At 40.0% G+C, this 127,844-nt stretch overlaps 3 protein-coding genes and 1 long non-coding RNA gene across 5 annotated transcripts; 2 read left to right on the top strand and 2 right to left on the bottom strand.

Annotated features, from left to right (window-relative positions):
• Positions 1–22,032: 22,032 nt before the first annotated feature.
• Positions 22,033–37,100, bottom strand: LOC109420973 (dnaJ homolog shv). Its single transcript, XM_029858879.2, has 4 exons — positions 36,710–37,100; positions 30,075–30,732; positions 22,289–22,499; positions 22,033–22,219 (listed from the first exon to the last, which is right to left on the bottom strand). The coding sequence occupies exons 1-4, from the start codon at positions 36,853–36,855 to the stop codon at positions 22,155–22,157; spliced, it is 1,080 nt and encodes a 359-aa protein (XP_029714739.1). The 5' UTR covers positions 36,856–37,100; the 3' UTR covers positions 22,033–22,154.
• A 15,967-nt stretch (positions 37,101–53,067) lies between these two features.
• LOC109428471 (uncharacterized) lies at positions 53,068–119,406 on the top strand. 2 transcript variants are annotated; one of them, XM_029858773.2, is made up of 6 exons: positions 53,070–53,420; positions 112,494–113,008; positions 113,076–113,233; positions 113,285–113,753; positions 113,946–114,362; positions 118,089–119,406. In XM_029858773.2, the coding sequence occupies exons 1-6, from the start codon at positions 53,394–53,396 to the stop codon at positions 118,114–118,116; spliced, it is 1,614 nt and encodes a 537-aa protein (XP_029714633.2). In that variant the 5' UTR covers positions 53,070–53,393; the 3' UTR covers positions 118,117–119,406. The 2 variants fall into 2 exon arrangements, with proteins under 2 accessions (XP_019559816.3, XP_029714633.2); XM_019704271.3 differs by lacking the exon at positions 118,089–119,406 and having other exon boundaries at positions 53,068–53,420; positions 113,946–114,886.
• LOC134289098 (uncharacterized) lies at positions 77,625–78,105 on the bottom strand. The gene is made up of 2 exons (XR_009998271.1): positions 77,868–78,105; positions 77,625–77,809 (listed from the first exon to the last, which is right to left on the bottom strand). It is a non-coding gene; the product is annotated as an uncharacterized LOC134289098 (long non-coding RNA).
• On the top strand, positions 109,525–111,009 carry LOC115257735 (probable ATP-dependent RNA helicase DDX53). The gene has a single exon (XM_062850606.1). The coding sequence runs from the start codon at positions 110,436–110,438 to the stop codon at positions 110,814–110,816; it is 381 nt and encodes a 126-aa protein (XP_062706590.1). The 5' UTR covers positions 109,525–110,435; the 3' UTR covers positions 110,817–111,009.
• Positions 119,407–127,844: the final 8,438 nt, after the last annotated feature.

The raw sequence follows: 127,844 nt of genomic DNA, 5'->3' as shown, positions 1-127,844 counted from the left end.
GTGTTATTCTTCTATCCAGAGTTTTTCCAAAGTTGTATTCATCGAAAACAATATCAAAATTTCACTTTGTGAAAAAATAATCAATTTATTTTTTGTGACACACATCCTATTGAACTAATTAAATGCTTAAAGAGTTTCATCCAACTAAGACTAAGAAATCCTATCAAATATTTCTCCAGAATTCCCAGTAGATATGTTTCGCTAAATTTTACAAAAACGCCTATTAGAACATCCAAGAAGCTCCAATCATTATTTCAGAAATGTTACCATGTATTTATCCAAAGGATTTTCAGTGCTCTTTCTTTACACTAATATCACGCCGGACTCTTTAACTCTACCAAAAATTGATATCTGAAATGAAACGAAATTAATTCAAGAGTTTGACCAAAAAATTCAGCAGGAAATCGCTCAATCACTTAACTTAGTAAGAATAATTCCTAAAGTTTCGCCAAAAATTCCTTTTTGCCTTTCTCGTACACTAAGTGTACTGGAAAGGCTATATGTTCACTCCAAAAATGACTTTTTGATAGAAGGCCCGGAGGGTCAAATCACATATACCAATCGACTCAGCTCGACGAATTGAGGTGATGTCTGTTTGTGTGTATGTGTGTGTGTATGTGTGTGCGTGTGTGTGTGTGTCTGTATGTGTGTGTACAAAAAAACTCACATCACTTTTTGGCAGTAAACCTCATCCGATTTCAATGACCGACGGTTCATTCGACGCGGAATCTGGTCCCATTGTTTCCTATTGAAAATGGTTCGGATCGGTTCAGCCGTTCCGGAGATATGGCCATTTAGGTGTTCCGGAACGGTACCCCAGGAAGGGACCAGATATGAAAATGCATCAAACCTATGCATGCGACACATCCAACCACGGCATTTTCGATAACCTGATGAGCGGTAAGCAGAAAAATAGTCTAAGACCATATCTGAACCGGTAGCGTTCCGGAACCGATTCCGGGTGTCCCGCCGGAAGTGGCAAATATCAAAGTGAACCAAACCCATGCATGAGACACATCAAACCACGGCATTTTCGATAACCTGATGAGCGGTAAGCAGGAAAATAGTCTCAGACTATATCTGAACCGGTAGTGTTCCGGAACCGGTTCTAGTCGCCCCACTGGAAGTGGCCAAATACACAATTGAACCAAACCCATGCATGCGGCACATCAAACCACGGCATTTTCGATGACCTGATGGATAATGAGCAGGAAAATCATCTCAGACCATATCTGAACCGGTAGTGTTCCGGAACCGGTTCTAGGCGTCCCGCTGGAAGTGGCCAAATATATAATTGAACCAAACCCATACATGCGACACATCAAACCACGGCATTTTCGATGACCTGATGGACAATGAGCAGGAAAACCATCTCAGACCATATCTGAACCAGTAGTGTTCTGGAACCCGTTCCGGGGTTCCCGCCGAAGTGGTTAAATCTGAAAGAGAAATAAACCCGTACATGCGTCACATCAAATAGCGGCTTTTTAGATTACCTAATGAACGGCCAGCAAGTGTTTCGGAATCGGTTTTGAGTGGCCAGAAGAGGCCAAATGTAAAAGTAAACCAAATCCAGGCATGTGACACATCAAATCGTGGCTTGTGCGATAACCTGATGAACAGTTAGCTAGAAAGTAGCCTTTACGTCACACTAAAGACAACTAGTAGTGTTCCGGAATTGGTCCCGAGAGTCCCGTCTAATTGTCAAACCCTGCATTCAATTTGCAGCGTTTTTGGTTTACCGATGAGCAGTTAACAGGACAATAATGTTAGACCATATTTGGTTCAGCCGGTAGTTACCCGAAATCAGATCCGGGTAGTAAAATGTAAAATTTAACCAAACCCATGGATGCGGTACATCAAATCACGACCAGTCTTGTAAACATTCGACACTTTTTACTATCTTCATTTCGTTGCCGCAGTCGGGTGTCAGTCGGCTTTGTTACATTCGTGCGCTATCGTTACCTCTTACCTACACACAACACGAGCAGTAGAACGAAGATCAATAAACATAAGAAAGGGTCAAATCAATGTCATCTGATACGATGACATGTGTCTAATTCTAGCTTTACGCATAGATTTTCAGCCAATTCCGATTATGAATGTTAATATTGGTTTATTATTGCATGTTGCATTGAATACGACACACAGATGGGCAACATAGCAACAGGAATAACAAAAGCCGAACCGTCTCCCAAAGCCGCTATCGTGGTGAAGTGCATTCGTTTGACATTTTTGTTTCGAACAGTAGTTTGATTGCTTGTGTTGCGAATGTCGGAGACAAAGGAGGCCCAATATCGACGAAAAGGTTCAAATGACTGTGCTCTCTAACAAGACTGATCACGACTTATCGACAACCTGATGGAAAAAAGGGTCAGACCACATTAGATTCCCGGTAGTGTTGCGGGTTCAGCTGTGGCTTCGAAAGTGGTTAGAAGTAAAAGTGAAGCAAACCCATTCATGCGATATATCAAATCGCAGTGATTAGGTAAAGGTGAATAAATAGCAATAAAATATTCTCAGACCATAATTGGGACAACCGGTAGTGTCATGGTCCATGACTCATGGAATCAGATCCGGCTATCCCACCGGAAATTACCAAATATAAAAATGAACCAAACCCATACATACGACACATCAGATCGCAGATTTTTTTGATTATCTAATGAACGGTTAGCAACAAAATAGCCTTAGATCACATTAGAGACTAGCTGTTGTGTAGCAGAACCAACGTTCATGTGAAAAATTAAATCGTGGCTTTGTTTAATGGCCTGATAAACATTAGGTATGAACAACAGTGACGAATAGGTCTAAGTTCTCATGTATGAGAACAAAATATAGACAAAACTAAAGCGATCTCATCAAATCGTACCATTTCAGATTCCTAAGGTGTAAATTTATAGCAGGATGGGTCAACGTTGAATGGAAAAATAAGAATTTGATCGCGTCAACAGAAGATGGTAACTGTTTTAAGGAATTTTGAGCTCTAAAACTATGTAAAATAAGTGTACTTGGTATGGGAAATATGTTCGGTGTCCACCAGAGTATCCAAGATAGCGGTTCAAAGTCCAAGATAATGGCCCAGTATACAAGTTAGAGCCTATTTTATAGGATTTTTAATTCTTGCATAATGAGCATATTTTGTATGAAAATATGTCCAGAATTCAAAATTTGTAATCAGAAAACCCAAGCTGTGCGCTGTTTCACAAGGTCTGCAATATGACTATAGTTTGAATGGGGAAGAATGCCGGTCTTCGTCCAAAACTGGTAACCAAAAATCATAAACGACATGCCAAAATTCTATACGGCGACTATTTTATGTAATTTTAGGTGCAGAGTCCAAAAATGAATACCAGAACATCCAAGATGGTGTCTCAATGTTCAAGATGGCGGTTAGTTTAGTTGGGGTAGATATCCGGAGTCATAAAATGATGACCGGAAAATCTCAAATGACGTTTCAAAATTTTGCGGCTTCATGACACTTGTTTGGTTTGAGTTTTGGATCGTTGTCTTATATTTTCCGAATATTGGATGTTACGCTAATATAAAATGTATCCATATTGAGTAGATTTAGCAAGCAGTTTTCATTTTGTATTTATGTCAATGTCATTAACATGTCGCTCGAGTTTTGTTGAACGGATACTTTAAAGCACGAGAAAGGCACCATCATCGCTAGGTGGATTAATTAGGGTTTTTTTAATCTTGTTTCACTTAGAAATTATTTATAAACTTTACAAACTCATCTATCAGATTCATAAGATTACTGAAAATGCTTCTGGAAATCCCTTGGAAATGCCTCCAACATTTTCTCTCCGATTCTTTGAAACTCCAAAGATCCTTGAAATGTTCCAGGAATTTTAAATTTCGCTGCTCGATTTTATTGCCAAAAAATTCTGCAAGAAATGCACCAACATTTTTCCAGCAATTTGAACCAGAATTTAACCAGATACTCATGAGATATTTAGTAGACAATCGATGGAGCTTTAGAGCAGCCATGAAAGACAGAGTTATTTCAGATAATTTTGATCACAGAACAGACTCGGTTCAAAGGTTAATAAATGTCACTGCCGTTCTACGCATATTTTTCCATGTACATACAGAGCCCCATACAGCATGGGACAATTATGCGTAGAATGACAGATTAGTATATAATCGTAAAGTAAAGTAATAACATATTTTCTATGCAGTGAAGAATTAGCCTAAGTTGAAATTCACGATAAAAAGAAAAAAATCTATGGTATATGAAGAGTAACAAGTTATTTATAAATAATTCAGTTAATGAATATGACAGACGTGATTCTCATTATTTACAAATTGATAGATTAGTGCAACTAGTTAGTGTAATTTGATAATGTACTTCATTGTTTCTGGTCATGTTCAGTTCAATGTCTAAATTTTTAATGTTAGGGCACTTGAAAACCATTTCCGCAAAATCCGCACCGTTGACTAGTAAAAACGCGCGAAATCCGCGCGAAACGCAAAAACCGCGAAAAACGCAAAACCCGCGCCAGTTGTAACAGCCCTGGAGTTGGTAAACACTGCGACGCTATTGAAGATCTACCATCAAACAGCTTCGATTCTGGGTTAGTAATAACACTAGTTTACAAAATAAAACAAAAGTCGTGAACTTCTGTCAGCGACCAAAATTTTTTAAGCATAATTTAGCACTGATTTCGAAACCGTGCTTCAAAAAATTTTAAGTAGAGCAGTTTTTGAGTTTTTGCTCAATATCGAGTTTTACAACTTTTAAAAATATGGAATTTACTAAAATTCAAATATCTTGCGTTTTGTTCAACCAATTTCAAATATTTTTCCATGAATTAAAAGCTGAATACAATACCATTCGATCATCTGAATGCAGGTTTTGCGTCATATTGATGAAATTCAAGATATTGACGAGTTTTAGGGACGATCTTCTTAAATTTTAGCCAAATTCCCAAAAAAAAAGAAGAAATGAGGGGGTTAGAAGCAAAGGGGTGTAAGTGACAAAAACCCACTTTCGAGTAAATGAGGTTTAAAGTTTTTGACCAATTTTTCTACCCATACAAAATGTATGGGATTTCAAAATCAACCCAATTTTCCCTGTTTTATTGTAATTTTTCCAATCATCATAGAAACAATCTTAAAAAATTTCCTGAAAGCTTGAAAACTGAAGAATTTTATGATATGCTCAGCTAAAAATCGACAAAATGGTCACTTACACCCCTTTGATTCTGGGCCCCTCAAATGTATTTTTTTCAATAAGAAAAAAACAATCTAAAAATTCTTTCACAACGTTTACTTGACATATCATATGTAGGCGAGTTACAGTAAAAAATTCAGCTCAATCGAAGCATTGATTACGGAGAATGAGATGTGTGAAGTGAGCGACGTTGCTTAAAAATAGAACAAAAATCGATTTCAAATCATCAACCTTGTATGGAAAGTCGAAAAAATTTCCGCTCTACTGTATTTTTTTCATTCGCGTTTTCGAACTCAGGGCATGATTCTACACCAAAAATGATCATCAGCTTACCGAGTTCAAAAATGCTGTAAACTAGTGTAATCGATTATTCACGAGTTGAATAATACAGACTGTTTCAGAAATTATAAATACACTTTGTTTACTAAATTAAATGAACTGTTCTAATGAATTTTCCCAACTTCCTTCAGAGTATAGCGTATTATACTCCATATTTTTATTTTTCCTCACAATTTTCTCGATATTTTAAACAACAGTCGAGTTCTCTAACAAATAACTTAGTTTTTCAAATTTGCATTTGCACAAAGGTGTTTTTTAATGATTTCAACATTATTTATCACTAAATACCAAAAATTATCTAAAATGTTATCACAATCGCTTTCTCAACAAGTTGTCTAAGGAATGCCTTGATCAAAATTTGGGAAAAATTGATAAAGGCATTTCCGCAACATTTTTTCAGAGATCAAGTTTCTTATTTTTTAAGCTTTTCTACGAACCATAAGAACTACCACACAGTTTCCTAGCTTTCCTGAACGCATTTAATCTAAACAAACTTATTTTTTCAGCTCATTTGATCCTTCAGATGGCAAAGCTTGTCATAGCATAAAAACGAATGCGGCAAGTAATTAAGACATTCGTTTGCTTAACGTTTGTTGCTACTGGTGTTGTTGAGAAATTCGAAACAAAAAATGTTGTATTGAGAAGGCCCGTAATGGTGGTTCTTGATCAAATATTTCTGTTGAGTTGGGGATGTTTCTTTGCCACGGACGATCACCTATTGAGAGCAGCTTCCCTAGTAGCACACAAGTTGTATACAAGTTTATGTAACTCCTATATGACCGAAATTGGTCATATAAGAGTTGCATAGACTTATGTAGAACATGTGTGCTACTCGGGTTTTGTGGAGCAGCTTCAATGCTGTTAAATAAGTTTATTAATAATAAAATAATAATTCAATTTACATACAATAACTTACATTATAGTGCACACATCCGTGCGTTCGCAAAGGATCCGATTTTTCAACTAACTGGCCTTTCTTCTAAATTTTCTCATCTATTCTGTCTCTATTCAGTGTTGCCAGTTTCACAGTATTTATGAAAGCTTTCGCAACAATTCCAGTAAAAATTACTCTAACCAATCGAGAAATATCTTTTCTTATCGATACAGCAATTTTTATTATTATTATTACATATTTATTTAACTCAAAATTTGGAAAGAGGGAAAAGCCCCTTTGAGTGGTTTCCTCAATTCCGAAATCTTTCTCAAAAAGGCACAAAACCTCTTTTTTCTTTTCAAAAAACATTATAATAATAACTTAAAACTAAAGGCTCACACGGCAGTGAGCCATAGCAGAGCCGAAATCTTGATGGAGGACAACAAGCCAAATCGTTTAACGAGTACATATCCAGAAATCCAAGGGAGAATCATGTGCAAGGAGGGTCATCCGAAGTGAATCTTCACAGCTGAAAAAATAAATACCAAAACAAAAAGAACAGTATCATACAAAATAAGAAATCGCATTAAGGAATTAAAATAAACGTTTTAGCAAAAAATCATTCTTTAGGGCCAAAATATCCCGTATAGATACAGGAATAGAAAAACCTGCAGCGACCAAACTGTCAAATAATATCTTTCTCGGTGCAATAAACCGAGAACAATTGATTATAATATGATCAATGTCTTCATACGATACACCACATTCACATAAACTTGAATCTTTAATGTTGATGCGATATAAATGACTATTGCAAATATAATGGTTGGACATCAATCTGGAAAAAGTACAGATGAAATTTCTACTCCCAGATAAATTTTTAAACTAAGGGAAATGATTCACTTTAGGACATATGGAATGGCACCATCGTCCCTTGTCATTAGAATTCCAATTCAATTGCCAACTATTAAGGGAATGATTTTTTATTTCGGGAAAATATTCAGAAGGAAATATGTCACGATTGAAAATTACACCACGGGTAACACCTAATTTTGCTAATGAATCCGCTTGTTCATTACCATGTATATTACAATGTGCAGGAACCCAAACAAATTTTATGATATATCCTTTTGAATGTAAATCAAACAAAACTTTTTTCAACATCAACACAAGGTGATGTGATTTGAAATTCAAATTGATGGTATTTAAAGCATGAAGGCTACTAAAACTATCAGAACATATAATATACAAATTTGGAGGACAATTTTTAATCATGCTACAAGCAAAGTACAAAGCAGTTAATTCTGCTATGAAAATAGAACATGGAGACTGTAATTTATAAAAAATGAGCTGAGAAATAATTGTATACTCCAAAACCTGCGATACTATCAATTAATGAGCCATCTGTGAAATAAAATTGCGCCGGGTTAATTCCATAAAATTTTCGCTCAAATAAAAATTTTGCAAAATTAGAATGCTCAAATTTCGGTATTTGTTTTAATTCATGGAATAAAGACAAATCAATTAATGGCACATATGTGTGGATATTTAATTTATAGTCATAAAAATCATTTGAATGTAGACGCAACATGTTAAGATTTGAGCAATGAACAAAAGAATCCAAGATTTTGCTTGTAGGATTAATTTGAAATAATGATTCCAAAATGTTTATGATTTGGTGATTATTTGCATAACAATTTACTAAAAATTTACAGTTTAATTCTTGAAAACGAATTTTGAGAGGAATAACACCAGCAAGAACTTCAATGGATTGCGTGTTAATTGAATTCATTAATTTTAAACAGATCCGCAAACAACGATATTGTATTTTTTCAAGTTTGCTAAAGTAAGTTTGTACAGCACTACCAAAAGTAAAACAACCATATTCCATTACTGAACGGATAGTTGTCTTATAAAGCGTTATTAAATCAGAAGGATTTGCGCCCCACCAAGAACCTGTTTTTGTTCGAAGAAAATTAATTCTCTTCGAACAAACTTTTTGGATGTATATGATATGAGTGTTCCAATTTAATTTATTATCAAACCATATTCCAAGATATTTATATTCATCAATTTGCTCAATTTCTAAACCATTTAAATACAAATTAATACTTGTGGAAGAATGTTTTCTTGAAAAAATAATAGATTTAGTTTTTTGGACGGAAAATGAAAAACCATTTTCATATGCCCATGTATCTAAATTATCCAAAGCAGATTGCATAAAATGTCTAATAATTTCTCTATTTTTTCCACAAACTGAAATTACATTATCATCAGCAAATTGAAGCAAATAACAACCATTAGGAATAATTGAAGCAATGTCACTAGTGAATAAATTGAACAAAAATGGGCTCAAGCACGATCCCTGTGGAAGGCCAAAATAACTATGTCGAATGGTTTTAAAGGAATCATTGTAAAAAAATGCATAATTTTGAAGAAGAATAAATTACATAAGAAATTTGAAATTAAATTTGGAATTTTCAAATTATTCATTTTATTATACAACAAATCAATAAGGACAGAATCATAGGCTCCAGAAACATCCAAAAAAGTAGAAACAACATCTTGCTTTTGATTGAATGCAAGTTGAATTTGCGATGATAAAAGTGCAACACAATCACGGGTACCACGACCTCTTCTAAATCCATATTGTGAAGAAGAAAAAAACTTTGTTATCTTCAGCCCACAGTTCAAGGCGATTCAAAATCATTCGTTCGAAAAGTTTACGCAAACATGATAACAAACTGATAGGCCTTCTGATATCAGCTAATGAAGGATCTCTTCCAGGTTTAAGTAAACTAGTTACTTTAATAAAACGCCATTCAGAAGGAATGACATTTTGAAATAAGAAGCTACATATTATATATCGAAAGTAAATGAAGTTTTCCTTCTTCAGGTAAATTTTTCAAAACAATAAATTTTATAATATCAATTACAGGAGCAGTGCTGCAAAACGGTGAGTCGATAAGGAGAGCGTCCAATATAGCTCTGGTCCTCACAAGTTCCTACCTCATGCTTCCACGGGTCAAACGATGACAAAGACCGCCAGCTAAGAGTTGTGTGCTTAGCTGGTAGCGCAGCCTGGGCACTGTTGTCCTTCTGACTTCAGCTAGATTGAGGAGGTACGATCCGAGTGTCTGTTCACCAAGGAGGTGCGGCTCAAACAGCGTCTGTTCTGGCATCCAGCGGCTGAGTAAGAAACGCTGCACCACGCCCAGCTAGATCCAAGGTGGTAGCCCCATCAGCGTGGTCGTCCCAGTGTTGGTTGGGACGTTAAACAGAACTGGCACGATGGCCCTCCGGCGAGACAGGAGTGTTGGCGTAGGCCCAATAAGCCACCCGTAAAAATCCCCATTGCGAATAACATAGGAGAAAATACGACTCGATACAATCGGCAAAGACCCACGCGACGAAATAAGGACTACGATTGGAAACTTGGAACATGGAATTGCAAGTCACTAGGTTTCGCAGGATGTGACAGGATAATCTACGACGAACTACATCCCCGCAACTTCGACATCGTGGCGTTGCAGGAACTTTGTTGGACTGGACAGAAAGTGTGGAAAAGCGGGCATCGAGCGGCTACCTTCTACCAAAGCTGTGGCACCACCAATGAACTGGGAACAGGATTTATAGTGTTGGGCAAGATGCGACAACGTGTGATCGGGTGGCAGCCGATCAACGCAAGGATGTGCATGTTGAGAGTTAAGGGCCGTTTCTTCAACTACAGCATCATCAACGTCCACTGCCCACACGAAGGGAGACCCGATGACGAGAAAGAAGCGTTCTACGCGCAGTTAGAGCAAACATACGATGGTTGCTCGCCGCGTGACGTGAAAATCGTTGTCGGCGACATGAACGCGCAGGTAGGAAGGGAGGAAATGTACAGACCGGTAATCGGGCGAAACAGCCTGCACGCCGTATCGAATGATAACGGCCAGCGATGCGTAAACTTTGCAGCCTCCCGTGGTATGGTAGTCCGAAGCACCTTCTTTCCCCGCAAAGATATCCACAAAGCCACCTGGAGATCACCCGACCACCAAACAGAAAACCAAATCGACCACGTTCTAATCGACGGTAAATTCTTCTCGGATATAACCAACGTCCGCACATACCGCAGTGCGAATATAGATTCGGATCACTACTTAGTCGCTGTATGCATGCGCTCAAAACTTTCGACAGTTATCACCACGCGTCGAAGTCGAACGCCGCGGCTCAACATCGAGCAACTTCGTAACGTAGAAGTGGCTCAAGACTACGCGCAGCAGTTAGCAGTGGCCCTACCAACGGAAGAGCAGCTTGGCGCAGCTACACTTGAAGATGGCTGGAGGGACATCCGATCCGCCATAGGCAGTACCTCGGCTACAGCACTAGGCTTCGCGACTCCGAATCACAGAAACGACTGGTACGACGGCGAATGTGAACAGTTGAAAAACGAGAAGAATGCAGCATGGGCGAGAATGCTGCAACACCGTACGAGAGCGAATGAGGCACGGTACAAACAGGCACGGAACAGGCAGAACTCAGTCTTCCGGATGAAGAAGCGCCAGCAGGAAGAACGAGATCGCGAAGCGATGGAAGAGCTGTACCGCGCTAAGGACACACGAAAGTTCTACGAGAAGCTGAACCGCTCGCGCAGAGGCTTTGTGCCACAAGCCGACATGTGCCGAGATAATCACGGGAATATTCTCACGAGCGAGCGTGAGGTGGTCGAGAGGTGGCGGCAGCATTACGATGAGCACCTCAATGGCGACGTTGCAAGTACCGAAGGTGGCGTGGTAACAGATCTAGGAGTATGTGCACAGGACGAAAGACTTCCGGCCCCTGACCTTCAAGAGATTGAGGAGGAGGTTAGCCGGTTGAAAAACAACAAAGCCGCTGGAGCAGATCAACTACCAAGCGAGCTTTTAAAATACGGTGGAGAAGCACTGGTGAGAGCACTACACTGGGTCATTACCAAGATTTGGGAGGAGGAAGTATTACCGGAGGAATGGATGGAAGGTATCGTGTGTCCCATCTACAAAAAGGGCGACAAGTTGGATTGCGGAAACTACCGCGCGATCACACTACTGAGCGCTGCCTACAAGATACTCTCCCAAATTTTATGCCGCCGTCTATCACCGATTGCAAGAGAGTTCGTGGGGCAATATCAGGCTGGATTCATGGGTGAACGCGCTACAACGGACCAGATGTTCGCCATCCGCCAGGTGTTGCAGAAATGCCGCGAATACAACGTGCCCACACATCACTTGTTCATCGATTTCAAATCGGCGTATGATACAATCGATCGAGAACAGCTATGGCAGATTATGCACGAATACGGATTCCCGGATAAACTGATACGGTTGATCAAGGCGACGATGGATCGAGTGATGTGCGTAGTTCGAGTATCAGGGACACTCTCGAGTCCCTTCGAATCTCGCAGAGGGTTACGGCAAGGTGATGGTCTTTCGTGCTTGCTGTTCAACATTGCTTTGGAGGGTGTAATAAGAAGAGCGGGGATAAACACGAGTGGGACGATTTTCACGAAGTCCGTTCAGCTGCTTGGTTTCGCCGATGATATTGATATTATTGCTCGTAAATTTGAGACGATGGCGGAAACGTACATCCGACTAAAGAGGGAAGCCAGGCGAATCGGAATAGTCATTAATGTGTCGAAGACAAAGTACATGATGGCAAAGGGCTCCAGGGAGGAATCACCGCGCCCGCCACCCCGAATTCATATCGACGGTGATGAAATCGAGGCGGTTGAAGAATTCGTGTACTTGGGCTCACTGGTGACCGACGACAACGACACCAGCAGAGAAATTCAGAGGCGCATTGTGGCAGGAAATCGTGCCTACTTTGGACTCCGCAGAACTCTACGATCGAATAAAGTTCGCCGTAACACGAAGTTAACCATCTACAAAACGTTGATTAGACCGGTCGTCCTCTATGGGCACGAAACATGGACCCTACGTGCAGAGGACCAACGCGCCCTTGGAGTTTTCGAACGGAAGGTGTTGCGTACCATCTACGGCGGAGTGCAGATGGAAGACGGGACTTGGAGAAGGCGAATGAACCACGAGCTGCATCAGCTGCTGGGAGAACCAACCATCGTCCATACCGCGAAAATCGGGAGGCTACGGTGGGCGGGTCACGTCATCAGGATGTCGGATAGCAACCCGACTAAAATGGTTCTCGAGAGTCATCCGACCGGTACAAGAAGACGTGGAGCGCAGTCGACCAAGTGGAGGACGATCTGCGGACCCTACGCAGAATGCGGAACTGGAGACAAACAGCCATGGACCGAGTGGAATGGAGGCGACTACTATGTACAGCAGAGGCCACCCCGGCCTTAGCCTGACCGATACGATACGATACAGGAGCAGTATTCTTTGTAAGAGATAAAGCCAAATTAATTTCAGCTAAAGAGAATGGACTACAAAGTTCCGGAAAATAATTATGGGATTTACTTTTGAAATTGATGGGAGGAGCTACAAAGTCTGGACATATTTTTGAAGCAAATTGATCAATCCAATTTTCCGAATAATCCAAAACAACCGGAGAAGAAGAATCATAATTCCTTAAATTGCGCGCTACAGACCACAAAGTAGATAATGATGTTTCTTTATCAAGATTTTCCACAAAATTTTTCCAATAATTTCTTTTTTTGAATTTGGTAATTCTAGTGAACTGTGCTTCAGCTTTACAATATAAAAAATAATCATTTCTAGAGCCCGAATTACGAAACCTTTTAAAAGTGTCAGATTTATTTTTCAATGCTTTAGAACACTCATCATCCCACCAAAAAGAAGGGCGTAATGATCACTACCATTTGGATCAGCAATAGTTTTCCAAGTGGATAACATTGATAAATTATTTGAACAAAGAGATAAATCTATGCAAGAATGTTTATTAGGAGGTACAGCAATCCTAGTAAATGAACCGTCATTTAAAATATTTAAGTTTAAATCATCAATCAAATCCATAATTAAAGAACCCCTACTATCAATTTTATCACTGCCCCAAGCAAAATTGTGTGCATTGAAATCAGCTAATATGTAGAAAGGAGGGGGAACTTCATTAAGAATATATTTAATTTGTGACAAAGTAAAACTTGAATTTGGGGGAATATAAAAACAAATAATAGAAAATGTATGGTTTTCTGTTTTGATGGAAACTGCAATGTATTCCATTTGATTTCCAGGTTGCACCGACAAATCTAAATATTTGAACTCAATTTTATCACGAATACCAATTAAAACCCCCCCAAATGATAGATCCCTATCTTTACGTATTATATTAAAGTGCGGAATTCTAAAAAAAATTGAAGCCACCAACCAAGTTTCATTCAAACAAAACAAATCTATGTTATAATTAGTAAGTAATGCTTTCAATCGATCTAATTTCGGAATTATGCTACGACAGTTCCATTGTAAAATGTTTATCTCGTCATTTTTTATTGAAGCCATTAGGATGAGAAGAAAGAAGAAATGAGGGGACCAAATGTGTTTAGAGATGCCAAAAATGGTAAAATCAATTTAATATTTTTTTTTCCAAAAATCACTCAAGCCCAAACAATTAATAATCTCTTCCAAAATGTTTAAAATTGGATTACTACTAGTATCATCCGAACTTTTATCATTATTGTTCGGAGTATCATCGGAATCTATCTTTTGAAATCCTGGGATATTTTTTGTTGAAGTAGAAGCACTAAGAGGAGGAAAATGCTTGTCAAAAGAAGTAGATGGTTGGGGTTCTGAAATATACGTTTCTGAAAAGTACGTTTCCTTTTGTTTGGAGGTTTATAAACATAACCGTTTGAGTTTTGATTTGATTTATCACCATCATCATCCGGTAAGATTTCAAAAACATTGGGAGCAGAAACATCATCCGTATTTTTAATAACTTGAGCATATGATAAAAGGTTTTTGTTTCTAATTTTTTGATTGAATTTAGTTTGATTTTCCATATAAACGGTACATTCTTTCAAAGAACTGTGCTTTTGTTTACAATAAATGCACAAATCAGATTTAATGCCACAATCAGAGGACGAATGAAATTCTCCACATTTGGAACATTTTTGTTTATTGGAGCAAAAACTAGAAGTATGTCCAAATAAAAGGCAACGATCGCAATGCATGAGCTTCGGATAAAATAGTCTCACACTGAAGATAACTTCATCAATTTTTACGTAATCCGGAAGAACAGAACCGGAGAAAGTTATTTTAATGCAATCTGAATGTGTGTATTTTGTATTATTGCCAACAAAAGTTAATTTTGACAAACGGACACAATCCAAAACCTGGACAGAAGAAATGGATTTGTTTTTGAAAAATCGTACACCGCGAGCAACAACATCCTGACAGTCCAAAGATTCATTGTATATTATACCATTTATCTCGCATGATTCGCATGGAGCGTACACACGATAAGAATTGATAAAAAGTTTGGATTCCAAAAGAGCGTTCGCTTCTTCTCGAGATCCAAAAATTACCCGCAATTTATCTCAAGAAACTTTCTTAATTTCCTTAACAGATTTGTATTTTTTATAAATCTCCGAGGAAATTAATAAAACATTGATAGGTTTCTCTTTTTTACGAAAATATATTACAAACGGGCCAGAAAAACTAGATGGATAAATCTTCACGCGTAATGGTTTGTTCAATGATGAGGTTTCAACTAATTCAACATTTTCTTTTGAACCCCCTTCACACCCTCATCAGTTTCCATTATGGAAACTTAAAAGTAAGGTCCACGAAAACTATAAACTGAACTGAATAAGGAAATAAATGATAAATTATACTCAAGTGTCTTGAATTGGAACAGCAACGAAAAATTGAACAGCAACTCTTGAAAAATTTCTTAAAAGGAAATTCGCCACGCAAATCCACCCAAAAACGTCGAACGGGAAACGGGAAACAACAACTTGAAACGGGAGCTTGAACAACAACGAGAAACGTGAACTTGAGCAACAACGGGAACTGTTCCAACAGCAACTTCACAGGAACAACGAAACACAGCTAACAAAACGTCACACAACAAGCCAAGCAACGGAAACTTGAATTCTCCACCAAAGAAATCCACCACGTAAATCCGCCAAATCGCAAAATCCTCGGAAAATTTTCGTCTCTGGAAAAGAAAAAAAATGACAAGTAGAAAAACCGTCTAACCTGGTCAAGGCCTACTTACCGAGTATGATACAGCAATTTTTATTGTTTTTGGAAATTAAATATTTTATCTGTGAGATTTTTTTCTTTTCTACTATGCTACATTTTTTGACCACTTTGTGCAACTTCCAATTTTAATCATCTAGTTTACAGAGCCCTATTTTTTAACTTTTACCAGAAACATCAACAAAGTTGGTATTATTTGCTTCGTTAGCATGATTACTATAAGAGCTAGAAAAAGCTTTTTTGAATATTGTGCTCAAATTGAAATGGCAGTTAATAGTTAGTGTATTTATAATTTCTGAAACAGTCTATACGCAACAAATTCAGATTCCGTTTTGTCTTCAACCAATATTTTCGAGATCATGTCATTATCTGTTATCAGTTGGGATATAGAGTAATCGCCGCGCCTTCTTTGTTGCTTGTTTTGAGCCTCTTTTGTCTAACATTCTCTTCTTGAGAAAGGGAAAATACATATATAGTTCAGCCTATTTTGTGTTATGTTTGTGAATTTTAAACGTATTTTTGCTCCAAAAACAGTTTAAATTTATCGACTAATTACGGGCAAATCTCCTATTCACCCCCGTTCAAATAGAGCTCCACGCAGTATCCTGCAGAGAGAATGGAAAACTCAATGAGCAACAGCCGCAGCTTTTCCAGATTTGGAGTCTGCGCTCAGCCACATGTATCGCGCGCTCGAACAGTACGAACTCTCGTAGGTATTCTCCATGCATCCGTGAAACTACATTACTCTCTCGGCATTGCCGTCACATTGCTATGGAAACGCGGTGTGGTAAAGCTCTCGCTTATCAATCACTCCCCAGCATCCACAGCAGTCGAGAATCGTAAAAGCGCGCGGTGGTTTTGGGGGTTTCGGTGAACAACATAACCGCGCTGGCGGTGTTCCTATCGCTTCATGCATTTTTGTACACTGCATCGGGACAGTTCGCGAATTAATAAGAGCATCAACAACAACCACTGCACGCTAAAAATGAAACCAAAAGATTGCGTATATTTCATTTAATAAGCATTATCCAGGACGTTTCACAAGCTAATCAAATCCCAATCTGAAAAAGTAAAATTTTTACTGGCTATGAGCAATTGAGCATAGCCCATAGCCATACACTTCGCACTCTGCAGACCCGAAGAAGAAGAAGACGAATCCACCGGTAGGAGTACAGGACGTCAAGCCAAGACGTAGGAGGGCAGGTGCCAGGCGCGAGAAAGGCGACGCGCTTGACATCAAGACGAAACAGTCCAAGTACTCGGACGTCTTGAAGGCGATGCGAAGCGACGCCAAGCTTGAGGGTCTTGGAGCCGACGTACGCAGTATTAGACGTACTCGTACGGGAGAAGTGATCCTGGGGCTGAAGCGCGTGAAGGATCCTATGGGCGCCGCCTATAAGAGGCTGGCAGAAGAGGTCCTTGGTGACGGTGTGCAGGTGAGGGCTCTGACACATGAGGCGACTCTGAAGGTCAAGGACATTGACGAGATCACCGAAGTGGAAGAGCTCGTCACGGCACTGCGGTAACAGTGCGATGTGCAGGTGGCCGCCGCAGCCGTTAAGCTACGGAGAGGGCCAGCAGGGACACATATAGCTTTGGTTCAGCTACCGTGGCGGATGTGAAAAAGTCCGTTAAAGTAGGGAATATAAAGGTGGGTTGGTGTGTATGTCACCTGACATTCCACGAGCCACCAGAGGTTTGCTTCAGGTGTCTGGAACCAGGACACAAGTCGTGGGACTGCAAAGGCCCCGACAGGCGCAAACTGTGTAGGCGATGCGGCGCTGATGGTCATAAGGCCCAAAGCTGCACGAGTCCGCCCATCTGCATGATCTGTACCGGGAAATCCTCGAAAAACAGACATCCGATGGGTGGTCCAGGGTGCCCGGCCTTCAAGAAATCCGCAGTGAACAACAAATCACAGTTCAGGTAACGCAGCTGAACCTGAACCACTGTAATGCGGCTCAGCAACTGCTTTGTCAGGCGGTTTCTGAGTGGGAGACGGATATCGCCATCATATCGGACCCATACCGAGTACCCGCCGGCAACGGCAACTGGGTCTCGGATGGGACCAGATAAATGGCGGCGATATGGACGACGGGTAAATACTCCGTGCAGGAGTTGTTGTCTACTACCTATGAGGGCTTCGTGGTCGCCAAAGTAAACGGGGTCTTCTTCTGTAGCTGTTATGCGCCTCCGCGGTGGCCGATTGAGCAGTTCACGCAAATGCTGGACCGCATAACGACCATGCTAACAGGGCGAAGGCCGGTGGTAATAGCGGTTAACTTTACTGCCTGGGCCGTAGAATGGGGAAGCAGTTTCACGAACCAGCGGGATCAGATCCTGCTAGAGACACTGGCCATCTTAGATGTCGACTTGGCTAATGTCGGTACCAAGAGTACCTATAGTCGAAACGAAATGGAGTCAATTATTGACGTGAACTTTTGTAGTCCTGGCCTAACATGTAGTTCGAACTGGAGAGTAGACGATAGCTACACTCTCAGCGACCACCTGGCGACCTGGCGGTTCGCTACAGTATCGACTACAACAACAGCAGGCAGCGAGTAGAAGAAGAGGTGGCTAGACCAAGGTCAAGCCCTCGCAGGTGGGAGGCATCATACTTCGACGAAGGGGTATTTAGAGAGGCGCTCCGCCGTGAGGGAAACTTATTTGGCTTAGACGGCGACGAGCTGGTAGCGGTGCTCTAACGTGCGTGTGATGCGACCATGCCTAGGCGAGTCCACCCCAGAAATGGGAGGCCATCGGCTTACTGATGGATCGACGCGATTGCGGACCTGCGCCGCGCCTGCCTACGGGTGCAGCGAGCACGATCAGAGGAAGAGCGAAACGAACGGCAGGTGGTGTTCGCCGCTGCAAAAGCCGCGCTGAAGACCAAGATAAGAGCAAGAAAAAAGGCCTGCTTTGAGGGTCTCTGTCAGAGTGCCAATGCGAACCCAAGGAGTGGCGCCTACAGGATCGTCATGGCCAAGACGAGAGGTGTAATGGCTCCTACAGAGCAAGCTCCAGAGATGTTGGAGGGGATCATCGATGGGCATTTTCCGCATCATGATCCTAGTCCTCCGGACGGAGTTCCAAACCTGGCCTTAAAAGTAGCTATTGCAGAGGCTCCCAAGATGTTCTGCTATGCAGAAATGCCTGGACGAGTGAGTTTTCCTAGAAGCTTGGAAGAGGCAGAGCCTGGTTCTTTTGCCAAAGGCGGGGAAACCACCCGGAGACCCGTCGGCATATAGACCAATATGCGTGATAGACACGGCGGGGAAGGTGTTCGAAAAGATCATCCTCAAAAGAATGTTGAGGGTCACCGAGGGCGAAAATGGTCTTTCGAGTAACCAGTACGCCTTCCGGAAGGGGAGGCCCACCGTAGACGCTATCTTGTCGGTTACAAAAACCGCCGAGAAAGCACTCGAGCCTAAGAGGAGGGGAATTCGTTTCTGTGCGGTAGTGACTCTGGATGTAAGGAATGCGCCAGCTGATCTGCTGTTGCCGATGCACTCTTCTCGAAAGCTACTTTCAGAATCGAGTACTAGTTTACGACACGGAGATAGGTCAGAAGTGCTTTCACATAACCTCAAGAGTCCCGCAAGGTTCCATCCTGGGTCCGGTGTTATGGAATGTCATGTACGACGAGGTGTTGAGGTTAGAGTACCCAGTGGGAATGGAGATGATCGGATTTGCCGACGACATTACGCTCGAAGTTTACGGTGAAACGATCGAGGAGGTGAAGTTGACTACCGACCACTGGATCAAGGTTGTGGAGGCGTGGATGCGGTCCAGGAACTGGAGCTGGCTCACCACAAGACAGAGGTGACGGTTGTTAATAACCGGAAGTCGGAGCAGCAGGCGGAGATCAGTATAGGTGAGGGCACTATCCTGTCAAAGCGCTCCGTCAAACACTTGGGTGTGATGATCGACGATAAGCTTACCTTCAGTAGCCACGTTGATTATGCATGTAAAAGAGCCTCCACAGCTATTGCGGCACTGTCCCGGATGATATCCAATAGCTCTGCGGTGTACACCAGTAAGCGCAAGCTTCTGGCTAGTGTTGCTACGTCCATACTTAGGTATGGCGGCCCGGCGCGTGGGATACTGCGCTAAGTACTGAATGCTACCGACGGAAGCTTGAAAGTACTTACAGGCTTATGTGCCTGAGGGCTGCGAGTGCGTACCGTACCGTGTTAAAGGGATACTTTCGAGGTGGTAGAAGAATTCGTCTACCTTGGTTCCTTGCTAACGGCTGACAATAACGTGAGCCGTGAAATACTAAGGCACATCATCAGTGGAAGTCGTGCCTACTATGGGCTCCAGAAGAAACTGCGGTCAAAAAAGATTCACCCCCGCACCAAATGCACCATGTACAAAACGTTAATAAGACCGGTGGTTCTCTACGGACACGAGACATGGACGATGCTCGAGGAGGATCTTCAAGCACTCGGAGTTTTCGAGCGACGCGTGCTAAGGACGATCTTCGGCGGTGTGCAGGAGAGAACGGTGTGAGGCGAAGAAGGATGAACCACGAGCTCGCTGCACTTTACGGCGAACCCAGCATCCAGAAGGTGGCCAAAGCCGGAAGGATACGGTGGGCAGGGCATGTTGCAAGAATGCCGGACAACAGCCCTGCAAAGTTGGTGTTTGCTAACCATCCGGTTGGTACAAGAAGGCGTGGAGCACAGAGAGCACGATGGGCGGATTAGGTGGAGCGTGATCTGGCGAGTGTTGGGCGTGACCGACGTTGGAGAGCTGCAACTGCAAATCGAGTATTATGGGCATTATGTGTGTGTGTGTGTACTCCATCTAACACCCACTGTCCGGCAGTGATATTATGGAAGAAAGCAGCCTGCAATACCGTTTTGATGTCGCAAATTGCTTTAGTCCGGGAGTTAGACAGTGATAGCTCTATTGCAGATCCGGTGACCCATTTCAGAATGGTTGGAGAGGCACTCCATTCAAAAGTCACTTTCACTTACAATAAGCCCCGCATGTGTGCACTACCGTTATCAAATGGATAATGATAATACAAACACACTTCCTGTTTTAAAGAAAATGTCTTTAAAACTGGCACGTATTTAGTGAATTTTAATAGCATCAATTATAATCAGAACAATCTCACCAAATATGATGTGGAGTGCCGGTGCAATCATAATTGAACCGTCTATTTCAATTTCCTCCGGTTTTCTTCGCTGCATCTTGATCAAGCGCATAATTGGTCATCATTAGGCCACATATTCGCTCCATACACTTTTAAATTTTTCACTCACAACATTGAAGTATATCACATAATATGAACATTGCACTATTTAAAATAACATAACATCATAAAGAACAAGATCAGAGCGCGCCGATATTTTTTTTCAATTTGTACTCAATGTGCATCGAAATTATGCAACACACCCTTGAACACACCTCACTTCACTTCCCGTTCCTTGATAGTGATTTTTCTGCACTACACACGTTTGTCATGCGACTTAAATAACGCGCGACAAAGAACTGTCGCCCCACCAGCGAGCAGTTTGTTGCTGGAGGACAGACACTCATGCAACCAAAACTTCCACGCGACACGAAAATCTGCCGCGTTCATCACGCACACACTGCCGTACATGCATACGCAATCACGGTGCTGGAAGAGAAAACGCAAGAGCACACACATACCACCATCACTAACACGCGAGCCAAGTTGAAAAAATACACGCCGTGGATCCCCGATAATGGAAGCCGAAAAAGTTTCGCGAAAAAGCTAGTTAATTCACTTTTTTAGAGCCACAGACAGTTGAAAATACTGTGTTTGCAATCATCGCGATTTCTTCTATTCGGGAAAACACTATTTGGATACAATAATGCTTCTTTACACTCGAAAAACACGGTTTATTTTACCAGCACATTGCGAGCGCGACCGACCGAACGTCACTTCCAACTCTCTTCCGAGTATTATGGGCATTATGGCGGCAAATTGTTGATTCAGTATTATCATGAATTTGATGTTATAACTAAATAAATGAATGAATATCACCGACCAAATCCTTACAATCCTCGTGAATTTAATTTGTTGGTTCCAGCATCTTCCAAGAATTTCGGATAAGAATAACCAGCTGTTTTCAAATTTGATCACTTTATATTTTCGTTTATCAATTCATTTCCTCTACGGCACATATGTACACAAAAACTCTCATACATCACAAATAAACATATCTTGAACTCAAATGGAATTCACAAAACTCAGTATCGGGTCCACAAAAATGAACAAATAAACACGGCTACTTCGAGTAGTTTGATTTATAGCATTCCGCCCGTTGCTGAATGCTCTGTCGCTATTGTGTAAGGTTGGACATTTGCCACCAACAAATGCCATTTGTGTTTGATTCATAAATTCAGTAACAAATTTTAAAAACGACGTATAATCAATGGTGTAGCATTGATTATACGTCGTTTTCAAAATTTGTTACTGAATTAAAGAATAGAGTGTAGAATAAGTGTTAGCTTTTTTTTTATTTTACTAGGACGATCAACTTGTTGCATTTAATGTCAATTTATTCTAACGCTTCTGAAGTCTTGTCGGTTGCGACTTATGCGCGCGCGCTCTTGCGTGGAGTTACGAAAAACGCAGCCCATTGTACACCCGGTTGACGGAGGCCTGATTCAGGAGATTTTTGATGTCTGCAAGTTAAAAATAAATATAAGAGGGTTTGAAATCATCATGACATTAAAATGGCAGTATGTATGTACCTTCTTTCTCGGTGTCGCTGAGCTGCTTCTTGGGGAAGGCCACATCGAACGTAATGTACATGGTGCCCCGAAGGTTATTGTTGTCGTAGTTTGGCATACCTTCGCCATTCTTGCGAAGTCTGGATCCTGGCGATGTGATGGTTTCCCGCGTGATGGTCACTTTGTGACCGTCCAAATGATCGATTTCCATGGTGAAGCCGACCAAGGCGTCCTGAGAAATTGAAACAAGATAATGATGGTCAACAAACTTCGATTTTTACTTTCAGTAGCTTCCTAGAGTCAGTTTGGTTACGATATTGTGTATCATGAAGATCATTGAATATTAGAAACTGCTCATTGGGATGGTATAGTATAGTTTGAGTAAATCATTTTGGTTTGTATGACGTAGGATATCCGCGATATAAAAAATCATCTGATTTCATGACATTTCAGAGCTATGAGTATTATAGAGCATGAGGAAATAATAGTTGTGTTAAATTATATGATATGGCTAATATTTCGGATAGTTCGTGATTGTGATAAAAGTGATTCCCAGAAAAATAGTTAGAGAAACCCTCTAAAGACATTCTTGAGCAATCTTTGGAAGAATTAAAGAAATTTGTGAATAAACTCCTGGAAGAGTTTTTTTTTTGTAAAAATGCTAGTAAAAATTCATGGAAGAATATCTTGAAGATTTCATGAAAACAATAGAAGAATTCTTGGAGATTTTTTTGGTGTTGTTCCTGGAGAAAACTGAAAAAACTGTGTTGGAATCTTTGAAAGATTTCTATAGAATTATTTGGGAAAGCTCAAAAAGAATTCTAGAAAAAAAAATGTTGAGTTTATGGGAAAATCCTTAGAAAAAAAAATCATGGAGGAGTCCCTAGAAGATTTTCTGTAAGAAGATTTGGAAGAATTCTTCAGGCTTTTCTTGTTTGAGTTCCTGGAGTATTTTTGGAAAAGTACCCGTAGAAATCATTGAACAAATTTCTAGAGGATTCTTTGAAAGAATGTCTGTAGGAAATCTTGGAAAAATTTTCAAAAACCTTGTAGAGGGGACATTTTTAACGAAATTCTTGAAATAATGAATCGGAAAAATATGGAGGAATAGCTGGAAGATTAGCTGGAAGAATCTTTAGAGACATAATTGTGTAAATTCTTGAAAGCACCCGTGAAAAAATTCTTAGACAAACTTAGGACAATCTTTTGTAGGAATCCTTGATATAATGCCTGGAAGAATCTTTAGTAGAATTCCTGAAGAAGAAAAAATCCTGATTAAGTCCTATGGAAATCTTCTAAAAAAATCCTTGGAGAACGTTTAGGAAAACATCTGGTAGCATTCCTGGAGGAGCTCGTGGAGAAATTTTTAGGGCAACCTTCTAATCATTATTGGAAAATGTATGGGATTAAAAAATTACCCAAATTTTCTTCGAATTATTGTTTTTTTTTCTAAACAACGTAAATTAATCTTAAAAAAGTTCTGAAAAGCTTAACTGCCTATGAATAGGTTACCCAGCAAATATGGGACTGATATGAGATCATATACATATTCAACTCAAATTCGACAAAATGGTCATTTACGCCCCTATGCATCAGGGCCCCTCAATTAAAGAAATTTGTGAATTCAAATTGGAAATATAGACGAAAAAAATCATGGAAAAATGTCTGGAATGTTTTTTGAAGGAAGCATTAGAAGAATTCTTGAAGAAATTTCTGGAACAGTTCCTAAAGTAAATTTTGGCGAAAGTTTCTTTAGAAACCCTTGAAAGAATTCTAGAGAATTATTTGGAAAATCCCAACAAGAATTCTTGAAAAAATAGAATTTATGGGAAAATTCTTAGAAAAAAACATGGAGGTGATTTTCTGTAATAAGATTTGGAAAAAATTTTCAGGCTTTTCTTGTTTGAGTTCCTAGAGTTTTTTTTTTTTTTTGGAAATGCTCGCGTAGAAATCATTGAACGAATTTCTAGAGGATTGTTTGCAAGATTGTCTGTAGCAATTCTTGAAAAAAAAACCTTGTAGAATTTCATGGGGACATACTTTACGAAATTCTTGAAATAATGTTTCGAAAAATTTATGGAGAAGTAGTGGAAGATTGATTGGAAGAATCTTTAGAGAAATATAATTGTGGCAATTCTCGAAAGTATCCGCGAAAGAATTTATACCCAAAATATTAGAACAATCTTTTGTAGGAATCCTTGAAATACTGCCTGGAGGAATATTTAGTATAATTCCTGAAGAAGAAAAAATCCTAGTTTAGTTCAATAAAGGTATTTTAAAAAAGAACCTTGGAGGATATTCGAAAAAATCTGGTCGCATTTTTTGGAGGAACCCGTGGAAAAATTTCATAGAAGACCGTTCGATTCCTGGGGAAAAAATGGCATATTCTTGGAAGATTATGTAAGCTATGGGTGAATTCCTAGAGGATTTTTTAAATGCGTTCCTGGAGTATTTGGAGAAATTAGTCTGCGAATCCTTATACGAATTAAAGAAAATCATTCAGAACTCCTAGGACAATCTTTGTTTTTTTCTTAAATTTTCGGATGATTTTCAGAGAGAATTACGGAAAGAATTGTTTGGAAGAATTCATTAGGGATTCCCAAGATTTTCTAGCAGTAGTTTAGGAAGATTCCTACAAGATTTCTTGGTAGAGTTCCTGGAGTAATTTTTGAAAAAAAACTTGTAAGAATCACTGGAAAAATGACGGAGCTCTTGAAAGCATCTTTGAAAGTATTGATGGAGATCCCTGACAGGTCCGAGGAATCATTGAGAATTTCCTAGAAAAAGTTGAAGAAATTCTTAGAAGCATTCGTGAAATTATTCTTGAAGAATTTAGGAATAAACCCTTGAGGTATCATTAGAGTAATCCCTGCAGGAATCTTAAGGATAATTCCTGAAGAAGTTCTTGGAAGAATTCATAAGGCAAGCCTTAGAGGAATTTTCGGAGGAGACCTTGTAAAAATCCTTGGAGAAATTTTTAGAAGAATGCTTGAAAAAATCTTGATGAAACCCTTAGAAGAATATTTGAAGGATTTATTGGAAGAGGTCCTCAAACAATATTTATTGAAATCTCTGAAAGAGAGATAAATTTCTGGAGGAATCCTAGCAATTATTGGGAATTATTGGGAAAATCTCATAGGAATTGCTGGATTTTTTTTTTTTGAAATATTCGTGGAATCATTCTTGAAAGAATAATTGGCATAATCTCTGAAGGAGTCCTTGGAATAATACCTGGAAGAATCCTTAGTAAAAAATTAAAAAAAGTCTTTGGAGCCCTTGCAACAAATTCTTGGAAATTTTTGATGGGTCCTTCAAAAAATGTTGAAATCCTTGAAAGTAGTTTTAGAGGGTATTCTTAAAAGAATTCCTGGAGAAATTCGTGGTAACATTTTACAAAGAATTATTTTTAAAAAACCTCGGAGTAAATCTTTGAGGGATTTTTGGACGAACTCTTGGAAGAATTCTTTTGAAAATTCAAGAAGAAATTTTTTGGGGGAAACATAACGAATTTCTTGAATGAATGGTTGGAGATCTCTGACAGATCGGAGAAATGCTTGAGAATTTCCTACGAACGAAGAACTTCTTAGAAGCATCTTGAAGAAATTTGGAATAATCCATAAAGGAACCATTAGTGTAGTTCTTGCAGGAATAATCTTAAGGAGAATTCCTAAAGTAGTTCTTGGAAGAATTAGTAAGGCAAATCTTGTAAAAAATCTTAGAGAAATTTTCAGAAGAATTCTTGAAAAATCCTGCTAAAACTCTTAGAAGAATATTTGAAGAATTCATTGGAAGAGTTCTTGGAAAAACTGTTATTGAAATCACTGGATGAGAGATGCATTTCTGGAGGAATCCCTGCAATCATTCTTGTTAGAATTACACTAGTTTACAGCATTTTTGAACTCGGTAAGCTGATGATCATTTTTGGTGTAGAATCATGCCCTGAGTTCGAAAATGCGAAGGAAAAAAATTACAGTAGAGCGGAATTTTTTTCGACTTTCCATACAAGGTTGATGATTTGGAATCGATTTTTGTTCTATTTTTAAGCAACGTCGCTCACTTCACACATCTCATTCTCCGTAATCAATGCTTCGATTGAGCTGAATTTTTTACTGTAATTCGCCTACATATGATACGTCAAATAAACGTTGAGAAAGAATTTTTAGATTGTTTTTTTCTTATTGAAAAAAATACATTTCTGCATATTTTTTCGGATTTTTAGCTAAAATTTTAGGAGATCGTCCCTAAAACTCGCCAATATCTTGAATTTCATCAATCTGATGCAAAACCTGCATTCAGATGATCGAATAGTATTGTATTCAACTTTTAATTTATGGAAAAAGATTTGAAATCAGTTGAACAAAACGCAAGATATTTGAATTTTAGTAAATTCCATATTTTAAAAAGTTGTAAAACTCAATATTAAGCTAAAACTCAAAAACTGCTCTACTTAAAATTTTTTGAAGCACGGTTTCGAAATCAGTGCTAAATTGTACTTCAAAAATTCTGGTCATTGACAGAAGTTCACGACTTTCGTTTTATTTTGTAAACTTGTGTTATTGGGGAAATTCCTGTAGGAATAATATCTAGAATAATCCTTGGAATAATGCCTGGAGGAATCTTAAGTAGAACTCCTGTAGAAGAAAAAAATGCTGGTTCGGACCTATACAATTTTCAAAATGAGACTTTGGCAAATATTTGAAGAAAAATCTGATGGTATTCCTGGTGAAACTGAAAACTCGCACAGAAATTTTTGGAGCAATCCTTGCTGTCATTATTGTACAAATTCTTGGAGGAATGAATGGAGAAATTATTGAAGGGTCCTTAGAAACAATAATGATGAAATCCTTGGAAGTAGTTTCAGAGGGTTTATTGGAAGATTTTTTGATGAAATTCATGGTAAAATTTCACAATGAATTCTTTTAAAAACCTTGGAGAAATCTTTGAAGGGTTCCTGAAGGAACTCTTGGAAGATTTCCTAGAGCAGTGCTTGGAAAATTTCCGGAAAGATTCCTTAAAAGAATTTATTTTAAGAAATAAATTATGAAATCGGCAGAACAATCAACGGAAAAATCCATAAAAAGTTCTGTTGATTCCTGGAAAAAAAAATGTTAGATTGATAGCAGAATTCATGAAGGAAATGGAAGACTTTCTACACGAAGCTTTGTATGAATTTCTGAAGGATTTTTCGAAGGTGTTCGTAGAGTATTCACAGTTAGAAAAAATCACTGACTTCGGTAATGACTTACCGAAATCTCAACCGTTAAGTTTGTTTTACAGGAAAAAATCGGTAAAGTAGCAACTTTTACCGAGGTTCGTGAGATTTTGACAGATAAACGATAAAATTTGACCGAAATTTGTTAATTTTTTACAGAATTTCGATAAAAATCCATTACCGAACGCTCAGCGGTTGTGATTTCGGTAAAAATTACCGAACGCGATTGGCTGTGTTCTATGGAAAACCCTAGGTGAATCCCTGATTTTGTCGAGGGTTCGGGTTCGAGGTGGTTTTCTACAGAAAGCTTTGAATGAACTGCTGAACGATTTTTCGAAGGTGTTCCTGGAATATTCTTTAGAGAAATTTGTCTGCTAATCCTTATACGAATTCAAGAAAATTATTTGAAAAACAACTACTTGGAGAATCATTCATTTTTATTTTTTTATTTTTGAATGAATTTTTAGATGAATTACGGAGAGAATTCTTTGAAATAATTCATGAATGAATGCCCCAGATTTTCTATACGTAGTTAAGAAACATTCCTGAAAGATTTATTGGAGGAGTTCCTGGATTAATATTTGGAAAATTGTAGTTTTTTCAACCTTAGAAGAAGTTTTCTGGGAGACATTTGACGGAGTTCTTAAAATATTCTTTCAAAGTATAAATCCCTGGCAGATTGGTGGAATCCTTGAGAAATTCCTAGAAAAAATGGAAGTATCCGTGAAATAATTCTTGAAGAAATTTGGAATAATCCCTAGAGGAATTATTCAAATAACTCCTGCGGGTATGTTAAGAAGAATATCTGGAAAAGTTTTTGGAAGAATTCTTCTGACAGGCCTGGGATAAATTTTTGTAGGAGACTTTTTGAAGAATTCTTGAAAATTTCATGATGAAACCCTAAGAAGAATGTTTAGAGGAATTATTGGAAGAATTCCTGAAACAGTTTTTACTGAAATCCCTGGAGGAGACTGTAGATATATTTCTGGAGGAATACTTGTAATAACTCGTGGAATCATTCTTAGAGGTATTATTGAAATAATTCTAGAAGAATTCTTGGAATAATGCATGGAGAAATCTTTGGTAGAATTTCTTAAGAAGAAAAGAATCCTGGTTTAGTCCTACGAAAATTTTGACCTTGGATAATATTTGGAGAAAACTCTAGTGGCATTCCTGGATGAACCCGTGGAGAAATTTTTAGAGCAATCCATGCAATAGTCCTTGGAGTGTTTAGAAGTAGTTTTAGAGGGTTTGTCGTAAAAATTCCTGGAGAAATTCGTGGCAAAATTTCTCAAAGAGTTCTTTTGAAATGCTTTGGAGAAAATCTTTGAGGGTTTCGTGGATGAACTCTTGGAAAATTTATTGGAGTAGTCCTGGGAAAAGTTGCAGAAAGGTTCCTTGAAAGATTTTATTTTAGTAAATAAATTATGAAATCTTCGGAACAATCAACGAAGAAATCCATCAAAAAGGCCTGTTGATCCCTGGAAAAAAAAACTTAGGCAAATCGTTGGAAACATTACTGTAGGAGTTTATGACAGAAATCATGAAGGAATTCCTGGGAGATTTTCTACACGATGGATGAACTACTGGAGGGTTTTTCGAACGTGTTACTGGAGTTTTCTTAAAAAAAAAAACAATGTGTAGGAATTCTGGGTGACTCCTAGGGGAAATGCTAGGAAAATCCTTGTTTTTCTTTCTTGAGAGTTCGGGAGGGTTTTCTACAGGTAGCTTTGAATGAGGATTTTCCGAAGGTGTTCCGAGAGTATTCTTTGGAGAAATTTAACTGGGATTCCTCAAGAGAATTCTTGAAAATTATTTGAAAAAAAAAACTTCTAAGAGAATCAATGTTTTTTTAATTAAGGGTAATTTACTGTGTAAATTACGGAATCTCGTTAATACAGAAAAAAAAAATACGGAAATAATACTTTGGAATAATTCATGAAGGAATTCCGCAGAATTTCTAGAAGTGGTTTAGAAAGATTCCTCTAAAATTTCTTTGAGGAGTTTCTGGAGAAATTTTTGGAAAAAAAATCTTGTAGGAATCTCAGGATTTTAATTTAAAAACCCTAAACAGAATAAATTCTTTGGGGAACACTTGACAGAGTTCTTGAGAGTATCTTTGAAAGAATTAATGGAGATCCCTGGCAGATCGGTGGAATCCTTGAGAAATTCCATCGAAAGAGTTGGAGGAATTCTTAGTAGTGTCCGTGAAGTAATCCTTGAAAAAAAAGGAATAATGCCTACAAAAAACATAAGAGTAACTCCTGCATGAATGTTAAAAAGAATTCCTGGAAAAGTTCTTGAAAGAATTGCAGATGAAATTTTGGAGGAAACTTTGTACGAAACCTAGCAGAAACCTTTGAGAGAATTCTTGAAAAATCCTGATGAAACCCTTAGAAGAATGTTTGGAAGATTAATTGGAAAAAATCCTGGAATTATACTTGGTGAAATCTCTGGAGAAAATTTTCTGATATAGACTGCCGCCACTCGCATAACAGTCCCATCTTTGCTGGGTTTCCTATCCATATGGGACTGTTTTGCGAGTGGGGGCAGTATAGGTACCTAGCTAAAATTATTTGATAAAGCTGCACAAACCTGCAAACTGATCGTCACGTTGGTGTACAGATCGTCGCCCCGTCGCTCGAACCTCTCGTGCGGCACCGTTCTGATCTTCAGAATCAAATCTCCCGGATCGCCATCCATGTGCGGCTCTCCCTCGCCGGAGAATCGCGTTTCCTGCCCGTCCTGCATACCTTGCTCAATTTCGATCTCGATGGTCCGTTCCTCGTTCACCAGTTTCACATTGGGACACTCGTCGCACACCGTTTGCTGCATCATCTGGAACCGACCTGGGCCCAGGTTTCGCGTGACCATTTCCTGCCGACAGTTACACTTCCGGGTGCCCTGCGCCGGCTTCATCACCGGTTTATTCCGAGTGATCTCCACAAAGTTCCCGTTGTACAGCTCCTCCAACGTCACGTACAAATCCATCACAATGTTGGCTCCCCGTGGGGTTTCCCGCTGTTCCTGGCCTCCGCCGAAGCCGAACCCGAAATCACCGAAGAAGTGCGCGAACGGATCGGTATTATCCATCATGCCTTCCTTCTTGACACACTCCTCGCCGCATCGGTCGTACAGTTTACGTTTGTCTTCGTCCGAAAGGACCTCGTAGGCGGCACCGAGATCTTGGAACTTCTGGGACGCTTCGGGATCGTCTTGGTTCTTGTCGGGATGTAGTTCTTTGGCTAGTTTTCTGGGAAATAGTGAAAGTAAATTGAGGGATTATAAGATTTTTTTAGTTTTTTGTGAGTTGATTCAGATAAATTAAATAGGATTTGAAACATTATTGAAACTAAGAATACTTGGAGGAGCTCCTGCAGGAATACTTGAAAAAAAAGTTCCTGGAGGGGGGACAAGTTCTGAAAATAATATTTGGAGGAATTCCTAAAAACAACTTTGGAGCAACATGGAGGAAGCTTTTTTGAAGGAATTCTTGAAGGACAAATAACCAGCATTCAGTCATCAGCAATCCCAAGTAACATTTTAAGTTTTGTTCAGCTCTATGAGAGATCATCATGACCAATTTTGTAGAACTTGCAATAAAACTGATTTATACATCAAAACCTCTTGATAATTTCTTTAAGAGGATCTTTCGGCTAAGTGGACCACTATCGGAGAGGTATTGCAAACCACATAAGAGTAGCAAAAAAACTGTTTTAAAACCTAGTTGAAAAATCTTCCATTCTCGAAAAGAGTTTATGATGATCGTTGTTGTTTTTTTTTTTTAACAAAAACTATGAGAGCTCAAAATGCAGAGATGCTTCTTCGATGGCACGTAAAGTTCGGGAGGATAAATCATTCGTAAGTAGAAAGCGATCATTTCAATGAAATATTATCGTAGTTATTGTGTTGGTAGGCTTATGCGCATTCAATTTTACCGTGAATATTGGGGTTGCAGAAACATAAAATTAATGCGCTTCGAAAATAGTGAATATTATCATCTTGAAATGAAATAAATCAATTTGTTAATTTGGTTAAACTATCTCGAATCACAAGAAAACTCAGCTGAGAGAGTTTATTTATGTGAGCATATTATGGAAATGACGGAAAACTATCATTCATTGCTTATTTGAGCAAAATTAACTATTTTTTTTTCATTCACGTCAGCTAATTCTTCATTATGGCGACGACCATAATTAGCGAAAATAAAACAAAAGCAAGTTTACTTTTATGATGACCGTAATAAACCTAGCAGTGTCATAGTTTCTGCTTTTCCACCAACAGATGTCGCTACTAATCGAACGGTTTATTGTGGTAATCATGAATGCAAGAAGGCCTACATATCGGAGAGTTTTGTTTACTCTTAAAATCTGGCTTTATGGATATCTTCAAGTCTATCTATATATATAAAAATGAGTTTAAAATTCCTTTGAGGCAACAAAACTCGAGAGCGGATGAACCGATCAGCATGTCTCTTGCACGATTCGATTCGTATTCGTGGTGGCTGTGTTTATATGTAAAAAAAAGTTACAAAAATCAACCAGAAAAGTTAGTAAATTGATAAAGTACTGATGTTTCATGAGCTGGGGAGGAAATCTACACGATCGAAATGAAACCAATCTAGAGTGCGGTGATATTTTGAGCTCAACAGTTGTCAAACCACCACAACCGCGCAAGACAAAGTTTGCCGGGCCAGCTAGTAGGGTATGTGTTCCATCAGTAATCTCACGCTCCCATATTCATCCTATTCGAAAACAAGCGATTACGGCACCGATTGATTCCGTTCTTTTTGTTTTCATGCGTGCTTACTCCTAACAAAAAATACAAAAATAAGAAACAAAACAAACAGCGCTTCAATCCTTTGTTTTTCGTAGGCTGAAAATGGGAGCCACATGCTTAATAAGGGAACCAGTACCCTATACTATAAAACATTTCATCAATGGTTTCATCAATGGATCCACAATGACATTGAACCAAAAATAAAACAGCGAGGTACAGTTTTCGTCATTTTCTTTTATCTTCTTCTGCAATGACGAAAACCATTGCGGTAAGTAGGCCTTGACCAGGTTACAATATGTAATCGTCACATGGCATCTGACTGCAGACAAAAGGCGAACCAGTCAAGCTTTTTATTGATGATGTAGCCTCCATCCTTGCGAGCTGCTGAATTAGTTCTGTTGGTATACATGTATGCTTGTTGCGCTGCCAATACGGAGGTTTTTGGTTCGATTCCGAATCAAGCCGGGTTTCTTTTTTGCATTTTTTTTCTGATCGACCATTTTCGTGATGCTGATTATTCGACCGTCTGCCCTGTTTGGCGCAAGCACTTCAACGAAAATGCCGACAAAGAGAAACGGCAAAACTTTTTCGTCGCGACTAGCAAACTGACTGACGGTGTTTGAACGAAAATATTCAAACGCTGCTGGTTCAGTGACGCAAACTTTTCATTACCCGTTGTCGTTAGTGATTCTTCTTCTGCTCCGATGACTATTAACAACTCTGCTCTGAACATATACAGATTTTGCATATTTTTTTGTAGTGAATATAAAACCTCAAAAAAAAGCTGTAGGTATATGAAAGCCTTAAGTATAAGCCGAGGTATAAGCAGTAACACAAAAAAAGAAAACGTTTCATAAAGTACACTATGGGGATTCACTTAAAGTGAAATGGGAGCGCGTCCAGGTGCATTTTTGCCTCGCATTTTCGAGACCACTGATCTCATTAACCACCAATTGCCCGAAAACGAAAATGCTACTCAATGTTTATCACGAGTGAGCAAGTCAACTCATTACCGTCGTGCGGGGCTTCTTTTTACACTTTTTCATGGTTTTTCAACTTAATGACAATATAACTCCCAGAGTGGTGAATGGATTTCCATAATTTTTACACATAATAATCGTGAGTATGTATTTAGGATGTATGCAAAATTTGAACAAAATCCACCCATAAAAAAAAATTGTTCATACACCAATCTGACACATCTCATATAGAACCAGATGGGGGCTACTTTGGACATTTTTATCTATAACAAAACTGCATTTCAAAATCCAGGTTTATTTAGAAAACTACTGTACACCAATACTGTAGTATACTATATTAGACATGATTTCAATAAATACATGCGTTTTAAGATGGTTCTGTGCTATCTTTGGTTTATGAACAGCGTGAAAATGATATTTAGATAGCCTGAAAAAAGGGACCACCAATCCTTTATTCAGGTGAAACGGTCTTTTATAATGTATGACGATACAAATATTCGATTGTATATGCTGCGTTGATACATCTATCTATATATATATATAAATGAGTTTTAAATCCCTTTGAGGCAACAAAACTTACGAACGGCTGAACCAATCAGGATGACTCTTGCATGGTTCAGTTCGTATTCTTGGTGGCTGTGTTTATATGTACAAAAAGTTAGGAAAATCAACTAGAAAAGTAACAAAATTGATAAAGTACTGAGCTGGGAAGGAAATCAACACGATCGGAATGAAATCAATCTAGAGTGCGCTGCTATTTTGAGCTCAACAGTTGTCAAACCACCACGAGACGGCAAGACAAAGTTTGCCGGAACAGCTAGTTTTGAATGAATTGATCAACCCTTTGAAATTTATGAACTGTAGAAACAATGTTTACAGACCAAATGTTCTGATACGTTATGTATATTTTATTGGTTTATTCGATGTTGTATCGCGTCCTGACAAGTAATAAACGGTCTGTTTGAAAAATAATTTCAACCAAATGAAGGGAAAACTATTGCTTCATAATAGTCCCAAAGACTTCAAACAGATTTGAACCATATTTTGAATTCGAAAAATCCATATTCAAAAGTGTCCATAGTAGCCCCGCATTTCAAAAGTAGCCCGCACGACGGTACTTTTTTCAACTCTGTGTGTTGTTTCGATGACGAGATCCGTGCTTCCGGTATTTGAAAGGCAGCCATTGTGACGGCCTTCTTTGGATTCGCTCATATATGTCCTTAAAAGCGTAAACTGCTGATTAAATATAATTTTGATTAAACGTCGCAAGGCAATCTTTGTTTATTTCATTCGCAATAATCAGATAATCATGGCTTACGCAGTTGTTTAATCTGTTTAGTGAGTACCCTTAAGGTGAATATAGAACGAAGCCACACCTTGAATTTTCAAAAGCACAAATCAGAACCAAATATCGCAAAGCGCTGAAAAGTTGATCGATTGATCAGTCGTTGGTGGTGACCAATCGATCAAATTTTCAGTGCAATCCGTCATTTGGATCTTCAGATTTGGGCTCATGAAAATTCGAGGTGGCTAATTTTTTTACTATTTTTTTTTTGCTTTCAGAAAATTATTCGCTCTCGCTCAAAATTGGAGCTTCAATATGTTGTTAATGATTGGTCAAAATTTCAGCGTTTTTGATCGACATATAAAAAAGTTATTAACAGCTGAATGAAACAAATTTTGACAACAAAATTGCTGTACGGACAATTGTTCGATAACCTGTACATTTATAATGTAAGGCCGTGTAGTACTGTCAAGAATTGCATCTGGAGATTTTTAAAGAATTTCTATTTTATTTCAAAATTTAAGTTTGCTTTTAAACAGTCGAATTCGCTAGTTGTAAGAATTTTGACGTGTTATTCAGACTTAGAAGCACAAATTAAGCGGAGAAGGCGATTTTCTATTCTTACCGATGCTGCATTGTATGCTGATCAATTTCAACCCAAAGTGGCATTTTCAATTTTCTGACTTTTAGAGTTATTTAACTAAAAGTTTAAATTTATTGAACAAAATTCTGTCACGTAGTTTTATAAGGACTGTATCGGAAATTAACTATAAACGTTCAAAATTGCCTGAAAAATAATCTGTTCGAAATATACAGAACTTTATTTTTGGAGATACTATATAAATCTCTTAAATAAAGAATGGCAGTTCTGATTTTCAAAAAATAATCATTTAACTTGGACTTTTATCTCAAAGATTGCACATATGTTTTTAAAATTTTGGACACCTCCTAAAAATTTAAAATTGCGAAAACTGTGGGAAAATATTTAATTTTTTCACTTATTTTTGCGCAAATATATTCTTTTCCAGAATGCTCATGATATAGGAAAATTATTTTTATCAAGAAAAATTTCCTCCGCAGTTCAGGGCAATTCTTAAAAATGAAAAAAGGCCATTTTTCGAGGAACTCTTTTTTTATGCGTCTTCAAAGAACGATTACGCAAATAAATAATACATCAAGTTGAAAATTTACATTTTTTTTTGATTGGGTATGTATTTAAATCTATTGAAGAGGTAGTTTTGCCAGAGAACGGAATTTTATAACCTCTAAAGATATTTAAAACAGAGCGTTAAAGTTCGACCAAAAAGTAGGTGCTTATTTGGGAAAGACCATGTTCTTAATGTTGAAGATTTTTCTATCCAAAATAAGAATTTTAAAAGTCGGTTTTGAGTGATATGTTATGTGTACATAACTGCTAGTAATAATCATTATTTTCCAGATTTTCCCCCGTACAATTTTTTTTCGCTAGAGATGTTTGAAACGTTAAAAAAATTAAAATTAAAATGCTGTTTGTACAAATTGTTATTTTGTGTGGTATACTCAAAGAGCCATATTTTCAATAATACTAAACATTTTCCAAATTTCTTCAAGCTGTTCTAAACTTAACTATATTGTGGAGATTTCATAGAAGAACCGGAATGAAAAGACCAACTGTGCGTCGAGATAGAGCATTTTGAATGTTTATAGTTAATTTCCGATACAGTCCTTAGACCCTGTACCAATATTGCAGAAATCCATTTTTATGCTCAAAAAAATAAACAAGGCATTCGAACATGAGTCTACGAGTTCATGGACAATGCCTAACTTAGAAAGTGCTCATAGAATATTTTACTTTGTCCCAGTTAGGACGTTACGCCAATAAGAAGGAAGGACATCCACTTAACTGTAAACTCTTAGGTCCTTGTATAACTTTACCTTTCTTGGCATAAACACAGTGATTACTTTCACTGCACAGTCAAAAAATTTTAACGAAATTTACGATTTATGATACCAGGATTCATAGTGGATAATTCCACCTCATGATCAACTACACACCAAATTACGGTAAACATTGTTCTATCTAGACATATCGACTACGCCAGAGACAGAGAGTCGCACCCGCCCCTTTTCCATGAACCACCCAACCTGCCCGTCCATACACTAAACTAAAAAGATCAAATTCAACCCATTCTATGCCCAGCACTCACCTGTACGCTTTCTTGATTTCATTTTTGCCTGCCGTCTTCCGGATGCCCAGAATTTTATAGAAATCTCTACCCGCGGCGACTTGCTGTACTAGCAAAATCAGCGCTACGTGAAGCAATACGATACTCCGCACCCCGAACGATTTCATCTTTTGGTGTGTAGGATAAAACCGTACCTAATTTGAATCGAAAACCCGTATTCACTACCGGTTTCACTCGAAAACTAAATTAGCAATCTTTCGCGATAAGATTCATCTAAATTATTGCCGTATTTAAGGACTAATTCGACTACGAAAACGACCCCGAATCGTCTCGGCGACGACAAACTGCGAGAAGTGTTTCGTGTACCGTAATCGTCGTATGGACAAACCCGTCAGCACAGAATTTTCCCTTCACACATTTGACAGCCCAGTTGCCGTGAATCGTGAAACAGTGTGCGTATGTGGCGTGCAGTGAGCTGATTGGTCGCTTTGTCGCTTTCGGTGATGTTGACAGTGATTTGTTTTGGCAGCATTGCCAACGTGAAGATAAGAAGCAGTGCTGCCATGATGGGATTGAAATGGGTGTGGTGGATAGGGACATTTAAATGGACAGTTACCCTATCCGGTTGAAAACCGGAGTTTTCGACTAGCGAAAATCTATTTTTCTGCAAGTTCATGCATTGGATCGGTCGGTCACTACTATACAGCTATATATACCGCATTTAGTTCACTACTGGACTGCGAACTGCGACTTTATAAGTGCGAAAACGTAGATAAAAGTGCGCGGTTGCATCATATCAGGTTAATGTCTTCGGCGCACTATTTCTTTAATCTATGGAGAACAAGTGCTCTGAAGACACCGAGTTGATTTGATGCAATCGCGCACTTTTATTAGCGTTTTCGCACTCGTGAAAACTAGTGCGATAGTCCAGTGGTGAACTAAATGCGCTATACTATAGAGAAGTGGGACCTTCTCGGTTTTGGACACTTTTCCGCTATAGCTCAGTCGGATCTTGTTTAATTTGTACGCGGTGACAAGTTTAGAATTAGCATAAGTTAAAATACACATTGATAAAAACGAAAAAAAAAAAACGCGATGAGATTGACTAAGTTATAGCGCAAAAGTGCCCAAAATAGCAACCACTGCCCAAGTGGTTCGATACCAGCGCACCACCTTTAAATTTAGGTCCGCATAGATTTGGGAAGGGCTGCAAATCGGTGAGTCGACAAGAAGAGCGTCCAGCATAGCACTGGTCCTCACAAGTTCCTACCTCATGCTTCCACGGGTCAAGCGGTGGCAAAGACCGCCAGCTAAGACCTGTGTGCAGTTGGTAGTGCAACCTGGGCACTGTTGTCCTTCTGACTTCAGCTAGATTGAGGAAGTACGTCCCGAGCGTCTGTTCACCAAGGAGGTGTGGCTCAAACAGCGTCTGTTCTGACATCCAGCGGCTGAATATGAAATGCTCCACGGTGGATAGGGAACCTTAGGCTAACAGTAGGTCCCGAAACTCAAAAACCGTCACAGAAACCGAAAATAAAAGATTACGAACTGATACAACGGCAACGACTTTTGGCGCGAAACAACGGACAAGAATTGGAACTTGGAATGTATTAACCCTAGCCCAGCAGAGTAAACTGGCACAACTAGCCAATGAGTCATGCCGTATGAAGCTTGAGATCCTAGGACTGAGCGAAGTCCGTTGGCCGAACTTTGGAGAACACAGATTGGCGCCGGGTCAAATTCAGCTACACTCTAGTCTACGAGGTGAACACGCTCCTTGCCACCGTGGAGTTGATTTCCTGCTCAGCGATCTCGCCCTCAATGCTCTCATGAAGTTGGAACCTATTAATGAGAGGATAATTATAGCCAGATTTATAACACGGGTTCGAAACCTTATCATGATCCAATGTTGCGCGCCACCCGATGCTACCGAATTGCAAGACAAAGATAATTTTTACAGCTGAATGCTGTCGTGGAAAGGTGATATCAAGATATCAACGCGACTTCAACGCGAAGGTTGGTTCCGACAACTCGGACTATGAGCACGTCATGGTGCGCCATGATCTCGGAGAAATGAGCGAGAATGGAGAGCCGTTTGCAGAGTTTTGTGGCAGCAATGACATGGTGATTGGGGTATCGCTCTTCCCTCATCGACCAATGCACAAAGTGACATGAGTGATGGCGTCACGAAAACTTAAATCGACCACATTTGCATCAGCCGAAATAGAGACGGAGCCTTTATGATGTGCGGAACAAACGTAACGCGGACATTGCGTCCGACCATCATCTCATAATCGAGATCCGACTCCACATAACTAGGATCCATCGACAGGAGGAGAAAATCGGGTACCGGTTCAACACACGCCGACTGGAAGATGCTGCGTTAAGGATCCATCTTCGAGGAGCTAGAGAACCGTGCTGCGGATATTGCGGAAGATGGAAGCGTAGAAAATCAATAAAGCGCCATCAAGAACGTCTTCATCGCCACTGGCGAAAGTAATTTGGGTGAGCTACGCACCCGGAGAAAGCAGTGAATCACAGATGATAGTTGAAGGAAGAAAGAGGAACGAAGAAACGACAAAGCTGCGATAGAGCGAGCGAAAACACGAGAAAAAAGCGCGTGGGCGAACTCCCTAGCCGACGAAGGCGAGAAAGCCGCTAACACCGGCGACATCCGTCTTCTCTACGATGTTTCACGTCACCTTAGTGGGGCTAAGATGAATGCTACAATGCACGTGAAAGACACATCTGGACAGCTATTGGCCGACCCGGCTGACCAGCTGAAACGCTGTTACGAGCACTTTGGAACAGTCCTGCAAAATATCAGTCTCAGTGCCTGTTTTTCAGCCGAAAATGAAAGACTGCGGCGGTCGTTTTCAATTCCTCGATGTGAGAACTGACAGAGTCCAAGAGCTCCATTCGTGAGCGACCCAACAAGATCAATTCCCAATCATCCACACACTACTCATGCTGAAAGGCCATTCGTCTCAAGCGGTGGCTTGTGAGAGTGAGTGCCCTATACATTAGCACGGGTGAAAACACTCAACTACAGAAAATTGAATGGAAATTTAGCCCTGTCAGCTCTCGCTTTCAGCACGCTGCGTGCGAGTGTGAGTACCTATTTCATTTCGCTCCCGTGTTGCTGATCGGAAAACAACTTTGACAGGAAAACCAAAACGGAGAAAATGAAAAAAGCAAAATATCGCTATCATAAAGGCCTGTCGAAAAATTGCAGCACTGCTTTGGAAACCTTTTTCAAGTGTCGACCACGCCACCAACACCTCAACATGATCTGCCAAGGGTTCGACGCATTACCCGTGTCAACACCAGAAATAAATCAATACATAAATAAACAACGAAGTTCTCTCAGTGCAGAAGAAAGAAACAGCCATCCGTAGCATGAAATCGAACATAGCCCCGGGCGTTGATTACATATCAGCTGAGATGCTCAAAGCTGACCCAGTAGTATCCGCGCAACTTCTGCATCAATTATTCTGCAACATATGGGAAACCGCGACATTTCCGGCCGACTGGATGCAAGGCGTCTTAGTAAAGGTACCCAAAAAGGGTGACCTGACTGTATGCGATCATTGGCGTGGCATCATGTTACTGTGTATCGTTCTCAAGGTCCTCTGCAAAGTGATCCTTAACCGGATACAGAAAAAGTTTGACGCAACTCTCCGACAGCAGCAAGCATGATTCCGTGCAGGACGATCCTGTGTGGACCATATTGGCAAATCAATGGATTCCAAGAGTCTCTCTACCTGGCGTTCATGGATTACGAAAAAGCTCTCGACCGTCTCAATCACGGAAACATGTGGGAAGCCCTCGTGCGCAAGGGTCTCCCTGAGAAAATCATCGGCCTCATTGAAGGACAGTCAGTACAGGGCATTTTCGTGCAGGGTACTGCACAACGGTGTCTTGTCCGATATCAACCGGGTCATTGCTGGAGTGAGGCAAGGACTAGGGCAAGGATGTATACTATCATCGCTACTGTTCCTCGTTGGTAATCGACGAGATCCTGATAGGGGCGATTGATCATGAACCAAATCGTGGATTGCTGTGGCAGCGCATTACCATGGAGCACCTAAATGACTTCGAATTGGCTGATGACGTTGCTCTCCTAGCTCATAGGCGCTCTGATATGCAGAGCAAGCTCGACGATCTTGTCCATCGCTCCTTGGCGACAGGTCTTACCATCAACGTCAATAAGACCAAATCGTTAGATGTAAACGCACGGTCAACTCTTCCAGCTTTACCGTAGCTGGGCAAGCAGTGGAGAATGTGGAAAGCTTCCAATATCTTGCTAGCCAAATGGCGGCCGATGGCGGCACCAAGATCGACATAGGTGCACGGACTAAGAAGGCGAGGGCTGCTTTTGCGAGTTTAAGAAACGTATGGCAAACAAACAGATTAGTCGACGCACCAAAATCCGAATTTTCAACTCGAACGTGAAATCCGTGCTGCTGTACGCCAGTGAAACTTGGTGTGTATCAGCGGAGAACACTCAACGGCTGTAGGTCTTCATCAATAGATGCCTGATGCGATATATATTTCGTGCATGGTGACCTAGCAATTGGATCTCCAACGTGGAGCTCCATCGTCGATGTCATCAAAAGCCGATAGCGACAGAAAGCGCATAAATAAGAAGGAGGAGGGCGTTTTGTCCTGGAGAGACGCATTATACCCATTTACCTTATTGATTATGTGTTATCCTTGTGATGTAAATGAAATATATTAAATAAAACATCTTAAATGTATTAAGGACAAACGTATTAAAATTCGACAGTGCATCAGAACTTCAGACGCACAAATCTCAAGGAGCAAGCTTCAACCAACAGTGTTCTTGCTCACTTGTAATAAGCTTAAAATAAGAAACTCAGGTGCACTGATTTTGTTTTAGAACAGATTTGTGCCCTCGAAATCGTGAGTAGGTGCCAAAGTCGGCCACGCGTCATGCTACGATCCTCTGTTGCTTTCTCTTTAACCCGTTAACGCCCAAGGTGTCTCACAATTTAAATCTTCGAATAAATTTGTTATCAAAGGTCAAGTTCCAATAAAATAAGCATGATTTGATGAAAAAATGAAAGTCTATGGTGTAGTTCCAAAAAAAATCTTCATTGTAGTTCCTCAATATCTGATAATTTTCTCGAGTTCTATTTCAGCCCAACTTCTACGCTATCGTTATATTCTGCTCCGTATAGATACAATACAGCTCTAAACAAGTGAGAGAGATGATAACCACTCAAAAAGAATAGAAAAAGACTTATAAATTGGTACAGATATAATATTATAACCCGATAAACGCCTAAAAGTATGCAATGCATGGTTCCTGTAATTTCGACTGCAGTGTTCAACATTGGGTCTCCAGTTAGCCTAGTGGTTAAGGCTATGGATCGCCAATCCGGAGACAGCGGGTTCGATTCCCGTTCCGGTCGGGAAAATTTTCTCGACTCCCTGGGCATAGTGTATCATTGTACTTGCCTCACAATATACAAATTCATGCAATGGCAGGCAAAGAAAGCCCTTCAATTAATAACTGTGAAAGTGCTCAAAGAACACTAAGTTGAAGCGAGGCAGGCCAAGTCCCAGTGGGGACGTAGAGCCATAAAAAAGAAGAAGAAGAAGTTCAACATTGCTCATTTTTTTTAAGAAATCAAATAAAGAGAGCTCACTATGTGTGGCATAAGCAAACGTTAAAATACTTTAGAACTTAGATTTTACACAGATAATGATTTTTAATAAAGTAATTGAGTTTTTCCTTCGGCACATCCCCCCCCCCGTACTCACCATACGTTATAATGTTAAGTACTGTTCCATTTAATTTGTCTCCTTTGACATATACGTATTTACCTTAACCATATGGTCGTCTTCGGTGTCTCGTATTTACAGGTATTCCACTAACACGCCCAGGTTCATCATCATTCCATGTTTTGATATAGAATTTCAACCAGATATACTCTACACGGCTTCTCCACTTATGTTTGTACTACTCCATGATTGTTTATTCGTGAACAATATGTGGATTTTATGGTGTTATTCTGGACACTATCAAAGTTACATCGAAAAGATAATGTGACATCCCCGAAGGAATCCACACAGCAAAAAAAATTCTTGTGATATCACATCACTTTCACTGCACATCACTCACGTCGTAAAAGTGATGTACAAATTACATTCTTTCCACACAGCAAATTAGCCGCCGTAGCTTGAAAGTAGGTCTAGCAATCGCTAGAACCGGAACGATAGATGATTCATATATAAGTAAAATATTGGCATGGATTCGTACACTGATCCGCTGATTGTGAGGCATATCCCTTACCTCTCGACTATTCCACCGAGTTAGAAGATAGATGATAAATATGATACTGCTTCTAAGTATCCGTTGGAATGGGTTTGTTGACACTTTCCAGTGCCAATCAGGGTGTACATGGTGAGTGTGATAAATGTTGGAAAACGATGTAATCGGCAGAAATTACATCCAAAAATGGATACATCGCCAGAAGTTACGCGCCCGGATACTTATTACAAAATTATTTGCTGTGCAGGGAGGGTATGACACATTCTACGGGCCCCGTATCATCAATACCAATTTTTCAAAGTTGAGTTATGGTATATTTGACATTTTTATCACATTCTACATTACTTTTGTCATCCAAAAATGTATTCGACATGATATTAGTGTGAAAATAAATATAAATTGAACGACGATTAAGATTAACATTAAAATTGTGACTTTAAGTCTTTTAGGCAAACTTTTCATCCAAACTATCGTATTTTAAACACCAACACACTGATTTTTCAAAAGTCTTCCATCATTTGTAGATAAATGTATGTGGATTTTTTAGCATAAAAAGATTTTTAATCGAAAGACTTCACAACTCTGAAATATGGCTGATCATAGTATGGGTTTTTATTGCGTTGTAACGTCACGAAAAATCAACATTTTTAAATTTTATTCAAATACGGAAAACGTTACAAATATGAAATTTTGTATGCTCTTTGTACTCGAAAAGATCTTTCAAATGAGACTAACAAAAAGAAAATCGGTTCAAGGAAGCCTGAGTTTCACCTGGTTGAAGTTTGCGTTGTAACGTCACGAAAAAAAAGTTCTGTGGCAAAGACCAAATCTTTCTGGCTTGGACGGCTTCTGAATCGGACAAACGTAGTTCTATATTCAAAACAGTTTCGTTCTCGTTGTGTATGAGCTCTTTTTCGAGATGTCGTTTATAAATTGTGTACCATTGCCGGTTAATAAACTACGTAGACTTTTGAAGGACGGGGGAGATGGTGTTTGGCCAAAATCTACGATGTAATTGTACTGCGATATAATACCACTCAAACCGAAAATTTCTGTAATATGAGTGGCCAACAGATGAAACACTGACGAAATTACAAAGTTGATGGATAGTTTGATTTAAAGTTCCACCAACAGGCGGCGCTAGAGAACTTAAATTTTTTTTAATTTCATACATCTCAGGAATGGCATAGAAATACGATTTCTTCGGCAAAGTTGTTTGGTAAGTAAAGGACTTGCGGTTAATTTACCAATAGATGCGAGATTTTGGCACTAGAAGACGTTAGTTTCCATTTTGCAAAAGCAGGCAAGGGATTAGAATTTCTTGAAAAGTATTCTACAAGCTGGAACTTTTTTCACTTTGGACATATTGTATTCAAATCAAACTGTAATCAAAGATCAATATGTAATTCTTAACTTTCAAAGTTTAATTTGATTTGATTCACTTATTCCTTAGATATAAGAGTTAATAGAACACAGTCAAAAATATGATTCTGCTTAAAGCGCTCCATCTTTGTGTAGATTTATCCAATCAAGTCCAAAATTGTAGAAATTACAGATAACAAGATGAGGAACAATCAGTCAAAATTTGAGAATTTTGGATATATTTTATAAAAAGTTACGGCTTGTTGAATGTGTTTTGGGTAATTAATAAAATTGGCATGCTTCTGAAAATTTGCAACTACCACCACTGTGTGGCAGAAATTAATACCAAACAACTTTAATGAAGCAACCATCTTTCCAATTAATCACGATCCTGAGATAAATAAAACTGAAAATGCCCTCTAGCGCCTCCTAGTGGAAGGATTTGAAATCATACGGCCCATCAATTGAAAGTTCTTGACCAGCCAAACAATTTTGTCGAGGACACCAACTGTCTTAATAGTTAGGATCTTGAAATCTATGGGATGGATATTACGTCAGTGTTACATCTATTTATGGTATAACAAAAATCACCGACAAACAGACGTAACACCTACGAAATTGAAACTTATATATCTCGGGACTCTAATTACTTAGACTTTAGAGTTTTAGAATGTTGATGTCTTTGGAAAAGTTGTTTATCTTGTCAAGAATTTTCAGTTTAAAAGCCGTTTGGTTCAAGTTTCTAACTGACTAGTGGTAGTTGAAATTTTGAAAAATAATGCAATTTATAAATAAAAAGAAAATCGGGTTAAGTACGGTTCCTTTGAATTCCACTAAGAATTTGCATCCTTTGACAGATACGTATTTCGACCTCAACTGTAGGGTCGTCTTCAGTGTCTTGTACTTGACTCGACAAGTACAAGACACTGAAGACGACCTTACAGTTGAGGTCGAAATACGTATCTGTCAAAGGATGCAAATTCTTAGTGGAATTCAAAGGAACCGTACTTAACCCGATTTTCTTTTTATTTACAGATATTCCCCTAACAAGCCCAGGTTAATCATCATCAATGCAATTTATGTTTATTCAAAAAATATTCAACATGTTGTAACTTCTTATAAAGTGCACACAGATTTTGCCAAAAAATAGTTTCTCAACTAATCAAAACTTGTTGAAAACTTTTTGAGAAATTCTAAACTATTGTAAACTTTTAATAAGCGTCGCCCAGTGTGTCTGAATCTCACATCCAATAGTAAATCAGCTGTAAGTTTTTGACTTATCAAACAACTTTGCCAAAGACACTAACTCTCTAAGTAATTATGACTCTGACATATATAGGATGAATTTTTTTGTCAGAATTAGGTCTATTTGTCACTGGAATTACAGAAATTGATGCCCTAAGTGGTATGCAGATCCTCAGGTATGTCTTTGGTTCAATAACTGCTCGCACATCTCAAAGCGTTTTTAATTGAATCAATGACATTGCATAAATTATTGAAAAAATGTTTAATTCGATGGCGTGATTAGTTTTATGCTGCAAAATCTAAATATCTGGCGGTGCGAAGTAATGAAAATCAACGGTTTAGTCTTTGGGACAATATTAGATGAATATGGGTGGTACTAGGCCGAAGATGGGTACCATTAACCTTCTTGAAGGAGTTTTCATACTGCTGATAGCAATAACTTGGCCCTCCGAGCCATTTATCACAAAACGGATTTTCAATAGAATAAAGTTCCCCTTGAAGCAGTGGAGATAATGCAATGATATATTCACAAATTCGGGTAAATTTGGCTGATTATTCTGATTCTAACATGATGTGCATTTTCGTGACGTTACAACGCGAGCAGAACCCTGTTTGAAACTGAACGGGTGTTGTAACGTCACGAAATGTAAAAGTCGATTATTCAGAAACAAATCCGAAATTTAAATGTTTTATTCCATTGAATTGAAGAACAAACCCATAAATTTCAATGGTGGAAAAAAATTCAGAATATCATAAAAATCCGAGCAGATTTTTTAAGATGTTGGTAGCGCGTTAGAGAGGGTGGGATTCTAGCGCGTTGTAACGTCACGCTACAAATACGCTTTTTGAACACGTTTTTCTAATGAAAACTAAATGTTCAATAGGTCAAATATATCAGAAATTTTACAAGGAATCCGAATATGAAAAAAATATTTTGCGGTTTACGCTCGTTTTCATGAGTTATAGAGGAAAATCTGACTACGAATGCGTCAAAACGTTGTAACGTCACGGTAGAATGTGTCGTATACAGAAGGAATTCTGAGATGTATATCTGGTAGAGTTCTGAGGGAATCTCAACTGAAAGCTTAGTAGGAATCCCTGAAATAATCACGGAAGAAATCCCGGAAGGAAATTCTGTATGAATCCCAAGCGAGGATCCCGGATCATAGAAAGAATTCCATTAGGATTCTCTGAATATGTTTCGACACTTTGAACACTTTGAAAGTATTCAAAGTGTCGAAACTGTGAAGTAATTCCAGAAGAAATCCGTAAAAGAATGCTGGGTAAAATTTCTGAAAGAATCCTTTTAGGATTTTCTAAAGTAATTCTGGCAGAAATCTCTGAAATTATTCCTGAAGGAATCTTGTAAAGAATACCTGATGTATTCCTTAGAGAGATCATGACAGGAATGCCGGGCAGAAGCTGAGCAGGCATTCCTGCAAGAACCATAGAAGATGTCTCTATGATCTAGGGTTGCCTGAAAACAATCTCTCGGAAGAAACATATTTTTTCACCTTGTACCGACTTTTCGAACCCTCTAAGCAGAATACCCTCTTCGAATGAGTGTAATCAGTTTCGTACCTTTTAATTCCCCCCTAATTAGGGCGGAATTAAAAGGTACGAAACTGATTACACTCATTCGAAAATATTTTTTCAATTTTTTTTCGGGAGGAATTCCTTAAGGAATAACAGCAGGAATCTTTGAAGGAATTGCTGCACAAATCCCTGAAAGAATGCAGAAAAGAATAATTAAAAGAATCCTTTCAGGATTTTCCAAAACAACGCCTGCAAAAATTCCTGAAGAGAACTCCGGAGCCATCCAAACCAGACATGGACAAAACACCGAACCATGCTGCACCGGTGGCGTGTTTGCCCGTAAACACATCACCGTGTGTGTTCATATCACCACCTTCGTTCAGTTTCTACTTATGAACACGCAGTGCGACTGACGAAACACTCGTGTCGGTGTTATAACTCGAGCCTCAGTTTTGGCTCCGTGTTTCAGTTTTGGTTGGACACGGAGGCCGAGTGTTTCCGATTGTATGAAACACCAAAGCAGTGAGCTCGGGCACAGTGCATGGTAGCTTGGCTGCATCAGAGCCACTGAGTCAGAAGGGATGAGAAAGATACAAAGGAGAAGCCAAGTATTTCACACTCGTCATCGACCTACAGCATTTGCAATTGGTGCTGGAGAACGAAGGCACCGAGCGTTTGAACTCGCACGAGTGTTTTGCATAATCGGAAACATTCGGGCTCCGTGTTACCCGAAGCGCAAAACACCGTGCCAGTGCCTGAGCACCGCCACCGACACCGTTGTTGAGCCAGGCACGCTGCGTGTTCGTTATGAAACACGAGGGCTGCTAAATGGTGGTTTGGCACCCATGGTGGTGTGTTTGAGCATAGACTGCTCGTGCTGTGCAGTGTTTGAACATGTCTGATCTATACACCAATCTCGGAGCAATATCTGAAGGAATCTCGGGAATAAATCTGAGGAGATTCTCGAAAGGAATGCCTGAAGAAATCCTGGAAAAAATCCTAAGCTCATCAGAACCTCAACTCATCTAATCTCATTTCAATTCTTCACCCTATTCTCTAGTTACTGTCTTCTTTGCCCTCTATTCCAACCCTCTATCCTACGCTCTATCATAACCTTCAACCCTACCATCTGTCCTACCCTCTAAACTATCCTCTACTATAACCACTGCCCTATCCTTTACCATACCCTCTAGTCTATATTGTGCCTAATCGTACCTTCTACCCTACTCTCTACCCTAACATTTTTCCTACCCTCAAACCTACTCTCTATTCTACCCTTCTCCCTACCGTCTACTCTATCCTCTACTCTAATCTACTACTCCACTCCCTCTACTCTATCCTTCAGCCAACCCTCTACCCGACCGTCTGCTCTACCCTTTATCCTACCCGCTACCCTACCATCTACCCTTTAGATACCCATATTGCATGGTATCATAGCTCAAACTATCATTCCGTGGCCACTAACTTGGGTATGGTCCGCCATCTTGGGTTTCAAAATGGCGTCGGATATTCATTTTTGAGTTCTACTCATGAAGTCCGATCGATAGATACCCATATTGCATGGTATCATAGCTCAAACTAGCATTCCATGGCCACCATCTTGGATATAGTCCGCCATCTTGCATTTCAAAATGGCGTTATATATCGATTTTTTACTTCTACTCATCATGCCCGATCGATCGATACCCATATTGCATGGTACCATAACCAGAGCCGTAGCGTGCGGTTGGCCAGGTTGGCCCCCGCCAAGGGCGCCAGCCTCGGAGGGGCGCCGAGAAAGCATAAAGCTAAAAGCAAACAGAGAATGTTATCAAGGTTTCACTTTTCAAAGTACCTAAGATTGATCATGTGTTTTTACGTTCTGCCAAAAAATAAGATTTTTCTTGATTATTTTTGAATACTTATCATGATGTTACGAAAACATTTATCTATTATTTTATTTTGAGAAACTATTTTGTTTTTTTTTTTTCAATGAACAAAGAAAAATCGAAATGTTTGCGAAATTCTGGTGGAGGTTTCTTTCTGATAATTCCTAAACATATTCTTGCGGTTACTTCTGAAACATTCGTCGCATTCTTTCAAATATTTTACAGTGTTGACAAAAATATTTTAAATGGTAAAAAACAGCTCATATAATTGTCAGAAATAACTTCAAGTTTATTTGGGCTTAAACTCTTGTGAATTTAGCACACAAAAATAAAAACAAGTTTTTTTTATCTCCACAAAACAAATTAAATATTTTAGTAGTCCTCAATAAATTTCGGCAGGTCTTTCTTCGGAATTTCTTGCTAGGTTTCTTTCACAAAATCTGTCTAAAACTTTTTCAGAAATTCATCTATGGGATTCTTTGAAAAATTCTCAAAGAATTTCTCCTGAAATACTTACATAAAATTCTTCAAATATTCTTTGACAAAAAATCAAATAAGAAATTCTTCTGGAGATTTATCAAGAAATTTCTCGAAGAAATCTCTTAGAAATTCCTCAAGGGAAGCTATCAGGAAGTTATTTAGGAATTTATTAGTAAATTATTCAAAAGATTCCTCCAGATGTTTCTCCAAGGATTCTATTAGATTATCTTTCACAAAAAATAAGAAACTTGTGCAGATATTCTTCCAAAAAATCTTTTAAGAGATAATTTTCTTCAAGGATCCCTCAAGAAATTCCTCTACAGATTCCTTCAATAATTCTTCTAGGAGTTGATACTTTTATTTCTCCATACTTATTTCACTACTTTTCCTGGGTTTCTTCTGGATAATCTTCAATGAATTTCTACAGAATTTTTTCCAAAGTTTTCCACAGAAATTCTTGTAGAGATTCCTGCAAAAATATCTTTAAGGTTCACGGATTAGTATTAAGGATCTACCATGGATCCCTATAGAATCTCCTGCAGAGATTCGTTTAGAAATCTCTTCAGCGATTCCTTCATAAATGTCTCTGAGAATTCCTTCAGGAATTCTTCCAAGATTTTTTTTTAGAAAATCAGCTATCGATTATTTTAGAAATTCGACCAGTTTCCTTATGAAAGTCATCTACAGATTCCTTTAGAAAGAAGAAATCTCCCATATTGCTTAGAAAATCTTCCATTGATCCCTTCCGAAATTGGTTCATGTTCATTGAATTTCTGCTAGAATTCATCTACAAAACATTTCATTTTCTTTAACTCTTCGAAAATATCATAAATTTGGAATAATTTCAGATTTGTTTCCAGGTATTCCGTTAGAAAATCTACCTTCACGGATTTCTTCATAAAACCCTCTAGGGATTTGTTTTAGAAAATCCTCCAGAAATTCCTTTCAAAAATTTGTCCAATGGTTTTACACATTTTTTTACAGGCAATACTTCAGGCATTTCTTCAGGAACTGCTCCAGGACTTCTTGCAAGAATTTTTCCATGAATTTCATTGAAAATTCTTGCTGAAATGTTTCCCGGTTTTCATCAGTTATAGGGTTTTTTTACCATTTAGGAAGATTTACCTATTTTTGGGCACTTACCGTTATAACTTAGCTATTTTATACCTAATAACGTAATTTTTGGCACACGTTGTGATACGTACTGTATCCAGTGCTATGAAAATATTCAAATCAATTGGTTTTAAATTGACTTAGTTATAGCGGCAAGTGCCCAAAATAGGTACACCAGCCCAAATAGTACATGACTCTACCTCCGTATCCTCTGCAGGAATTACTACAGAGATTCTAGCATAGTTTTATTCAGTGATATAGCACGATTTTTTTCCAGAAATTTCAACATAAAGCCTTATAGAGATTTCTTTAGGATTTCCTCCTGTTATTCTTCATTGTCCATGATCCGTCTAATGTTTATTGAAAAAATTCTTCAAGATTTTTTAAGAAATATTTTGATTAAACTTCAGAAGAGACCTTTTGTAAAGTTAATGGAAAACTCGGTTAAACCAATTGAATAAATCATCGAAAATGTGTAAAATAGATCGTTTGATGATACCTGAAAACCTGTAAAACTCTATCAAGTGAAAAAAAAAACAGAAAAAAAACGAGGGAAATTTGTTTCTTCAAAACACCAAAATCCAACTAAAGAAACTTATTTAAGGACAGACTTGTTAGAATCACAAAATGGCTGCCACAATGGCCGACTTTGGCACCTACTCACGATTTCGAGCGCACAAATCTCTTTGTAAACAAAACCAGCGCACCTGAGCTTTTTATTTTAAGCTTATTGCAAGTGAGCAAGAACAGAATAATAAAATGCACTGTTGTTAGAAGCTTTCTTTTTGAGATTTGTGCGTCTGAAGTTCTGATGCACTGTTGAAGCGGGATTTCAAGAAGTTTGTCCTTAAAAAGAAAATGAATCTCCACATTTTTTTTTAATTTGACAATGTTCAATTGGCGTGGGGCGCCAATCTGAATGCTTGCCAAGGGCGCCATGGGACCACGCTACGGCTCTGATCATAACTCAAACTACCATTCCGTGGCCGCCATCTTCGATATGGTCCGGCATCTTGGATTTCAAAATGGCGTAAAATATCGATTTTTGACTTCTACTCATCAAGCTCGATCGATAGATATCCATATTGCATGGTATTATAGATCAAACTACCATTCCATGGCCGCCATATTGGATATGGTCCGCCATCTTTGATTTCAAAATGGAGTCGGATATACATTGTTTAGTCTACTTGTGAAGCCCGATCGATAGATATCCATATTGCATAGTATCCGAAGCAGCATTGCCGTTAAAAAGCATATATTCTGGAGTTTTGACCGCCATCTTGGAACCTAAGCCGCCATCTTGAATTTCAATATCCTTGCTACCACCTCCACATCCTAAGGAATGTGTATACCAAATTTGATTGAAATGTCTTGACGCATTTCAGAGTTATGCCTATGCTCCGGCATATATATATACATACTTACATACATATAAACATACAAGCATATAAACATACAAGCATATAAACATACAATCATACATACATCGACTTTTGTATGTATTGATTAACAACTCTGCCGAAGAAATGAACTGTAAATTATTAACCATTGTCAAAATTCCAGGGAAATGACTTTTTTTTCGCATTGGAAATGATCGCTCACAGATCGTGACAATATGCATTCTTTGCAGCATCGTTTACGCCACCTAGTGAACCAGTCACATACTATACACAGATCGAAAAAAGAGTGTTAAATTCTGTGACATATCATGCACATGATTGGAGCGTGGGATATCACAGAAGTTTACATGACATATCATGTAAAAGTCATAAAATATCATGTAAACTTCCATTATATGTCATGTAATTCAGCATGACTCTGTGTATTTACATGACATATAACACAAATTTACATGATATATTATGTAAATCATCATAACACTAAGATTACATTGCTAAACTGAAGTTTACATGACGTGTAAATCTCATTATTTTTATCTGTGTATTATCCACTATCAGCAAGGTATGGGTGTGGAGAACATCTTCTCTGAAGAAAGTATTCTAAAATTTTGGATAATTCTAGAGATGTTCACACCAAAAGGACTGTCCTATTTATAGGACGCTGGGCGTTCGAGACATCTGTCCTATAAATAGGACGTTGGGCGGATATGGGTTAAGTTCGTTGACTTGAGGGACCATGCGTTCTTTATTCAACCTGCAAGGTGATCCGGGTGATCCGTTGAACCTTTATACCATTTGAATAGAAGGTGTATGCGCTTGTAAGAAAACTGGCATACTGGCAATCAGTCCAGAAAGACACGCTTGCATTCCTGATTTCTTCAATTCACAACGGTGGAATCAAATTTCTTGGGATATCCTTTTCAGCACATCATCCGCTGAATAGTAAGGATAATAACCACCTTCTCCATGTTTGTATTACGTCGCATCGTTGGTTTGTTGGTCCTTGCACGCACAACTACCACCACACAACCACGATGATGCGAATCCTCGGTGTACACATATCGGCAGCCGAAAGGATCCACTGCCAGCCAGTAACTTTCGTGCCGATGATGTACTCTGTCGTGTGTCGTAAAGGTAGCAAACATTCAGGCGCTGCATAGTGGAAAACCCCCCACTCCATTTTTTTCCTATTGGATTTTACAAGTTGACCAGCTACCCAGCAGGAAGAAAAATCCCTGCAATCCGGAAGTACAAAATATCCGAAATTCAACTATTTGTGTGCACAAGTGCCGTGGTATCACGAGGATAGTGTTCCAGCGTGCGAGTTTGCTGATTGCGAAAGAAAAAGTGGATTAAATATTCTTCACACCCCCATCATATATGAAAGAGGATTATGAATGTGGACTAAATCAATTAATATCGAGGTAAATGCCTGGGTTCGGAGAAAGGGGATAACGGGGAAATGGATAGTTTTAAGGAAAAACCGATACAGAATGAGCACAAAGTGTACCGAGGAAGGACACTCAAAGGTGGTGATATCATAGATATAGAGACATCTATAGGCTCGTCTCTCCTTGGGAGATATCGACCTCCTTGTACGAACGTGAATATTTCACTCACCTTTTACATTGTTTTCCCCCACCATCCATCCACACGCCCACCCCTCCCAATAGCCACAAGTTAACCTCGCTGCTGCTGTGAACACCTATCAAATCAACCAAATGACCAACGTGTGTAATGTCGCTATACACCTCTATAGTGGCGAAGTCGGTTTTGACCTGTGAGCAATCTTTTCGCAATTAATCATCCAGCTCTTACAGGTAGTTTCCACATTTCGGAAGTAACAGTTTACACTGTGGTTAAACTGTTGAGTACCGGAGTGCCCCCATCGGTGTTCGATGAAAAAGTTTTCAATTTCTGGAGCTGGATTTGAATAGGTCGTATGTGCTTTTGTCGATTAAAAATTCGATCAGTTGGATTCGCTTATTATAGCGAAAACCATTGAAATTGAGCAAAGTTGATACATACAGCAGAATCCTCACAAAACAGGCTTTCTGTTCCATCATTAAAAGTTTGAAAAATATCTGCCATATTGCTACAATGACTAAAATAAACTGATCGAATTTTATATCGACAGAAGCACATACGACCTATTCAAATCGATCTCCAGATTTGTTGATTTGCTACTCTCCCCGGTCGCCACAAGAAGGCTCATGAATGCAGGCAGGCAGCACCAGGCATTCTATTCTGCCAACGAGATGGCTTTGGGCCAAAACCCTGTCCGTTTACTATTTAATTCTTGTGCCAACCAACCAACGCCGGGTTTGCAGTGCTGCGGCGACGATGGGACAAGCAACAACGCAGGGACTGCAAACCTACTGGAACTCGCGACCCATTTTATGGTCAATGTGTTAATCGCGCCGCAAAAAAAATATTTTTGAATGTTATGAGAAGTAGGTTGAATGTTTACTAATGATATCCAAAAGTTTTAATCCTGCTATTTCATTAATACACTGAAAGGTTTTTTGATGCAGGTTATTTTATGCACTTTTTTATGCCCTGCATAAAAAGAGGGACATCTATTCAGAACCAATATTCTGTATAAGTAAATGTAATAACGGTCACTATGGCAACGGCGGCCAGGGGCCGTTTATAGGGGAGAACTAAGGGTGGGTGCAGGGGCGTTTCAGGAAGGGTACCAGGAGATCTCAGTGGCGTTTCAAGAAGTCTCATGGTCGTTCCAGGGGCATCCCGGAAAATCCCGGAGAAAAAATCCGTCAAACGTCGTAACCAAAGTTGAACCATTGTTAGACCTACATCGAATAATTGTTGGGTCTATGTTGGGTTTGGAGGCCAAAATAAATAGGTCAATGATAGGTTTATGTCGGGTTATAGGTACGTCATCAATGACAAACAATGCTTTGAACCTGCGACACCACATGTCTAATGGGTGCTTCAGGGGATCTTAGGAGGTACCAGTGGATCTCAGGGATGTATTAAGGGGTCTCTGGTGCGTTTCATGGGCTTCCAAGGGGTTTTAGAAGGGAACCTGGAAATCTGAAGAGCGATTCAGAGGGCCCCAGGGGGTTTAAAAAGGGGTATATTGAGGTCTCAGGGGCGTTTCAGAGGGATTCAGGGGGTACCAACTGGTCTCAGAGGCACCTCAGGAGGTCTTTGTCGTAACGCCCTTTAAGGCTCCCGAAACCCCCTGCTACGCCCCTGAAGCCCCTTGGAAACCCTTTCTTTTGGGCTCTCTGAAAACTTCCTGGAAATCCCTACTAACATTTATTGTGAATGTAAACATTAAAAAAGCGTCCTCAATACGGCTTGATGCTGAGTTACTGTGTTGTACATATGGACGGCAGCTTCTATGCAAGGTATACACTGAAAATAATCGACACGTCTCATCCATGTTCTTTTACACGTTAATGTATCGTTTAAAACAGCAAGCTATATTAACGTGTAATTCTTTGGAATCAGATGTTGAATAGTTTAGGTTCTAAACCACTGTCTTTTACACATGATTTGATCGTGTTTGACAATGTGTTTATGTATCGATAATGGAAATGGTTCGCCCATCATTTAATGTACATCACCGTACTCGCTCGCGTTAAGCATGTCATAACGTGCTTCAAAGCTGGGTGCCTATTACTGATATTCTTAAGAAAATTGACAATAATGATGCCATATTAACGTGTTTTACAGTTGATTTTGTAAAGTGTTTCTACGACTGGTTTGACACGTTAAATTCATATGTTTTCCAACTAGTGAAAATTCATGTGTGAAACGTGTGGTTCGAACGTGTAGAATATTTTCAGTGTAGACCAATGAATCTGGCAAACTTAATCCACATGTATATTCTATGCGAGCAGCTTCTATGCCACCAAGTCATAGCTCTTCTCTCGGCTCCTATGTAGCCACTAACTGAATAACATCTTGAGAAGGCGCTTTTTCAGCCTTTTCACAGTTGTTAAATAATAGTTATACGGCATCCCCAAATTATTCGAATTAATATAACTAGGTTATGGATACCGTCACGCAATACATGTGAAACTGCTTTTAAAATTGAATAATTAAAGTACTTGCCGCTACTTGGAATCGAACTCCCGATCTCCGTATCCACTGATCCGGATGATGTCCCCGCTGCCACACTACTATATATAAATAGCATAGAAAATAGCCCGTTTTATTTTACTCCAGAGAAGGCTACATAATTGTACCACAAAAAACCTTACCCAAAAGCTTGTGAAACGTCAAACGCTATAATGTTTACAGCCAACAGATTCTTCGTCACAACTTCTAGCTGAAAGAGTGTTCTTTAAACAGCTACGAAGCGCTGCTGTTTTGTGTATTTGGTAACATTACAAAACGTACTGTATAACAGCAGCTGTTATATTGGTTGGGACTCGTATTCGATTAGAACATCTTCCGGGAAATCTTCCGGAGTTTGATTAAAGTGCAATAAAAGCAACCCAAATAATTTCACAGCGCAGAGATGGATAGCTGTAAAGTATTTGTATAGTAGTTATGTATCCCGGTTAAAAGTTTGTTTTGACAATAATGTTTACCTGTTTACATCCGACAACCCGAGTTGGTATACCAACAGTTTCTTTATTTCAGCTTCTAGCTGTAATGATATCGCATAACGGCCTTCAAAGCGCTGCTGGTTTGTGGATTTGTCAATATTACGAATTGTTCTGCAGTAGCTACTGTTTTGTTAGTGGGGAATCCTATTCGATTTGTTCAAGTTTTCACATCTTCCGGGAAATCTCCTGGAGTTGGAATAGAGTGCAGTGAAGGCAGTCCCAGTGACAAGTGATTGATTTCTGAAAACCGAGTTTAGTAGCTGTATGGTGCTTGTTTTGCAGCCGTGTATTAGCTTATGGTTTATATTTGACTAGCTTCCCTTTTATTCAGCGTTGACTGCTTCAATCTGATGGTTACACAACAGAAAGCAAATAACTGAAGCTTATAGCGCTGAAAATGTTAGTTGGAATGCTCTTGGTCCCAACTCGCGAACTAAGATTCGTCATTAAAGCCCTGACTTAATTTGTGCACAAAATTCCTTATTTTTATGCACGTCTTAATGTATGCACCCCCAGCCAATGTCGTAAAAAGTGGTTCCGGTGTACTCAGTTTTTTACGTTCACTTATTTAATTATTTATTATTTATCTGACATAGTATTTCTAATTAATTCTTAAACGTACACCAAATTTAAAACATATCCAACCAAAACGTATGTAGGATCTGTGACTACATATTTGGGCAGAGGGTACTCTTTTGACCTCAGTCAAACTAAAACCAGTTGTCTTATGAAATATTAATATCTTGTTTTTTTTTTACGAGGAACACACCATTTTTCAATGAATCTTGTCGAGAGAATTTTTATTTGAACAATGTAGTTGGAAACCACTGGTCGAACTACAGACCTATATTTTCACCGTTCAGTAAACCGCAACTGTTCTTTATAAGCCCCCGGATTTATTTCATCATCTGGATCGAGGTTAATGAAGTCCTTGTCCTAATATTTTGCACTTAGCTTGTTACGAGCATTTCGAAAAAAAAATATAATAACCCTTTGTGTTTTTTTTTATTGGATTTGCAATGTTTGCGATTCAACGCTTTTGGCCTCACAGAAGTAGGTAGGTAGGCATCCGGATTAAACACACGAATCGCATCTAGACGACCCAGGCCCCTGACACGGCCTATATCAATGCATTGGAATCATGGTAGACAGGATGTCCTGGGCGCTAATAAATAGCGCCCACTGTCAAATGCGAAAACATCAACAATTTTTTGTTTAACGTTTATTTTGGTTTGTTGATCAGTTTTTGGAATCAATTTTTCCATCGCTAATGATCACAAATCACATCAAACTCGCTTTAATATTAATGTACGGTAAGAGAAGCATGCGATAAGTTGAATAAAGCAACCCAACAAACACGCATTGTGAATGTGATTTCGTGTGTGGCTCACAACATCAAACAAAAACTGCGTTTGTTGATTACACGCTCGTTTCAATTTGCACGAATATGAGTATAAGGCAGTTATAGATGTTGGCTACGATAAATTTCATTGCTGCCAGGGGCCTGAGACGACCCTTGTATCGAGCCGCGAACAACATAGTCGTCGCCTAGTAGCTTGTTAGCCATACTTTATACCTATCGGTTTTGTTATAAATACCTACAATCGGAATGGGAGAAAAATCGATTTCACGTCATCATCGCATCTGTGGTTCTGGTCGACACGTCGTCGGCGAAGTATTCTTAATTGTGATTTAGTACCTTTGCTGTTGCAGTTGTGTAGTAAGGATAAATAGTTCAAATATTTTCGAGTCGTCAATTAAAATAGCATACAACAACTACAAGATAAGATGATAAGTTAATGGGATTTTCGAATTTATTTGTAACAATAAAGATGCCGTGTTGGGTATTAATTGACGCGATAGCTTAGATGATAAAGCAATTTTGATTTAGGGTAAAAGCTCCCTTAGTGGAGGTAGTACCAATAGTGGTGGTAGTACCAATTTAGCACTATTTCGAACAAAAAGTTTGCAAATGACATTTTTAATAGATGCATCATAACGAATTAATAACATCAATTCAGTTTTGTGTTCAGGATTTGCCGAAAAACCTATTTTAAACAATTATTTTCCTTATTTTTTTTGCTCCTTTGCACCTATAATGGTAGTAGTGTTCCTATAGTGTTGGGTCCCATAAGAATTCAATGGGATGCGCCACTATAGGAACTCATGTTAAATTTTACCACCATAATAGGAACCGTGTACCTATAGTTGGTGCAAGTGATTTATTAGCAAAAACTGAAATAAACAATGGTTTTTACATTTTTCCTAGCAAAATTAAGTGAAAAACTACCGATTAACGTTTTCAGACTTTTTATTTTGTGGTATTATAAATTTTATTCATTTATTTTTCTACAAGGAGCTACTAATAGCACCACAATTGGTACATTTACCCTAGTGCACAACGGTCGTGAGTTTAAATTTCATCTGAGCTGTGGTTTTTAACAATATCACACATAAATAATGCTTCTGTACTAGGGTGGCCCATACTAATATCAAAAAAAAAATTGAAAATATGCCAAGTCTTACCTCCTGAATCATTTGTTTTGGACTCTCACATGCTACGTCTAAGGGAGCGCTCAACAAGCTTGAAATTTGTATGGGAAAACTTGGTCAAATGTATTTTAGGGGTCTCCAGTTGGCCTAGTGGTTAAGGCTATGGATCGCCAATTCGGAGACAGCGGGTTTGATTCCCGTTCCGGCAGGAAAATGTTCTCGACCCCCTGGGCGAAGTGTACCATTGTGCTTGTATCACAATATACGAATTCATGCACTGGCAGGCGAAGAAAGCCCTTCAATTGGGTTTTTAAATTATAAAACCCAGATTAATCCACCTAGTGATGATAGTGCTTTCTCATAGAATATGTACTCATGATCTTTACGTCGACATTAGTCGATCCTGGGAACACTTATATGCCTAATACGATTCATGTAAAATTTGACCTCCTCATGAACCCAAATTGTGCACATTAATTTTAGATGCATCAAATTACAATTTTTCCATAATCTACCCTATTTTATAATAACACCGCAGGAATTTAAAATGGTGTGATTGATTGAGATTACTTTGGTCACGATTTTGTTCTCTTGCATATATGAAGACTGCCCATTATGTCACTTTAAACTTACCCAACGTTTACCAGGCTATAAAAAAGCCACGATTTGATTTATCGCTAACATTGGTTTCGATCACGCCGAGGACCTGGGATCGAATCCCACTCCCGACAAACTCGCAAAATGTGAGTTCTTCCATCGGAAGGGAAATAAAGCGTGGGTCCTGAGATGAACTAGTCTAGGGCTAAAAATCTTGTTAATACAGATTAAAAAAAAAACATTGGTTTTGTTCACTTTCATAATTCCACTATTTGATGTGCCGCATGCATGGGTTTGGTTCAATTTTACGTTTGACCACTTCCGGCGGACATCTGGAACCGATTCCATGACCCTACTGGTTGTCCCAAATATTGTCTGTGGCTATTTTCTTGTCAACTGGTTATCAGGTTGGTTAAAAAGCCGCGAATTGATATGTTGCATGAAGAGCATTCATTGGGAATTTTCAAAGCCCTCCCCTAGGATCATGACGTACTTAATGGATGGCCCCATGCATGATTTTGGTTTGCTTCTATATTTTATCATTTCTGTCGCACTCATTACCTGTTCTTCACCACTACCGGTTCTCCCAAATATGCGTCTGAGACTTTTTGCTGACAAACTGTTAATTAGGTTATTGAAAAAGCCACGATTTTGTGTGTCGCATGCGTAGGTTAAGTTCTCTTTTATATTTTATCACTTATGACGAGACACCCAAAATCGGTTCCCGGATAGGACCTGTTGTCCCAAATTTGGTCTGAGACTATTTTCTTGCTAATCGTTCATCAAGTTACTGAATAAATCATTTGATATGTCACATGTATTGATTCTCTTTTACATTTGAATATTTCAGGCTGGACGGACGGAATCGATTCCATAGTACACTGTAGGGTAAAAGGGTATAACGCCCACCGGGGGAAAACGCCCCCTTCATTTTCTAACGATTCAAGCGCTTTTTGCATGCGTGATCGATTGAAAATCTAGAATATTGATTAATAATTGCCATTAAGTTGGTCCGTTAGTTGATTGGTACAGAAAAGCAATAAAAATATCAAAAAGTCTGAAATCGAGGCTTTTGGCGTAATATTTTACCTCTTGTAAGCTGACTTCATTGTAAACGAAGCTAGTTCTGTTCGCTTGTGTTATATCGCAACTTTTATGCAGTTAAACATTTGTTAAAAGGTCCTCCTAGGATAAGCATGTGGTGGAATTATCCCCTGGTACAGTTTTATCACGGGGCTGGACGTTTTTGTTTTGATGGGGCGTATTGCCCCGTTTGTTTTGATAAGGTAAATTTTGGAACGTTTTCGGATAACGTTTCAAAGCTTCCATAGCCGCCCCTCCAAAGGCAAAGTTCTCATGCAACACTTCACTGACTTTAGAAACAACGCTTTGCAGTGGACAATAGATGGAATAAGTCGCCAATTTTAGATGTACTGCCATTTCTGCTTAAAGGGGGCATATTATACCTGTTTACCCTATATGGTCTGAGACTTTTTTTTCTTGTCAACTGTTAATCATGTTACCTAAAAAGCCGTGATTTGAGGTGGAATATGCATGGGTTTGGTTCACTTTCAGATTTGGCCTCTTCCGTCGGGACACCCGAAACCGGTTCCGGAACACTACCGATAGTCTCTAATAAGGATGTTAGGTTCGTGAGTGCAAACCTTTATTTTCTTGCACCGCGTTTCGGCGGCGTTGTCCTTTTATTACATACATACAGTTGCTGTGGTTCGGCAGGTGATCAAGACTGTGTGCTAGCTCCAGTGGCACCATTGCACAGTGCTAAAAGAAAATTCAAATTTATTACGCATTTTTCAAAGATAATTTAGGCTGACACAAATTTCGATTTTCTCTAATGTCACCACCCCCAACCTAACACCCTGTATAGTCTGAACCTATATGCTTGCTAACGTTCATAAGGTTATCAAAAAAGCCGCGCTTTGCTGTGTCGCATGCATAGATTTGGTACAATTTTATATTTGGCCGTTTTCGGAGGGATAACCGGAACTGGTTCCGGCACTACCGGCAGTTCATAATGTGGTCTTAGCCTACTTCCTGGATAACCAGTCATCAGGTTCTCTGAAAAGCCGTTATTTGTTGTATCCAATGCATGGGATTGGTTCTCTTTTATATAAAGCCATTTCCGGGTCCATTTCCGGACACGGTTCCGGAACAAGGCCGGTTCAGGTATTGTCTGAGACTATTTTCTTGCTAACCGTTCATCAGGTTATCGAAAAAGGCGCTGTTTGATGTGTCGCTTGCATGGCTTTGGTTCACCATTATATTTGGACACTTCCGGTGAGACATCCGGAACCGGTTCCGGAACCTTACCGTTCCAGGTATGGTCGGAGACTAGTTTCTTTCCAACCTTTCATTAGGTTATCGAAAAAGCGGCGCTCTGATGTGTCATGTGCATGGGTTTGGTTCTCTTTTATATTTGGTCACTTCCGTCGGGACCCCCGGAACCGGTTCCGGAACACTACCGGTTCAGATATGGTCTGAAAATATTTCCCTGCTAACCGTTCATCAGGTTACCGAAAATGCCGCTGTTTGATGTATCGCATGCATGGGTTTGGTTCTCTTTTATATCTGGCCGCTTCCGGAACCGGTTCTGGAACACTACCGGTGGTCTGATACTATTTTCCTGCTAACCGTTCATCAGATAAGGGCCTGTCCATAAACTACGTAGACTCTTAGGGGGGGGGGGGTCTGGCCAAAGTCTACCCTCCATACAAATTTCGAAAATTTTGTATGAACGAAAGTCTACGGAGGGGGAGGGGGGGGGGTCTGAGATGACCCAAAATGAGTCTACGTAGTTTATGGACAGCGCCTAATCGAAAACGCCGTGGTTTGATAGGTCGCATGCATGGGTTTGTTGCATTTTCATGTCTGGCTCCTTCCATAAAGGCCTTAACTCCAGAATGATTTGGATGGCCTAAGGTATCGCCATTGATGTGCAGTTAGTCTTTCATTCTCTGATTTACATGTATGAATCTTATGAAATCAGTTTTGACACTCATACATTAATTTGATATACTATTACCGGTAAAGGCCTTACAATCAGAACTCCAGAGCTATTTTAAGTTGCCTAGAACATCACCAGGTCATGACTACCATCATTTCATGTTTCAAAATGTATATTTGAATGTAATTCATCAAGTTCAAGTTGTATTCAGTAGACAAAGTTCAAAACTTCTGGACGTTTTGGATAACCTGGAGATCTATGCTACAGCTGTAAAAGAACATTAGACATTTCTATCTTACAGTCCCAGCCCAAACAAAGAATATTGTGCAATTTCCATTGAAATATATCACATGTACCGTAAACCGGGGTCAAATTGATCAGCGGGGTGAAATTGATCACTCGGGTACTACATTGTAATTCCATACTAGGAACTCTTAACCCTTTATAAGGCAGTGGCAACTATATTGCCACCTACTGTTTTTATTTTTTTCGGTTTTATAACAATTTATTTCGAACTTCTTTTTAGGTTTACGCAAAATTGGGATTACTAACAACGCCTGGTATTTTTTTGGTACTAAACAAAGCTTAAACAACAATTTGGGAGCCATTTGTAGTCTCAAAAATGGCTAAATTTGACCGCGTGAAGAAAGTTAGCTGAAACTTATTGTAAAACTATAGATTTGGTAGATTTGCCACCTAGATTTTAGAGAGTTTCTTTCAAACAAAAATTGTATTGTACATGTTATCATGTATATAATTATTTCCATAATAGTATACGTTGACAACTCTTCTAGTTTTCTTGGCCTTATAAAGGGTTAAGCGTCGTAATGATCTTAAACTTTTTACGTCATCTGGTTCGTAGATGTCTAGAGATGAGTGTAGACTTTAATTTTTTTAGAATTAAGTTAGTTTTGCCTTATTTTTTTAGGAATTTGCAATGTATTTCTCATTTAGCTGAAATCGTTGCTACTAAACAATCGATTGCTAATAGCACTTCTCGTAAATTCTCTGTTTTAACATTTTTATGGAGCCTTGGTTGGGAAATTATGTAGCTAATCAGAAAATGAAATAGTTAAAAAAAAAGTTTATTTTATGATGAAATAGTATTTTTTTGTGATAGAAACCACTTATTTCAAATGAAATTGCCTACCTTAAGGCGTTTAAGGGGAAATTTCAAAATTTAATTTTGCATTTAAAGTATTAAATTCACTTGTTGTAAGATTTTAAACGCGTTATTCGGTTTTAGAAGAGCAAAATTAAGCGGAAAGGGAGATTTTCCTTTCAAACCGATGTTTAATTGTACACTGATCAATTTTGCCCCAAAGTGGCATTTCTAATTTTTTGATATTTAGAGTTATTTAACTTAAAGTTTAAATTTGTTGAACAAAATTCTGTCACATGGTTCCATGGAGATCCACTGGGTACTGGTTTTACAGAACTTATTTGGGCAATATTTGAATTGGCTTTGATGTTATCCGCAAATTTTTTTTTTCAAGTGATCAATTTGACCCCGGATTACGATACATAAAAATAAAACGCGGAATCAAGTGAAGAAAAACTGGTGTACACTACATTTGCAGCTATATCTCCAAAATGTTCTAGCATAACATAATCTCCATATATGCATATGATAGCACAACTAATCCCCTTGATAAAAACATTTTGGTTTTGAAAATCCACCCACTGGTTCAAAAGCTATAAATAAAACTATGCAAAAAAGTTGTCCATATCCTATAAGGGTTAACTGTGTTTCATAACGCAATGAGATACGATGTTAAACATTCATGCTTGGTATGCATACTAGATACAATAAAAGGTTAGAAATCACTGCATAACTTCAATTTGATATCCTAGAGTTGGATTTATTAAACGAAACCTTTATAAAAGTTCTCTTTTTCAGTAAAATATACGATTTATTCATAGTAAGCTATCAGTTTCTTAAGTAATTGCCTACATTTAGGCGTTATTCACGGTTTAGAGGATTTTAACTCTAAAATAACTAAAAAGTACATAACTTGTAAGAATTTGGACGACATATTTAAAATCAGAGACCCTAAATTTTGTTAGTAGGGGTATTTTCAACACAAACGAACATTGATCACTGACATGATCAATGTTACCCCAAATCTACAAAATCAAAAATTAGATTTAAAAGCTTATTTTAACATGATTTAAAGTTTCACAATACTTGTTCGAGTAACTTAACACATACTCAGAGGGCCAATACTTGTTTTAAAAATATGAAACATGTAACGTTTGCTTTAACAAGAGAATTATTCAAGAAAGACCGAGAATTCTGATCAATATTACCCCGGATTACAGTACCAATCATCCTAAAATTGCTTCAGCATATTGTATCTGACCAGCCTATATCATAAAACAACGTGTTGGCTCTGTAGCTGCGAGTTCAAAAAAGGCTTCCCGTGGCTGACCGTGGCTACTTTAATGTATCCTAGCTTCAACAATATGGGCTTCAAAATGGTAAAAGCCAGGAAATGCACTCGAAAATCCAGATTTTCCATAAAACCACGGTAATCAGATTTCTGGTCCAACCAAATACTACTGTTGGAGTTCAATGAGCCATACATTTTGGAAATCGGATGAACATTGATGGATATATGATCATTTCAGTTACGTGGGTACCCGGGTACCCTGCCGGCATCCCACGTAGTAAAAAAAAACTCAAAAGCCCCTCCCCCTACTCTTCTTCTCCTTTTTTATGGCTCTACGTCCCCACCTGGGACTTGGCTTGTCTCTCTTCAACTTAGTGTTCTTTGAGCATTTCCATTAATTGAAGGGCTTTCTTTGCCTGCCATTGCATGAATTTGTATATTGCGAGGCAAGTACAATGATACACTATGCCCAGGTAGTCGAGAAAGTTTCCCCGACCGGAACGGGAATCGAACCCGCCGTCTCCGGATTGGCGATCCATAGCCTTAACCTCTAGGCTAACTGGAGACCATCCCCCTACCCCTGCTCATTTTAAAATTCGGTCAATCACATTAAAAGATTCACGTGTTTCACGTGTTCTTAGATCTTAGAGTTTCAACTTTCTATTGCCAATAACCATATCGAGATTTGAAATCGAAAAGGGTACACGGGTACCCTGCCAGCCACATCAGGGTTAAACAGGTACATGCAAGTGTACTCTCACAGCTGAAAATGATTCGGCTGAATGTTTGTCTAGAAAACCAATTCCACCATATTCCGATCCACTACAGTTGATTGTAGATGCTAACTAGTTATAGCCCAATCCAGTCTGAAATGCCACCGCTTGAGAGAGGTAGTGCCACGCCGCACTTGGCATATCGAATCGGAAAAAGCCATCATCATGTATAAATTACGACGCGGTAAGTTCGAGGCCATCGGCTCTATGGTATAGCTGCCAGCGTAGGAGGAAAGGATCGAAGCCTGGAGTTTCCTATAAGTTGCCCAAATGCGAAACAAAAATAACATCTGACGGATTTTCCCTGCGGACCAGGCCCCAGAATAAATCAATCATATAAAGGGGAAAGTGGAGAAAATGTATCATACTGGCAAAGTTGATTTAAAGTATTCTTTACTCTCTTCACTTTTTTTTGGAATAGGTTCGAAGTTGTAACACGATATAGAAGTTGTAAAATGTACAATTTACAAAAACATGTGTAAACTTGACTGCGTAGATAATAAAAAAAAAATACGCAAAATATGCAATTATGCTGTATTTTCCATTTTAATTTTTGATGTTGGGATGCATAGAAGACGGCCTCTAGGAGTCTTTTGAATTATTCTCCCCTATATCCATTCATATTATGTCTCTGTAAAAATATATGCGAAATTCGAATTACAAAAGTGCCAAACCGAGAAACGAAAATTTGCTTCAATACAACCATCATAATTTCATTAAATCAAGTCTGCTTTCACAACCCGTGAAGGAAATCACTAATCCAATAAATAAACGTTAACAACCTCATTAATCATACTCCACTTGTGCAGACGAATGGAATCGCAAAGTCGGCATTGCTCTCCTCAACACATACTGAATGACATAAACACGAACAACGCATTAGCCCGATCCCTGATCCAAGATTGTGGCACTAGCCCTATAATCTTTATAAACCAGTAAGTTTATTACAATTACCAGTGAGTGACCTATTTCTAGCAGCCAGGCAAGCCAAATTTCAACCGAATAAGAAACCACACGGAAGCCCATAACTAACAATCAAGAAATGAAGAAAAAAACGATTGTTCGTCCGAGACATTTCCTTTTCTCCGTCAAAACACACATTTCCTATTTTACAAATGACGCCACAAGTGTTTCGTTAACACTTGGGACGGTCTTCCATCGCATCGTCGGGTCGGACCATTTTTCTAACCATTGTTCCTCGGCATAAATGGGGGTTTAATTGTCCATGTTCCGCAGTTTCTTCATACCTATTTCCACCGTGGATATATCATCATTAGGAAAGTCTACGAACGGAAGTTCCCTTCAAATGTGGAAATTTCGAGGAAACGAAATTCGAAACCTCTTATTTTTTCACACGCCAGTTTTATAGGCGTGGGGTAAATTTGATTTATAAATTTGCATAATATCCAATAATATACTAGTTGCAGTGCAGTGTACAGGTTACATGTTCTCATATAGAGTCAAGTTCACCGCAGAAAGTGGAAACAACAGTTTCTGGATAGCAGTAATGCTTCTCGGTTCATTATTGGGACCTATCTTACCTAGCATTCAGAACATCAGGGCCGGTCCAAGAGTTTTTTTCCTTCTAAACCATAGGGGGAAAAATCCGCTCAACAATCACCCTAACAGGAAGGTTAGGATAGTGTAATGTTAAGGCCGTCTTCTACAACAATAGTAAAAGCCAGGACTACTCTCTCCTCGACCCACTAAAACACATTCCTATGGTCGCCAAACCCTTCGTCTCTCCGGAACCACCAAGAAGGCATTGCTTCAGAGAGGGGCTAGTGCACATCACACCCTCAAGGTTAGCTACGTAGCCTGCAGCAACAAACATCGATGACTCGCTTTGGAGAGTCCATCACTGTAGCATGCTGGCACTTAGCCAGTTTCCCGAGTGGTCCTCACCACTCCCATTGTCCTCGGACTGCTTAGCAGACATCAAGAACTGATGCCCACGTGCAACCCGATCTGACCTGCCCGCAAAAGAAGGGTATCTCTACCCTTCAGGCCCTATCAGATGCACCCGAAGGTTGCAGACAGCAGGGTCTCACCTATCCCGACCCTTGCCGGGGACCCCTTTCCAACCGCGGGCTCGGATCCAGCCCAGTAGACCGACGCCACGACAGCACCGCTACCGGGACTTCCTCTCCACGGCCACTTAATCGCTGTAAGAGTCGATCTCGACCGCAGGGCACCGATATGACCTACGAAGCCGACTCCGAGCCCCTGGCCACCTCTTGTACTGCATCTGAACTAGCCATTCTCCGAGTCCACGCGCCGCCTCCTCTGTAGCTCCCAGACGATATACGTGATAGCCGTTGAAACGGCGTTCCAGCCAAACTCATCGCTACACATCCTCTGGACCAAATTGTCCAGAGTTGTGTCCTCCCCGCATGTAGCAAGCATGCGGTCACGCATTGTGCGAAAACGCGGGCACACGAACAAAACGTGTTCCGCCGTTTCCTCTAAACCATTGCACATTGGGCATTCGGGAGAATCCGCATGCCCGAAACGGTGTAGATACTGTCGGATGCAACCATGACCTGAAAGGACCTGTGTCAGGTGGAATGTAACTTCCCCACGGCGCCTATTAATCCAACTGTCTACTCTCGGTATCAACCTATCGGTCCACCTTCCTTTGGTGGAACTGTCCCACGCCCGCTGCCATTTGACCATAGAGGCCATCGTGGCAGTCCTGCCTATGCCTTTTGTGCCGCGCATTTCGAAGCACTCCATGTCCTCACTGATAAGAATGCTGATAGGCACCATGCCAGTAATGACGCAGAGAGCGTCGAGTGACACGGTACGGTACGCGCTCGCAACCCTCAGGCACATAATCCTGTAAGTACTTTCCAGCTTCCGTCGATAGCATTTAGTACTTAGCGCAGTGCCCCACGCCGGGCCGCCATACCTAAGTATGGACGTAGCAACACTAGCCAGAAGCTTGCGCTTACTGGCGTACACCGCGGAGCTATTGGACATCATCTGGGACAGTGCCGCTATAGCTGTGGAGGCTCTCTTACAGGCATAACTGACGTGACTACCGAAGGTAAGCTTATCGTCGATCATCACGCCCAAGTGTTTGACGGAGCGCTTTGACAGGATAGTGCACTCACCTACACTGATTTCTGCCTGCTGCTCCGACTTCCGGTTGTTAACAACCGTCTTGTGGTGAGCCAGTTCCAGTTTCTTGAACCGCTTCCACGACTCCACAACCTTGATCGAGTGGTCGGTAGTAAATTTCACCTCCTCGATCGTTTCACCGTAGACTTCGAGCGTAATGTCGTCGGTAAATCCGACAATCTCCTCTCCCACCGGGTACTCTAACCTCAACACCTCGTCGTACATGACATTCCATAACACCGGACCCAAGATGGAACCTTGCGGGACTCCTGAGGTTATGTGAAAGCTCTTCCGACCCACCTCCGTGTCGTAAACTAGGGTATTTTAGCCAATAGTGGACCCCTTACCTATAGTGGACCCCCTTATATTTTTCCTAATTTTCCTGCTTAAATCTGTTTTTACCGGTGAACTTCCACCGGGAGACGATGGATCATGTTCCTAGCCAGTAGTTACAAGTGGTGGAGCTACGCTGGAAAGCAATAATTTGATTTTTTTGAACAAATTTGTAAATGTAAACAAATCTGGGGGACCACTATTGGTTAAATCCAAGGGGGTCCACTATTGTCTCCGTTTTAACATGGTAAGAGAATACGATTTATCCTATAGTGGACCCCAACAATCCTATAGTGGACCCGGGGGGACCATTATAGGATAATTTGAGCCAGATTTGAAATGATTATTTTATGGGAAATATAGGGTGGTTTGGTAAGGTTTTTGTGTGCAATGTGCAGGAAAGACATAGAACTTGCTGTGCAAACGTTGACAGGGGCAATTTAATTGGAATATCATACTGTTTTAAGGATCAGAGCAATTTTCAGCTACTAAGGGGTCCACTATTGGTTAAAATACCCTAGTACTCGATTCTGAAAGTAACTTTCGAGAATCTTGTACAGGTACCTCGGTATCCCCAGACGCAAGAGCGCATCGCCAATAGCAGACCAGCTGGCGCATTCCTTACATCCAGAGTCACTACCGCACAGAAAAGAATTCCCCATCTCTTAGGCTCGAGTGCTTTCTCGGCGGTTTTTGTAACCGACAAGATAGCGTCTACGGTGGACCTCCCCTTCCGGAAACCGTACTGGTTACTCGAAAGACCATTTTCACCCTTGATGAACCTCAACATTCTATTGAGGATGATCTTTTCGAGAACCTTCCCCGCCATGTCTATCAAGCATATTGGTCTATATGCCGACGGGTCGCCGGGTAGTTTCTCCGCCTTTGGCAATAGTACCAGGTTCTGCCTCTTCCAAGCTTCTGGGAAAACTCCCTCGTCCAGGCATTTCTGCATAGCAGACCTGAACATCTCGGGAGCCTCTGCAATAGCTACTTTTAAGGCCAGGTTCGGAACTCCGTCCGGACCTGGGGCCTTACCTACGCTAAGGGACTTAGCTATCCCCGCAAGTTCCACATCGGTGACCCTCTCCTCATCGCCAGCCCCAGTCCAAGGCTGTCCTACGAAAGGGTGCCAAAAATTAGGATCATGACGCGGAAAAAGCTCCTCGATGATCCTCTATAACATCTCTGGAGATTGCTCTGTAGGAGCCATTACACCTCTCGTCTTGGCCATGACGATCCTGTAGGCGTCACCCCACGGGTTCGCATTGGCACTCTTACAGAGACCCTCAAAGCAGGCCCTTTTGCTTGCTCTTGTCTCGGTCTTCAGCGCGGCTTTTGTGAGTGTAGCTATCATCTGCTCTCCAGTTCAAACTACTTGTTAAGCCAGGACTACACACGGAGACAAATTTCGTTCGTTTGAAACAAAAATATTCATGTTTATTCGGTAAACTAATAAAATATTCAAAATTAAAATATTAATTTTTAAAACTAACTCAATTACATATTGATTTCTACAATACCCATTGAAGAGCCCCCCGTTCCGCCGTCGAGAACATAAACAAAACAAACAAGTTCCAGTTGCAGCACCAAACAAGATTTCCTCTTGCAAAAAAAGTCAAGTTTCACCAAAAGTTTCCAAGAAATCCCATTGATTTCGGGAGCGTATGTTATGTACATGATGTTGGCATTGAAAGTGCCACGCGGGAAGTGGGTTTTCCTAGAAAAGGAAATGTCTTTGTAAATTTAATTGGAAAACAAATATTTCCGTAGGGCCGACCTGCCACAAAAAAACAAAAAAAAATTACATTTGTTTCTAACATAACCTGTCAGAAGATGCATGTTTGTTTCAAAAATGGATTTAATTTGCTTCAAATGTCACGTTCGATTTGCTCCAAACAGTTTTATTTTTGTTGCCAGAACAAATTGACAATTTATTTGAGTTTACCTGAAATATTTTTGATTTTATCGTGTTTTTTTCTGCGTGCAAAAGGTCACGTCAATAATTGACTCCGCTCCGTTTCGACTAAAGGTACTCTTGGTACCGACATTAGCCAAGTCGACATCTAAGATGGCTAGTGTTTCTAGCAGGATCTGACCCTGCTGGTTCGTGAAACGGCTTCCCCATTCCACGGCCCAGGCATTAAAGTCACCCGCTATTACCACCGGCCTTCGCCCTATTAGCAAGGTCGTTATGCGGTCCAGCATTTGCGTGAACTGGTCGGTCGGCCACCGCGGAGGCGCATAACAGCTACAGAAGAAGACCCCGTTCCAAGTATTGGCAGCAGGAGTTGGTATAGTCGCATCATTCCATTCATATTCACATCTCTTTGCTGAAGCGAGTCGAGAAAGATGCAGCCAATAGATTGTGCTGAACGAACACGCAACCCCACCAACAGTGTGATGCGATGCGCAAGTCGCTTGGAATTGGTATTGCTGTGTGCATCCAAAACGCAAATATCAAATGCGGGAGCACCAAATGCGGTAAGATTTTCTAACAAGTAACCCGATGTCAGTGGGAGGTTTTGTATCCCAGGTAGGCGGTGATATTGACGACTATGGTTACTAAGTTGCCTTTGGTAACACTGTGTTACCGCGTTTGAAGCGCATTTGGGCACCGTTTGCATCTTGAACGCACACAGCAATATGGTGCCATTTTGCATCACTGAGCTTTCAAAATAATCTTTGACTTTTGCTGTTCAATGATTGTTTGCCTCGCGTTTATGAAGTGCTGAAAAAGCTGATGATTCTGCAGTAATGCTGCTGAAAAAGTTTCTTCGCAATCACTGCGAGTGAGCATATCACTCACCTACCGGTCAGACTAACGCATGAGTGTCCTCTGCTGTACGTAGGAGCCGTCTCCATTCTACTCGGTCGATGGCTGGGCGTCTCCAATTCCACACTCTGCGCAGGGTCCGCAGATCGTCCTCCACTAGGTCGACCCACCTAGCTCGCTGCGTACCACGTCTTCTTGTACCGATCGAATGACTCTCAAGAATCATTTTAGTCGGGTTGCTATCCGACATCCTGATGACGTGACCCGCCCACCGTAGCCTCCCGATTTTCGCGGTATGGACGATGATTGGTTCTCTCAGCAGCTGATGCAGCTCGTGGTTCATTCGCCTCCTCCAAGTCCCGTCTTTCATCTGCAATCCACCGTAGATGGTACGCAACACCTTTCGTTCGAAAACTCTAAGGGCGCGTTGGTCCTCTGCACGTACATATGGTCCATGTTGCGTGTCCATAGAGGACTACCCAGCGGGGTAGCGCGGACGTCAACCACGAATAGATTTGCCGTAGTCCACATGAATTTGACATGTTTGGGAAATTGACACTTTTGGGCACTCTGACAGATCTGGGATGTGCACGACATTTGCGAATTAGTCATTATCATAAGTTATTACTTAAGTAAAACGTGTAAAACTAGCAAAAGGTTACCAAAATTTTGGCGTGCAATCGTTCGAAATTACACGACAACCCGGAGATAGCAAATAAATCAGTAAGAAATTGTGTAATGCATCAATTTTCAGCACAAACCATTTTGAACGTGTTTTTGTTGTGAGCTACGGGGATTCTGCCTTTTGCTGGCCCCCTGGGACTACCGGTCTAATCAGCGCTTTGTAGATAGTAAACTTTGTGTTACGGCGAACTTTATTCGATCGTAGAGTTCTGCGGTGTCCAAAGAAAGCACGATTTCCTGCCACAATGCGCCTCTGAATTTCTCTGCTGGTGTCGTTGTCGGCGGTCACCAGTGAGTCCAAGTACACGAATTCTACAACCGCCTCGATTTCATCACCGTCGATATAAATTCGGGGTGGCGGGCGCGGTGATTCCTCCCTGGAGCCCTATACTATCATGTATTTTGTCTTCGACACATTAATGATTAATCCGATTCGCCTGGCTTCACTCTTTAGTCGGATGTACGTTTCCGCCATCGTCTCAAATTTACAAGCAATAATATCAATATCATCAGCGAAACCAAGCAGCTGAACGGACTTCGTTAAAATCGTTCCACTTGTGTTTATCCCCGCTCTCCTTATTACACCCTCTAACGCACTGTTGAACAGCAAGCACGAAAGACTATCACCTTGCCGAAAACCTCTGCGAGATTCGAAGGGACTCGAGTGTCCCTGATACTCGAACTATGCACATCACTCGATCCATCGTCGTCATGATCAATCGTATCAGTTTATCCGAGAATCGGTGCTCGAGCATAATCTGCCATAGCTGGTCTTGATCGACTGTATCATACGCCGATTAAAAATCGACGAACAAGTGATGTGTGGGCACGTTGTATTCGCGCCATTTCTGCAACACCTGGCGAATGGCGAACATCTGGTCTGATGTAGCGCGTACACCCATGAATCCAGCCTGATATTGCCCCACGAACTCTCTTGCAATCGAAGATAGACGGCGGCATAAATTTTGAGAGAGAAATCTTGTAGGCAGCGCTCAGTAGTGTGATCGCGCGGTCCAACTTATCGCCCTTTTTGCGGATGGGACACACGATACCTTCCATCCATTCCTCCGGTAATATTTCTTCCTCCCAAATCTTGGTAATGACCCAGTGTAGTGCTCTCACCAGTGCTTCTCCTCCGTATTTTAGATGCTCGATTGGTGGTTGATCTGCTCCAGCGGCTTTATTGTTTTTCAACCGGCCAACCTCCTCTTCAATCTGTTGGAGGTTAGGGGCTGGAAATCTTTCGTCCTGCGCAAGTACTCCTAGATCTGTTACCCACCTTCGGTGCTTACAACGTCGCCATTGAGGTGCTCATCGTAAAGATGCCACCACCTCACGCTCGCTCGTGAGAATATTCCCGTAATTGTCTCTGCGCATGTCGGCTTGTGGCACAAAGCCTCTGCACGAGCGTTTCAGCTTCTCGTAGAACTTCCGTGTGTCCTTAGCACGGTACTGCTCTTCCATCGCTTCGCGGTCTCGTTCTTCCCGCTGGCGTTTCTTCCTTCGGAAGACTGAGATTGCCTTTTCCACGCCTCATTCGCCCTCGAACGGTGTTGCAATATTTTCGCCCATGATGCATTCTTCTTGTTTTTCAACTGTTCACATTCGCCGTCGTACCAGTCGTTTCTGTGATTCGGAGTCGCGAAGCCTAGTGTTGCAGCCATGTTCAAGTATAGCTGCGCCAAGCTGCTCTTCCTTTGGTAGGGCCACTGCTAGCTGTAGAGCGTAGTCTTGAGCCACTTCTACGATATGATGAGCCGCGGCGTTCGGCTTCGACGCGTGGTGTCGAAAGTTTTGAGCAGGCACACAAACAAAAGCGATAACCATTCGATAGCTGTTGAGTAGCTTTCAGTGTGAATAAATCGAATTTACCGTCGCGGAATATTTCTCCAGCTGGCTCTGCACAACATTTTTACACATTTCGACACCTGACCGACACGGATTCCTTGTTGGCCACCAAACATCCTGCTGCACTTCAAAATGCTTATTCCGCTATTCCGCATACAATAATCGGTCCATAAAATTGACTTGGTAATTGTTTTATGCAAATGCCAGGCCTTTTCCCTGCACTGCTGGGGGGCAAGCGCAATTTCCTGACACCTATATTCGCCCTGAAGGCCGGGTGCATGCAACCTATTTCCTATGGGTCATGTGGGCTCGAATTATGTCAACAAAGAGAATAGGATCTATATCAGCATAGCACCTAAAGTTGAAATTGCGTGCATGATTAGAATCGCGCTATGAAGCAGTTGGGCGAAACGGCGCGACCACCCACTCACCGGTTCAACCAGAAGACCAACCCGGCCCGGCGGCGCGCCCCCAAGGGATATCCGTTTCACTCACGTGTGCACCACCATGGAGCGCACAGACAACAGCAGCAAGCGGAAGCTCCTAAACAAACGTCTACCGGCGACGGTAGCATGGTTTCCAAAATAGAACACACTTTAAGGACAAACGTATTGAAATCCCGCTTCAACAGTGCATCAGAACTTCAAACGCACAAATCTCAAGAAGTAAGCTTCAAACAACAATGCGTTTAATTATTCTGTTCTTGCTCACTTGTAATTAGCTTAAAATAAGAAGCTCAGGTGTGCTGGTTTTGTTTACGAAGAGATTTGTGCCCTCGAAATCGTGAGTAGGTGCCAAAGCCGGCCATTGTGGCGGCCATTTTGGGATTCTAACAAGTCTGTCCTTAAAGCCAGACAGAGTGTATGTAGGTATAGGTCACGCCAACAACCAAAAGGAACCAATTAATTAGTGCTTTAGGAGAAATGAAGGGGGGGGGGGGGGGGGGGGAAAGTTCGGTGGTTGAACTACGGGCAATTTTTTATTCTATAATTTGGCAGCTTCTTAAATCAGGAAGATTTGGCTTGAGTATTGGCACCTCTAAGAACCCATTTAAAGCATGAACATGAGCATAGGTAACCGTACAATACGTAGCTGCTACTCCGTGATTGACCAGAACAATCGAAATTGCACAAGGAATCAACAAACTTGGGAGTTTGGGAGTAGCGCTCTTAGTGTGTATTTTCGAGAATTCCATACTTTTTAAGCCAATAACGGTGCCGGTCACGTCCTTACGGTCATCGAGGAAGGGAAGGAATGTTAGTGTGACGAACGTTGCTACTAGAGACCGAGATCAACTCATCTTCTCCACGACTGCTCCGGGAAGGAGTTTTTGTTAGTGCGGAGGGGTGGGGTGAAAGTTACATGATGTGGATTCACTTTGGTAAGTGATGTTTTACATGCCGACACCGAAGATGACGAACCATTCAAATTATTTTGTCTATGCATAAATTCTGTAATCTCAACGATTTTGTCAAAGCATAGCGTAGGAAACTCGAAACGCATTTCTGCAGAAATCTCTAAATGTATTCTTCGAGGAATCTCGAATCCCGGAACAAAATTCCTGGAAGTAAAGGGTGATACGGTCAAAATTTGGTCACACAATTTGTTTCATAACTTGAGACTGCGTACACCAAAACAGCTGATTTTTGGACCAGTAATGGTACATTATATGTAGCTTATACCATAAAATTTTCATCAAAATCGGTCTACTATTTGCGGAGATATTGTGAATCCTAAAAACTGCAATTTTAAAATTTTGTACAAAGAAGATTAAAAAATAAGAACACATTTTTACTCTGTTATTCAAAGAACCAGAATTACTGAACCAATTTCAAACAAAATTTTTCTGTATGTGTAGTATGCATATCAAAATGTTGTGTAAAAATTTCATTCAATTTGATCCAGCCGTTACAAAGTTATATTTGTTTGGGTGGTCAAATTTTGTCAAGTCAAGTCAAATTTTGGTCACACAATTTTTTTCATAACTTTAGATTGCGTACACCAAAACATCTGATTTTTGGATCAGTAATGGTACATTATATGTAGCTTGTACCATAAAATTTTCTTCAAAATCGGTATAGTGTTTGCGGAGATATTGTTGAACCCTGAGATCTGCAATTTTAAAATTCTGTGCAAAGAGGATTCACACATTTTCACTGTTTTATTTATAGAGCCAGAGATACTTAACCGATTTCAATGAAAAATTTTCTGTATGTGTAGTATGCATATCAAAATGTTGTGTAAAAATTTCATTCAATTTGATCCAGCCGATACAGAGTTATATTTGGTTAAATGGCACCCGGTCAGTTTTTTACCCTTCTTACACCCATAAGAAGGGTATAAATACCGCTTGGAAAACCGACTTTCGATCCGAGGCCCGCAGGGCCGAGTCACATATACCAATCAACTCAGCTCGGCGAATTGAGCAAATGTCTGTATGTGCGTGTGTGTATGTGTGTATGTGTGTGTATGTGCGTTACAAAAAAGTCACGCACGTTTCTCAGCCGTCTGTCAACCGATTTGGGTTCTCTAAGACACATTCCACGCCAAGGGGCGTGCAACTCTAAACTTTTCATAGTAGAGCAAAATACTAAAAATACTATCGAAATACTACGCTGAAATTGGAGCAAAACAGATCAAAGTCAGAAAAGCTGCTCTCATTGTGATATTTTTTATCACAAAAATCAATGAAGAAACGAGGGAGAAACATTCGACTGACCCTTCCAAATAGCCTGTATGTGGTGTATAGCATTAGCAATAGCGCGACAGCCGAAAGTACACACATTTTCTTCATGGACCCGAGGGTTTGAGGTTTAGTCCGCAATTCTCAGTTATGAACTGTTCGTGGGTTGTAATACATATTCTCAGCCGTATTGTCAATGCATAGATGCCGCAAGGCCAATAATCTAATTGAAAGTAGTGTTTGAGATTTTATGAACAGGTACGCTCACCGAGGAACTGCTTCTTTTAAACGAATGGCAGTAAACTGGTCAGTGTTCTGTGATATCATTTCTGAGCAGGAATAGCCACTCCCAGAAAATGAACAGACGATGCAACTGATCAATTAAGGCTTTATTTAATCAACTATATGATAACAGTACGGTGTTAAGTTGCTCTTCTTTCAGCCATATTCAACACTTCGAAAATAATCTCTGGATGTCTCATACCCGAAATATCCTCTTAGCTTGCAAGCGTCTTCTTATCACTTTTAGCGTTGATCGTTGGGGTAATTATAGTAATAACTGCAATTACAAACTTCGCCATGAAATATATCTAGTAAAACACGGCATATAATCTCACCAATTGTAAAATTTCATTTGCACAACGCGTAACACAAGACTTCCAATCCAAGGTCCGATTCGAAAATTCACATCACTCGTTTGGGCACAACAAACTGACGGTTTGACAGCTCATGGCAACTTATAGCAACATAGCAACCAGGTCAATCGTTGTTGCTTCGATTTGAAATATTACAAATACTAAAAATACTACCACAGTACCACTAGTCAATATTTGTAAAAGTTTAGAGTTGCAGGCCCCTTGTTCCACGCACTTCTACGCCAAGGGTGTAAAATTTCAAAGTGATTGTTTTGCCCCAAGCTTCCCAGCATATGAAAAAGGGTAGATTCAATCTTAGGAAAACCATTTGTTTTACTTAAAATTTGACTGGTAACGTATTTAAATAGCTAGGTGAAGTAATACCATTTTATGTAATAAAAATGAATTTTTTCATGAATAATTTTCAAGTATGCCTGCTTGCATGTTAAAGTTCGAAAACATTACACCTATTTTTTGTCAATGTAGTATAATAATGTATATTTTATACACCCTAAGGAATTTTTTCATAAAAATGAGTTTTGATATGTTTTAAGCACTTTTTGCAATAGCCGCAATTTAATGGTGTCCCGTTACGAAAATAGCACATTTGTTGTAATAACGAATTTATTACGAACTTAAGAAAAATAATTTTCAGGATTCTCTTAGTACTCGTGAAGACCTTTCTTACAACACATGGGTTGCCTTGATCGACGCGTTTTCTTAGGCGTTACAATGGGTACGTAGACATGGTGTACCGTTACGGAAATTTTAAAGACATTCATAAGTGAATAAAGAAGTTTGGTTTGATCAAATATTGAATCAAAAATCTGTACCCATGATGAAATGATATTATAGGGTGTATATATTTTCACTATCCTTCTTGGTGTAACGCCCCTACTGGAACAAAACCCGCTTCTCAGCTCCTACGAAAACTACGTAAACAAAGGGCAGGTATTCTGGTGGATCAGTATAACAAGTGATATTTTATTGAGTTTTGTGGTGACAGCATACTCTTTAGATGCTATGGCCTTTTTAACATGTCCTTTGAATTACCACCATGATGTATTAAAAGAATTTTAGAATCACACAACGTTCAAAACTTAAAGATTCCGAAGTGATGGTTGGCATTCCTTGTTTACCCCATTAATCACCGTATAATTTACTTACATGACGACAAACATGTTTTGAAGCTTATGTGCTTATTGAAAAAAAAAAATGCAAAATGCATCACGAAGTCTAGTGACCTCCCTCTTGTCGTTTTGATTGTCAACCGGATTTTCTTCTCGAAATCCGTTTGTTTGTATCGTTACTGGTTGTCGTTAGCTCAATATCAACGGAAAGCCCCAATAATCCCATTTATTCAAAAAACAATATACATTAGATTAGTAATACTAATATCTAATTTCAACCAATCGTCGAGTTTAACGGTTCCCCAAAACTAACATAGTTTAAAACAAAAATCACCTTAAAAATGTAAAATTTATTTCAAATGAAATTGGCTCCTTTATTCCCAAGGCGCATGAGCCTTCAAATGAAGGATTAAAGCAACATGCAACATATGCTAGAAAAGACTGTGTTGAAAGAGTGTACTATAGATATCATTGAATCTTCTTCGGATCATTATGGACAAACCGCGAAGATAGATACGTCGCACAACCATAGTTTTGGAGATACAATTAAACTTCACTTAAACTCATTTGCAAAATGCTCGTCAATTTTCATCCGATTTTATTTTGAAGTCGCCCTCGGTCGATCATAAATTGGTGCTTATTTATTACACTCAAGTGGCCATGCAGTATCCGGAACAGCTCCGACGATATTCCGGATTGTACTGGAGTCAGGGGGTGAAGAAGGGGTCTGTTTTGCCAAATGGCTGGAAGTGATTATTTCGTGTGTGTTATTGTGTTTGAGAGGCCCCCGCGGAACCTGCTCCAGGTGTTACGGAGCGGCCATATCAGTTGATACATAGGGTCTTGTACCATTTAGGCAGGTGTACTTATTTTGGGCACTTTCCGGTGTAACTAAGTCAATTTCAAACCGATTGATTTGAATTTTTGTTTAGTGTTTGATACTGCACGATATTAACTCTATACAAAAATTGACATCAATCGGTTTGAAATTGACTTAATTATAGCGGCAAGTGCCCAAAATAGGTACACCTGCCCATATGGTACAATACCCTACTTAAGTCATTTTTTTCGATCCCATTATTTCGAAATCATGAAGTTTGATACGTCGCTCGGCATGTTTTGGTTGCAAACCAGAAATGTCTTCGATGACACCCCCGTGGAACCTATATGATCCAGGGTGGCAATATTAGTTGATACATACTTCAGTCTATCGTCTCTGACTAAGTCATTCGAAATCATGAAGATTGATATGTCGCACGGCATGTTTAGGTTGAAAACTAGAAGTGCCCCCAATGAGGCCCCACGGAACCTGTCACGTGTATCCGGATGGGCCAACTTATTCAAATCTGGTTATAGAAATTGTGTTTCACTGTTCGCAACAAAAATTTCGCTGAAAATCGATGGTTCAAACACAACAGCACACGAAATAATTACTTTTAACCAGATTGACAACCCCTGACTCCAGCACAATCCGGTATATCGTCGGAACGGTTCCGGATACTGCATGGACACCTGAGTATAATAAACCAGCACCAACTTATGATCAATTGAGGGCGACTTAAAAAAAATCGGATGAAAATTGACGAAATGCCAGCATTTCGAAAATGAGTTGTCGGGGGTCGGGTGCGTGAAGGTTTAATAAACCTCGAAACAGGTTTCCCAGGGCCCATTCCGATGGCCACCATAGGGCCAGAGCGGGTTTGAAGGCCTATTTGTGTCCTGATGGACAGCTACCATCTGTCTGAAAAACATTGCCGAAGACACCAACATTCTATCTAGCAAAGCATTTGATCTACAACTAGATGTCTTTAGCCGTAACGGGACACCATTTGCAAAACACTGTTTTCACGCGAGCGTAACGCTGCGCTCCCAAAACTAAATCAAGAATATTTCCAAAACTATACATTCCTCAGTAAAATTCACTTCGGCAATCTTGTTCACATCAATCCAAAGAAGAAATGTCTAGAAGACTCTATTATTCAAAACATCATAACAGAGCTGATATACGCATTTTAGTTTGAAAATTTTAAAAAGAAGATTTCTGCGATGGTGTCCCGTTACGAAATGTAACACGTTGTATAAAGTTAATTTGAACCAAAACTTCTTAGAACAAGTATTGCATCAGCAAGTACATCTAATAAGCTTGTTATAAAACCTATTAAACCATAAGGTCATGAACATTTTATTCGATTGCAGACGTCATTTGTTCACGAAAGTTAGTTCCTCGCGGTGTCCCGTTACGCTGGAATGTGTCCTAAGCACCAAATGAAAGCTACAATATCCTTGTAAAAGGCACTGAAATTTTATTTCGATTCGACATTTGATTACCGAGATATCTTACGAAGAGTATTTCAATAAATTCTTTTTACCCTTCTTACACCCATAAGAAGGGTATAAATATCGCTCGAAAACCGACTTTCGATCCGAGGCCCGGAGGGCCGAGTCTCATATACCAATGAACTCAGCTCGACGAACTGAGCAAATGTCTGTATGTGTGTGTGTATGTGTGTATGTGTGTATGTGTGTGTATGTCGTTACAAAAAAAGTCACGCACGTTTCTCAGCCGTCTTGCAACCGATTTAAGTTCTCTTGGAAGCAAATGAAAGCTACTACATCCTAGTAGAACGCTATTGATTTTTTTTTCGATTGGACGTTTGGTTCCCGAGATATCTCTCGAAGAGTAATTATGAGTCATACATCTAAACTTTTTAAGATGTTTGACCAAGTGTATCATAATAAATATTTCGGCCGTTTGTCAATTGATTTGGGATCTCTTGGCACCAAATGAAAGCTACAGCATCCTAGTAGATCGCCCAGAAATTTTATTTCGATTGGACATTTCTGGAGCTCGATTTGAATAGGTCGTATGTGCTATCGTCGATATAAAATTCGATCAGTTGGATTCGCTTCTTATAGCGGAAACTGTTGAAGTTTAACAAAATTTATACATACAATCGATTCCTTACAAAACAGGCTTTCGGTTTTATCATTAAAAGCCACCGAAATATCATCCATATTGCTGCTATTACTAAAATAAACAGATCGAATTTTATATCGAGAAAGCACATACGACCTATTCAAATCGAGCTCCAGATTTGGTTACAGAGATATCTCTCGAAGAGTACTTAGGATTTATACAACTAAACCTTTTGAGATTTTTGACCAAGTGTATCATAATAAATATCTTAGCCGTCTGTCAACCGATTTCGGTTCTCCTGCCACCAAATGAAAGCTACAACATTCTAGTAGAACCCTATATAATTTCATTAGGATTGGACATTTGATTACCGAGATAACTTTCGAAGAGTACTTGAGAGTAATACAGGTTAACTTTTTGAGAGATTTTTGACCAAGGATACCATAATAAATATCCCAGCCGTCTGTCAACCGATTTGGGTTCTCTAAGCAGCAAATGAAAGCTACAATATCCTTGTAAAAGGCCCTGAAATTTTATTTCGATTCGACATTTGATTACTGAGATATCTTACGAAGAGTATTTCAATAAATTCTTTTTTTATTATTAAATTCACTTGTTATCTTGCATAAGTTTTCGACCAGCCTATGGGAAATTATTTTTCAATAAATAATCCTGACCTCATACAAAGTGTATACTAGCAGGTTATTGTTTTCAACAAAATTGTAAATAACAAATTACAAATAAACAGGAATTCTGTGAAAACTAACAATATGTTAAATGAAAGCATTGAATTTATATATTGTGGGAAAAATGCAAGAACTGGACAGCCAAAATAACTAGCTAATTCTAAAACTGATATATTATTTTTGTCCTTTTTACACCATAACCATGAATACCAAGTACTTCGGAGCTAATTTATTCGCCTGATTAAGAGATATTAGACAAAGTGTATCTCTCTGATTTTCTTATCCATTTGTTAATTGATTCAAGATCTTTTGGCAGTTAACAAAAGATACAATATTCCAGAATATGTAAGCTATTTTTTAAAAATTTCACACAAGATTCTAGAAGGTGTCTGGCATTTCTGGTAGATTAGTCCATGGTCCATGATGCTATTTTGGAAACCAATCCACTAGATGCTAAATCCATAATATTTTCTAGAACTTTTGGTCCATCACACAAATATGTTAAATACAAATAATACAACAATACATAGTTTTAATAAGTGTAAGAAGGGTTCTGTTCACCATAGGTGAATTAAATCGGGTTTTTCATATTCAAACTGCTACAACTTTGAAAGTATTCATACAAAATGGCTCAAAATTTTACTAAGAACACATTTTCATAATAGTACTGTACTGTAAAATTTTGATAAAAGTCGGAGCAGTATTGGTAGTTCTATAATCAAAATTGTGCTTTACTGTCCTTAAATTTCCGAAAATTTACTATGGAGCGCCTTTGTACAAAATTTTAAAAAGGTACGTCGATGGTTTTATCTATTATATGTCAACCAATACTCAATCGATTTTGATGAAAATTTTATGGTATAAGCTACATATAATGTAGCATTACTGGTCCAAAAATCAGCTGTTTTGGTGTACGCAGTCTGACCCCGAGCAGGAGAAAATAGCTGAAGAATAACTAACTCAGGTATGGAAAACCGAATACCTACAACCTGAATGAGGTATTAAGTAGCCCTGCATAAGAGGTAAAATACCTAAAATAATAACTGGTGTGTATTTTGTGCATATTGTGTGAATAATTACATCAGGTATGGCAATACCTAAATAAAAATCGGCGATTTTTCCATACAAATAGTAATTTTTCCATAATTGAATAATACCTCAAGCGGTCCTCAACACCAAACCAATAACTCATTGAGGTATTGTATCAATACCTATAAAATACCAAAATAAGTTATTTTCAATACCTGGATAACCGACTAATACCTTGTCTTGGTATGATACCTGACATTGGTATTCTCCAGTTATGTGTCAGTTATTCATTCCTGCTCGGGACGTTATGAAAAAAAATGTGTGACCAAATTTTGACCGTATCACCCTTTATGCTGGAAGAGATTTTTGAAGAAATCCTGGAACTCCCGGAAGTATTCCAGAATGATTTCTTGGAGAAATTTAGTAAGGAATCGCTGGAGAAATCTCTGAAGGAGATCCTGAAACCTCATAGCAGAAGAAATTCCTGACAGAATCGTAAAAATAGCTGCCTGAGGAATCCAAGAAAGAATTCCTGGATGAATCTCGGAACTCCTGAAGAAATCCCAAGAGCAGTCCCGGAAAGAGTTCCTAGAGTAATCTCTGAAATAACTCCAGAATGAATCCGAGATGACACCTCCTCTCCAGAAGTCTCAGAAGAAACTCCTGGAAGAATCACAGAAGGAACTTCCAAAGGAATCCTAAAACAAAAGCCTTGAAGAATCTCATGAAAGCAGCTCACTAAGAAATCTTAGAAGAACTTACTGGAAAAACCAAGGAATTAACTCCTGGAGGAATTCCAGGAAAAATGGGTGAGTCCCTGAAGAAAGTCCTGGAGAAACCCCACAAGAAAGTCATAAATTAGCAGACTTTTCATTTTGATTCAGTAGAGAGTAGAGTTTTGACAACCGCGTAGTACGAAACGCAACCCGGCCAGGAACCAATAATTTCCACAACTCTAGAGAAAATTCACCCAGAAACAATTCGTTTGCAAATGTTGTTACCCTGGACTCGATGTAATAATAATTTAGCAAGTGACGACTCCCCATTCATAACACATTAATAAAAGTTCATGATTGAGCCATTTTATGTAAACATTGATCGGCGTCGCGTTCATTTTTCTCCAAATTTGAGCGGTAATGTAGGCACAGCAGCGCCACCATGACACATGCGAGCACAGTCCGAATCACACTTTATTTTCGAAATGACCGTTAAATCGTGTGATGATTGCGATTTGAGTACTATGTCTGTGTGTCTGTATTTCAACTACGGCTGGGACGGGACGTGACAATCCATTGGTACAAGCCCTCCTGTTCTTTTCACTAAAGAGCATACGGGGATGGCTTTAGTGTTGCCAATAATATGCAAATGCAAATCATTCAAAACTATTTTACTTTTTGGATACTCTGGTTCAAGGTGTAAATTTGAAATCAAACTGGTCCAAACCGCTTCCCCTCTCTACAGAGGGGTCCTACAGAGTTCCATCCACTAATCCGCTAATTTAAGGACAAACGTATTGAAATCCCGCTTCAACAGTGCATCAGAACTTCAAACGCACAAATCTCAAGAAGTAAGCTTCAAACAACAATGCGTTTAATTATTCTGTTCTTGCTCACTTGTAATTAGCTTAAAATAAGAAGCTCAGGTGTGCTGGTTTTGTTTACGAAGAGATTTGTGCCCTCGAAATCGTGAGTAGGTGCCAAAGCCGGCCATTGTGGCGGCCATTTTGGGATTCTAACAAGTCTGTCCTTAACAACAAAGTGTCCTCTTGTACATGGGAGGCAACGGTGCTTTTGTCAAATCGACCAATCAGAAGTGGTCTTATTTGACAGGCAAATGGTTTTGTTTTGCACTAGCACCTGACGAGTTCCGTCCCAGAACCAGGCACGAAACGCCAAACACTAAGAAACAATAGTCCATTTTACGAGCCGATTATATGAATGAATTTTGACAGGAAGTAGCGTCCAATATCCTGTTACCCGCTAACCCACGCAAGCTAGGATAGGGAGACAATTACAGGGTCGATTACCCTAAGGTCGCAATACTAATACCCTGTCCGAGAACTCACCTTCAGCAGGAGCATACACATCCACGTGTGTTGCGCGACACGTGCCCAGCGGTGTTGACAAGGTGGAAAAGCCGACAAACAGTGTCCACGAAAAGGTGCTCAAAGGCTACCCGAGAAGAAAATTCTACGCCAAACCACAGTGGGCGAGGCTTGAAGACTCCTTTGCGAGTCCGGTTACGCACAAAACAAGAGAATAGTGGTGAAAATCCTAATAAATGGCTTGCGTTCTAAATAATGGTCGCTCTACACAATCGCTTCATTTTAAATACATGCTAATTTATTCCTAATCGTGACGTCACAATGGGGTGGTACTTGCGGTTTACATGCTGTTGGCCAACGAGCGACGAGCGACAAGCGACGGGGGGGCTGGAGTCATCTGGGGGACCAGCGATAGCAGCCGGCAGGGCTGCCAGTTCGGTGACTTTCTGGCCGGAAGCGGTGGGGACCGCCGGGGGAACCAGCTCGGTATCCAGCTGGCCGATCCAAAACGTGGCTGAGAGTCCGAAAGGATGATCCGCCGGGGCACGGGACAGGTTTGTCACACCGTCACCCAGCGATAGTATCCGGCAGGGCGTATGGCCGCCGGGTTGCACGGGACAAGGGAATGTCGCACCGTGGGGGTCGGGAAAGGGCATTCACATGCGCGACCCACTAGACGTCCGTTGGGAACTCCTGTACGTATGGGTACGCACTAGATGATATGCAGACACGAGGCTCCAATAATGGCCGGAGGACAATGGCCGGCCGCGTGAAAGAACGTAAAGGGCACGGCGTGAGGTGGTCCAAAATGGCCGGAGCGAGCGCACTTTCCGAAGTCTGTCCTTCCTTCTTGACGTAACGGGAGCCAATTGGTATGGCGAACCAGTGCGCTGGCGGGAAAGTGGCCCTGCGTGACCTGCGAAGGAGATATCCACCCTGTTGCTCCTCGGAGCGTGGACGGGAAAAGAGAAAAAGGCCCGTAGACTGGACCTAACCCCAGTTTTAGTACCTATCACTATGACGTCACTTTACTAGTTTTATATAAGCACCATATAAACCGTGTTTACCTTTTTCTCGGCGTTTTTGCTCTTATTTAATGATAACTATTTGAACAATGGTAGGCTTTTGTATAAATTGCTGCTAAACAATGGAACAAAGAAAGTCACATTATCACAACGTGGTCACATTAACATTTCCCCTATAAACTAACCGTACTAACAATTACGTATTTCCTCCAACTAACACTTTTATAACTTTTAACTTTCTTCGTTTTTTTACTTAGACTCCTAGAAATAAAGACACTTAATTAGAAAAATCACCACTTTTCAAAAAAGGCTTGAACAAGCGTTGCACGAATTAATTTAAGTGCCGACGCGCACTACGACTCCCTCGGTAGTATGGGACAGACTGATCTTCTCAGATTCTGCCGAGTAATCTCTAACTCTAAATTCGTTGGACGATTTCTAACAAAGTTTTACGATTATATTTCGTTTGGCAACTCTTCCTCTCTTCCAACACTCATGAGCATGTGAGAGTCGTATGCCGAACTTATTATTTTTTGTTCGGGCTCAAACCGCTGCCAATGAAGTATCTCAGTGTCGGGTGTTGGTATTGGGGTCTTATCGGTACTCACTTTTCATACTGGTAAGAAGTGTCCTCTCACCGGTATGCTGTGAGTTGATACACGGTGGGCTTGATGGGTACGGGAATTTACACTTGCGGCGAGGCCAGCAAGCAACCATTTGGAACCACAGGTTACAAACCCGTGAAAATCAATATCATCATCAACATTGTTGTCACTTCGTAAAATGGCTCATTAGCTTTGCAACTGCTGTATGCAGTGCCCTACACACTTAGTTTTATTTGCCGAATCTCAGCAAAATAATTGCCGAGATTTGCACAGCCGAGTGCCCAGCAATCATCTCGGCAAAAGATTAAATAGCTGAGCGCTCGGCAATCCTGCATTTTGATGAAATGTCAAAAATTTTGCTGTTCGGTCGGCAAAAAAATCAAAACAAATCAGGGATTGCCGACTAATCAGCAAGTTGAAAAATTTCATGAATTGCCGTACAGTCAGTAATTTTGTTAGCTTGCGTGAACAATTTCGTCAACAATCATAAATTATTATTAAGTTTGTATGTTTGTTTTATTTGAAAGTCATGTAGGTATAAAATTTAGAGGATTTATTCATGATACGCTCTAAAAGTAATGTTCCACCCGATGTTCCAGCACTTGTAGGCATACGGCACTTTGTTGCTGCAGGTTGTCGAAAAATCATCCGGTATCGGAAAGGCATCCGCAATCTGCAGTGAAAATTAAAGAAAATGTGTTTTTTTGTCTACTTATGCAACAGATCTTTGATATTTACCTCTTCTCTCCCCCGGTATGGCTAATTACAGCATCGAAACTAGGCTCAGGCCGACTCAAATCTCCAACACTCGACATTTTCTGAAAACACTTGAAAATAAAATGGTGTTGACAGAGCGTGCTACCACGACGAAAAGTGACAGTTGCTTTGCCGTAATTCGGCAAAACATTGTACAATTACCGAAATTCCGTCAAACGCATCTGCTGATTTCGGTAAATTCAATGATTGCCGAATAGATCAGCAATTTTCATTTCCGAAACTCGGTATATTAGGGTGTCTTTCCGTATTCCCAGTAAATAATTTAACCGAACCTCAGCAATAGCAGTTTATTTTGCTGAATTAAATATCAGCAATTTTTTAAGTTGCCGTTCTTCCTCGGCATTTTTTATTGCCGAGCTCGAGAAATGGTTTTAAGTGTGTATGGTACTCAACTCACGGTTGTTCAAAATTTCAACTCAAACAAAAATGATAGTCGAGAACTGTCACGTATCGCAAAAAACGTAAAATGATGAAAAACGAAAAAATATTAAAATTAGGGTTTGGGTGCTAATAGTGGACCCCCTTAGCCATCGAAATTTAATCTGCGCTTTTTAGCTATGTTACATCAGTGGATTGTTCCAAAGTTGAATTTTATAACAAGTTTCATGTTCCCTTTGTATGTTAAGTCCGTCATACATACAAGTAACATTATTAAAATAATCCAGTGAAATACACATTTGAAAATATGCATCGATGTGGACCCTCCTGAATGTGCCTATAGTGGACCTTTTTGAGTGTTTACATTCATGAAATGGTTAAAATAATCGATTTTTGTGGCCCCTGGGCAATTTGTTTGTCAGGAACTGCTGTGGAGAAATGTAATTGATGTTCCCCCGGTGGAAGCTACCTGGAATCAGTTCATTTGGGCATTTACATTTGGGTTATTCTGTAGGGGGTCCACTATATACGCAGGGTCGACTATTAGTACCTAACCCCTACATGAACTTCAATCAATGGTTTAGATAAGCAACTTATTGTGTTTGATTCATGTTCTGGAGAGTATTATTCGGCATTCCTCTTTCTTTATAAGAAATCATCCAAAAAATGCTAACAACAACAACGGCCATGAGTTTCATCATAAGCATGATTTTTACTAAATGTGAAGGTCACCAACGTTTATTTTTCAAACAACCCATTTTGCGAGCACAAATCCGAACACCTAACATCCGCATTCATTGGTATAAAAATGATACGTGATCAGGTGCGACAACTGGTAATAATTTAAATCTCGTTTGTTACTGCTTCCGTATTGTTTTTAACCCTAAAAGGGATACCTGGGGTCCATTGGACCGCAGGCGCCTTTCAGAGCTCGTCTTTGATGGAACACACTCAGCGAGGTGACGAAACTGAGGCCATGAAGGTATCCCTTTTAGGGTTAAATTTCTTCTTTAATGATGGAAATACAGATTCAAGCGATACTCTTGAGGTTTTGCAAAAGTTTTGATATTTCAGAGTTCTTTGAAGTTTTGCAAAGTCGTCGCGAAGAGTTGCTTAAAATACCGATTGTTATTTACGATTGTGTTCTCCAAGATATGTACATACACTTTCTATCAAAAGTTTGGGCCCAGCCCCCTAAAACATTGGTATTTTTTAAGCCTCCCGCCAATTGATGTGTGATCCGAAATGTCTAGATTTATCCGCTAAATTCTGTAGAAACTTGAAAGCTAACAGAATATAGTTTGTAGGCACATACTACTGTTCTCGTCTTAAAATTAGGTCGACCCAATTTCCAGCGACACTACTCAAAGTTTTGATTTAGGTATATTTTAGAAAAAAAAATGCAACACAGTTAGTTATACGCTTTCAAAACATTCACCATTTCTCAATCCTACTGACCTATTGTACAGGGGGTGGCCTAAATGTTTGGGTAGGCAACTTTTTTCGCTCACAAAAAATTCAACATGCTGTAACTTTACATAGAGTGCATCAAAAATTCTCAAATTTTGACTGTTTGTCAACCTATTATATGTGCATCATTGAGCTTGATTGGTTAATCTATCGCGAAACTAGAACCGTTCTTTGTAAAACACTATTTTTAGACATCTAGTTTTTGAACTATCATACCTCGGAGACCAGTGAACCGAATTGAATGAAATTTTGAGCGAATATAAACAATATATTAATGCTTGAAAATTCTTCAAAACATAGGTACTTTTTACCCTTCTTACACCCATAAGAAGGGTATAAATATCGCTCGAAAAACCGACTTTCGATCCGAGGCCCGGAGGGCCGAGTCTCATATACCAATGAACTCAGCTCGACGAACTGAGCAAATGTCTGTATGTGTGTGTGTGTATGTGTGTATGTGTGTGTGTGTGTATGTGCGTTACAAAAAAAAGTCACGCACGTTTCTCAGCCGTCTGTCAACCGATTTCAGTTCTGTTGGAAGCAAATGAAAGCTACTACATCCTAGTAGAACGCTATTGAATTTTTTTACGATTGGACGTTTGGTTACCGAGATATCTCTCGAAGAGTGCTTATGAGTCATACTTCTAAACTTTTTAAGGTTTTTGACCAAGTGTATCATAATAAATATTTCAACCGTTTGTCAATCGATTTGGGTTCTCTTGGCACCAAATGAACGCTACAGCATCCTAGTAGATCGCCCAGAAATTTTATTTCGATTAGACATTTGGTTACAAAGATATCTTTCGAAGAGTACTTCGGATTTATACAACTAAACCTTTTGAGATTTTTGACCAAAAGTATCATAATATCTTAGCCGTCTGTCAACCGATTTCGGTTATCCTGGCACCAAATAAAAGCTACAACATTCTAGTAGAACCCTATACAATTTCATTAGGATTGGACATTTGGTTACCGAGATATCTTTCAAAGAGTACTTGGGAGTAATACAGGTTAACTTTTTGAGAGATTTTTGACCAAGGATACCATAATAAATATCTCAGCCGTCTGTCAACCGATTTGGGTTCTCTAAGCACCAAATGAAAGCTACAATATGCTTGTATACGGCCCTGAAATTTTATTTCGATTCGACATTTGATTACTGAGATATCTTACGAAGAGTATTTCAATAAATTCTTTTTTTTATTATATTCACTTGTTATCTTGCATTTGTTTTTGACCAGTCTATGGGAAATTATTTTTCAATAAATGATGCTGACCTCATACAAAGTGTATACTAGCAGGTTATTGTTTTCAACAAAATTATAAATAACAAATTACAAATACACAGGAATTTTATGGAAACTAATAATATGTTAAATGAAAGCTTTGGAGAACCAGACAGCCAAAATAACTAGCTAATGCCAAAACTGACTAACTTAGTAGATATATCATTTTTGTCGTTTTTACACCAAAACCATGAATATCAAGTACTTCGGAGCTAATTTAATTGACTGATTTAGACAAAGTGTATCTCGCTGATTTTCTTACCCATTTGTTAATCGATTCAAGATCTTTTAGCAGTTAATAAAAGATACAAAATTCCAGAATATGTAAGCTATTTTTTAAACATTCCATACAAGACTCTAGGAAGTGTCTGGCATTTCTGGTAGTTTAGTCCATGGTCCATGATGCTATTTTGGAAACCATTCTACTAGATGCCAAATCCACAATATTTTCTAGAACTTTTGGTCAATTCCACAAAACAAATATGTTAAATACAAATAATACAACAATAGTTTTAATGAGTGTAAGAAGGGTTCTGTTCACCATAGGTGGATTAAATCGGGTTTTATACAATGAAAAAAGTTATGATTTTATTATTTTCACCCATATAGAGGAAAATGAGTCAAATTTACGATATCACACAAAAAATACTAAATGTGTTCTTCCTTTAATCTAAATGGGCTCTTAGAAATCTTACTATAGATATCTTAAGAACTGAAGTAGACAATTTTTAGATATCAAAAATAAAATATAATAACATTGATGTGAAAAAAATACATTTTTTCGATTAAAACTCTAAAAGTGTCAATCCATCATAACTTTTTTTCAACGTTTGAAAAGTACCTACCTGTGTTTTAAAAAATCTTCAAGCATCAATATATTGTTGATAACCGTTCAAAATTTCATTAAATTCGATTCACTGGTCTCCGAGATATGACAGCTCAAAAACGAGTTGTCTAAAAAATAGGATATTACGAGAGCGGGTCTAGCTTCGCGAAAGATTAACCAATCGAGCTCAAATTTTAACCAATGATGCACAAGTAATTGGTTGATAAACAATCAAAATTTGAGAATTTTTGATGCACTCTATGAAAAGTTACAGCATGTTGAACTTTTTTATGAGAGAAAAAAAAAAGTTGCCTATCCCAAACATTTTGGCCACCCCCTGTAGTATTGTAGTAATCCATGCATGCGCTGACATTTTTTTCTGTACTTCAACCACTCTCATCAACATTTTTTGCGCGCGCTTTCCTGCAACAGGAAGCACCTGAGAGGCGCCCCATCATTTCGTCGCATACTAACGACCACATGGCATGGAAATTGGGACCCAACTGTGTGCTGGTCGACGTCGTCGTCGTCATCGTCGTCATCGGGTTCTACTCCTTCATAAGTTTATAATGCCGCCCAACAACAAGAGCATTATAAATTTAGTCGTCTCCGGAGACGCGTCCACGCCACACAAAACCGAAACGGATATCGCACGGGCGCGGCGGCATAAGCCTATAGAGCTGTAAAGCTCGGTAGTGAATTAAATCCGCGGGGTGAACCACGGCGATCGTTGTTTCGGTAATCTCGGTTCGAGTACTAATCTGGATAAATCACGTGCCACCAGGATGTGTTGCATTTGCATAAGGTCCTTGTTTGTTATCATTCTTATTAAGGTGAATGTTCCGCAGGTGAATTCGGTATGTTACGGTTACATAGCTCAGTAATTGCAGAACTGTTTTAAATTTCTTGTATGTTGTCCACGTTCAACATTTTTAAAACCATAATTTTAATTAAAATTCAAGATAAAATAAAATTTTCAGCAAAAGTAAACCATAACAAACTTAGTTAAAAACAACATGAAAGAAGAAATTGTAAAGTTTACACAGAATTGTTTTTTTTTTCTCTGGAATTTCAAAAGATTTTTTTTAATGATTAGCGAGGTTTACAGAGGAATTTCTTTCAAAAATCTATCTTAAGATTATTTGTACCTACATTCGACTATTGAATTTATGCATCTGAATGTTATACTTCATCTTTTGTTGACAGTGTATCGATGTTTCGCGTTTGGCGTTTTTATTGCGTGGGTGTAAATATATTTTAATTAATAAGCGTGCATACACGCTGTATCGAACAAGGAAGCCAGAATATCAGGCGTGTTAAGTGATTTCAACTTACAAAACCGTTAATCATGGTTTAATGCGTCTAATCTCATTTTTTAATCTAACTGCAAGGAGGTAACCGGTGTTCAAAAACAGAACATTTTACAAGTGCAGTGTGCAGAATTATGCAATGTGAGAAAAGGATCCCTCCCCAGTTACTTATTTCATCAGTTTATTATATTACGTATTTGAATTAGATCGTCTATGGGAATTTCGAATAATTTTGGAGGAATCTGGTAGAATTCTTGAAGAAATGTCTAGTTGAACTTCTGGAGGTATCTCTGGAGAAATTCCTTGAAGATGTTTTGGAAAAAAGCCTGCATAAATATCTGAAAAAATCCCGCAGGAATCTCTAGAAAAATTGCTGCGGAAATCTCTGGAGAAATTCTGGGGCAACTCCTGCAAGAAAAAAAACAAGAACAATCCCTGAAGGAGCAGTGTTGCGAAACTCATGCTCACGAGTAAAAAATACTCACTCACCTTACTCATTTGCGAGTAATGCTCACGCTGTGAGTTACTCGCGTATGAGTATACTCACGCGTGAGTAATGACGCCATACTCTCGCGTGAGTATTACTCACTGGTGAGTAATGCTCACGCGAGAGTATGACGTCATTACTCACGCGTGAGTTACTCATTTTACTCACGGTGAGTTTAGTGAGTAAGTTATTTTTGTTGGTTTGAAATGATGTTTTCGTTTGTTCTGTACTGCAATGGTGATTATTTATATATTGCACAGTTCACACCAAATTGGACTGCACAGTTTGAAAGTGTGATGGTTGAAAAGTGTGACGATAAGTGCAATCTGACAGCATTTTGACGTCGAGAAATGTCAAACATTAGCACGTGGTGAGTGATTCGCCTGACTCTTCTTCGGTTTTGTTTTGATTCTCATCCATCATCAACTCTCCGAATCGACCTTCTCTCTTTTTTTCTCACCGAGAGTCGTAGCCGGGCGGCCAGCTATGCAGGTTTGTGTGTTTCTTCTCATGGAAAAAGTTTGTGAAACGTGGAATTCTCGATATTGATGTCGGCAACCGTGCCCGAGCACAAAAATAGTGTGATAGGCGAAGTGCATCAAAAATCCATCTTGGAAAGCAACCAGCAATACTAGGCACAGTTTTCGAGAAAAGGTGGATCTGCCCGAGAGCTTTGGTACCATAGGCTAAAAACGCTTATTGTTCACCTACGCATGCAAAGTAATATCATCAATTAGGAAATCTCTATATTTCGCCACACTTTGTTATTGGTTTACTTTTTCGCATACGTCGGGTCACTTTACGGTATTCAATAAAGATGTTTGGCATATATTTACCTACCTTCAAATAAAAAATGGTAGGGTCAATTACAGCATCTCCTAAGTGCAAACATTTAAAACTTTTATTTTCTGCATATATTTGATCGTTTTTTCTCATATGGCTAGTTTCTATTACTGTGCAAAAAGATAGGGCATGTAATGGCCAAATAGTGGTTTCGCTTCAAAATTAATTGAGTAGGCAAGTAAGGAAACAAGTTTTACACTGGTAACGCCTCCCTTGTAAATCTAAAAGAGCAGTAGTTTTTTTCTGCGCGGAAAAATAGTGCGTTCTATTATTCCGTAAGGAAAAGTAACGTTTTTCCTCATACCAAATACTTGATCCGTTTGTAATTTATAATTTACAAAAATTAGTAAATTTACTTGAGTACTCAACTTTCGAACATGAAACTTACACACTAAACGCACCCAGCAAAGCAAAAACCAGCAAAACGAATAGTTGATTTTTAAGCAATTTTTTGCTAGAATCCGGTACAACTTTGTGCCCTATCAGCACAAATTGCTCGATGTTTCATAAAAAAGTGCTTAGACTTGATAGAATTGAAACAAAACTTAATTGGAACTTATGGGTGACAAAAGTTCACTTCATAAGTGGATGGTCATGGGTTCGATCACAGCCCCGGCACTTGCAATTTTTCGTCAGTTGCTCTTCCCCCGGAGCGCAGCTGGCACCTGGAGCATATGCTCCAACGGACCCGGAAACCTGGATATCGGCTAACGGCAACTCATAATGGACCCCAATCGGACTGGAAAAGGAACAAGAGCCATACATCAACATCCCCGTGCTCATCATTCTACCATGATAGGGTAGAAAGTGAAAGCAGCGCAACGGAATCCAGTTCGATCTAGTAGAATTATTATTTAGGAGCTGTACAAAGTGTAAGTACAGCTTCCAATTGGAATCACTTACGCAGTGCCCTAGTGGACAAAAGAGCTGTAAATTAGGTTAAGTGATTGAAAAATGCAAAAAAGGAACAAATTCTGAAGGAATCCCATGAGCTTTTTCAAGTCTTAGTTTTTTTTCATATAAAGTTGGACCACCCATGATAGTTGGACCATATGAGCCTCGGGCCTAAAAAGAAAAAAAAAACTGCCGAGCAAATTACTACCAGTAACATGCCCAGTAATCACACCCAGGAAACCAATAAGCATCTAAAATGGCATTAATTCAGCACTATATGCGCCTTTGCAGCAGGTCTGCTGCTATCGAACTGTCAAATCCAAGGTCAAATCGGCTACCAATCGAGCACACCACACGATTCCGTAAAATTACTTTTTCTTAATTGCTATTTCTGCCAACCCCCTGAAGAAAGCGTTAGTTCTTGAAGCCGGCTCGAATGGGCTCGTTTACGAAATTTCATCCTGCCTTTCAATCTGCTACGTGCGGAAGCGAACTTTGTCGTACGAATTATCGTGCATTTGAGAAACGATCGTTTACACATTTGTTCAATGCGTTCAGTGTTCTTTATTAAATTTACAAGACGCACAAGCATGCAAATACATTTCGTCCATTTAAAACAACGCTGAACTCAATTATATGTGAATGTCACGCCTGCACTAACAGAAAAAATCACTGTTTTCAGCTTAATGCAACCGCCCATTCAAATCAGCACCACGTCCTGCACCAAATTGTTGGCTGCACGCCAGTTATATGTGGATGACAGCCATTTCAGGGGATTGATCTCTGTCTACAAGAGGTTTGAGTTCAAACAAAAGCCCTCACGTTGAGCTGTTGGGCTCAAAGGGGACCTCTTCAGGACCACCCTTAACGGAGCGCTTAGAACTAGCAGTAAGATACAATTCACTAGAATAAAAAAAAAACAATAGAATTATTAACAAGCAACCTCACGCAGAGCTCAATGTACACAGAGCAACGAGTAACTTTCACGCAGCGAGCGAAAAGACAAAAGAATTTTCACGCAGATTTGTGTAACACCGGATCAGCACATTTTTTGTGTTGATCCAGTCGTACACAAATCTGCGTGAAAAATCTTTTGTCTTTTTTCTCGCTGTGTGAAAGTTACTCGTGCGCTGTGCTGTTTCATTTAAGGGTGCTTGTCTACTGATTCAATACATTTGCCCCAGTAAAACATACCATTTTAATGTTTGATAGGAATCCAAGCCTTTAGCTAACTTTTAGATTACCGTATGAATATGAGTAAAGCATACTCGTGAGTGAGTATCTGCACGTCAATACTCACGAGTGAGTGTGAGTTGTACAGCGCTTACTCAAATGTGAGTAATACTCACGGTGAGTTTAAGGTGTACTGCTCATACTCATGAGTGAGTTTGACTAGATGTGTGAGTACTCGCTCATTTCGCAACACTGTGAAGGAGTTTCTTCAGGTATGCCATGGGAACATTCCAGCAAGTATTCTATTACATCAGTTCACAACATATTTAAACTCGGTAAGCTGATCATTTTTGGTGTATAATCATGTCTTGAGTTCGAAAAGACGAAGGAAAAGAAATACAGTAGAGCGAATATTTTTTCGACTTCTCATACAAGGCTGGTGATTTGAAATTTCGCCGGAACTAGTCCTTCGATTGAGCTTGTTGCTATAACTCGCTCACATCTTACATTTCAAGTGTACGTTGAGAAAGAATAAAAAAAAAGTGTTTTATGTTGAAACACCTTCTTTCCCCATTTTTTTTTGTAATTTTTCGAATATTTAAAAATATTTAAAATTGTCTCGTAAGCTCGCTAATCTGACGCAAAAATTGAGTTCAGATGATCGAAAGACATAATACGGAGCTTTTCATTCCGATCATAAGATTTGAAATAGATTCACTATGAGTTATGAATCAAAACTGTTATAGGGTAATTCGCCAATTGTTGAACGTTTAGTACAGGTACTCTTCCATATAACGTACAAAAAAAAAATCTCTTTGTACATTATATAAAAGTGAACGTTATATCGAAGCAGAGAAAAAAATATTTGTTTTATGCTAGTGTTGATGGATTCGATGCGAAATTAATCCCAAATAGGGTATGTGTGCCATCAGTAATCTCATGCTCCCATTTTCATCCTATTCGAAAACAAGCGATTACGGCACCGATTGACTCCGTTCTTTTTGTTTTCATGGGTGCTCACTTCTAACAAAAAATACAAAAATAAGAAACAAAACAAACAGCGCTTCAATCCTTTGTTTTTCGTGGGATGAAAATGGGAGCCACATGCTTAATAAGGGAACCAATACCCTACTGATTTTGGTGAAATTCACAAAACTAATAATAAAAAACATGAGTTTTTACGAAAAATTTTGCTTAGTGTACGTTATTATTATTTTCTCAATTTGCGCTTACTCTGGGTAAAAAGGCTAATGCTGCACCTAAGCATGGGAAAACTCATTCGCTCACCCGAATGCCGGCGATGCAAACTAGCAAAAAGAACGCCAACAACCCAATACTGAGTGAGAGCATGGCGCACTGAGAACGAACGCAGCACGAACGGCTCGCAACCGACGCCAACGAAGCGAATCAGGAGAGAAACGAATAGAGAGCGAAATGAATCAGCTTGCATCGGTGTATACGAAAAGAACGTTCGCTCTCTCAACTACCGAGTGGCATTCAGCTGATTGAATCAAAACGCACTCACTGATTCAATTCCCAGTACTGAATGCTTCCACTGAACGCTAAATGAACGTTCCAAAACGAATGCTCTCGCACCCGACTCAGAACGCAAACATTCGTTCAATATTGGATCGTTCGCCTTCGGCACTCAGATTCGGTAACGATTCATTCAGCCGCCGTTGCTTGCGTCGCCCGGTGCTCGACGATCAGAAAGAATGGGCAATGAAAGTGGAAAGATTCTGCTTGGCTGGGGGAGAAGCACACTCGCATCAGATTGTGCGTGGATGTGAGTGAAGGATACACAATAAATTAATGATTTTTTCCCTGCACCTAAACATTAATTTGAGCGATTTCGTAGCTTATCTGGGAGTTATGACTGGAAAAATGATTTTTTTTCAATGTTGTACGTTAAATATATTAAAGCAAAATATACGTTATATCGAATTAGCTATATCGAGGGTACGTTACAACGAAAATTACCTGTACTGAAAATTTCGTTTTCACTTGTTTTTCCGTGCATAATTCTACTGTAGTTGAAGAATATCTAGTTAACGTCTACATCTATGCATTGCTTATGCTTCCCATTAAATGTGAATTCCCTTAACTTCCAAAGTCCTTTTTACGAGCCGATTTTATGAATAAAAATTTGACAGAATGTAGCGTCCTATCCTAAAATCAATATCATCATCAACAATGTTGTCACTTCGTAAAATTGCTCATTTTCTAAGAGAAAATCGTATTTTTGTATCGGAAGCCTGGAACCCAATGGTGAACAATTCCTTAAGCTAGCTCATCCTAATGTTGGACGATTCTCGCTAACTGTTGAACGGTTCAAGCTTTGTTCGTGATTGATGACGTATAACCAGACATAAACCTTGATTGATTTATTTTTTTTTTTTGGCCACTAACCCAACAGTTATCCGATATGGGTACAACAGTGGTCCAACTTTCGATGAAATTTGACCCGACATCCGATGATTTTTCATTCTGGAGGATTTTTCCGGGTTTTTCTTGTTTTGTGTTCAGCTAGTCATTTGAGTGTCAATTAATTATTGAGTGTCAACCAAGGCTCCACTAAAATGTTAAAACAGAGAATTTACGAGAAGTCCTATTGGCAATCTATTGTTTAGTAGCAATGATTTAAGCTAAATGAGAAGTACATGGCAAATTCCTAAAAAATAAGGCAAAACTAATGTTTTTCTAAAAAATAAAAGTCCATACTGATTCCTGGACATCTACAAACCAGATGACGTAAAAAGTTTAAGATCATTACGCTTAAGAGCTAACAATAATAACAATGTAGTGCCCGAATGATCAATTTGACCCCGGTTTACGGTACTGAAATGAATAACATAAAATTGAAAATATTCTACTGAATTGCATAAAATACTAGTTATCAGTCATTTCGATACGCAGCTCAGTTCAGTTGCATTATGGGCCAGCAGTGCTGAAAATGTAATTTTGACATATCTAAATTCTAAATAAGCTGCAGGTGTTATTTTAGAAGCTGAACCTGAGAACATAGTACCGTAAAACGGGGTATCTTTGATAATGCGGGTAACTTTGATAGTACGACTGGCATTAAGTATAGTTTATCTTATAATTTCCTTAAATTAGTTAAGAAAAACAGAAACGTAGATCAAAACTATACATCTGAAAGCCCATCTTAAGATTCTTATTGGATTCCTCCAGTAATCCATCTAGCCATATCTGCTTCCTCAAGCAATTTCTGCTCCTGGAATGCCTCCAGGGATTTTTTTTAGAGAATTTCCGAGGCATCCCCACTTGGTTTTCTCTAGAGACTCCTCCTGAAATTTCTTTAGGCAATTATCTAGAAGTTCTTCGAAAAATGCTCCTGGAGGATTCCTCCAAGAATTTTTCCAGAGATTCCTCCGAATATTCCTCTAGAGGGATTTCTTTCGGGAATTACAGGGTGCGGCGGGGAAAAATGCGAAAATTTCAAGGCGCTATCCCACGCTGAATATAGGATATATGGGCCTGATTACGAGTGTCACTTCACGGTGAAAACAAAAAAATGACACCGGTAATAAGGACGGTGAAAGTGATTCCCATTTGATTAACCCACAACTTTTTCATCGTGGATTCGCAATGTGTCACCGTGATCGATTTTCACCGTGAAGTGACACTCATATAATAAGGCCCTATATAACTATTTTTTCATGACAACGACAGTCAATGTCTATATTCCAGCACTACAAAATAAATATGAACATATTTGGTTTTTCACATGTGATTATGTAAGCCTACAAAGTTGGTATCAATAATCTGCGCGCCCAATGGTCATAAGACAAAATGACTAAAACATTAAAAAAATAGCTTCAATCCGAACAAAAAAATCAGGCCATACTAATCCAAAGCCATATAGTTTCACATACCAGATGAAATATACACACATATACCTATACACTCCCGATCAAAAGGTTTGGGTCACCCCCTCAAAAACATGTCATTTTTTTAGGCCCATATATTGACGGTTTCCCCCCTTATCGAACGCGACGATTTGAATCCGTCGCGGATGAAACCGTCGCCAGAGTCGTCGCAGCCAATCAGCAGGCAGGAGTCTGACGTTTCTCCGATCTCACTAACACAAACAGCAGCAAAGGTGGTGCTTGATTGGTTGCGATGATTCAGAAATGCCGACTGGAAGTTGGTAGCGCGTTTTGTTATGAAAGCAACATACAATATCCGCCAATTTGCGTCCGATTTCAAAACCCTAGGTTTCATTCAAAAGAAATTAGTCAAAGGAACTTTGAACATGTTTTAAAAGAAACTTTTTCAAAAAAAAAATTGGAGGTAAACTTAACCCAAAGTTGCTAAATTTTCTAAAAAATGAATATAAACTTAGGGCAGTGTCGCTGGAAATTGGGTCGACCAAATTTTAAGATGAGAGTGGTAATATGACCCATTTTCGATTAGCTTTCAACTGCTTTTTGCAGAACTTAGCTAACAAATCTAGAAAAAAAGTTATTAAGTAAATTAACTCTTCATGTCATCGACCAAAAGTTTGGGTTCACCCCTCAAAATGATGTATCAGCCAAAAGTTTGGGGTCACTTTCGTAAAACATGGAAAAGTGATTTGGTGATACCTTCGTCATCTATAGTTCAATTTTAATTCTTTTTGGCTCATTAACTAAATTTACGTTTGATGTTTTTAACTTAACGTATTTAACGATTTTTGTATATAAAAATGTTATGTAAAGCTAACACATTTCACCGCACTTCAAAAAATGAGGCAACTTTACGTTAACAATAGGGTATCGCGCCGCTTGGGCGATGGCTTCTATATTTGTCTGTTTTGCACTATAACTAAGTCAATTTTGAACCTATACCTATCTTACCACATTCCAGAAGTTGTGTCAATTAGTTCAAATTTGACTGAGTTATAGTGGAAAACAGACGAATATAGAAGCCACCGCCCAAGTGGCGCGATTCCCTATGTGTGGTTCAATGTCTATGCAGTAAGTATCATTCATTTTGTTTCAAATAAGCCAAGAAGAATGAAAATTGAATGAAAAATGACAAAGATATCATCTTCTTCTTCTTCTTGGCGTAACGTCCTCACTGGGACAAAGCCTGCTTCTCAGCTTAGTGTTCTATGAGCACTTCCACAGTTTTTAACTGAGAGCTTCCTCTGCCAATGACCATTTTGCATGTGTATATCGTGTGGCAGGCACGAAGATACTCTATGCCCAAGGAAGTCAAGGAAATTTCCTTTACGAAAAGATCCTGGACCGACCGGGAATCGAACCCGTCACCCTCAGCATGGTCATGCTGAATACCCGTGCGTTTACCGCCTCGGCTATATGGGCCCTCAAAGATATCAACAAATCACTTTTCTATGTTGAACGATAGTGACCCCAAAGTTTTGGCCGATACATCATTTTGAGAGGTGACCCCAAACTTTTGGTCGCTGACATCAAGGATTAATTTACTTAGGGTAATTTTCAAATTGTTGCACGGCTAAAAACTTGCCTATTGTTGCACACTCCATGTTATTCTTATGAGGTGTGCAACAATATGAGGCACGGTAAAGGCTGGGTATGCTGCGCAATTCAGATCCCATTGTGATCCACTAGCCTCTGCCCAGCAACTCCTATCCCTACCTCCACGCGGTACCGGCCGGAAACTATGAGCAACCTTAGGGAAGATCGGGTAACCAACCCCGGTGGGACCTTTGGTCGTAGGCTGACAGGGAAGGGGGGTTTGCTTCGGCAAACCTGAGCGTCTGTTCTCCAGGAGGAGCGGCTCACAACAGCGTCTGATCCCCTTGTTAGGGGCGGCTGATCTACGTCCGAGTGCCAGGGAAGGACTCTAAGCTCAACTGTGCACTATGGTCCTCCGGAAAGTAGGGGGTTGGTGTCAGGCCCTACGAGCCAGCCGTAAAAACCCATTGTAACGGAAAATCAGCAACAGAATAATACGAACCGAGACCAACGGCAACGACCCCAGCGAACAAAAAGGACTTGCGATTGGAAACTCGGTACGTGGAACTGCCGATCTCTCAACTTCATTGGGAGCACCCGCATACTCGCCGATCTACTGAAGGACAGCGGGTTCTGCATCGTAGCGCTGCAGGAGGTGTGTTGGACAGGATCCATGGTGCGAACGTTTAGAGGTAATCATACCATCTACCAGAGCTGCGGCAACACACGCGAGCTGGGAACAGCTTTCATCGTGATGGGTGATATGCAGAGGCGCGTGATCGGTTGGTGGCCGATCGACGAAAGAATGTGCAGGTTGAGGATCAAGGGCCGATTCTTCAACTTCAGCATAATAAACATGCACAGCCCACACTCCGAAAGTACTGATGATGACAAGGACGCATTTTACGCGCAGCTCGAACGCGAGTACGACCGCTGCCCAAGCCACGACGTCAAGATCATCATAGGAGATTTGAACGCTCAGGTAGGCCAGGAGGAGGAATTCAGACCGACGATTGGTAAGTTTAGCGCCCACCAGCAAACGAACGAAAACGGCCTACGACTCATTGATTTCGCCGCCTCCAAAAATATGGCCATACGTAGCACCTTTTTCCAACACAGCCTCCCTTATCGTTACACCTGGAGATCACCATAGCAGACGGAATCTCAAATCGACCACGTTCTGATTGACGGACGGCACTTCTCCGACATTATCGACGTCAGGACCTATCGTGGCGCCAACATCGACTCCGACCACTATCTGGTGATGGTCAAACTGCGCCCAAAACTCTCCGTCATCAACAATGTACGGTACCGGCGACCGCCACGGTACAACCTAGAGCGACTGAAGCAACCGGATGTCGCCTCAGCATACGCGCAGAATCTCAAAGCCGCGTTGCCAGACGAGGGCGAGCTCGATGAGGCCCCTCTAGAGGACTGCTGGAGTACAGTGAAAGCAGCCATCAACGACGCAGCCGAGAGCACCATCGGGTACGTGGAACGGAATCGACGAAACGAATGGTTCGACGAAGAATGCAGAACGGTTTTGGAGGAGAAGAACGCAGCGAGGGCGGTAATGCTGCAGCAAGGGACTCGACAGAACGTGGAACGTTACAAACAGAAGCGGAAACAGCAGACCCGCCTCTTTCGGGAGAAAAAGCGCCGCCTGGAAGAAGCGGAGTGTGAAGAAATGGAACTGCTGTGCCGTTCCCAAGAAACACGGAAGTTCTATCAGAAGCTCAACGCATCCCGCAACGGCTTCGTGCCGCGAGCCGAAATATGCAGGGATAAAGACGGAGGCCTCTTGACGGATGGACGTGAGGTGATCGAAAGGTAGAAGCAGCACTTCGATCAGCACCTGAACGGCGTGGAGAACGTAGGCATGGGAGCCCACGGCAACGGAAGAAACGACGACGCCAGTGCAGCGGAGGACGGAAATGAACCAACTCCCACGCTGAGGGAAGTTAAGGATGCCATTCACCAGCTCAAAACCAACAAAGCAGCTGGTAAACATGGTATCGCAGCTGAACTCATCAAGATGGGCCCAGAAAAGTTGGCCACCTGTCTGCATCGGCTGATAGTCAGGATCTGGGAAACCGAACAGCTACCGGAGGAGTGGAAGGAAGGGGTAATCTGCCCCATTCACAAGAAAGGCGACCATTTGGAATGTGAGAACTTCAGGGCGATCACTATTTTGAATGCTGCCTACAAAGTGCTATCCCAGATCATCTTCCGTCGTCTGTCACCTAAAACAAATGAGTTCGTGGAAAGTTATCAAGCCGGCTTCATCGACGGCCGGTCGACAACGGACCAGATCTTTACCGTACGGCAAATCCTCCAGAAATGCCGTGAATACCAGGTCCCAACGCACCACCTGTTCATCGACTTCAAAGCGGCATACGATAGTATCGACCGCGCAGAGCTATGGCTTTCCTGGGAAGCTGACTAGACTGATTAAAGCAACGATGGACGGTGTGCAAAACTGCGTAAGGGTTTCGGATGAACTATCCAGTTCATTCGTATCTCACCGGGGACTGCGACAAGGTGACGGACTCTCATGTCTACTCTTCAACATCGCGCTGGAAGGTGTGATGCGACGAGCCGGGCTCAACAGCCGGGGAACGATTTTCACAAAATCCGGACAATTTGTGTGCTTTGCGGACGACATGGACATTATCGCTAGAACATTTGGAACGGTGGCAGAACTGTACACCCGCCTGAAACGCGAAGCAGCAAAGGTCGGACTGGTGGTGAATGCCTCAAAAACAAAGTACATGCTGGTAGGCGAAACCGAACACGACCGGATCCGTCTGGGTAGTAATGTTACGATAGACGGGGATACTTTCGAGGTGGTGGAGGAATTCGTCTACCTCGGATCCTTACTGACGGCTGACAACAACGTGAGCCGTGAAATTCGGAGGCGCATCATCAGCGGAAGTCGGGCCTACTACGGGCTCCAGAAGAAACTGCGGTCGAAAAAGATTCACCCACGCACCAAATGCACCATGTACAAAACGTTAATAAGACCGGTAATCCTCTACGGGCACGAGACATGGACCATGCTCGAGGAGGACCTACAAGCACTCGGAGTTTTCGAGCGACGCGTGCTAAGAACGATCTTCGGCGGTGTGCAGGAGAACGGTGTGTGGCGGAGAAGGATGAACCACAAGCTCGCTGCACTTTACGGCGAACCCAGCATCCAGAAGGTGGCCAAAGCTGGAAGGATACGGTGGGCAGGGCATGTTGCAAGAATGCCGGACAACAACCCTGCAAAGCTGGTGTTTGCAACGGATCCGGTTGGCGCAAGAAGGCGTGGAGCGCAGAGAGCACGATGGGCGGACCAGGTGGAGCGTGACTTGGCGAGCATTGGGCGTGACCGAGGATGGAGAGCGGCAGCCACAAACCGAGTATTGTGGCGTACTATTGTTGATTATGTCTTGTCTTAATGATGTGGAACAAATAAATGTATGTATGTATGTGTGCAACAATTGGCGAATTTTTAGCCGTGCAATAATTGGAAAATTACCCTAATACCTTTTTTTCTGGATGTTTTAGCTAAGTTCTGTAAAAAGCAGTTGAAAGCTAATAGAAAATGGGTTATATTACCGCTCGCATCTTAAAATTTGGTCGACCCAATTTCCAGCGTTACTGCTGTAAGTTTATATTCATTTTTTAGAAAATTTGGCAATTTTGGTTAAGTTTACACACATTTTTTTTTTAGTTTCTTTTAAATCATGTTCAAAGTTTCTTTGACTTATTATCTTTTGAATGAGATCTAGGGTTTTGAAATCGGACGCAAATTGGCGAAGATATGGGCCTAAAAAAGACATGTATTTGAGGGGGTGACCCCAAACTTTTGATCGGGAGTGTATGATGATATTGTACAGAAAGTTAAAAAATTTTTATCAGATACGGAATTTAGCGACATGTGTACTTTTCAGTGGGTTGAAAATGTTGATTGTCTTCAGCTTCAGGCGCCGTCTTGTAAAGGTTTGTGACCAAAATGGGATTTTTTAAATAACTTTTTGGAATATAGATTGGTTAACGTCAAATGGACGAAAATGAGGCTTGAAGTTGAAAAACACTTTCACATTTTTTTCTGCCGCAAACTGTATTCACTTTATCATTTAACATAAGTTTGCTACGCCTCTTTTTTAAGAGTTTGGGGCTTTGGTGGTATAGGGCACTGCACTGTTTTGATTTTGTATGAGATTTTGACGTTTCGTGGCCTTGTTGTTTACAAAATTTCTGTGAGAGTGAAAGAGAAGGAGATAATTTCATGCACTGCCCTATTATCATTGACAAACTATTTGAATAGAACCTTGTTGATGTTATAGGGATTTGTTTTGAAATATTTCTGGTAGAATTCTTTCTTTCAATTACTACTTTCTTTTGAAGAACGGCTGGTGGAATTTAAAGGAGAAATTCTGAATATCTAACAAGGTAGATCACTCTTGCCATGGAGGAAATCCTGGCATTTCCTATAAACGCTAAAACAATTCCTGATCAGGTTTCTAATGGTAAATATTTTAGGTCAAATCAGACATACACATCAAAAGTTGTTCTTGAAACTCCTGGATAAACCTTTGCTGCTGTATTTAAAACTTGGCAGAAGGGCATTGCATTTTGAAATAAAAAACAAATTGAGAAGGTTAGAAGCAAAGGGGTGTATGTGACAAAAACCCACCTTCAAGTACAGTGTATCAAACAATTGTCCGTACATCATTTTTTTCGTCAAAATAATTTTTCATTCAAATGTTCATAACTTTTTTATAGGTCAATAAAAACGCTGAAATTCTGACCAATTATAAACCATATATTGAAGCTCCATTGGTAAAATTTTGAGCGAAATTGAAAAAGTTTTCTGAAAGTTATAGAACTTAGTAAAGCTCAATGATTTATTAAACAAAATTTCAATACTCTATACCTCAAAGAATATTGGATGGAATATTTTCAAACTTTTTTGAGGGAACACTAACACATGAACATTTAATACGCAATCTTGTAAGGGTTAATTTGTTCACTACTAACAATATGAAAAATCTGTTTGAATAGTTGACGATGTTTATAAATTTACCATATTTTACACATATAATCTGCCAAACGTTTTTCACTATTAATAAAAGTGCATTAATTTTTGCTCGACGTATAAAAAAGTTATGAACATTCAAACGGAAAATTATTTTGACGAAAAAAATTGCTGTTCGGACAATTGTTTGATACACTGTAAGTGCGGTTTAAAGCCTTTCACCAATTTTTCTACCCATACAAAATAAATGGAGTTTCAAAATTGGTTCAATTTTCTCCGATTTGTTGAAATTTTTCCAATGATCGTAAAAGTAATCTTAAAAAAAGTTCCTAAAAGCTTGCAATCTGAAGAACTTTTTGATATGCTCAGCTCAAAATCGACATAATGATCACTTACGCACCCCTTTGCATCTGCCGCCCCCCACCCCCCACCCAATTATATTTTTTCCTCGAATTAAACTTCCTGACTAGCAGTAGTACAACAATATTTTGAAATTATGAAGAACTTCGTATCTCCAGACACGATACGATACGATTAAAGTTTCTGATAGCAAAAGCAGTCAATTTTAAATCGAAGCTTCTGACATCAAACCTGAACCAGCTTTAAATTAGCTTTAGTGAAGTTCACGTAATTCTCAATGACATTTATTAACACGCTAAGTACCGACAGGCGTGGAACTGTTTTTTTGTACATCCATATCTCAGCAGTTAGTGGACCAAATTTCAATCTTTTTAACGGAATCCTACACTATCCTAGAGAGGTGTAGTGAAAGCCGATTGGAATTTCATGCAGCTTACGGTGAGAACCAGGCAAAAACATTAGTTTCACATTTTTAACTTCTTCCGGTTCCGTTTTGTTCCCGGATTGGTTGTGAGTACCATGTCTTTGTAGCGAGTTCTTTCGGAACCTCGACAAGATAGCAACATTCTGTCTTCGGCAAAGTTGTCCAGAACAACAACCACTTCCTGGTGATGCATTTCATAGTTCCGAATTTCCCCACCACGTGGCGCTAGTGTACATAGTGACTTCCGGTACGACTTTGGTGGGATATAGCACGAGATTTAAGTCAGACAGAAAGGTGCGGTATTTGGAAAAGTTGTTCAGAACTGTGAGTACTTCCAGGTAATGAAGAGCATAGTCCCGACTAACACCACCACGTGGCGCTATATCATTAGAATGAAGCCAGATAGGAAGGTGTGATCTACGGAATTGAACAACCAATCCGGGAACAAAACAGAACCGGAAGAAGTTAAAAATGTGAAACTAATGTTTTGCCTGGTTCTCACCGTAAGGCATGGTACACAAATTACGTAACGCTAAAATCGGCGATTTCAGACTCCCCCCTCCCCCTTGTAACGCTTTTTGTGTGAAAACCAAAAATATTTTGTATGGCTTGTAACGCTAAGCTAGACTCCCCCCCTCCCCCTATAGCGTTACGTAATTTGTGTACGATGCTTAAGCTGCATGAAATTCCAATCGGCTTTCACTACACCTCTCTAGGATAGTGTATAGGATTCCATTAACGCAAAAAGATTGAAATTTGGTTCACTAACTGCTGCGATATGGATGTGCAAAAAAAAATAGTTCCACGTTTTTTTGCCTGTCGGTACTTTACGTTACAAAAACCCTGTTGGTATAAGCAGTGTTAATAAGTTCTGGAAGCTCTTGACGGCGTAGTTTGAGAAACTCGAGAAACACCCTTATTGCCTTGATAAATTTTGTCTGGAAATTGCTTTTATGAGTTCTTCCATTAAATTTTAAATCAACACCCTAGACAAATTTGGAAATTTGATTTAAAAAATTTAAAATAAATATTGTGGCTTCGTGGTCGTGCGGCTAGAGTCACCAAGCACTTAGTCGCATCGTACTGAGGAGCGCGGGTTCGGTTCCCGCCGCAGCTGTCAGGAAAAGCTTTCGGCTGTGCCACTGGGCGTTGCATGCTAGTCCGTTGTCTAGTGTCGTGCTACCTTCAAAGAGCGAATAGCTCACTGGAAGCATTGAACGTGTCCGTGTCTTTAAAAAAAAGTCTACTGAAATCTATCATGATACTTGCTTAGATACTTGTTAGGAGATTTGCCTGTTTTTTTAAAGTATTCTGCAGATGCTACGTAAAAGTTTAGCCAGTGAATCGACAAACCTAATTTGTTACAACTTCTTACAGACTGTTGAAACCATTATTAAACTACTAGAAAACTTTTCTCAAGCATACTGTCAAAAATCCATCCAATACACTCAATTGACTGTTGTTCACAGATATTCCGAGAATATACGAAGGATTTTAACAACAATCAATACGAAACTGGAAATTCGCCCGTGACTCCAGTTTCATCAAATTTCAACGACCCTAATCCCCCACTACATCATTTTTGAATGACCAGAAGGAGGCGGCGCTTCTAACATTTTTGCTGTCAATCAATTTACCCATCGTTCTTGGGACTTTATCGTTCTTTTGTTTTGTTTTTTTTTTTTTTCTTTGCAATGCGTTTCAACTGACCCTAGGTTTGGTGGTCTTTGACTGACCCAAGCAGTTTTGGTGGGTAAAAAAAGATCACCCCAAGATTCCCGATCGATGCGGACAAACCGTCTGTGCCAATTCCAAACCAAGTGCAGACATTCGAGCAGGCTTTCCGTGAATGTTGGAGAAAGTCAAGAAGCAAGGCTTCGCAATACCTTCCCCGATTTAGGTCCAGGCTTGGCCGGTGCTACTCAAAGGCCAGATCTTCGCCAGATTGGAATTGATCAAACTGAAAATCGGAAAACGTTGGCTTTCCTATTGCCGGCGTTTATCCACATGATTTCGCGAGCCCGGGGTGAACCAAACGTTCTAGTGATGGCACCAACTCGTTAATGGGCCCAGCAAATTGAGGAGGTATTCAAGTATTAATTTCGGAACATCAAAGCAATTTGTCTGTACGGTGGTGGCGATCGGAGAGCGCAGATCTAATGAATAAGACGGCCGTTCACGTAGACTATTCGGGGGGATGGAGGAGGTCTGGTCAAAGTCTACGAAGGGGGAGGGGGGCTCGAGGTCAAGGGTGGCGTGGAGATCGTCATTGAGACGCCCGGTAGGCTGCCAACGTAATCGATAATACACCATCATCTATCTGGTATTGGACGAGGCGTATCGTATGTTGGACATGGGCTTTGAATCGTAAATTCGAAAACTCTTGCTGGACATCCGGCTCAATGAGCAGACCATCATGACGAATGCGACGTGGCCACCGGTTGTCCGCCGGTTGACCCATAACTACATGAATAATCCGGTGCAGGTATACGACGGAAACCTGGATCTGGCCGCAACGCACACAATCACCCAGCAGATCGAGGTGATTGATGAGGAGGATAAGTACATGCGGGTGATGAACCTCGTGACCGACATAGGGCCCAATGACAAGGTCATCATCTCTTGCGTCCGGAAAACGAGGGCTGATGATCTGTCGATCGAGTTTGTTCTGTCCGGCATAATTGTATCAGCTTGCACGGCGATCGGGAACAGGCTGACCGTTAGCAGGCCCTGGAGGACATCAAATCCGGCGATGTGTGGGTCCTTATCGGAACGAATGTGGCCTCACAAGGGCTAGATATCGAGGGAATTTCACACGTTGTGAATTACGACTTCCCGCGGAATATTAGGGAGTACGTGCACTGGGTGGAACGGACGGGTCGCGCTTGCCGAAGTGGAGTTTCCATGAACTTCTAAATATTTGACATTCAATTGTGTGTGGGGTAAATAAACATCAAAACTTGGTTGCGATGTTGGTTGCTTAGATGGACGGGCGAAAAGCAGAGGCATCGCTTCAAGCGAAATTACAAGCAGGCGAATATACTGGGGGAAAGTGGGAGAGCGAATGGCGTTATAAAATTTAACGGATTTGTTCCTGACATTGGTATCTTTAACTTAAGTCTATGATTTTAATGTGAGATTTGTTCGAAAACTTCACGCTACACAAAAAATTCACTTGTTATAAAATAATATTGAAACAATCAAATCGCCATTATGTTAAGTTTATTTTTCAAGCAATTTCTGCTCATGAGATGCCTCCAGAGATTATTTATTCGGATCACTGGTTTCTGAGATATGACAGTTCAAAAATAAGTTGTCTGAAAAAAAGTGTTTTACGAAAACGGTTGTAGCTTCGTGATAGGTTAACCAATCGACCTCAAATCTGTACTAATGATGCACATACAATAGGTTGATAAACACTAAACAGTCAAATTTTGAGAATTTTTGGTGTACTCTATGAAAAGTTACAGCATGCTGTAAAAGTTGCCTATCCCAAACATTTTGGCCACCCCCTTGTATTTAACAAAGCTATTGTGATAATGCCTACACAGCGCAGCATTTTTTTGTCTCAAGAGCAAACTTATGTGTCTCTGACAGATTTTGGGCCGCTGAATCCGAATCCGGGCTCAGATTTGCTCCAGCACGTCACAACTTTGAGCTATTCCTCAGTTTATAGGGAAAAATATGCTTTCGGATTTTTTTTACTGCAAGCCATTAAGCATGGAAATATATTTTTAAGCAATCAAAAGGTAAATTGGTCAATTAACATCTATATTAACGACTCATGAATAATATTTCGTTTTACCAAATCAAATTTGAAAGATTTAAGCATTTCAGGTACATTGAATCATCGAAACATGCTTGGAAACATGCCATATTTTTTTTTTTATTTGGCGTTGAAAAATCACGGGTTACATGCGGATTGCAAAATTATCTATCTTCAATGTTTTGAGAGTTCCTCATATTCTATCTGGGGTAATGTACACATAAGGTACATTGCGTTTTTAAGGCAGATGTACAAAGTTTTATTTTGTCGATTTCGTGCTCCTTAAAACAGGCTTGAAAAAGCTTGCTTGCTGTTCACAACATCAGCGTGGTGCTGGCGTCGCCTGGCGATGGTCGCCAACCACGTGACGAATAGAAGGTTAACCGTCGATACTATTGGTACACTTTCTTCGAAGAATACATATCAAATACAGAATGAATATATACATGTGAACAATAAATGAGTAATAAATGCATGATTTGATATGTATAAGGGCCCAAGACTTATGAGTTAAGCGCACGGGTATTCTGCACAACCATGCTGAGGGTGACGGGTTCGATTCGCGATCGGTTCAGGATCTTTCCGTAATAGAAATTTCCTCGACATCTTTGGGCGAAGAGTATCTTTGGACCTGCCAGGTTTTGTCCCAATAGGGACGTTCGCCACGAAGAAGATGATCTAACATTTTCTTATTTCATTCCTCCTCAGGTGATAGTAATCTGCTTTCTATCGATCATCCCATGGCCTGGTCCGAGCGTGTTCAAAATATCCTGCTCCCGCGACAGTTCCCGAGTGGTGCGCAAAATAGTCCAGTCCAAATGGTTGCCCATCCTGGAGAAGTACCAGGTCACACTACCGCTGGAATGTCCCTTTCACCCGTTGCGCGACATCTTCGGTCCGCAGCAGGCAGCCAAAAAGCAGAACCGCCCGAGCCAGTGGACCTGCGGTCTGTGTGGTAAGAGTTTCTTCGAAGAGAAACACCTCGATATGCACTTTGAAAACCGCCACAAAAGCAACATCAACACGGCGGAGGACGCCGTCTGCCTGGCGGACTATTGCGACATGATGCGCTGCGAGGTGTTGATCGCCAAGGATGCCACCCTGTCGTTCGGGGGCGATCCTAACATGATGTCCACCGATATCGAGGTGTGGAACGAAGCAACTGCCTACCGGACGGCCCTATCCACCGCCGGCCCAAGGGACTTGGCGAAGGTGCCAGTGAGGTAAGGTTGAACGAGTTGCACAGCGAAATTCAACATCTGAGTATGTACCTAATCTTTGCAATTCCAGGAAATCTCTACTTCCAAAGATCCTACAAACGATCAAGAATGACATCCTAAGCGAACGGAAGTCGCCGATTTCGGCACTCAGTGCAAAAGGCTTGTCCAACTGTGAAGTTCCGGCCAACAAACGGAAGTCCCGTGTGAGAGAGCACTCGGGAAGTGACGGTAATGTGACAGGTATCTATCGGTGGCCATTGTTGCATTCGTTCTTTTCAGATGACCATGGGGTGGAAATTGACGATGAAGAGGAGGAGGACGATGACGAGGATGACGAAGACGATGAGGACGAGGAGAATGAAAACGATAGCAATGCGACATCGCAGTGTGAGCAGAATCTGGTGGATTCTTCGCTACCGCCGGTTGATCGCAAACAGCAGAAGCTGTCGGAGATGCAACGAATGAAAGCCAACTGCAAGGTGGAGGAGTTGGATCAACTGAAAACGCGTTGTGAAATTCTGGTACGGGACTGTATCGTTGGGCTGCTGGTTCAGCTATCCTTGGAGGATTTTAAGAGCATGGAGGAAGAGATGAATCGAGCCGTCTGTTGGTACCTGACATGTGAGAGGTACTGGGAAGACGGACCTTTGGATCAGCGGCCATTCCCGTGGGGACTGGTGTTCGTCCTGGTGATGGTCCTATCGTTGGGCGTGTGCTTGTGCTACTATATCATTTGGATATTGTTTGAGTAAGTGTTGCGGCAAGCGCTATTTCCGAAAATGATCATACTTTTACTTCAACTATGATCTTTGGAATCGTTTTGATAGTATTTGAACGTTTTTCTTTCCATGTCTTCTATTCCACAATTGGTACATTTTTCACTTGTGTGTTATGTTCTATGTGTTTGTGTTGGTGTGTGAACTTGATATGAAACATGCAGCGAAGACCATAGTCCAATGACCAGTAACCAGATAACGGCTCATCCGAGTCCAACGCATGGACGGCACTACCTGCAGCCGCAGGCCAGCATCTACCACTTGGCGGATGGTGGCCATTCGGCAACCAGCCTCAACAGTTTGGGCCAGATGTCCAACATGAACGTGACGCCCGTGGGCGTTTCCAGTGGAACGGATCTACAGCATACGCCGCAGATCCACGCCACACAGGTACCGTACGGCGACGAAGGCGGCTACGGGTACGCTGCCGGAAGTGGATCCAACGCTGTGGGGACCGACGGAGCAGCCATCGTGGGAGCTACCATGGCCGGAGCCGGCGGCGAGTTCAGCGAACTGGGCCAAAGCGAGCACTACATCTACGTGACGTACCCGCCAGAACTGAAACGAAGACTACTCGAAAGGTATGGTAGCGACATTTATATGCAACTCTTGCGGAAAAATGCCTATGAATACTATTAGCGGTTTTCTTTCGGTGTCGTGATGCGTGTGTGCCACCTTTGTCTCTGTTGCTCCTAATGTGACCATTTATTTCTGTCTCTCTTTATTAAGTGTCATCTATCTTTTTCACATTGCAACATACATAGAGTTTCGAACGTTTATGACAGATGCTACTTCCATTTGGGTGCAAATGATCTCGTGATGGATAAACTTGTTAGGCTTTTTTACTTGCAATCATTAAAATTGCTGTCTACAACAGCATTTTATCCTTGATGTAAATGCGAAGCAAACGGATTGACTGGATCTCATGAAAATTATGCCCTAGGTTCTTTGTACTTATCATTTTTTATCTTTGCTTTATTATTCATATGGGACAGTTATCAGAAAGCCGGCTCCAGAGGCACGTTAGCGTCCAATTGAGGCATTTGTGAGATAACAAAGAATGACGAACAACTACGATACGTTTATTACACAGCTTTATTTGACTTACAATCAGGCTTATTCTGTGCGGCGTGTGAGGTGAGACGAGTCGAATGAGGTGACAAAAGTCAACTCGCCCCATTTGATTTACATTAGTCGTCTCACGTTACGTGAGACGAAACCGTCCGTCACACGCCGCGCAGAATAAGCCTGAATAGCTGTCCAGACGTGTCTTTCACGGACATCGTAGCACATCTTAGTTCCACTAAGGCAACGTAAGACATTGTATGGGGCTGTCCATTAATTACGTAAGGGTTTATGGAGGGAGGGGGGGTTTGAGAAATCTTACGCGCCATGCAAAAATTTTTGGGTTCTCATACAAAAAATCTTACAAGGGGGGGAGGGGGTGTCGAAAAATCGCTAAAATTCCCTTACGTAATTAATGGACAGCCCCTATAGAGGAGGAAAATGTCGCCGACTATGCATTTTTCGTCGTCTACCTCGGGTGTACAAGAGCGTTTTATTTCCTTCTCGAGAGCCGAATAGCGCTGATGGACTACGGCTATGGCTCCTCGTGTTTTTGCTTGCTCAATCGCAGCTTTGGCGTTCCTTCGCTCTTCTATCATCCTCCGTGTATCATCTGTTATCCACTGCTTTCTCCGGGTGCGTAGCTCACCCAAATTATTCTCGCCAGAGAGATGGAGGCGTTCTTAATGACGCTCTATTAATCATCTACATTGTACGTATCCGTGTCTTAAAACTTCCGGATTATGCTCATCACGGTTCTCCAGCTCCTCGACGATCTAGAAGGCTCGGCTGATGCAGCTATAGTCGATTGGATTCTCCGTGACGCCATGGGAATTTCACGTCAGTTTGTGCACTATTCGATGGGGTAAGAGCAATCCCTCATACACCAGGTGAGACTTCGTCAGCTAGTCGCAGTCCCCAGCGTGCACCCGGAACCCTTACTTAGTTTTTCACATCATCTTCCATAGTGCCTAAGAACAGTCTGATTCTGATTAGCTACACAGGAAATCCGTTTCAGACCATGATTTTTCATAGCTCCGTGCGATCTGTGCATACAACAGTATGCTGCCATAAACAGGAGTTCGTTCGTAAATTACGTAACGCTAAAAGGGGATGGAGGGGGTCTACCGCTGTGTTACGCTCCATACAAAAATTCAAAATTTCTCATACAAATGTTGTTACGTCGCGGAGAGAGGGGGTCTGCACTGGCGTAGTCGTTTCCTCCGTTGCTGTGTTCTCCCGTGACTGTTCTCCACGCCATTCAGGTGTTCATCGAAGTGTTGCTTCCACCTTTTGATCAAGGATGTTTTCGATCACCCGGCAATCATTTGACTCATTTATCCATAACTCAGTTCAGAAGCATAATATTGAAATGAGATGTTCGGCAAACTTGTAGATAAGACTTAGTGTTTTTCCAACAATTATCACCAAGGGCGCCATATCCTAACTCTCATATATGCGGCGTGAGAGCGCTAGTACCACCTACGAAAAATCCGATCGTTTAGTATGAGTACACTGGAAGACGGCTTGCGGTAATGACCACCACAAAAATGTTTTCAAATTTACCATGGTAAAACGTGATCATCGACTCGCAAGCGCTTCTTGTGTGTTTTGTTTCTCCTAATATCAACCGGTAGCGTGCGGGCCTGGTGATCTCAAGGTTCATGGTTCGAATCCAGTTGCCAACAGAAACTTTTTTGAATTGTAAATCGGGTCCATGGTAAAATTGAAAACATTAATCTGTTGAATTGAAACGAAAATCAGTCTGCACAAATTTAGTGGCGTTGTGTATTTAAATTGACCCTCAGAATAGTAATTTCAACCGCAAGCCGTCTTTCAGTGTAGGTAGTACTAACACTTTTACGCCGTAAATATAAGAATTAGAATGTGGCGTCCTTGGTGATAATTGTAGGAAAAACATTAATCTACAAGTTTGTCGAACATCACATTTTAATATTAGGCTTTTGAACTGAGTTATAGACAAATGAGTCAAATGATTGCCAAATGATCGAAAACATCCTTGCTTTTGATCACCTCACGTCGGCCTGTTAAGGACAGACTTGTTAGAATCCCAAAATGGCCGCCACAATGGCCGACTTTAGTACCTACTCACGAATTCGAACGCACAAATATCTTCGTAAACAAAACCAGCACACCTGATCTTCTTATTTCAAGCTTTTTACAAGTGAGCAAGAACAGAATAATAAAATGCACTGTTGTTTGAAGCTTGCTTCTTGAGATTTGTGCGTCTGAAGTTCTGATGCACTGTTAAAGCGGGATTTCAGGACGTTTGTCCTTAAGAGGATCCCGTCTTTGTCCCTGCATATTTCGGCTCGCGACACGAAGCCGTTAGTTGCGGGATGTGTGTAAGATAAAGAATATATAGAGTACAACTTACGTTTAGTTTTGCAAGATCAAGCATTCAATGATTGTCTATCGATATTTGGAAAACCTAATGTGGCATTATTTAAGAATATTTAAATGGAGGTAGCATCAAAAACCAGCTACTTTAGCAACGATCGGTTTCACCAGCCTTCATTTAGTCCGAACTAGTGGAATCATCTGACGCGAAAATTAAGCATCTTAGATAAATTTGTCTATTTATTACGGATTCCAACTCATATTGCATGTCCCTAAGTTCCTATTTTATAAAACTAGTAATCTATATTTAGGTCTCATGTACGACAAGATTTAATTAACAAGAGGTACGTTTTCTTCTTTATCTACTTCATCTTAAAAAAATACGATAACTAAAGCCAGCTTGTGTAGACCAAACAATATGATATTTGATCGAAAAGTTAGGTTCGAAATATTTGTATTATTTAGTTTACCTATTCTTGACAAATATAGGTTCTAGGTTGACTTAAACTATAAATATCGTACTGACTGTTTAGATCCTTTTAAAGTCCTCAAAGCAATAGTTACTAAGTGTTCTGAAATCGATATTTCCGCCCTATTCTTCTAAGCTCAGTAGGTAGCGCTTCTCACAAGTTCACATCAATCTCCTACAGGAAGTGATCTCGGAACGACTTCATTTCAGACGCATCACTTGCTATACATAACCTCTCCTCTAGAATCGTAGCTGCTTTTGCATTTCCTGCCAACTTCTTCCGTTTTGCTATCCCTTCCATCATCGTGGTGTGTGTCCCACTGAGAGTCGCCCAACAACATTTGAACTAGTTAGTAAATCGAACATTTTCTCGTTTTCTTCTTGTTTCATACATTTTCTTTTCTTCCTTTAGCTGCTACAATAGAACGACCCGTCTATGAAATTAGATTGACACTGAATGGTCTAGTAGAACCAAACAAAAAAAAACAAAGACAAATATATAAATATAAAACAAATCACCCTTTTAGGAACACCTACACAAACTTTAAGTAGCCCAAAAGGACTGTAAACTTTTGAAACAATGGAAACTTACTGACTATTGATACCGAATTTGTAGGACTAAATTGTAACAAAATCACTATTTCACAAAAAACACGCAAACGTTTATACCATTTCCTAGTGAGTCGGTAAGATGAGTCGAGAAGATGAAATCACGACAGTGGCTTTTGGAAACCTATAGATGCAATGGGCTGCGCTATTGTTTGTTTTAAAAAGCATTATACCTAGTAGAGTAAGAATTCTTAAGTTTTAGCACAAATTTGTTATTTACTTGACAACTCCTAGATCGCCTGGACACGTTAGAATGTAGTACAATACTTTGATTTAGTTAAGAGACATTTAGTAGAAAGCATTCATTCACTTCCACCAACACTTTAAAACCATGACCAAGCCGAAAGGCATTTAGGTTCCATCTTTCTATACGTATACTAGCTGAAATCCAACAACGCGAACTTCGAATTATCTTTCTACAACTATAAAGTACAAACCATGCGCTGAGAACGAACAAACAAACTAATCGCGAATGTCGACAGTCCTGCTTCAAGTATTCAGTCACATCAAAGTCGATTCGCGATCATTTTTTCAACATTCCTTTCAAAGCATCACATTTCGGCAGTGCTGTTAAAATATTAACGTTGAACCTTTCAATAAAAAATACTAATACTTGTGACATGAATTACCATGCTACAAGTGTTTGGAAATGAGTTCCTGCTAAAATCAATGAGAATAAGTCAGGAATCATTTCTACGACACTTTGTACAGCGGTGATCGTACTACGCGTTCAGATCAAGCTAAAATGCATGCTGCAACAAACAAGAAAACTAAAGGTTGAACCGAAAGAATGGATAATCAATTTTTCAAATATGTACCATATAAAGTAAAATCTTATGCGAGTATGAGAATAGTACATTAAATTTAATAAAAAAAAATAGTATTGATTTTTTCCTTAACATTCTCATTCTTTTGGACACGTTCGGAAACCAAGAAACCCAAACTACTATTTTTCACTACATTAAAAAAACTGATGCTCTATAGTGAAATAGGTCCCGTAGTGTAGCAGAAACCAAGTTCTAGTATTATGAAAAGTTACTAAGCATCGCGGCTGATAACTGCCGGTTGGTGCAAATAAGGTAATTTGAACACATGAATAAACAGAATTTATAAAATAGAAATTAGGCTTGCGTTATAAGTTAATATCACAGCGCCCATGCATCTCCGCCTGAAAGAAAAATCATTTTTGTGTTTTCGGCGCAGTATTCCTTGGCCAATTCGCGCACTTATTGTAGAAGACACCATAGCGATTAAACATACCAGCGGAGGTCTATTAGCGATTTAGCACCTTTTTCGCACTCTATTTTGTTGCAACGGGTAATAAATGGAAGAATATAGAATCACAGTACGCAGTATGCAGACACTTACAGCGAAGACCACATCATTAAGAAGACTTGCAACACTGCTGGAAATCGGGAGTCTATGCTACCAGCACCAGGGTGAAGGTGGCACTATTCATGAGTGTGTGTGAATTTTCTTACTCGCACCAATACACTCTCACACTTTTACACAAAGGTACCACCTTAGCTCACCAGGCGGCGCTGTCGTCGGTGACGCTTGCCGTTAGTATGGGAAAATAACAGAGTTGCATGTCTTCTTGATAAAGTAGTGTTCGCTTAAAGTCAAGCAACTGCGTAAACTGCTCAATCGACCACCGCGGAAGCGCATAACAGCTACATATGTATTGCTAATTTGGAGAAAAATTTCCGCTTTACGGTAGATTGAAAAGCTACCGCAGCTGTCAAATCACTGATTTTCACCAAGGTATCATCAATCAAGTCAAGGATGCCTTGGATACGACGCCGATGATCATTGTTTGTTGTTGCTTTTTAGAGCAATTCACTTTGCAAGCATACTTTGATTTGGTCATCACATCCACTGATATGATGATTTTCATGGCTGCGGTAGAACTTTGACAGCTGCGGTAGGACTCGGCGGCTACCGCAGAGTGGAAATTTTTCAAAAAATCCGCAATACAAAAGCCGTTTACTTTGGCGACCACGAAGTCCTCGTAGGTAGTAGACACCAACTCCTGGACGTGGTATTTACCCGTCGTCCATATCACCGCCATTTTTTTTCGAACTAATCCGTGACCTAATTGGCTTCTTTAGCGGTGTTGAGATAATTCCATATTCTGAATCTGCACGCCAAACTGAGCCGAAATCCAAGTTTTCATGAATTTTGGAGCCCGGGGACCTATTTAAAAATCAATTTGAAGTTTGTATGGGAGCGATTTGTCAATTAACCCCTCATTAGATTTTGTACTGGGCGGAGCTGTCAAGCAGTTGCGCAGCTGTCAAAAGGTGATTTGAATGAATCTTTTTGAAATTGATTTTAGGTATCAAATCAAAGTTCTAAAAATCTGAAAAAATCATAGAGGCTTAGAAAAAGGTGCTCTTTCGTATAAAAATATAAAATCATTGAATTTTTCTAAATTTAAAAACCCAATTGCCGCTACCGCCGGATACTCGGTATTGGTCCGCTACGATAGCAATATCCGTCCTCCACTCCGAAATTGCCTGACAAAGGAGTTACTGGGCTACGTCACAGTGGTACAGGTTCAGCTGCATTACCTGTTCTGTGATTTGTCAGCCTGTGCCAAGGCTACCTGTGACCCTGCTGAGTCTTTCCGTTGCCTAACGGCGGCGGTGGTCGTGACAAGCTCTTCAGAGTCACCTTCGCTGTAAGTGCCGTCACCTCAATTCCTCGCCAAGGATCTCTTCCACCAGACTTCTGTAAACGGCGTCCTTGCGTTCCTTATCGCACTTGAGCTCGAGGATCATTTCACCTGTATGAATACGTCTAATACTGCGCACATCGGCTCCCAGATCTACGAGCTTGGCGTCACTTCTTATCGCCTTCAAGAATCCCGAGTACGTTAACTGTTCAGTCTTGATGACGAGCCCGTCGCCCTTCTCGAGAATATTAACTCATTCGTCAGAAAGAAACATGTTACAAAAATTTAAAAAAAATATTACAAAGTACACTTCACGATATACATAGAACCTTACAAATGCAAAAACTAGGAGTATCACAAATTGACGCAGCACAACACATAACATAAATATGCCCTGTTATCCAGATGGATAACATCTTCTGCTCACAGGATGACGAGGTTTCATGTATTGGTTTGGGTCCATCAGTCATCCTGGAATTGTATTTTAGTTGGCAGTTTGCCTTTTAGTTCACAGTCTTTGCTGGTGTGTTCATAGCCTGGTTTCGTGTAGGAAAACTAATCCTAATCGGGCATCTCGTTTCGGGTTTCATACCTAGAGTTCTATGACTTGAAGTCTGTGCCAGGGAAAGGTTTACTTCTCTTGTATTTAATCGCGGCCCGAAATGGCCTAAATGTTGGCAATCGAAATAAGATTGCACTTCATGGGCCGCTATTCTGCCAAAACCCTATAAATGTTAATTATTACAAGGGGAATATTTACAAGTTAAAATTCAACATGTAACACAAAGAATGCACGTATATTAAACTTTAAACACATTAAACAATTATTCTGTCTTATCATTGTAACAAATATTTATACCCGTAACAAACAATGAATATTATTTTAGGAAGTCAAGGTTTGCTAAGGCTGTTGCGAGTTCCCAGTTCAGTGAGTGAAAACAAAAAAAATACGGCATCTATTAGGCCTATGAAAATATTTTTTGTCATCCCCTTTCCCCTTAAAAAATCCCGAATTATTGAAGGGGCGAAAAAAACATGGCCCACAACTCCATTTTCAATAGAAAATAGCTGCCCCATAGACGGAGTTTACGTCAAAATGTTTTCAAACAACTATTTTTCAATAGTTGAAACATATTTTTTCAATACTCGGCATAGGGTCTGGGACCATTTGGGCAGGAGCACCTATTTTGGGCACTTGCTGCTGTAACTCAGTCAATTTTGAACCGATTGGCTTGATTTTCGAGACACGATCAGCTAGGCACAGTAGCTAGTCATGTTTGAAAATTCAAGTCAATCGGTTTGAAATTGACTGAGTTATAGCAGCAAGTGCCCAAAATAGGTGCTCCTGCCCAAATGGTCCCAGACCCTACATTTTAATTTTTTTATAGCTTTTTTCTTTTTTGTTTCTTATTTATTTTTGTCCTCGTACCCGATGAGGTCTCGGACATAAAAGAAAAAATAATATTTGCATCGGCCTTATTATGGTTATTATTATGTCCATTAAACATTCAGAAGACTTACATTGAACATTCAGAAGATTTACTGGACATGAGAGCAGCTGACACTGACCCTTTTGAGAGCCCATGGCTGAAATGGACCCGGATACCTACTTGGATTATCGGCGAACGGCAACTCATAATGGACCCCCAATCGGACTGAAAAAAGTAACAACCAACAGCCAACGCATCACATCCTCGTGCTCATCATTCTACCATGATAGGGTAGAAAGTGAAAGCAGCGCAACGGCAACCAGTTCGATGTAGTATAATTGGAATAGAATACATTTACACATACAAATTGTAAGTACAGTTTCCAATTGGAATCGCTCACGCAGTGTCCTACCCAAGTAACAATCCTAATTCTATTTGGTTTTATTTGTTTTTATGATAGTTTTATCGGAACATTACATATTCTAGTTGATCTTATCGGAGTTTCAGCTGAGCATAACTATTCTTCATCAATATGTGGTTTTAAAAACACCTCCAAGAATACTTGAGGTTCAGTTCATAAAACCATAAACACAACAAGAACTGTTGAACTTATTTTCAGTTTTATAAGGTTCTTGTAGTTATCTTCAATCATCCGTTCTTGATCAAGAGCAACTGTTCTCGCATGAGAACAGTTTGGTACATGAAAAATACAAGAAAAAACATGATTTTGATTCTCATCGTTCCATTATTGCTGCCAATCAAGAACACCTACCCGGAAACCCAACCGCGACGCGATGCAGTGCCAAGTTCCTCCGGTTGTAGCATCCGAAATGAGGTGGGTTTGGTCATCCAGGACGTCGTTTCCCTTGTAATCGGGAATCAAATAATTGACCTGCAAAATCACTTACCTGTTGGAAATGCTGACCGGAGGAATAAGGCGCTGCACCACATCAAGGCCGGTTCCCGAAAAAGGTCTGCCTGTTTGGCAACGGTACCGGGCTGATGATTAAATTTATCGCACGAAGTTCACAAAATCCACCGCGGTGCGATAATTTGTTGTTTGTTTACAATTTGGCGTACATGATTTATGACGTTCTTTGCGGAGTTTGCATAAACCTACATCAAGAACGTTATAAACCTGAGTACTCTTGAGTAATACTTCTTACCCTTGCATAAGATGAAATAAATTTAAGACGTTCTTGATGGAGGCCAACCAGGCTGCATTGAGAACGTTATAAATCCTAGTATTCTTGAGTTAAGCTTTTAGCTCTGGCATGAGTTGAAAGAAATTTAAGACGATCTTATGGTGATGTTGAATAAAACCATCGATGATGGACCGACCATCGGCCTAGATTTCAATGGAAGCCATGTTGAGAAAACTCATGAGCAATATTCGCATGACCGAGAATAAAATTTTTAAGTATTGTATTAATGCGTTATAATGGAAGCGCGTTGCAATTTTTGGAAGTATCTTGCAACATATATACGATGAATTTTGCTTGGCATTTAGCATCCTTGCTACTTCCCGGAAATATTTCCAATTTGTGTAATAAATTAATCCCGATTACAATAATGTGTCATTTTCATTGTGTTTTTAATTTAATTTTAATTCACCAAACTTTTCTGTCGACATAAAAGCTGCATCAGCAACAACACTGACAAATTTATTATCGTTTTATCGTGCACTTGAAGAATTCTACAAGGAGAGAGCAATTCGCCTTGAGGACAACTTGGGAAGTACAACAAGTTTCAAGAGAAATTTAAAAACAACTCTTCAAGAGCATCTTAGGATGGGCCTCTTTGATCTTATGGCGGGTTTATGGTTGAGTTGATGTCGTGTTGTAGAGCAATTTGGTTTATGCATGGTTTTAAAGAACAGGTGTTGAAGAATACTTCAAAAGCATTATAAAATTAATTTTGTTACTTGGGTAGTATAATGGAAAAAGTTACCGTTACACCCGTAGCCTTCAAAATCTGAACTCAAGAACAAATTGGATGGCCAAGAATATCCCTACTGATCTGATACTGTGTTATAAGGATAGACTTTTCAAAACATTATCGCTTTTCTTCTTCTTCTTCATGCATCACCAAATCACCCATGTAGATCTGAAGTTCCAGTGGTTCCGAAAACTGCGAAAGAAACAAGCGGATAACTCGAGAACCGGAAATGTGTAATTTCAGAGCAGGTTTCAGGGGCGTTTGCGATGGTTTCATAGAGTTTCAGGTGCGTTACATGGGGTCCGAAGGGGGTTTAGGAAGATCTCGGAGATGTTTCAGGAAGTTTCAGAGGATATTCAGCGGATTTCAGTGACGTTACATGGGCGTTTCCGGGGGGTTTCGAAGGGTCTAAGGTGCGTTACATAGGGTCCGAGGGGGATTTCAAAGGCATTGCAAAATATGCTCCAGAGCATTTTCAGCGGATTTTAGAGACTTGACGAAGGCGTTACATATGCGCTTTCGGGGGTTTCAGAGGGTCTAAGGTGAGTTACATGGGTCCAAGCTACATATAGAAAATATTCGGTTGGTTTCAGATACGTTACAAAGACGTTTTTGGGGATCTCTGAAACTACCGGTAGTGCCCCAATATTGGCCCCGAAAACCCCAAGCACCATCTTTAATTCGAAAATGGCGTAGGATATCCTGTTCCAACATCAACTCAATGAGCCAGGTCCAAAAATATTCATATGGCATGAATCTATTATTTATTATTTATTAGACGTGAGCCTTAACTATTCAGTTGGGAGCCACTGACTGACACTGGCGCTGTTCATAAACTACGTAGACTGATTTAGGCCATCATAGAACCCCCACCCCCCTCCTCCCCCCCTCCCTCGTAAACTTTCGTTCATACAAAAAAAATGAAATTTGCATGGAACGTAGTCTTTGGCCAGGCCACCCCCCCCCCCCTTCCCCTTCTTAGAGTCTACGTAGTTCATGGACAGGCCCTTTTGTTCCACTGGTCCATTGGTGGTTATGGCCCTCGGAACACACAATCCGAAAATATTTGTCTGCACTCTTTCACACTTCCGATGCTTTAGTAATACGCATGTGAATGTTTTTATTGCATGATAGTCAAGATCATACACTCACGATTAGGGTAAAAAATATAATTTGGACATGCACGGCGATGTTTGTCATGTTCCGGAGAGCTAATAAAAGTAGATAGGGGGGGTGGGGGTAAGACGGACATGTTTAAACATTTTTTTTTTGACAGTGTAAACAATGCGATAATTAAAATTTTATCTCCATACTATATACTTCAACTAAGGTACTTTACAGTCTGCAAGCCGATTTTGCAATAAAACTTGATTTTCCATGACTTTTGAGATAATTAAAAAGTGATCTCCAAATGTATGTTTTTGAACAGTGTGGGTAAGACGTTTGGAAATTTAGCTAATACGCCTCTAATTGTGTTAAATAATGTTTGTGGCTGTTTGTATTCGTTAGATCAATCATAGTAGAATCTAAATTTAGTCTTAAATCTCTTAGCGAAACGTGTTTTTGCAAATTAAAATCATTTTGTAAATTGGGAACCTCCATAGACTGATAAACGCCTAACAGTATGCAATGCTCTGGTAATTTTACAAAGTTCAAACTGTTCCAACAACAAAAATTCTAATATATATATATATATATTTTTTTTTAAGAGTGACCAGGTGGAGCTGCAGGACAGCTAATAGCAAAGCCTGGACCCTTTCCCAACTTTCCCCCTACTAGGACCAATACTCACGATGGACTAGACGATGTCGTCAACTTGAGCAAAGTGTGTAGTAATTAGTATTGGGTCGTAGTAGTTTTTAAAAATACTGCGTTTAACTATTCCCATCGCACTAGTGTTTTGACCGAATGGAAGCTCTAAAGATGATTTGATAATTGAACAATGTTTCAAAAATCGAAAATGTCCGAGGTCACTGGGCAACATTCAGAAATAAAAAAAGCTGTCTATGTTAACCCTTTCCTTCCCACGACTTTGAACGGCTATATCTATGCCAAAAAAGCGTTTCCGAAAAAAGTGGTAGAACAAAAGTTATTGCAAATTGGCTAGATTTTTCGAAATCAATGAAAAAAAATTTGGTTGTAAATCAATAGGTTTTTGATTGTTTATCAATAGTTCAACTATTGAAACAAGTAGGTAGTAGTTGGGTTAACCTTATGAGGTTAAAACCATATTCTAAAAATTATTGCATCATATTCATCTAATTCCGTTTGTCCGGAGTTCGTCGAAAATCGATGGTGCTCTAGAGCAACCATGGGAAGTAGAGGGTTAACGCCTTCAATGTATTATTCCTGAAAAATATAGCAAAGAGCAAAAACAAAAATATGTCATAGCTAATTTTTAAAGATTTTATATTTCTGAAAATTATTCGGAGACAGTTACCAGAACTAGCGTTTTTAGCCGATATGGGCAACTAGTTTTTCTGACAGCTTCTCCAAACAATAATCAAATAATTGTTGGAAGTTAGGTAGCGTTGAACGCTCGGGTAGCGTCGAACCTTCAGGTACGGGTTTGGAGTGTTGGAGCGAGGTAGATTTGTTGGCGTAGGTATGTTGTTATTAAAGAAGATAGTCAAATTGTATATACCTGGAATGAATAAAGAGTGTGACGGTTGCTGATTGAGGTATCAGTCGGCAGCCGTCTAGTTTGATGGAAGGTGTCTAGCGTTTTATTTTCATTGTAATTTAAAAACAGGCATCGACGGAGCTAACCTCGCTATGGCCTGCGTGGCCATGGTGGACTAGCTCCAACAATAATATCCTAAGTTATTTTTAATACATTCTGAAAATTATTTCAAGCTGATTACCAATAGTGTCAATATCCGATGTTGATCATTGACAGCACCAGAATCATCCCTCAATAACTCGCATATTAGTGTTAGATAACACTTTTTAAGCTTCCATTCGATGTTGTAAAGAAATCAGTCAAACCCTTTATGTCGAAATATAATCTATAATGTGTCAAATTGTGTTCCTAATTTCGCTAGTCGTCCTCTGCACATCTGTGATCATTTCTTGCTTTTTTTGGTCAGTGTTATAATACCGTCTAAGATATAAAAACAAAAAAGTTCAGTCAGCTGATTTTTGTGTCAAAAACAAAAATCATAAAGATTATTTGTCAACTTTTAAATATTCATCCCTACAAAACCTATAAAAATAAGCAATACAAATATAAACTCATTTAAAAAATCAACAGTTTTATCTTTACCTAATCAGTCCTTAAGAGCCAGTTCGCGAGAGCCGCAACCCCTTCTTGTATCGATGTGCTCCGATTGAGCTGAAATTTTCAGGGTATGGTTTTCCACATAAAAGATGATATCTGGCCGATTTTCAGATTTTTCCGTTAGGGGGAAATGGGGTAAAATAGCCCACAAAGATTTTATGTCTAAAAATAGGTAAAATCACTAAAATCGAAATAACTTCCGCAAAAGTTAACGGATTCAGCTGAAATTTTTCA

This window comes from Aedes albopictus, chromosome 2, assembly GCF_035046485.1.
Source record: "Aedes albopictus strain Foshan chromosome 2, AalbF5, whole genome shotgun sequence".
In the NCBI taxonomy this organism is placed as follows: Eukaryota; Metazoa; Arthropoda; class Insecta; order Diptera; family Culicidae; genus Aedes; species Aedes albopictus.
This window is presented reverse-complemented; position numbering and strand designations above follow the sequence as displayed.

Bases quoted from the DNA above. Each gene is read 5' to 3' on its own strand.
- LOC109428471 (XM_019704271.3), top strand. From the start codon at position 53,394: ATGTGGACTAAATCAATTAATATCGAG. The intron at 53,421-112,493 runs GTAAATGCCTGG...ATTCCTCCTCAG, and splicing joins CTAAATCAATTAATATCGAG to GTGATAGTAATCTGCTTTCT. The intron at 113,234-113,284 runs GTAATGTGACAG...CGTTCTTTTCAG, and splicing joins AGAGCACTCGGGAAGTGACG to ATGACCATGGGGTGGAAATT.
- LOC109420973 (XM_029858879.2), bottom strand. From the start codon at position 36,855: ATGAAATCGTTCGGGGTGCGGAGTATCGTATTGCTTCACGTAGCGCTG. The intron at 30,733-36,709 runs GTGAGTGCTGGG...ACTATTTCCCAG, and splicing joins GAAATCAAGAAAGCGTACAG to AAAACTAGCCAAAGAACTAC. The intron at 22,500-30,074 runs GTTTGTGCAGCT...TCAATTTCTCAG, and splicing joins ACGTGACGATCAGTTTGCAG to GACGCCTTGGTCGGCTTCAC.
- LOC115257735 (XM_062850606.1), top strand. From the start codon at position 110,436: ATGACGAATGCGACGTGGCCACCGGTTGTCCGCCGGTTGACCCATAAC.